At 53.9% G+C, this 134253-nt stretch overlaps 41 protein-coding genes across 41 annotated transcripts in view; 16 read left to right on the top strand and 25 right to left on the bottom strand.

The window, feature by feature from the left end:
• The window catches only part of PHYSODRAFT_338693 (hypothetical protein), a gene marked incomplete at both ends in the record, with an annotated part of 566 nt that extends 22 nt beyond the window's left edge, over positions 1-544 (bottom strand). Inside the window, 2 exons of the mRNA XM_009536560.1 lie at positions 1-355; positions 430-544. The exon at positions 1-355 is cut by the window's left edge and continues 22 nt beyond it. Coding sequence (XP_009534855.1) covers positions 1-355; positions 430-544 — 470 coding nt within the window. The remainder of the gene's footprint in view (positions 356-429) is intronic.
• Positions 545-1196: 652 nt separating this feature from the next.
• PHYSODRAFT_523299 (hypothetical protein) lies at positions 1197-1478 on the top strand (the record flags this gene model as incomplete). Its single annotated transcript, XM_009536559.1, has 1 exon — positions 1197-1478. The coding sequence occupies one exon, from the start codon at positions 1197-1199 to the stop codon at positions 1476-1478; it is 282 nt and encodes a 93-aa protein (XP_009534854.1).
• Positions 1479-2121: 643 nt separating this feature from the next.
• Positions 2122-2982, top strand: PHYSODRAFT_523974 (hypothetical protein; the record flags this gene model as incomplete). Its single annotated transcript, XM_009536558.1, has 2 exons — positions 2122-2454; positions 2833-2982. Coding segments are annotated over 2 exons (483 nt in total), but the record flags the coding sequence as incomplete, so codon positions are not given.
• A 1700-nt stretch (positions 2983-4682) lies between these two features.
• PHYSODRAFT_383693 (hypothetical protein) lies at positions 4683-5105 on the bottom strand (the record flags this gene model as incomplete). Its single annotated transcript, XM_009536557.1, has 3 exons — positions 4683-4871; positions 4946-4967; positions 4990-5105. Coding segments are annotated over 3 exons (327 nt in total), but the record flags the coding sequence as incomplete, so codon positions are not given.
• Positions 5106-28454: 23349 nt separating this feature from the next.
• PHYSODRAFT_420741 (hypothetical protein) lies at positions 28455-28874 on the top strand (the record flags this gene model as incomplete). The annotated part of the gene is made up of 1 exon (XM_009536556.1): positions 28455-28874. A coding segment is annotated over one exon (420 nt), but the record flags the coding sequence as incomplete, so codon positions are not given.
• A 1776-nt stretch (positions 28875-30650) lies between these two features.
• Positions 30651-30947, top strand: PHYSODRAFT_522399 (hypothetical protein; the record flags this gene model as incomplete). The annotated part of the gene is made up of 1 exon (XM_009536555.1): positions 30651-30947. A coding segment is annotated over one exon (297 nt), but the record flags the coding sequence as incomplete, so codon positions are not given.
• Positions 30948-36770: 5823 nt separating this feature from the next.
• PHYSODRAFT_411548 (hypothetical protein) lies at positions 36771-37016 on the top strand (the record flags this gene model as incomplete). Its single annotated transcript, XM_009536554.1, has 1 exon — positions 36771-37016. A coding segment is annotated over one exon (246 nt), but the record flags the coding sequence as incomplete, so codon positions are not given.
• PHYSODRAFT_405466 (hypothetical protein) lies at positions 37013-37222 on the top strand (the record flags this gene model as incomplete). Its single annotated transcript, XM_009536553.1, has 1 exon — positions 37013-37222. A coding segment is annotated over one exon (210 nt), but the record flags the coding sequence as incomplete, so codon positions are not given.
• Positions 37223-37975: 753 nt separating this feature from the next.
• PHYSODRAFT_262192 (hypothetical protein) lies at positions 37976-38763 on the top strand (the record flags this gene model as incomplete). The annotated part of the gene is made up of 2 exons (XM_009536552.1): positions 37976-38713; positions 38737-38763. 2 exons carry the CDS (start codon positions 37976-37978, stop codon positions 38761-38763), a joined length of 765 nt encoding a protein of 254 aa, XP_009534847.1.
• A 502-nt stretch (positions 38764-39265) lies between these two features.
• PHYSODRAFT_262195 (hypothetical protein) lies at positions 39266-40084 on the bottom strand (the record flags this gene model as incomplete). Its single annotated transcript, XM_009536551.1, has 2 exons — positions 39266-39478; positions 39611-40084. 2 exons carry the CDS (start codon positions 40082-40084, stop codon positions 39266-39268), a joined length of 687 nt encoding a protein of 228 aa, XP_009534846.1.
• A 559-nt stretch (positions 40085-40643) lies between these two features.
• PHYSODRAFT_523863 (hypothetical protein) lies at positions 40644-41671 on the bottom strand (the record flags this gene model as incomplete). The annotated part of the gene is made up of 3 exons (XM_009536550.1): positions 40644-40771; positions 40816-41519; positions 41562-41671. 3 exons carry the CDS (start codon positions 41669-41671, stop codon positions 40644-40646), a joined length of 942 nt encoding a protein of 313 aa, XP_009534845.1.
• Positions 41672-42070: 399 nt separating this feature from the next.
• PHYSODRAFT_460736 (hypothetical protein) lies at positions 42071-44917 on the bottom strand (the record flags this gene model as incomplete). The annotated part of the gene is made up of 2 exons (XM_009536549.1): positions 42071-42633; positions 42709-44917. Coding segments are annotated over 2 exons (2772 nt in total), but the record flags the coding sequence as incomplete, so codon positions are not given.
• A 198-nt stretch (positions 44918-45115) lies between these two features.
• Positions 45116-46846, bottom strand: PHYSODRAFT_466086 (hypothetical protein; the record flags this gene model as incomplete). The annotated part of the gene is made up of 1 exon (XM_009536548.1): positions 45116-46846. A coding segment is annotated over one exon (1731 nt), but the record flags the coding sequence as incomplete, so codon positions are not given.
• Positions 46847-48335: 1489 nt separating this feature from the next.
• Positions 48336-49965, top strand: PHYSODRAFT_523060 (hypothetical protein; the record flags this gene model as incomplete). The annotated part of the gene is made up of 6 exons (XM_009536547.1): positions 48336-48555; positions 48626-48874; positions 48952-49105; positions 49184-49263; positions 49325-49503; positions 49582-49965. 6 exons carry the CDS (start codon positions 48336-48338, stop codon positions 49963-49965), a joined length of 1266 nt encoding a protein of 421 aa, XP_009534842.1.
• Positions 49966-50147: 182 nt separating this feature from the next.
• On the bottom strand, positions 50148-51700 carry PHYSODRAFT_521557 (hypothetical protein; the record flags this gene model as incomplete). Its single annotated transcript, XM_009536546.1, has 3 exons — positions 50148-50398; positions 50501-51525; positions 51597-51700. The coding sequence occupies 3 exons, from the start codon at positions 51698-51700 to the stop codon at positions 50148-50150; spliced, it is 1380 nt and encodes a 459-aa protein (XP_009534841.1).
• A 3483-nt stretch (positions 51701-55183) lies between these two features.
• Positions 55184-56405, bottom strand: PHYSODRAFT_338682 (hypothetical protein; the record flags this gene model as incomplete). The annotated part of the gene is made up of 4 exons (XM_009536545.1): positions 55184-55513; positions 55587-55838; positions 55902-56015; positions 56091-56405. 4 exons carry the CDS (start codon positions 56403-56405, stop codon positions 55184-55186), a joined length of 1011 nt encoding a protein of 336 aa, XP_009534840.1.
• Positions 56406-56881: 476 nt separating this feature from the next.
• PHYSODRAFT_338681 (hypothetical protein) lies at positions 56882-60298 on the top strand (the record flags this gene model as incomplete). The annotated part of the gene is made up of 1 exon (XM_009536544.1): positions 56882-60298. The coding sequence occupies one exon, from the start codon at positions 56882-56884 to the stop codon at positions 60296-60298; it is 3417 nt and encodes a 1138-aa protein (XP_009534839.1).
• An 887-nt stretch (positions 60299-61185) lies between these two features.
• PHYSODRAFT_338680 (hypothetical protein) lies at positions 61186-63321 on the top strand (the record flags this gene model as incomplete). Its single annotated transcript, XM_009536543.1, has 1 exon — positions 61186-63321. One exon carries the CDS (start codon positions 61186-61188, stop codon positions 63319-63321), a length of 2136 nt encoding a protein of 711 aa, XP_009534838.1.
• A 208-nt stretch (positions 63322-63529) lies between these two features.
• Positions 63530-64519, bottom strand: PHYSODRAFT_338679 (hypothetical protein; the record flags this gene model as incomplete). Its single annotated transcript, XM_009536542.1, has 1 exon — positions 63530-64519. The coding sequence occupies one exon, from the start codon at positions 64517-64519 to the stop codon at positions 63530-63532; it is 990 nt and encodes a 329-aa protein (XP_009534837.1).
• A 492-nt stretch (positions 64520-65011) lies between these two features.
• PHYSODRAFT_347828 (hypothetical protein) lies at positions 65012-72742 on the bottom strand (the record flags this gene model as incomplete). The annotated part of the gene is made up of 6 exons (XM_009536541.1): positions 65012-65105; positions 65192-65266; positions 65346-66536; positions 66658-66884; positions 69867-70679; positions 71741-72742. The coding sequence occupies 6 exons, from the start codon at positions 72740-72742 to the stop codon at positions 65012-65014; spliced, it is 3402 nt and encodes a 1133-aa protein (XP_009534836.1).
• A 589-nt stretch (positions 72743-73331) lies between these two features.
• Positions 73332-74351, bottom strand: PHYSODRAFT_564380 (hypothetical protein; the record flags this gene model as incomplete). The annotated part of the gene is made up of 1 exon (XM_009536540.1): positions 73332-74351. The coding sequence occupies exon 1, from the start codon at positions 74328-74330 to the stop codon at positions 73332-73334; it is 999 nt and encodes a 332-aa protein (XP_009534835.1). The 5' UTR covers positions 74331-74351.
• A 1112-nt stretch (positions 74352-75463) lies between these two features.
• On the bottom strand, positions 75464-82897 carry PHYSODRAFT_361895 (hypothetical protein; the record flags this gene model as incomplete). Its single annotated transcript, XM_009536539.1, has 1 exon — positions 75464-82897. The coding sequence occupies one exon, from the start codon at positions 82895-82897 to the stop codon at positions 75530-75532; it is 7368 nt and encodes a 2455-aa protein (XP_009534834.1). The 3' UTR covers positions 75464-75529.
• A 2505-nt stretch (positions 82898-85402) lies between these two features.
• On the bottom strand, positions 85403-85792 carry PHYSODRAFT_373613 (hypothetical protein; the record flags this gene model as incomplete). Its single annotated transcript, XM_009536538.1, has 1 exon — positions 85403-85792. A coding segment is annotated over one exon (390 nt), but the record flags the coding sequence as incomplete, so codon positions are not given.
• Positions 85793-86554: 762 nt separating this feature from the next.
• PHYSODRAFT_338674 (hypothetical protein) lies at positions 86555-87849 on the bottom strand (the record flags this gene model as incomplete). The annotated part of the gene is made up of 2 exons (XM_009536537.1): positions 86555-87247; positions 87304-87849. The coding sequence occupies 2 exons, from the start codon at positions 87847-87849 to the stop codon at positions 86555-86557; spliced, it is 1239 nt and encodes a 412-aa protein (XP_009534832.1).
• Positions 87850-89006: 1157 nt separating this feature from the next.
• On the top strand, positions 89007-90089 carry PHYSODRAFT_361894 (hypothetical protein; the record flags this gene model as incomplete). The annotated part of the gene is made up of 1 exon (XM_009536536.1): positions 89007-90089. The coding sequence occupies one exon, from the start codon at positions 89007-89009 to the stop codon at positions 90057-90059; it is 1053 nt and encodes a 350-aa protein (XP_009534831.1). The 3' UTR covers positions 90060-90089.
• Positions 90090-91156: 1067 nt separating this feature from the next.
• PHYSODRAFT_522858 (hypothetical protein) lies at positions 91157-91888 on the bottom strand (the record flags this gene model as incomplete). Its single annotated transcript, XM_009536535.1, has 1 exon — positions 91157-91888. The coding sequence occupies one exon, from the start codon at positions 91886-91888 to the stop codon at positions 91157-91159; it is 732 nt and encodes a 243-aa protein (XP_009534830.1).
• A 660-nt stretch (positions 91889-92548) lies between these two features.
• Positions 92549-92998, bottom strand: PHYSODRAFT_522939 (hypothetical protein; the record flags this gene model as incomplete). Its single annotated transcript, XM_009536534.1, has 1 exon — positions 92549-92998. The coding sequence occupies one exon, from the start codon at positions 92996-92998 to the stop codon at positions 92549-92551; it is 450 nt and encodes a 149-aa protein (XP_009534829.1).
• Positions 92999-95083: 2085 nt separating this feature from the next.
• Positions 95084-98905, bottom strand: PHYSODRAFT_521540 (hypothetical protein; the record flags this gene model as incomplete). The annotated part of the gene is made up of 1 exon (XM_009536533.1): positions 95084-98905. One exon carries the CDS (start codon positions 98903-98905, stop codon positions 95084-95086), a length of 3822 nt encoding a protein of 1273 aa, XP_009534828.1.
• Positions 98906-99526: 621 nt separating this feature from the next.
• Positions 99527-101566, bottom strand: PHYSODRAFT_338670 (hypothetical protein; the record flags this gene model as incomplete). The annotated part of the gene is made up of 1 exon (XM_009536532.1): positions 99527-101566. The coding sequence occupies one exon, from the start codon at positions 101564-101566 to the stop codon at positions 99527-99529; it is 2040 nt and encodes a 679-aa protein (XP_009534827.1).
• A 318-nt stretch (positions 101567-101884) lies between these two features.
• Positions 101885-102707, bottom strand: PHYSODRAFT_522592 (hypothetical protein; the record flags this gene model as incomplete). The annotated part of the gene is given in 2 exon segments (XM_009536531.1): positions 101885-102110; positions 102130-102707. 2 exon segments carry the CDS (start codon positions 102705-102707, stop codon positions 101885-101887), a joined length of 804 nt encoding a protein of 267 aa, XP_009534826.1.
• An 806-nt stretch (positions 102708-103513) lies between these two features.
• PHYSODRAFT_439828 (hypothetical protein) lies at positions 103514-104404 on the bottom strand (the record flags this gene model as incomplete). Its single annotated transcript, XM_009536530.1, has 1 exon — positions 103514-104404. A coding segment is annotated over one exon (891 nt), but the record flags the coding sequence as incomplete, so codon positions are not given.
• A 438-nt stretch (positions 104405-104842) lies between these two features.
• On the bottom strand, positions 104843-106074 carry PHYSODRAFT_318433 (hypothetical protein; the record flags this gene model as incomplete). Its single annotated transcript, XM_009536529.1, has 3 exons — positions 104843-105049; positions 105145-105257; positions 105330-106074. The coding sequence occupies 3 exons, from the start codon at positions 106072-106074 to the stop codon at positions 104843-104845; spliced, it is 1065 nt and encodes a 354-aa protein (XP_009534824.1).
• A 1169-nt stretch (positions 106075-107243) lies between these two features.
• PHYSODRAFT_247857 (hypothetical protein) lies at positions 107244-108398 on the bottom strand (the record flags this gene model as incomplete). The annotated part of the gene is made up of 2 exons (XM_009536528.1): positions 107244-107271; positions 107350-108398. 2 exons carry the CDS (start codon positions 108396-108398, stop codon positions 107244-107246), a joined length of 1077 nt encoding a protein of 358 aa, XP_009534823.1.
• A 1023-nt stretch (positions 108399-109421) lies between these two features.
• PHYSODRAFT_318432 (hypothetical protein) lies at positions 109422-110284 on the bottom strand (the record flags this gene model as incomplete). The annotated part of the gene is made up of 2 exons (XM_009536527.1): positions 109422-110149; positions 110230-110284. 2 exons carry the CDS (start codon positions 110282-110284, stop codon positions 109422-109424), a joined length of 783 nt encoding a protein of 260 aa, XP_009534822.1.
• Positions 110285-110508: 224 nt separating this feature from the next.
• Positions 110509-110974, bottom strand: PHYSODRAFT_247846 (hypothetical protein; the record flags this gene model as incomplete). The annotated part of the gene is made up of 2 exons (XM_009536526.1): positions 110509-110787; positions 110846-110974. The coding sequence occupies 2 exons, from the start codon at positions 110972-110974 to the stop codon at positions 110509-110511; spliced, it is 408 nt and encodes a 135-aa protein (XP_009534821.1).
• A 213-nt stretch (positions 110975-111187) lies between these two features.
• On the bottom strand, positions 111188-112125 carry PHYSODRAFT_355832 (hypothetical protein). Its single transcript, XM_009536525.1, has one exon. The coding sequence runs from the start codon at positions 112087-112089 to the stop codon at positions 111292-111294; it is 798 nt and encodes a 265-aa protein (XP_009534820.1). The 5' UTR covers positions 112090-112125; the 3' UTR covers positions 111188-111291.
• Positions 112126-112890: 765 nt separating this feature from the next.
• On the top strand, positions 112891-113622 carry SOL11F (elicitin; the record flags this gene model as incomplete). The annotated part of the gene is made up of 1 exon (XM_009536524.1): positions 112891-113622. The coding sequence occupies one exon, from the start codon at positions 112891-112893 to the stop codon at positions 113620-113622; it is 732 nt and encodes a 243-aa protein (XP_009534819.1).
• Positions 113623-114199: 577 nt separating this feature from the next.
• On the top strand, positions 114200-114742 carry SOL3A (elicitin; the record flags this gene model as incomplete). Its single annotated transcript, XM_009536523.1, has 1 exon — positions 114200-114742. One exon carries the CDS (start codon positions 114200-114202, stop codon positions 114722-114724), a length of 525 nt encoding a protein of 174 aa, XP_009534818.1. The 3' UTR covers positions 114725-114742.
• Positions 114743-118922: 4180 nt separating this feature from the next.
• Positions 118923-119315, top strand: PHYSODRAFT_429565 (hypothetical protein; the record flags this gene model as incomplete). The annotated part of the gene is made up of 2 exons (XM_009536522.1): positions 118923-119072; positions 119133-119315. Coding segments are annotated over 2 exons (333 nt in total), but the record flags the coding sequence as incomplete, so codon positions are not given.
• A 7761-nt stretch (positions 119316-127076) lies between these two features.
• Positions 127077-127601, top strand: PHYSODRAFT_318428 (hypothetical protein; the record flags this gene model as incomplete). The annotated part of the gene is made up of 3 exons (XM_009536521.1): positions 127077-127149; positions 127186-127328; positions 127362-127601. The coding sequence occupies 3 exons, from the start codon at positions 127077-127079 to the stop codon at positions 127599-127601; spliced, it is 456 nt and encodes a 151-aa protein (XP_009534816.1).
• A 1817-nt stretch (positions 127602-129418) lies between these two features.
• PHYSODRAFT_521558 (hypothetical protein) lies at positions 129419-130606 on the top strand (the record flags this gene model as incomplete). Its single annotated transcript, XM_009536520.1, has 1 exon — positions 129419-130606. The coding sequence occupies one exon, from the start codon at positions 129419-129421 to the stop codon at positions 130604-130606; it is 1188 nt and encodes a 395-aa protein (XP_009534815.1).
• Positions 130607-134253: the final 3647 nt, after the last annotated feature.

The raw sequence follows: 134253 nt of genomic DNA, 5'->3' as shown, positions 1-134253 counted from the left end.
CTTATTTTGGCCTCGTCTTCTTGTCTTGTGCGCAGGTCTTGTCCTTGGTGCACGCGTTCGCCTTGACCTTGGTTCTCGTGCTCGCCACTTGCCAACTTGCGCCGCTCCGCCGCCTTTGTGCGCTCGCCGTCCTTCTCGCTCCAGCCTTGCGCGTAGAATCCGCTCATCGGGTTGCCATGGTTTGAGCTTTGCCGGTCGTTGCGCGCGCGAATGTCGACTTGACGGCTCGCCAGATCCAGCATCCACTTGAGCTCGCTCGTCGCCAAGCTGCCGCTGCCGCTGCTGCTGCTTCCGCCGCCGCCGAACGCCGCTACGCCGTGTGGTCCATCGTCAATCGCCGCGGTGTCGAAGGTTCCTACGAATATCGAGTTATTTGGGCGGGTTACACCGGTTCGGCTAGTCGTACCTGGGAGCCTCGTGAGTGGTTACTCGCCGAGCGCTCCGATTTCAGCGAAGCGATCCAGCTCGTAGACGACTGGAAGGATTCCGGGCTGTCCGTCAGCTTCATCCGTTTCTGTCGCGATCGTGGCCTCCCGCTGTCCATCGACGCCGATAAATGTGGGCTGTGTGGCGTTGCTGCTCTCGCCGCTGCTGCTCGCGCGCTGGGCCTGCTCGGCTGGTCCTCTCCGACCTTGATCGACTCGTTCGTGACTGGCGTGAATCGACCACACCACGGGTCGACGGAGACAGTCTTGCCAATCCTGTTGCGCTTCGTGAAATGGTCCAATCGGCGGGCAGCTCGACGTGGCGATCCGCAATTGGATGGGGATACGCTGCGCCGTAACCTGCACGTGGACAGCGTAACCGGCCCCAACACCACAGCGCACCTCTTGTCCATGGACTAACCTGCTGGTGTGTACGTCGTTGCTGGGTACCACCCGTATCCACTGCGCCTTGGTCACAGCTTCCTGCTGGAGGTCACTGCCGATGGCTATTTCGCTTCTGACGCTGATGCTTACCGCGAAGCGCTGCGCGAGTACGGCGTGTCCTGGCTCGCTGGGCTCCTATTCGTCCGCCACGTGATGCTTCGTGAATGAGGTAGCGGTACTTGATACTTGAGTTACCCAATCAAATCTGTCATTTCCCTTTGTTTCTACCAATAAGTATCACGTTAGTTGGCGCCAAAAACGAATGGACTCAGGCTGAACTTTGACTTCTACGGTGTTGGCTCGCTGCATTTCCGGTTTGACACCATTATGGTCACAACACCGCGCAAGCAACGCTCGTACACCATAGCAGAGAAGCGGGAAGCGCTTCAGCTCATTGATGCTGTTGGGGAAGCTGCTGCGCTGCGGCAGTTAGGATACCCTCGATGCTATCTGCGCGATTGGGCTGCCAAATTGGCCAAGGTTTTCGGCTACCGAGGCGCTCAGACTAACAAGACGCTTAAGGGACAGGGTAGGAAAGAAATCATCCCCTTATCTCATGCACTGGTAAAGTTTATGAAGGATATGAGACGAGATGAAGAGGTTGGTTAAGCGTTTATCACAATATTCACACTCTTGTAGACTAATCGGGTTTTTATATTGTCATGAAGCCACTTTGCACGCAGTACATGCTTGAATATATCAAGCTCAACTATCAAGATTGGCTTGTACAGTACTTAGAGTCGAAGAAGAGCGAACAAAGCGGGTATAATGCAATAATGAGATAGCTGCAGAGGTTTGCAAAACGGTACGATGATCTAAATGTTTTTTTGTTTTTGTTTTTCTGGGGGTAGTATTGATAAATAACTATCAACTTTTGTATAAGCCATGGTTTTTCAGTGCAGACGGCTTTAGCTACAAAGAACAAGGAGGCCGATTTGGAGTTAACTCACGTGGAGTTTGCTTTAGAGTTTTGGCAAAAACACGGATTGAAGCACTCGGCTTCAGAAATCTACAATGTAGATGAAACAGCCATCTACTATGATACGCCCCCTAAGAAGATTTGGGCCGTTCAGGGTCGCAAGGGCTCTGCAAAGATTCACAAGACTGCAACGCACAGTGCCAGAATGACGGCAGTCCTAACCGCTCGCGCTGATGGTACGTTTAGTATTATTTTTTCTTTTTCGACGGTTTAATTGTTTTTACTAACTGAGGTTTAGACAAAAAACTTCCTATTTTGTTTATTGTGCGTGCTCAACCAGGGGGGAAAATTGAGGAAGAAGAGCTAAAGAATTACCATGCGGGACATGTGTACGCATTTCAAGAAAATGGCTGGATGGATCGCCATCTCTGGGTACGGTATTGCAAAGAGCTCCTCAAGTTTGAGGTAGACGCACCCTCTGTCCTTCTGTTGGACAACTTCGACTGCCACGTCTCAGAAGAGGGACAGAGGATGGTTGCAGATGAGACCGGGGCCACCGTGGTGTCGCTTCCGGTGAACAGCACCGCGGTGTGCCAGCCCCTTGACGTTGGTGTCATGGGGCCTCTCAAGAAGAGCTTGAGAGCACTGTGGCCCAAGGAGCAGTCGGTGAAGAGAAAGAAGAAACAGGACAAGAAGGATCAGGACAAGAAGGAGACGCAGGACAAGGACAAGCAGGACAAAGAGGATCAGGACAAGGAGACGCAGGAGAAGGAGACGCAGAACACGAAGCCAGACAAGGGGAAGCAAGACGGCGGGGAGGAAGGCACGGAGGAGCTCGGGGAACAGAAGGAGATGACTGCAGCGGAGGACGATCCGGCGGACGAGTGCAAGAGCAAGAAGGTGGTCAAGAAGTCGAGGGGCAAGACAGGCCGAAAGTGTGCCAAGGGCAAGGACGGCAAGAAGGTTAAGCAAAGTGGCAAGGGCAAGAAGAGCAAGAAAAGCAAGAAGAACAAGAAGGACAAGAAGAGCAAGAAGGACAAGAAGGTCGAGGCTGATGAAGACAAGGAAACTGCCAAAGAGAAACGCTTAGCGTTAATCAAGCGCACGATCGCTGCGTGGGTGCTGATGTCCGCGGATACAATTATTGCGGCGTTCGAGAAAGCTATCCCGAAGTTTCCGACGATGAAGATCTAACATCAATACACGTACATGCTTTTTATGTTTATCATATGCTTAAACTAGTCGATTTATATCCTAAATCAGTTTATTTATGTTGGTTTGGCCAATACGATCGCTTTATTTAATGATGGCGCGTTTCATGTCGTCTGTCGGTGGTGCGAAAATCCCATACAAATTTCCACCAAGTGGTGGCGTCTTTCACCGTCGTGGTCTGTACTGCGGCCGGACGCTTGGTGAACTTCACGCCTTGACGACGCCCGCCGCGGAGAGGACGCTGAAGGGAATCAGCAACTGGTGCGAGAGGGTTGTTTCAATCATCACGAGCTGGTCCAAGCAGTAGATATGAAACGCGGCGAGGGCGTTGACGATAGCCAACAGTTCTTGTTGCTGTGTGTATTTCAGCAGAGTAAACAGAGGTGCGGTCAGTTCCGCATATTGCTCACAAAACCGCTGCACATATCCCATCAACCCAAGAAAGCTGTGAAGTTGTTCTTGCGTTCGAGGAACAGGCCAGTCCCGAATTGTCTGAACCTTATCCGGGTCAATGCGGACTCCATTGCGGCCGACGAAGTCACCGAGACGCGGAATCGCTTCGGCACAGAACACACACTTCGACAGTTTCACGTACAGCTTGTTCTTCTTCAGAACCACCAAAACGTCCCGAAGCGCTTGCAGGTGTTCGTTGATGTCCTTTGACTTCGTAAACACGTAGATATCGTCATAGAAAGATCTGGTGTGCAAAAGTCCCTTGAACAGCGACGACGTCAGCCTGTGCATTGTCGCCGGTGCATTGCTGACACCCATCGGTAGCACCAGATACTCGTACAACCCGGTTGGTGCTTGGGATACTGTGTACTTCACATGGTCCATCTTCATCCGCACTTGGTAGTACGCAGACATCAAATCCATACACGAGAAGAAGTAGGCGCCAGCGATACTGTCGAAAAGATCTTCCTTGCGTGTCATCGGCACGCTCTGTCGGATCGTGTTGCTGTTGAGATAGCGGTAGTCATGCACAATGCGCCATCCCACTGGTTTTCGCACACAAAATGTTGGTGCAGCGTGTGGACTAATACTGGGTCGAATCAATCCCTTGGCAATCACCTCACGAACCCACTAGTCGATCTCAGCCTGTTGCTCCGGTGAAAGTCGCCACTGCTGTCGGTACATAGCGATGTTCGGGTCTTTCACGTCGATCCGATGCTCGATGTCGCGTTCCATTGGTAATCCGCCCGGTAGAAACACATTGTCCTTGTACCCAACGATCACTGGATACGCCGGATTATTCTTGAACGACTCCCAGTCGGTTGGTAGGAATAGCTTGGCTTTCTCTGATCCAACATTGTCCAGCTCGTCATTGCGCTTGAGGTCTCGCTCAATCTTCTTGATCGTATCGTTCGACAACACTATCACGAAATCGTGCTCGGGCGCGTCCTTCGCTGGTAACCGCAAAAACTTCCGCAGCCTGGTGATGTACTTCGTCTCGACTCCATCCGAGTCAACGACTCCAAGGGTAAACATTGCCTCCGCTTTGGCATTCTTCTTCTCTCTCCGAGAGAGAATCTCCACATCTCCAGACGGTCTTTCAACAACTTCGGCTTCGCACTCCGACTGAGTCGATATCGGGTTGTACATCCACGAAGAACGGCATCCCGAGAACAGTCACATTCCTCGGGAATGTCGAACACGACAGCAACGCACAGATAGTTGAGGTCACCTCGAAGCTGGACTTTAATCTTCACCAACTCCAGTACGGCCTCGCCAATCTTGTTGTCACCAAGCTTAACCTTGATGGTTCGGTCCGCGTACACGTGAGTCCTCAAATTGTTTTTCCAGCCGAAGCCACGCGACACGTAAATGGTTGTTGCTCCACAGTCCAGAAGGAGATTGGCCGCATGCTTCAGCTCACATTGTCGCACTTCTCCAACTACCAAAAACAACATTGTAGAGGAGAGGGTCATCGCAAAGCAGATTCAACGTAGCCTCGTTTACGGGTAAATCTTGCTCGCAGGTTCTCGCCACGCCAGGTCCCTCATCAACTGGCGTGGCGTCTCGTTTCCCTGATCCTTCTTCAGCTTGTTGCAGTCGCGCTTGAGGTGACCAGGCTTCTTGCAGTAGTAGCACACAGGGCCTTCCTTGGTCTGCTCAGCAGGTGCGTAGTGACCAGGCTTGTACGAGCGCTTGTTGAACGGCTTCCTGTCTTGAATAGCGGTCGACCTTGGTGGCCCACGGAAGCAATGCTCACGCTCCGATCTCTCACGCTCCGTCTTGCGTTCCTCCCCGAAGTGAGACATCTCGTACTTGTCCGCTTGGTCCATCGCCTCGCTCAACATTGTCGGGTTCTGAAGTTTGAAGTAAGCTTGGGTCGCGCGGTTGAGGCCGTCGCAGTACTAGCTGACTTGATCCACTTCACTCATGCTCTCGACACGGAAAATCAGGGAGGTATATTTCCCATTGTACTCCTCGATGTCTCCGACCTGGCGCAGCTGTCGAAGCTTCTGCTGCAGCATGGCTTAATAGTTGGAGTCTTCGAAGTGCGAGAGCGCGTCACGGGAGAACTGCCCCCACGTCTGATCCTCCGCTGGCGTCCTCGAGGCCCAGAACAGGAACCATCCGGACGCGGGGTTTTCCATAGCCGTGCCCTAAAACATATCCTTTGATTCTTACTTCATTTCACTATTGCATACAATGCAGTAGTATATATGGCGCAACAGTGAATCCTATCAAAGTGAGCGCACCCGCCTTCTGTGCTGGGTACGGGTGCGTTCCTGAAAGCTTCTGTTCTATCTGATGCCCTGAGCGCCGCCTAGTACTCTACCGGCTAGAGCTCATGCGATATTCGCAAACGGAAAGAGGCGTTTAATGCTGCCAACAAAGGGCCAGCAGCGTGCGACCTGCCAAGGCTTAGTGTACTCTTCCGACATAGCGTTCGCTACCATGGCACCCGCACTCGCACTGCGACGCTTGCAGTGACGTTCGTCAGTATTTAGGAATGGCTTCATTTGTCGGAAAATGATTAAAAAATAGAGTTTGGGCTGAGGCATCAACTCCGCAAGGGTACCTACCCCTTGAAGACAGGTTAATTACTATGTGTCCTGTTTTAAATTTATTTTAAAGGATAATTGGTTACTAGCATTAACTTTGGTAAAAGTGCCCAGAAAGCTTTTCGATGAGATACACCCTAACGCCTTTTGGGGAATAATCTAAAGGGCGCTTTATGTAGCCTTTTGCCGCGAAATGGTCAATACGAAGTCGGCCTACTGCTTGTAGACCAGGGTGAGGGTTTAAATTGAGGTTTTTAACTTGTTACTTTTCCGGTTGTTCACCTAGGTCATCCAAGGCCAAGACAAATAAAGGTTTCCGCAATATACTAGGCTTACGTGCAAAAGGCGACAAGTAAAGCAAAAAAAGCATTAAACTAGTCCAATCCTTCACATAGCTATCCGTTAGGGACAACCGTAAGGCTTGTTAGCACAATAGACTAGCAAAAAGCGTTCATGTCGATATTCAAGTCTTTATGGCTAGCAAAATGCGTTAATGCCGCTAAGTTTCTACGGATGTGAAGTCGCAGGTACCGCGAAGAGCAGTAACTCTAGCCCAAGGTTTGTAGCAGTAGTCGAGCTGAAAATCGCAGTAGCAACTCGAGTCGGTCGATCGGAGATCTTATAACCATGGTCCGGCGAAAATGGACCGACTTGTGCTACAATATGTGAAGCTTGAAGATTGAGCTGTAGCTGCACGCAGAGGCCGCGAGAGAAGATTGACCGCGATGCCCAAGTGTATAGATTGTTCGATGCAAACTGCAAAGTGCTATTAGCGGGTTGAGGCCTTTTTGCTGTCCGTCGGGGGAGTACCCAAGGCAGTGCTAAAGTAAATAAATTTGATGGGTCAATTCACTTCAAGTTGAAGCGAAGTGGGTTGACGTGCACCATACAAAAGTCAATGTGCCGTACAAAGGCAGTGCACCATGGTCATGTTTCCTCGCTTGTCTACTTGCTGGGTGAACGTGGCTAAGCACATAAGATGTTTACACCCCACAAGTTGTAGTTGAGCGGTTTCAGTCTCGACGTGCTCGTCGCATGTCTCGGTCCTGACATTTCCGCCGCCCACTGGAACTGGAATTATCGGCACGTTTGTGAGTCGGATAGCAAAAGACCGGAAATAATCTATTTAAGTCGATCGTTAAACCGCATCAGAATGTTTTGACCAAACGTGCAAAAACCGCCCAAATTGTTGCAGGTTGACGTCAAGTGCTGAAAGTGCTGACGTACCCTTAGAAAATTCGATCCGTGCGAAGCTTCGCGTGCATCTATGATTGCAGCGTATCTTCCAAGATTTTCGACATCGTCGACCTAGACAAGTCGTGGGACGAGGAATAACCGTTTGCATAGAGCATGTCACAGACCTGGAACTGGTCACTTTGCATAACCAGCCGTTTACTAAGTATGGACCTGCGTGCAACACTCTTTGAGCCCCGCTCAACTCTGGTAGCACTTGCGGGGAGAAAATCTCTCTGCTGCAAGGCATGTATTTGAACTCGGGGTGTAAGTGTCTCGTCAGCGTGACCAACCCAGCTGTTGGAGAGACATTTTTACATTGGTAGAGCAGCATATTAATTGTGCGCTGACCGTGAGAAAGAAATAGAGATCAGACGTGGTGGAAGTTCAGTTTGCGTCTGACCCCGGTGACATCCCAATTACCCAGTCTTGAAGCTGGTTAGCTTTTTTTCGGCTTAGCACAAACTTCGACTTGTGACGTCTCGCCTGAAGAGCTAGGTGTTGGCGGGAGCGTACGCCAACGTTCGTAAGGACAAGGTAACAAAGTTCGTTGGTCCGTTCTGCAGCTTGTTGGGAGGGGGGGGGGCAACCCAGGCAATACGGGCAAGGCTTGGTGAGACCTCTACAACAACCTCTACAGCTTTATAGCGAAATCAAATCGGATTCTTGAGGCGTTGTTAAAAAGGGCAACATTAACGAGTCTGAGCACCCGGTGGAGAAAAATTTCATCATCAAGATTGCTGAGGCTTCGCCTAAAGATCCTCACAGGGCTTTGTCGCGTCCATCTAATAGCGTTTCTGTAATGGGCCTACCTTGGCTCACTACTACGGCTTACACGTATGCGCACGTGTATGAGGAAGCGTAGGTTTCTACTTGAGTTAAGTATACTCGAGATCCACGAGTATACTTTAAACAAGATAAAGACTACAAGTAGCGGGTTTTGGTAAAAGATGAGAACTGCTATTTTTGTTTTGTTTCTGACTTCCTCTAAATGTAATATTCTAAACTAGAAATCTGTCAACGGCTGGTTGGCTGGATTCTGCTAACATGCAAGCCACTCATTGGCTAAAAGATGCTGCTTTCAGTCAATAGGAATCCTAAATGTGTATGGACCACCCGTCGTGGTGGTCATAAATGTATGTAGCCATTGGTGTACGTTACACCAAGGTCGAGGAAGTGTTCAAACCTCTAACAGACATCGCATCTGTTAGAGTTACAAGTGACTGTGGCCACTTGTGCGTATAACCCCGTTACACCATCCCCCCGTCAAGGTTAGACGTGCCGGTCCCGGCACGTCAACTACCATTGACCGCTTGGTCAATGCGTGACGTTGAAGAGAGCGCGCTCGTAATGGAACGAGCGTGTCGAAGTTGAAGACCGCTGGCACAGCAGCGGAGAACCTCTCTGCTGCTGAGTAGCATGCGCGGCAACGTGCGAAGCACGTCGCTGCCGCGGGGGGCAGGTACCTATGTCTGCCCTCGAAGTGTCTTCGGGCGCTGCTGTTAACAGCAGCGCTCGCATTACGTTCCAGTGTGCAGCGCATGGTGGGCTTCGTACGCCCTCACCATGTCCGGGACGTCTTCGAGCAAGACGTTCCGCGGCTCCCATGTATCTTGGTTGGGAGGGAATCCTCTCCAACGGATACGAAAACGAACTGGTTGCCTGTTCGTTCTCGGGATACTGTGATCAACAATCCGCTCAACAATCCATCGAGTTGAGCCGTGTGCATCACGAATCGGTGGCGGCGGTGGCAGAAACACACCCCGTGTGTGGTCAACTTGGTGTTGACCCTGATCTCGTGTCTCCCCACAACCAAGTCCCAGTCGTGGAGTAGTTCCAGAGCGCTGCGTTCGGCGCTCTGAAGTATTCGCAGTTTGCGGCGGCCTCCCAGACCGCCTCGATCGTTCCGACCGAGCTGGACCATTAGCTGGACCCGCTGCTCCAGCGCGAAGTCGCGCTGGAGGGGACGATGGCTTCCGTCGAGTCTTCTGCTTCGGTTCAGCCGAGCTAGGTAGCTCGTGCTGCAGGTATGGCTTCAGCCTTCCGACGTAGAACGTTGGATGGAGACGCATGCTAGACGGAATGTCCAGTGTGTAGGCGTTGCCGTGCCGTGCCAGCACAGTGAACGGCCCGATGAAGCGCGGAGTGATCTTGCTCGCCCTGAAATCGGAAACGGCATGTTTAGGCAGGTTTTGAGTAGCTAACAAAACCAATGAACCCTTCTTGAAATCATTTGTGTTGCCCCTGCCAACGTTGTCTGCGTTCAGCTTCTGTCGATCAACAGAAGCTGCAATAGCGTCTTGGACAAACCAAATGACGGCTTGTCTGCGCTGCACGAAGTTGAATGCGTCCGAGTTGAACTCGTTCAGCTCGTTTCTAGCAGTAGGCCCGACCTCTGCGTTCGTCTTCGCGGTGTCTGTGCCCTGCACAGACCCGTTCTTCTTCTTCTTGCTCTTGCCGGCGTCTGTGCCCTGCACAGACGCGGTCTTCTTCTTAGATACACTCGGAACTTCGCGAGTGCGTACTTCATTGCAAGGAGCTCCTTGTCATGTACCGGGTAGTTGCGCTCAGCTGGCTTCAGCTGACGCGATTGGTAGTAGACGACACGATCACGGCCCTCGTGCTCGTGCTGCATCAACGCACATCCGATTGCGAAGTCGGATGCGTCACACACAACGTGGAATGGGCGATCTTGGTCGGCCACCGCCAAGATCGGCGCCTCAGTCAAGCCCCGCTTGACTGCATCGAAGGCCTGCTGACACTCAGCAGTCCAAACCCACTCGACGTCCTTCTTCAGGAGCTGTGACAGCAAGCGTATCATGCCCGCGTAGTCCTTCACGTACTTGCACAAGTACGTGGCCAAGCCAAGGAACTGCCGCAGTTCCTTGACGTTCGACGGCGTCGGTCACTCATTGATCACTCTGACCTTCTCAGGGTCAGGGCGGACACCATTCTTCCCAACGCGACACCCGAGCACGGGTATCTCGCTCGCCCCGAAGATGTACTTCTTCAGATTCGCATAGAGCTTGTCCTTGCGCATGAGCGCAAGCAGCTTCCGGAGATGCACCTTGTGCATCTCAACATCGCTCATCCCGTCCGCAGCCCGGCTGTGGACGAACACATCGTCGAAGTAGCTCGGTGCGAAGTCGCGCACCGAGCACAACAAGTGCGTCACGCACCTGTTGAAGGTCGCAGGGGCGTTATTCAGACCCTGCGGCATCACTAGCCACTCCCAGAGCATGCCGCTCGGCGTGCTCACTGCCGTGAGAGGGATGTCGCTCTCACGCATGAGGATCTGATAGAACCCATCGCGCACATCAAGAGCACTGTAGATAGTGCTCCTGGTCATCGAATCGATGATAACATCTTTTCGAGGTATCGGCGTCTGCGCCGGTATCGTCGCATCGGTCAGCTTGTTATACGCATGAACGATGCGCCAGCCGCCCTGTGGCTTCTTGACACCGAACGTCTGGGCACTGTGCGGGGACTTCGATTCCCGCACCTGTCCAGCTTTGCGACGCCTTTCGAAGAAGTCGTCGATCGCATTGACCTGCTCTCGCGGCAGTGGCCACTGCCGCGTGACACAGTACTTCGTGCCCGGCACGAGATCAATCTCGTGCTGGATTCCCTTGTCCTGCGGAAGCTCCGCAGGAATCTCTTCCGGAAGTACGTCCGCGTACTCCCGTAAGATCTCGTAGTAGGGACTCGTTTTCAACGAGTCCCAGCTTTGCTCTTCAAAGCGCTCCTTCTTAGTCTTCGCACTGAGAGTGTCCTCGCTCTCAGTGGTGGTCTCCATGAAGAACTGCCTCAGTTCTTCATTCTCGCTCTTCGTTCTCTCGGCGTCCGAGAGAATGCATAGTTGCTCGATGCGTTCATCGTGCAAGTCACGCGCGAAGCGCTTCCAGCTCATGACTGGAAGCGAAGTCAACTCCGACGCTTGCGTCGGAGGGTTAGCGAGAGTCATCTCCCTGTACCGGAACCCGGCACAGGTACGCGTCAAGACGTTCAACGTCTCGACGTCCGGCTTTTCAGCCTCCGTCTGCCCAGCAGACATTCCTTGTAGCGTCTCGGCCCCAGGCCGAGACTTGCGCAGCGACCTTCGCATGCGCCGTCTTCTTGTTTTGCGGAGCCCGGCTCCGCTTGGTTCTTGACCTCGTCCAGGCCCAGCCGTGGACGGGTGTTCTTCTTTAGTACCGCCGGCGGGTTCATCCCGCGGGCGAGCGACTTCAAGCCCGGCTTGGTCGCCCGGCGCTTCGTCGTGCAGCCCGGCTGCACGACAGCATGCAAGTTTTTCCGGTGCGGAACGTTTGCAACCGTCCGCACCGCCAGCAGCGTCGGCCCCCGGAGCCGACACGTCGTCTTCACCTCGACGCCTGTTATTGGCGGAGCCCTTCGTTACAAAGGGTGCGTCGACTCCCGGAGTCGACGCGAAACTTCTTTTCGCAGCGCCGGTTCCCGGAACCGTCGCGACTTTAGTGCCTCGACGCCAAGCATTGGCGGAGACCCCCATTACGGAGGATACGTCGGCTCCCCGAGCCGACGAATCAAATTCACCCAAGCCATCGACTCCCGGAGTCGACGGCGTTACGTCACCTTGGCTCTTATTATTGGCCAGACCTGATCCAATCAGATTCGCGTCAGCCTCCACGGCTGAGGCGTGTGACTCGCCTGCGTCATCCGTGCCCCTTGAGGCCGGAGACTCTTCCTGATTCGCTGAAAAGCGGGTGTCGACCTCCGAGGTCAACACATTTCCTTCATTAGCTGTCGGCGGCAACGCCGACGCTAGCTGCTCTTGCGCGCGTGCTCGCGCGCGCCCAGGGCACTCCAGGACAGCGGCATTAGGCGCCGTCTCGAGTGGTGAGTCGCGCGTACCTGTCGGTGCGTGCGTAGCGGCAACAGGGCCATCGCTCACTGTTCCGCTGTCGCGACCGAAGCGCACGAGAGTGCGCTTCTCCCAATCGATGACCGGATCATGCCGTGCAAGCCACGGCACGCCAAATACAATGTCAAACTTATCGTCCAGATCCAGGACTATAAAGGTCTCGACAAACTCTTGATCTTCATGCGTGAAACGCACGCGTACCATGCGCTTCTTCGGTTTTAACGATGAAACCCGTTGCCAATCGAACTTCCAACATACTTCGAGGTATAATTACCTCCTCGAAGTCAAGCCTTGATAGACTTCGCAGTCGAACAAAGTTGTCCGACGCGCCCGAATCAACCAAAGCACGAAGAGAGTTGCTCTCTCTCTTCGAAGACACGTTCAAGATGACAAGGTTCGGTTTGTCATCATGCATTTTGCAGTGAGAAGGGTCCTCACTGGGGGCTGCAGTCCTCAGTGTCGCATGTCCGAGTTGGACATGCGTGACTGCTTCACCAGTAGGGCGCCCCGCGCCTATTGGGTTCCAGCGTTTTTTGTTCGTTCGCGACGATGCCCGGCATCGCCGCGTCGACCACCATCTCGGTGCACGGGTGCCGTGCACTCTCGGTCGTAGTGACCGATCCTTCCGCAACGGAAGCATCGTACATTACTTTCTTGTTCCTGTTGATAACCAACGGCCGTTGCATTCGAGAGGTCCATTGGTTCCGGACCTCCCGCTATCGCGACCGGAGGCGGTTGCAGCCTCGGCGCATTCGCATGCAGTTTAGCCTGCCTCAGACTAAACTCCTCCTGCATTGCAAGAGTAATCGCAGCTTCGAGAGTGCCTGGGTACTCACGGAAGAGATAGGTCTTTACAGGCCCATCTCTCGGACCCTTCATGAACGTGACGACCTTGGTCGCCTCGTCGATCGGATTGGTCACGATGTTCGAGACCAAGTACCGTGCTCTCTGCGTGTACGTATGGACATCGTGCTTACCCTGCTGTAGGTCGAGGAACTCTGCCCTCGACCCAAACGCATTTTGCGGGGGCTCAAATGCTTGTCTGAGCTCCTCCTTGAAATTCTTGTACGTGCTGAAGCACGTAGGATCAGAGAGTCGGCGTCCATACGCCCAACTTCTCGCTCGTCCGCCAAGGCATGACATGGCGAACGCAACCTTGGACAACGGGTCGACGATACGTCGAGCCGCAATAGCAGTGTCGAGTTCGACAAGCCACCGGAGGAGAGGCTCGTGTGGAGAAGTGCTGAATAAGAATTGATCTCCGAGAAGGGCGGTAGGGCCGATCGACTGGAAGTATGGGGGATCAGCGATCGAGCGACAGGCAGCGAGGATCTATGGATCAGAGGGAGTTCTTCGGGAGCTCTCAATTGGCCCGATGACGCCGGCGCGTGAGGCAGGACATGTGGCAAGCTAGATTGTGGATGATCGCGTTCGAACCGTGGCGTGATTCGAGGCCGACACAAGTCCGGATCGGCGACACATCTCGCAGATCTAGGACGGCCGAGGACGGAAGATGATGGATCGGCGGCGTAGGGCAACCGGCACAAGTCGGCGATCGAGAGGTGATCGCCGATCGGGATCGATCGCAGATCGGGAGTCGATCGTGGATCGGGAGCCGATTGTGGGATGATCTTGGATCGGGGATCGACTGCGATGGGATGCACATGGAAGACGAAGTCAGGACAAGAATCCAGTGGTTGTTTAGTTGTAGGATGGTAGATGAGATGGTAGTGGTAGAGAGACACCAGCTAAACACAAATCAGAGTCGAATTTGCACCGTGGAGCGCAAGTGGTCTGGAATCTCGAGGAGGAAGAGCATATTGGTCTCGATCGACTTGCGTTGTGGACAACATATTTGACCCCACGCGTGATCCAAGACCACCAAGCCCCGGCAGGTCGCTCTCGAGCAGAATTTGCACCGATGAGCACAAGTCCCCTCAAGTCGTCAAGTCCCAGGAACTACATTGGCCTCGGCAAGCATCGACACTTTGGACAGTGAGCTAGTGGTACGGTTAAGGCTGGATCAATACATTGGCCAGCTTGACCTACTCTAGCGATCTATTTCTTGTGTGCGAACCCTCGATCGACCGGATACTGCTTGGCCGGCGATCGTTTCTCCTCTCGGTCAACCTCGATCCCCCTATAGGAAGCCGCAAGCAACTCAGGAAAGGAAGGCACACACCCGGAAAGGCAACTACAGGCCTTGGATCTACTCCAGGCCGACCGATCGAAGCGAAGAACCGTCGATCGGAGCGTACACTCGGACGCAGAGCGAAGACTACCGCGCTGCTCCACAAACTATCCCTGCGTCACTCGATCTTCACCACGTGCTGCATCTTCGGAGCCCCGAGAGAGCGGATCCAGCCTGCCGACGGGTACACAAGGTGAGAACAAGTTCAGCTGATCACGGATCGTTGGGGGACCCCCTCCGTTAGTCGGTGTCTGGGCGCTGGTGGGAAGCGCGATCAGGCCTTAACCAGATTTTGGCCTATTTAGCTGCACCACACTCGCCCTCTCTTCCGACATAGTTGCTCACGTTTAGCTTCAACGATTGCTCGCACGGTGGCGTCGGGGATGCCACCGTGATAGAGGAAGCAGCATCAGGCTGCTCCTTCATGATGAATCCCAGAGCAACACCGTGTTGCTCCGTCGGCGATAGTGTGCACAGCATTGCAGCTACAGCCGCTTCTCCAATGACTGTTGACAGTCGTTGGAGTGCCTCCCACTCTGGATCCGACAGGTGGAGGCAGCCAGCGCGTGCAACATGAGTTACAGGCGAAGTGGAGCTTTCCATGGGCACTTCCGCGCTCATGAAAAGGTTCTCGGCTCCTCGTTGGTACAGCTCCGTACGAACGTTCGGGCTGTCCGTCGTTGGACGGACTAGAAAGTACTACCAGGTGTAGTGGGCCTACCTTGGCTCACTACTACGGCTTACACGTATGCGCACGTGTATGAGGAAGCGTAGGTTTCTACTTGAGTTAAGTACACTCGAGATCCACGAGTATACTTTAAACAAGATAAAGACTACAAGTAGCGGGTTTTGGTAAAAGATGAGAACTGCTATTTTTGTTTTATGTTTCTGACTTCCTCTAAATGTAATATTCTAAACTAGAAATCTGTCAACGGCTGGTTGGCTGGATTCTGCTAACATGCAAGCCACTCATTGGCTAAAAGATGCTGCTTTCAGTCAATAGGAATCCTAAATGTGTATGGACCACCCGTCGTGGTGGTCGTAAATGTATGTAGCCATTGGTGTACGTTACACCAAGGTCGAGGAAGTGTTCAAACCTCTAACAGACATCGCATCTGTTAGAGTAACAAGTGACTGTAGCCACTTGTGCGCGTAACCCCGTTACAAAGACAACCTGTAGGAGCAGGAAGACACGCTAAGGGCTGGCGGGGAGAATCCAAACGTGCTGGCTTCTCCCCAAGCCTAAGCTCCTGCAGCCATACACGTGGCTGGAGCCCCTAATATTATTATCCGTTCTAATCTGTTCTAGCTCTAATTCTGATCTACTGCTATAATCTGTTACACCCACTCTGCCTCACCTCCATCGTTGACTTGGGCAGCTGTGTCAATGAGATGGGCGGTGTTAAGTACCTCATTGAGGAGATGCATGATTGCCTCACCGACGGTCGTAGTGTTACCTCGTCGAATGTGCCCCCCCCATCCTTAAAAATAGCGTGCAACCGCCTCATCTAGGCGGTCCCAGCTATGGCTACGAAGGTGCATCTGGCACCACTTGAAAAATGCGGCGAAAAAAAAACGCATTAGGCGAAGTGCAGGTGTCAGGGCTTACCATCGTGACTTCTAGTTGGATAATAAGTAAAGGGAATACAGGGCAAGACGTTGGCTAATAACGTACTCGCTCTATTAAAGTCCAGACTTTTTTATAGTACACGCCTATAAACTTGAAATTATCAGATATTTTATCAGCTCAAAAACTTTAACCTTGGAGTTTGTATGTACATACAAGAGGAATATCGCTCGGCAATCGGTTGGCCAAATGAAGCCAATCTCTTCCTGGTTGAAAGTGGTAATAAGGTTTTGCGGTAGAATATGGGCTGGCTGCCAGATCAGTCGGGCGAAGCTCACCCAGCTATCTCGATAAAAGTCTCTTCCCTCAGTGTTGCTCTTCTTAGCGTATACTGTGTCCACAACAAACATATCCGGACCTTCATCAAAATCAGGGCTCTCATCCTCGGAGTTGGTGTTGATCTCTGCGATGTCCATAGTCGGACGGCACCTAGGCGTCAGGCGAGCTTCATCGGTCAGTTCGGTTAAAATGTGAGATCTGGCCACTTGAGCGTTCTTCTGTCACTTGCTGCCGCGAGGTGCTTGTTGCGATTGTTCTTGCGTGGCATTTCCGTGAAATTTGGAAATGACAGCGCAATAAACCGCATCGCTTGCAGTAATTTTAGCAACATGAACACCAGGAGCCGCCTAAACCAATAAAAATATTATAGGTGGGTTTTGTATGCTATATTTACTTGCTACATTTGCTAGTGGTTGGAATGTGTGAGCTTTATTTTTATTTTATAGAGTCTGAATTAATTAGGTGCGATAATTAACCGAAAGTGATTAGGTTGTTATATCTGCTTGGAAAGGATTTAGGTTGCAAATGGCAGGGGGTGATAGGCAAAGTGCTTCTTCTCCTTCATTACTGGAGCTACGCGCTTAATGGGGGGTAACCTCCCGCACTCACGCGTTGTATATGACTACAGGTCATGAAAAAGTAAGCAAACGTGCATTGTGAAGCTGACGCATGGGTCCAAACAACTATGATTTACTTTTTCGCAACGAACAAGAAATAATTTCAAGAATTTGATTCAAGTAGAAGAAAAAAATTAGGTGTATGTATTGAGCTTGTCACTAGACAATGTTACTACTTCTATTCAGCGACAACGCCCGCAACCGCACTTAAGTTCTACATGCCGCGGTTTACCCGCAGAAATTCGAGCTCTTCAAAGTTTGCGGGATACGTCCCGCGCAGCTGTGGTGCCAATACCAGCTTGCACTGCGAAAACAGTCGTTCCACTGTGTTGGACGTCGGCGACACCATTTTGACGAGTGGGTTGTACTGCATCGAGCTTGTACTTGTTGTTCGCTTCTTTCCTCTGCCTCGAAGTAGCTGTTTCGCGTAGTTTTCTTCCCTCTCCTTGTGCTTCTTCCCCGTAACTTGACTCGCTTCAAAACTCTTCAAGGCTGCTTCTTCCGCCGATGAAACGCGGATTTAGAAATCACCTTGACGATTCCAGCCTCGAACGCCGGAGTGTGGACAATCTAAGCCGTAGATCTCAGATGTTCCGCCATAACTCGATACTCCACGCCCAGCACGTCAAACATGATACGCATCTCGGTCATGTCCGGGTCGTCGCGCTGCAGCCGCTTAAAAATGCTGTCGAACTTCTTTAGGTGCTCCAAGAGAGCGATGCCCGTGAGGCCGTTCATACTCGAGCATTACAGTGATAGTGTTGGTCAACGATGCCATCTGTGATACTGGACTAATTCCCTAATGTTTGACATCTAACCACGTAGGAAATACATGATTTTGTTCAGGTCGCTCATCTCCTTAGTCTTAATGGCCAACTTTTTTAAAAACGCTGGTGTACTTAAACAAGTCCTTGTCTCAACGCCCCTTCAAGTCGCTCATCTAGCCTCAAAGACGCTCTTGCAGATCCAGAGGCACAACACCTTCAGTCATCTTCGCAAGGATGACCCCAACGCTCCTCATGTAACCCTTCTTAACGATACACCACTGGCGGCACAGTCCTTCGGCGATCCGGTCAACACTGTCAACACGGTCACACAACTTACTATTCGTCCCTTTCTATGCCCCTAGTTAAAATAAACTCTTCCACTTGCTCCCGGTACAGTACAGTTGAAACGACGGCTTGAGTGTCCCCCCATACTGACCATCTTCATGCCATCTAGATGGGTTTGGATAGCTGCCTCGGGTGAGCAGCTCGCCGATTAATTCCGTTCGCATCGCAATGACCGCCAACAGGTTGTGCTTCGATTCGACCGTATCCTCTTTTTCGAATCCGCCAAACCTTCGAATATCGTGTGTTCAGTCTTGGAACCTGATATCGTTTACAGCAATCTAATTCTACGTATACTGTTGAAAACCGTGCAAACCGGAAATCCTGTTAACGAAATAGTCTACGCTACTTCCTAAAATTGGTCCAATTGTGCGCGAAGTTAGGATCAAGCGGCGACGCTTGTTGTCCTGGCGGCCCATTCATGAAATCTCAATTTCACAGAAACTGTAACGGGGTTACACGCACAAGTGGCTACAGTCACTTGTAACTCTAACAGACACGACGTGTGTTAGAGGTTCGAAAGACTTTCTCGTCCTTGGTGTAGACACACCAAAGGCTACATACATTTACGACCACCACGACGGGTGGTCCATACACATTTAGGATTCCTATTGACTGAAAGCAGCATCTTTTAGCCAATGAGTGGCTTGCATGTTAGCAGAATCCAGCCAACCAGCCGTTGACATATTTCTAGTTTAGAATATTACATTTAGAGGAAGTCAGAAACATAAAACAAAAATAGCAGTTCTCATCTTTTACCAAAACCCGCTACTTGTAGTCTTTATCTTGTTTAAAGTATACTCGTGGATCTCGAGTGTACTTAACTCAAGTAGAAACCTACGCTTCCTCATACACGTGCGCATACGTGTAAGCCGTAGTAGTGAGCCAAGGTAGGCCCACTACACCTGGTAGTACTTTCTAGTCCGTCCAACGACGGACAGCCCGAACGTTCGTACGGAGCTGTACCAACGAGGAGCCGAGAACCTTTTCATGAGCGCGGAAGTGCCCATGGAAAGCTCCACTTCGCCTGTAACTCATGTTGCACGCGCTGGCTGCCTCCACCTGTCGGATCCAGAGTGGGAGGCACTCCAACGACTGTCAACAGTCATTGGAGAAGCGGCTGTAGCTGCAATGCTGTGCACACTATCGCCGACGGAGCAACACGGTGTTGCTCTGGGATTCATCATGAAGGAGCAGCCTGATGCTGCTTCCTCTATCACGGTGGCATCCCCGACGCCACCGTGCGAGCAATCGTTGAAGCTAAACGTGAGCAACTATGTCGGAAGAGAGGGCGAGTGTGGTGCAGCTAAATAGGCCAAAATCTGGTTAAGGCCTGATCGCGCTTCCCACCAGCGCCCAGACACCGACTAACGGAGGGGGTCCCCCAACGATCCGTGATCAGCTGAACTTGTTCTCACCTTGTGTACCCGTCGGCAGGCTGGATCCGCTCTCTCGGGGCTCCGAAGATGCAGCACGTGGTGAAGATCGAGTGACGCAGGGATAGTTTGTGGAGCAGCGCGGTAGTCTTCGCTCTGCGTCCGAGTGTACGCTCCGATCGACGGTTCTTCGCTTCGATCGGTCGGCCTGGAGTAGATCCAAGGCCTGTAGTTGCCTTTCCGGGTGTGTGCCTTCCTTTCCTGAGTTGCTTGCGGCTTCCTATAGGGGGATCGAGGTTGACCGAGAGGAGAAACGATCGCCGGCCAAGCAGTATCCGGTCGATCGAGGGTTCGCACACAAGAAATAGATCGCTAGAGTAGGTCAAGCTGGCCAATGTATTGATCCAGCCTTAACCGTACCACTAGCTCACTGTCCAAAGTGTCGATGCTTGCCGAGGCCAATGTAGTTCCTGGGACTTGACGACTTGAGGGGACTTGTGCTCATCGGTGCAAATTCTGCTCGAGAGCGACCTGCCGGGGCTTGGTGGTCTTGGATCACGCGTGGGGTCAAATATGTTGTCCACAACGCAAGTCGATCGAGACCAATATGCTCTTCCTCCTCGAGATTCCAGACCACTTGCGCTCCACGGTGCAAATTCGACTCTGATTTGTGTTTAGCTGGTGTCTCTCTACCACTACCATCTCATCTACCATCCTACAACTAAACAACCACTGGATTCTTGTCCTGACTTCGTCTTCCATGTGCATCCCATCGCAGTCGATCCCCGATCCAAGATCATCCCACAATCGGCTCCCGATCCACGATCGACTCCCGATCTGCGATCGATCCCGATCGGCGATCACCTCTCGATCGCCGACTTGTGCCGGTTGCCCTACGCCGCCGATCCATCATCTTCCGTCCTCGGCCGTCCTAGATCTGCGAGATGTGTCGCCGATCCGGACTTGTGTCGGCCTCGAATCACGCCACGGTTCGAACGCGATCATCCACAATCTAGCTTGCCACATGTCCTGCCTCACGCGCCGGCGTCATCGGGCCAATTGAGAGCTCCCGAAGAACTCCCTCTGATCCATAGATCCTCGCTGCCTGTCGCTCGATCGCTGATCCCCCATACTTCCAGTCGATCGGCCCTACCGCCCTTCTCGGAGATCAATTCTTATTCAGCACTTCTCCACACGAGCCTCTCCTCCGGTGGCTTGTCGAACTCGACACTGCTATTGCGGCTCGACGTATCGTCGACCCGTTGTCCAAGGTTGCGTTCGCCATGTCATGCCTTGGCGGACGAGCGAGAAGTTGGGCGTATGGACGCCGACTCTCTGATCCTACGTGCTTCAGCACGTACAAGAATTTCAAGGAGGAGCTCAGACAAGCATTTGAGCCCCCGCAAAATGCGTTTGGGTCGAGGGCAGAGTTCCTCGACCTACAGCAGGGTAAGCACGATGTCCATACGTACACGCAGAGAGCACGGTACTTGGTCTCGAACATCGTGACCAATCCGATCGACGAGGCGACCAAGGTCGTCACGTTCATGAAGGGTCCGAGAGATGGGCCTGTAAAGACCTATCTCTTCCGTGAGTACCCAGGCACTCTCGAAGCTGCGATTACTCTTGCAATGCAGGAGGAGTTTAGTCTGAGGCAGGCTAAACTGCATGCGAATGCGCCGAGGCTGCAACCGCCTCCGGTCGCGATAGCGGGAGGTCCGGAACCAATGGACCTCTCGAATGCAACGGCCGTTGGTTATCAACAGGAACAAGAAAGTAATGTACGATGCTTCCGTTGCGGAAGGATCGGTCACTACGCCCGAGAGTGCACGGCACCCGTGCACCGAGATGGTGGTCGACGCGGCGATGCCGGGCATCGTCGCGAACGAACAAAAAACGCTGGAACCCAATAGGCGCGGGGCGCCCTACTGGTGAAGCAGTCACGCATGTCCAACTCGGACATGCGACACTGAGGACTGCAGCCCCCAGTGAGGACCCTTCTCACTGCAAAATGCATGATGACAAACCGAACCTTGTCATCTTGAACGTGTCTTCGAAGAGAGAGAGCAACTCTCTTCGTGCTTTGGTTGATTCGGGCGCGTCGGACAACTTTGTTCGACTGCGAAGTCTATCAAGGCTTGACTTCGAGGAGGTAATTATACCTCGAAGTATGTTGGAAGTTCGATTGGCAACGGGTTTCATCGTTAAAACCGAAGAAGCGCATGGTACGCGTGCGTTTCACGCATGAAGATCAAGAGTTTGTCGAGACCTTTATAGTCCTGGATCTGGACGATAAGTTTGACATTGTATTTGGCGTGCCGTGGCTTGCACGGCATGATCCGGTCATCGATTGGGAGAAGCGCACTCTCGTGCGCTTCGGTCGCGACAGCGGAACAGTGAGCGATGGCCCTGTTGCCGCTACGCACGCACCGACAGGTACGCGCGACTCACCACTCGAGACGGCGCCTAATGCCGCTGTCCTGGAGTGCCCTGGGCGCGCGCGAGCACGCGCGCAAGAGCAGCTAGCGTCGGCGTTGCCGCCGACAGCTAATGAAGGAAATGTGTTGACCTCGGAGGTCGACACCCGCTTTTCAGCGAATCAGGAAGAGTCTCCGGCCTCAAGGGGCACGGATGACGCAGGCGAGTCACACGCCTCAGCCGTGGAGGCTGACGCGAATCTGATTGGATCAGGTCTGGCCAATAATAAGAGCCAAGGTGACGTAACGCCGTCGACTCCGGGAGTCGATGGCTTGGGTGAATTTGATTCGTCGGCTCGGGGAGCCGACGTATCCTCCGTAATGGGGGTCTCCGCCAATGCTTGGCGTCGAGGCACTAAAGTCGCGACGGTTCCGGGAACCGGCGCTGCGAAAAGAAGTTTCGCGTCGACTCCGGGAGTCGACGCACCCTTTGTAACGAAGGGCTCCGCCAATAACAGGCGTCGAGGTGAAGACGACGTGTCGGCTCCGGGGGCCGACGCTGCTGGCGGTGCGGACGGTTGCAAACGTTCCGCACCGGAAAAACTTGCATGCTGTCGTGCAGCCGGGCTGCACGACGAAGCGCCGGGCGACCAAGCCGGGCTTGAAGTCGCTCGCCCGCGGGATGAACCCGCCGGCGGTACTAAAGAAGAACACCCGTCCACGGCTGGGCCTGGACGAGGTCAAGAACCAAGCGGAGCCGGGCTCCGCAAAACAAGAAGACGGCGCATGCGAAGGTCGCTGCGCAAGTCTCGGCCTGGGGCCGAGACGCTACAAGGAATGTCTGCCGGGCAGACGGAGGCTGAAAAGCCGGACGTCGAGACGTTGAATGTCTTGACGCGTACCTGTGCCGGGTTCCGGTACAGGGAGATGACTCTCGCTAACCCTCCGACGCAAGCGTCGGAGTTGACTTCGCTTCCAGTCATGAGCTGGAAGCGCTTCGCGCGTGACTTGCACGATGAACGCATCGAGCAACTATGCATTCTCTCGGACGCCGAGAGAACGAAGAGCGAGAATGAAGAACTGAGGCAGTTCTTCATGGAGACCACCACTGAGAGCGAGGACACTCTCAGTGCGAAGACTAAGAAGGAGCGCTTTGAAGAGCAAAGCTGGGACTCGTTGAAAACGAGTCCCTACTACGAGATCTTACGGGAGTACGCGGACGTACTTCCGGAAGAGATTCCTGCGGAGCTTCCGCAGGACAAGGGAATCCAGCACGAGATTGATCTCGTGCCGGGCACGAAGTACTGTGTCACGCGGCAGTGGCCACTGCCGCGAGAGCAGGTCAATGCGATCGACGACTTCTTCGAAAGGCGTCGCAAAGCTGGACAGGTGCGGGAATCGAAGTCCCCGCACAGTGCCCAGACGTTCGGTGTCAAGAAGCCACAGGGCGGCTGGCGCATCGTTCATGCGTATAACAAGCTGACCGATGCGACGATACCGGCGCAGACGCCGATACCTCGAAAAGATGTTATCATCGATTCGATGACCAGGAGCACTATCTACAGTGCTCTTGATGTGCGCGATGGGTTCTATCAGATCCTCATGCGTGAGAGCGACATCCCTCTCACGGCAGTGAGCACGCCGAGCGGCATGCTCTGGGAGTGGCTAGTGATGCCGCAGGGTCTGAATAACGCCCCTGCGACCTTCAACAGGTGCGTGACGCACTTGTTGTGCTCGGTGCGCGACTTCGCACCGAGCTACTTCGACGATGTGTTCGTCCACAGCCGGGCTGCGGACGGGATGAGCGATGTTGAGATGCACAAGGTGCATCTCCGGAAGCTGCTTGCGCTCATGCGCAAGGACAAGCTCTATGCGAATCTGAAGAAGTACATCTTCGGGGCGAGCGAGATACCCGTGCTCGGGTGTCGCGTTGGGAAGAATGGTGTCCGCCCTGACCCTGAGAAGGTCAGAGTGATCAATGAGTGACCGACGCCGTCGAACGTCAAGGAACTGCGGCAGTTCCTTGGCTTGGCCACGTACTTGTGCAAGTACGTGAAGGACTACGCGGGCATGATACGCTTGCTGTCACAGCTCCTGAAGAAGGACGTCGAGTGGGTTTGGACTGCTGAGTGTCAGCAGGCCTTCGATGCAGTCAAGCGGGGCTTGACTGAGGCGCCGATCTTGGCGGTGGCCGACCAAGATCGCCCATTCCACGTTGTGTGTGACGCATCCGACTTCGCAATCGGATGTGCGTTGATGCAGCACGAGCACGAGGGCCGTGATCGTGTCGTCTACTACCAATCGCGTCAGCTGAAGCCAGCTGAGCGCAACTACCCGGTACATGACAAGGAGCTCCTTGCAATGAAGTACGCACTCGCGAAGTTCCGAGTGTATCTAAGAAGAAGACCGCGTCTGTGCAGGGCACAGACGCCGGCAAGAGCAAGAAGAAGAAGAACGGGTCTGTGCAGGGCACAGACACCGCGAAGACGAACGCAGAGGTCGGGCCTACTGCTAGAAACGAGCTGAACGAGTTCAACTCGGACGCATTCAACTTCGTGCAGCGCAGACAAGCCGTCATTTGGTTTGTCCAAGACGCTATTGCAGCTTCTGTTGATCGACAGAAGCTGAACGCAGACAACGTTGGCAGGGGCAACACAAATGATTTCAAGAAGGGTTCATTGGTTTTGTTAGCTACTCAAAACCTGCCTAAACATGCCGTTTCCGATTTCAGGGCGAGCAAGATCACTCCGCGCTTCATCGGGCCGTTCACTGTGCTGGCACGGCACGGCAACGCCTACACACTGGACATTCCGTCTAGCATGCGTCTCCATCCAACGTTCTACGTCGGAAGGCTGAAGCCATACCTGCAGCACGAGCTACCTAGCTCGGCTGAACCGAAGCAGAAGACTCGACGGAAGCCATCGTCCCCTCCAGCGCGACTTCGCGCTGGAGCAGCGGGTCCAGCTAATGGTCCAGCTCGGTCGGAACGATCGAGGCGGTCTGGGAGGCCGCCGCAAACTGCGAATACTTCAGAGCGCCGAACGCAGCGCTCTGGAACTACTCCACGACTGGGACTTGGTTGTGGGGAGACACGAGATCAGGGTCAACACCAAGTTGACCACACACGGGGTGTGTTTCTGCCACCGCCGCCGCCGATTCGTGATGCACACGGCTCAACTCGATGGATTGTTGAGCGGATTGTTGATCACAGTATCCCGAGAACGAACAGGCAACCAGTTCGTTTTCGTATCCGTTGGAGAGGATTCCCTCCCAACCAAGATACATGGGAGCCGCGGAACGTCTTGCTCGAAGACGTCCCGGACATGGTGAGGGCGTACGAAGCCCACCATGCGCTGCACACTGGAACGTAATGCGAGCGCTGCTGTTAACAGCAGCGCCCGAAGACACTTCGAGGGCAGACATAGGTACCTGCCCCCCGCGGCAGCGACGTGCTTCGCACGTTGCCGCGCATGCTACTCAGCAGCAGAGAGGTTCTCCGCTGCTGCGCCAGCGGTCTTCAACTTCGACACGCTCGTTCCATTACGAGCGCGCTCTCTTCAACGTCACGCATTGACCAAGCGGTCAATGGTAGTTGACGTGCCGGGACCGGCACGTCTAACCTTGACGGGGGGATGGTGTAACGGGGTTATACGCAAGTGGCCACAGTCACTTGTAACTCTAACAGACACGACGTCTGTTAGAGGTTTGAACACTTCCTCGACCTTGGTGTAACGTACACCAATGGCTACATACATTTATGACCACCACGACGGGTGGTCCATACACATTTAGGATTCCTATTGACTGAAAGCAGCATCTTTTAGCCAATGAGTGGCTTGCATGTTAGCAGAATCCAGCCAACCAGCCGTTGACATATTTCTAGTTTAGAATATTACATTTAGAGGAAATCAGAAACAAAACAAAAATAGCAGTTCTCATCTTTTACCAAAACCCGCTACTTGTAGTCTTTATCTTGTTTAAAGTATACTCGTGGATCTCGAGTATACTTAACTCAAGTAGAAACCTACGCTTCCTCATACACGTGCGCATACGTGTAAGCCGTAGTAGTGAGCCAAGGTAGGCCCATTACAGAAACGCTATTAGATGGACGCGACAAAGCCCTGTGAGGATCTTTAGGCGAAGCCTCAGCAATCTTGATGATGAAATTTTTCTCCACCGGGTGCTCAGACTCGTTAATGTTGCCCTTTTTAACAACGCCTCAAGAATCCGATTTGATTTCGCTATAAAGCTGTAGAGGTTGTTGTAGAGGTCTCACCAAGCCTTGCCCGTATTGCCTGGGTTGCCCCCCCTCCCAACAAGCTGCAGAACGGACCAACGAACTTTGTTACCTTGTCCTTACGAACGTTGGCGTACGCTCCCGCCAACACCTAGCTCTTCAGGCGAGACGTCACAAGTCGAAGTTTGTGCTAAGCCGAAAAAAAGCTAACCAGCTTCAAGACTGGGTAATTGGGATGTCACCGGGGTCAGACGCAAACTGAACTTCCACCACGTCTGATCTCTATTTCTTTCTCACGGTCAGCGCACAATTAATATGCTGCTCTACCAATGTAAAAATGTCTCTCCAACAGCTGGGTTGGTCACGCTGACGAGACACTTACACCCCGAGTTCAAATACATGCCTTGCAGCAGAGAGATTTTCTCCCCGCAAGTGCTACCAGAGTTGAGCGGGGCTCAAAGAGTGTTGCACGCAGGTCCATACTTAGTAAACGGCTGGTTATGCAAAGTGACCAGTTCCAGGTCTGTGACATGCTCTATGCAAACGGTTATTCCTCGTCCCACGACTTGTCTAGGTCGACGATGTCGAAAATCTTGGAAGATACGCTGCAATCATAGATGCACGCGAAGCTTCGCACGGATCGAATTTTCTAAGGGTACGTCAGCACTTTCAGCACTTGACGTCAACCTGCAACAATTTGGGCGGTTTTTGCACGTTTGGTCAAAACATTCTGATGCGGTTTAACGATCGACTTAAATAGATTATTTCCGGTCTTTTGCTATCCGACTCACAAACGTGCCGATAATTCCAGTTCCAGTGGGCGGCGGAAATGTCAGGACCGAGACATGCGACGAGCACGTCGAGACTGAAACCGCTCAACTACAACTTGTGGGGTGTAAACATCTTATGTGCTTAGCCACGTTCACCCAGCAAGTAGACAAGCGAGGAAACATGACCATGGTGCACTGCCTTTGTACGGCACATTGACTTTTGTATGGTGCACGTCAACCCACTTCGCTTCAACTTGAAGTGAATTGACCCATCAAATTTATTTACTTTAGCACTGCCTTGGGTACTCCCCCGACGGACAGCAAAAAGGCCTCAACCCGCTAATAGCACTTTGCAGTTTGCATCGAACAATCTATACACTTGGGCATCGCGGTCAATCTTCTCTCGCGGCCTCTGCGTGCAGCTACAGCTCAATCTTCAAGCTTCACATATTGTAGCACAAGTCGGTCCATTTTCGCCGGACCATGGTTATAAGATCTCCGATCGACCGACTCGAGTTGCTACTGCGATTTTCAGCTCGACTACTGCTACAAACCTTGGGCTAGAGTTACTGCTCTTCGCGGTACCTGCGACTTCACATCCGTAGAAACTTAGCGGTATTAACGCATTTTGCTAGCCATAAAGACTTGAATATCGACATGAACGCTTTTTGCTAGTCTATTGTGCTAACAAGCCTTACGGTTGTCCCTAACGGATAGCTATGTGAAGGATTGGACTAGTTTAATGCTTTTTTTGCTTTACTTGTCGCCTTTTGCACGTAAGCCTAGTATATTGCGGAAACCTTTATTTGTCTTGGCCTTGGATGACCTAGGTGAACAACCGGAAAAGTAACAAGTTAAAAACCTCAATTTAAACCCTCACCCTGGTCTACAAGCAGTAGGCCGACTTCGTATTGACCATTTCGCGGCAAAAGGCTACATAAAGCGCCCTTTAGATTATTCCCCAAAAGGCGTTAGGGTGTATCTCATCGAAAAGCTTTCTGGGCACTTTTACCAAAGTTAATGCTAGTAACCAATTATCCTTTAAAATAAATTTAAAACAGGACACATAGTAATTAACCTGTCTTCAAGGGGTAGGTACCCTTGCGGAGTTGATGCCTCAGCCCAAACTCTATTTTTTAATCATTTTCCGACAAATGAAGCCATTCCTAAATACTGACGAACGTCACTGCAAGCGTCGCAGTGCGAGTGCGGGTGCCATGGTAGCGAACGCTATGTCGGAAGAGTACACTAAGCCTTGGCAGGTCGCACGCTGCTGGCCCTTTGTTGGCAGCATTAAACGCCTCTTTCCGTTTGCGAATATCGCATGAGCTCTAGCCGGTAGAGTGCTAGGCGGCGCTCAGGGCATCAGATAGAACAGAAGCTTTCAGGAACGCACCCGTACCCAGCACAGAAGGCGGGTGCGCTCACTTTGATAGGATTCACTGTTGCGCCATATATACTACTGCATTGTATGCAATAGTGAAATGAAGTAAGAATCAAAGGATATGTTTTAGGGCATCTGATTGGATAAGACAAAGGGCAATAAGTGCCATTCAAAGGGAAAGAAGTCAGCGCTGCTGGCAGCAATATGATAAGCCGAGGGATGTGAAGGAAGCAGGCTTTCATTGCCATCACTTCCGAAACTGACGGCAACTACACACTACATCTACACTGCTTGTACGCAACATTTCAAGTACCTACGTCGATGACGACCGAGAAGAAGAGCGCTGGCGGCCTGGAGGCCTTCAACGGCAAAGGTTTCGCTATGTGGAAGGATAAGCTGTTGACGCACGTCAATCACCTCGATCAGTTGTACAAGCGCAAGCAACTCGAGAAGACGCTGCCCCCTGTCCACGTTTTGATGGTCGACTGCCTCCATGGAAGCCCGGAGAAGCCGCCATCAGTCCCTGGGGATAGTGACCTCACCGATAAGGAGAAGAACATCATGGCTTGGAACGTGATGGACTGGGAAAGGGGTCGCGGAGACCTGCAAAACCTGCTAAATCAGGTCCTACCCAACTCCTTCCTGTCAACTCTGTCAGACCTAGTGTCGAACCTAGACTCATGCGAGGTAATGAAGGCCCTCGAGAAGGACTATGGGCAGGGCGATGCAGCTGGTCTGCTTGAGTTGACCCGAGCCTGGTCAAGGTTGGCTCGGAGCCAGTGGCGCGATCTTCACACCCTCTTCGCCCAGCTGAAGAAAGCAAGCAATGAAATCAACAGAAAGACGCAAGAGCTTCTGGGAGAGGACATGGTCACTGAATCGTGGCTATGAGTGGAGGTCCTGTCCCAGTTGCCGAATGAGTTTTGGGCATAGTCCATCTCCATGAAAAAGGGCGACTTCACTGTCGAGAAGGTGGAAAGCGCACTGAGGCGCATTTTCCAGGAAAAGTCAAAGAAGGATATTTGTCAGAACATGGACAGAAGTGCGTCCATCCCCATCAACAATATGAGGACCAAACACGGTGAAAAGCGCAAGCATGCGGACGGAAAAGAGGGACGGACGTGTTTCTACTGTTTCAAAGGTGGACACTTCAAGGCCGACTGTCCTGTTATGGCGTTTGACCGGAACCCGAACCGCGAAGGTAGACCATTGTTCCGGACCGACATCAAAACGGCTCCCGGTGCGAAAAAGGCCAAGAAAACCGCAATTAACACGATGAAGGCGGTCGTGACCGACAGCAAGAAGCGCCTCCATGAGGACGGCAAGACAGCACTCGAGAGGGCCACGGAGGACCAAATTGTGGACGACCTCAGAAGTCTGGATCCGGCCAATCAGGACAACGGCAAGTCGGCGGAGTCGCCGTTGCCGCAAAATATGGACGAAGTTGAGATGGCACGTAAATTTCATACGGATTATTTACGGTACCTAAAGAACCTAAAGTTAACGGACGATATGTGGGTCGTGGATACAGGAGCAGGCAGAGCTATAACTTCAGACCGAAGCTGGTTTGAAGGAAGCCTGCAGCCTAGCCAGAGCCACGTCTTCACTTACGGTAATGGTACCGTTTCACATAGTGCACTTAAGGGATCAATAAAACTGAATGTTTTAAATCCTGAAGGATATTTGAGTGCGTTAAGTTTAACGGATATCTCATATGACCGGAATTGCGACAGTAATTTACTAAGTGCATACTATTTGGCAAAGCAAGGGTACAGGAACTTTCAGTCAAATCTGGCGATTTCCTCTTTTTCTTAGGAAAAGACTTCAAGCTACTGTTTGCAGCAGTGGTCATAGGCGAAGTTTATTACTTACCGAATGTAAAGCCAGTCCGGACGAGCATTTTTTAGTGTCCAAAGCCGTAAGTTTGGTAATATTTTGAAAGAATGGCACTTGAGGCTCGGCCACGTTGGTAAAGATTGGTTAATCCGAACGATAAGTAACGAGAAAATTGCAGGGCTGCCAAAACTACCTTACTCTGAACTGAAGAAGGTTCATTTCTTTTGTAAGACATGCGCCCAAATGAAAGATAAAAGAATGTCCTATAAGAACATGGTGGGAGCCAAGGCCACAGAGCCACTCCACACACTCCATATGGACTCAACTGGTAAATTACGGGTGAATGGTTTATATGGCTCATTTGGCTATCACTATGCCCTGTTCGTTGTAGATGACGCTACCGCTTATAAGTGGTACTTTGTGGTAAAATCCCTGAAAGAAGTTCCCGGCAACATTCGGGACTTGTTGAAGAATTTGTCAGTACAATTTCCTTTTAAGGTTAAGAGAATTAGAACCGACGGTGGTTCTGAATTTCTGAATTCAGAGGTGTCTAAATTGTGTTCTAAACTCGGTTTAGACTTTCAAAGTTCAAATGTAGAGTCACAAGAAGAGAATGGGAGTGCAGAAAGAGCGCACCAGACGATGATGGCTAGTGTTCGTTGTACACTCAGAGGGGCCAATATGCCGGCTAAGTGGTGTCCTGAAGCCTTAAACTATATTGTAGATGCCACCAACCGCCTACCAATGGCCCGGCTGGGGATGAAGACCCCGTATGAGTTACTGCATCGTAAGAAGCCCAATGGCTTGGCACTCAGAATTTGGGGTACAACATGCTATGCACATGTACAAAAAACAAAGCGAACAGACCCAAACCTCGGTGATCGGGCAATCGAGTGTAAGCTTTTGGGGCTGACACCCAAATATAAGGGGTATCGGCTGCTAGACGTCAAGGCAAATAAGTACCTAATCTGTCGCGACGTTAAATTTAGCTCAACAAGTACAGAGGCAATGATACAAATGTCGTTCCCTACTGAAGACAGTAGCGTGGATCTGGAAGAGGAAAAGGTCATACAGAATTTAGGTAAGCGACCTAAAACAGACGCTGATGTTGAAACGAACACCGAAGTTGAAGCCTCAACGTCAGCATCTGCCACGCGACCACCGACATCCCGAATAGTGGGATCAGAAAATGGGGTCAGTGGTGACAGACGGAGGTCTAAAAGGAAAAGCAAGTGTAACGTCAGACTAACAGATTATTCCACTCAGCTAAATAATGTTACAACTGGTAAGAAACGCATTCCCATTCCGCGATCTATTAAGGAGGCGCGGGCTAGCGAATATGCCGCACAGTGGGAGTGCGCAATAACGACAGAGTTTGAGGCAGAACGGCACATGGAAGTTAATACCTCTTCCAGGAGGGCGACGAGCACGGCTGTCACTGGGTGTTCGACGTTAAGTACCACTCAGACAGTAGATTTAAGGCCCGGTTGGTAGTCCAAGGGAACACCCAGCTGTATGGCATTGACTACCAGGAAGTCTTTGCCCCTGTAGCCCGGTATGAGTCCCTGCGGCTTTTGCTCGCACTATCTACAGTTCTAGATCTACACCTCCATCAAATGGACGTTTCTACAGCGTTCCTAAATGGTGTACTAAGTGACAGCATCTATATGCGACAGCCAATGGGATTTCGGGATGGATCCGAGCTTGTCCGTAAGCTTGAGAAAAGTATGTACGGCCTAAAACAGGGCCCCAGAATTTGGTACGAAGTAGTAAATGCCTTTCTAAAAGATTTAGGTTTTTCCAGATGCAAGAAAGAACATTGCTTGTATCTGAAAAGGTGGGAGGTTGAAGGAGTCACACACACACTGATCGTGTGCGTCTAACGGATAGCGCCAAATAACGTACCCTTCCCGAATTGAATACCTCCTCTCAAATCTGATAGAATGTGGTCAGTATACAAAGCTATTGTACCTACGCCAAATTGTATACCTCAACCAAACCGTATAGAACGTTGAATACTTATATTTTTCTTGAAACTGCGAAATTTATGTGAAGTTTAGCATGTTAGCGTCTTCTGATTGGCTAAGAGATGTCTTGAAATTGAAAATCACCTTCTATTTTACGTGTAGTATTACTTTGTCAAATACGGCAAGCAATTTTTATCTTTTTAAGGACCACAGTTGAAAAAGTGACACTTGTTTTCGGTACTGTTTGCCATTTTTGGAACTTTACGCAAAATTACCGTAAGGTACCCAAAGAAAAAATTGTTTGAGTTGTTGGTCTAAGTTCTGCTTGCATCTAACGGCATGACAGGCGTTGTGAACCAACTCGACGCAACCTATGGGTATTTCCATGGTTTGAAGACTGGTACATGTATTGCCAGAATGTCATCAAAGAGGTTGTGCAGGACGTAGATAGCTCTCTACAAAATATCCAGACTTGTATGCGTCGGAGCTACTTTGGTAGTATACCCCCTCCTATTTATATATCTTTCTAAATTTGACGAGTGTTCAATTCAATAGTATGCGGTATACAAATTGGCGTTTTCCGTTATGTGGACGACCTTACGATCGCTGGTTCACACTTGAGCTCGATCAATGATCTGAAAAAACTCGCTGCCTGGAAGGACGGACAACGCTCACACATATCGTATGGGGTTGCTCTAGAGCCCAAGACTTTTGGCGAAAGCTACTGACTCATTGGCTTGGGCAGGTAGTCACAGACGGACGGCTTGCAGCATACAAAGACTTCCTCCCTTCTAGAACCTGACCACCCATCGGTAGCCGGTTTCAAGAACGCGTTCTCCAGCTCTACGGGCAACGGACGACGGACTATGAAAAAGCTTTGGACCGGATTTGGTGGGCGTTTTGTAGCATCGGAATAGCCATCATTTGGCAGACGAGAAACCAGGTTGTTCATGAAGGGGCTTCGTGGGTGCCGCAGCAGCAACTCGAGCATATGTGGGCTAGTTGCCTCCGACAGCTTCACGCAGTGGCGCGACGCGAACGCAACAGGGCGCACACACGAACACAGGGACTGGAACTCCAGCTTTGCATCGACTGTCTTACGACCATGAAGGTGGAATTGGGCCAAGAGAGCTCGCTTCCGCCCCAAGCGGGCTGGCGCCGTACCAATGAACCGGAGCTGCTAAAGCGGCTCAAACTTTACCAGGAGGCTAATAACTAAGGTTAAATAGACTTCCTTCTCTCTCTCTCTCTCTCTCTCAATGATCTGAAAGCTAAGTTGTCTGCTAAGTTTACTATGAAAGATTTAGGCGAGTTGCATTATTTGCTAAAAATGGAGATCCACCGAGATCTAAAAAGGAAAACGCTGCGTCTGTCGCAACAAAAGTGCATTCAGGACATTTTGGAAAAGTTTCAGATGTGGGACTGTAATACAGAGCCGACACCACAAGCTAAAAGTGTGGTTTTAGAAACTAATATGACACCCGAACAGATAGCGGATCAGCCGTTTGATTACCGAGGTCTGATTGGCTCATTAATGTATTTAGTAAGAGGCACTAGACCTGATATAGCAAACGCTGTAAGAGAGTTGAGCAAGTACTTATCTTGCTATTATAAGACCCACTGGAGAGCGGCTCAGCGAGTACTACAGTACTTGAAAGGAACGTCGAAGTATGGCTTAGAGTACAATGAAAATAGTACTATTAAGGTAGAGCTATACACAGACGCGAGCTTCGCGAATACAAATGAACAAAGGAGATCAATTACAGGATATGTATCAATACTTGCTGGTGCATGCATTACTTGGAAGAGTGTTAAGCAAGATTGTATTAGTCACACCACAGCGGAATCGGAATTAGTAGCCGCAAGTGAAGGTGTAAGAGAGGCAATGTGGTTACGTCTACTATTGAATGAGTTGGGTTACGGCCAAGCATGGCCAACACAGTGTTGGTGCGATAACACTGCTGCAGTTAGTATAATAAAGGACCCATGCAGTCATTCGTCAACAAAACACATTGATATCAGGCATCTATGCCCGCCATAAGCATGAAGAGAAAAGTATCAGTATTATTTACTGTAATACCAACGATATGATAGCAGATGCACTCACAAAGCCACTGACTCAAAGTCAATTTGAAAACATCGCGTGATGATGGGCGTAAAGAATTTTGAGGTGTAAGCTTACTCATTCACATTCTCCTGGCTACAGTTGTGTGACCTAGGCCACAGAGCCCCAGAGGTTAACATGCAGCCAACAGGCTAACTGGGGACCCTGTGAATGGAAAGCCTCATTGTTTTGAGCTACTCGCGGTCATCCAGTCTATGATCACTACACTTTTCCGCCGGCGGCAGATGAGAGAGTCAGAGACTGAAAATTAACTTAATGTTGAGTAAAATGTACTCAAGAGTGCGGGGCTTGCAGCCCAGACCGGCAAGGAGCCCACAATTAGGGTTAGGTTGCACCTAAAAGTGAGGTTTTAGCCCTTAAACTGACCTTTAATCTTAACTTTGCTGTAAAACTTTGCTTTTACTGTTAACTTTAATCAACATTTTGTACTTTACAGTTCTTATGTTGAAAAACTTCCCGAAAAGTGTTTCTTTATTTGTGGCTTATCAAAAATTGCCTTTGGCACAAAGTCCCACCATATTTGTGTCTGAAAACAATTATTTGTGGTGCAAAGTATTTTATGTCTCGCGGTGCAGTTTATCGCTTGCGGCATCCCCCCTTGCGGAGTTTGCGTAGGACCAGCACTTGTGCGGCACAGAGACAGAAGAGAGAGTGAGAAGCAAAGGCAAAAGGCGGAGGGAGCTTTATGGGAAAGGTGCTCTCTCCAATATATAAGATAAAGTATGAATCTTAGTTTGGGCAGATCTGATTTATATTGGGTATCTGTACTGCTTATGATAAAAGTATCTTGGGCAACCTGATAATTTAATTTTGGGTATGCGACACGAAATAATCTGAGAACGGCGTTGAAGTCGAATGGTCAAGAGCGATCCTTCGAGAGGCGCGCTGGCATCTTTAGTGGGAGTGTTGCGCCATATATACTACAGCATTGTACGCAATAGTGAAATGAAGTAAGAATCAAAGGATATGTTTTAGGGCATCTGATTGGATAATACAAAGGGCATTAAGAGCCATTCAAAGGGAAAGAAGCCAGCGCTGCTGGCAGCAATATGATAAGCCGAGGGATATGAAGGAAGCAGACTTTCATTGCCATCACTTCCGAAACTGACGGCAACTACACACTACATCTACACTGCTTGTACGCAACATTCACCCAAAGTGTTTCCCGCACCAGACTCAACATACAGCTAGTATAATACTGCTGGGCGCCGCACCAGCTTCGCCGCGCTACACTAGCGCCGTCTGCGCCGGTCATGAGCCATTCGCTCCTGGCCATAATTTTGAAAAATGTATGTTAGTATTCTGTAATGACATGTATCTCTCAACATGCGATTCGCATGCTTCAGCATTCTGAGCACTGATTGGCTTAGGATAGGGTGTATTTCTCAAGTGGCGGTAATATTGATCTACATAGTGGTTCTCACGGAGCTCTTGCAGAATGTAATGGCTGTTAGCCAATCAGCGCGCATGTTGATTTTTGGGGTTCATTCCCTCCGTTTGAACATAGAGATGCGTGATTATTCACTCATCGTTCGGGTACCACTCGGACCAATCACATACGAATAAATTGATTTGTTGAACATTCGGACCTTTAGAAAGGCCAATCAAACACATTCTTTATTCTCGTATTTACGTAAGTTACATATGGGATTTCCTGCCATGGCTTATGATTTTCGGAATTGGTGTATTCCCACCCCTCACATTGACTGAGGTCCACTAAAGGGGCAGTTAGGATCGCATCCTTACGGAAAGGCGTAAGCGGCGGTAGCCGACGATAAGGCGCCACGATGATTGGCCAAAATCACTTTAACCCTTTAGTGTTCAAAATTATACTTGAGTTTTGTAAACTGAAGTCCCCATGGTAAAGTGTAAAACATGCATAAATGCTTGGTTTTGTGCCGCACCCCGCAGCATAATATATCATTTTGCAGGAGTTTACCAAAAACATATTGCAATTATTGTTGTAAAACCTTGCAAAATACTTGGTTTTACGCAAGTGATATAATAGGTCAAAATCAATAGAGGTGTGATTTGACTGGATTAAATTTGTAAAACCAAGCCTATTGCAAGGTTTTAGGACCATCAACCACAATAGGGTTAAGAGCCATGCGAAGATGGCTGATGGAAGCTCGCAGGACGCTATCGCGGAGGTGGAGGCAATACGACACATGCATCTCCAAAGAGACGAGAAAGAAGTACACATGCAATATCAACGGCATCAAGAAGTGGATCAGAGAAGTGTATGCGCTGACGCTGGAGGATCGCAATACAGCTAAATTCTTCGATGCCGATGATGATCTAACCTCACAGAGTTCACTCCAGCTTGTTTCGAGCAATTTTGGGTGTACAAACGAAGTACAGCCCGATCGGCGACTCTGAGCGGCTATCGCAGCGCGACAAAGGATCTGTATCGATTGAAATGAGTAGCGCTGTCTGTGGAATTCGTCGATGACATGAAGCAGTTTTTTTCTGGGTGCAAGCGACTCGAGGTCGAGCAAAATCAGTCTAGCTCTCATAAACACTCGGACAAGCAGCCGCTGACTTTTTGGATGTACAAGGAGCGGTGTTGGTCTACTCTTGAGCGCAACAATAGGGGGTTCTCGCATCTCTTTTTAACTACTCAGTGGAATCTCATGTGTCGATCGGTATCTGTTCAAACCCTGCAGACGCAGCACTTTTTGGCCAAAGATGACGCTGTTGGAGCGATATTTTTTTACGACCAAGACCAATCAGGAAGGTGCAGGTCCACGTGACCCCCGTCATCTTTACGCAAACCCGTTTTCGCCATCTACGTGTTGGGTGACAGCGTTGGCGATTTATTTGGCATGTAATCCGCGCGCGCAACCAGGGCCACTTTTTCCGGGATCTGACCCAAAGCTTCGCTTCGGCAAGACATTAGGAAATCTCCTGAAAAAAGATGGAGCGGCTAAAACCTACGGCACGCACTCGGTGAAGCACAAACAGGCATGTCACTACCTCCAATTCGCGGCGAACCTCACGCCATCGAGCTGTTCAACATTGGCTATCACAAACTTCAATTAAAGCCGAGTAAGCGTAAGCGTAGAACCAATCAGCTCAAGTTTACCACGGTGCTGAGATTCATTCGCGAAGCTGAAGGCACAGGCATGCGGTCGCTTCCATTCAAGCGGCGAAAGCGTCAAGTTGCTGTGGAGAATAGCCCAGCTCATGGTCCACTCGAACCTTCAGCAGTCACGCTCCAGTCGGCTACGCCATCAGCAACATCGACACCGCCCGCGACATCTACGCCGGCAGCAGCAACACCTTTGTCGCCAACACAAGCTTCAGATGTCGCCCCGCCGCCAGCTTTGACACCTGCAGCATCGGCGACTCCAGCGTCGACATCTTCGCGACGAGCTGCGGCGACACCACAAGCGATAGTGACCCCGCCAGCAACAGCGACATCACTTGTGGCATCGATGCTGTCAGCTTCGCTACCAGCAACAGCGACGTTCACGCGGAGCGCGCGCCCTCACGGGTCTTCACGAAGTCGGCAGCTCCCCAGCATATTGCTTTGCTTTGTGATCCGTCGATAGCAGACAATTCACAATTTTAACCAATAAGAGCGAGCTCTCCAAGCGTCGGCGTCCAGGACTTACGTTTTTCTCAAGTCAATTCATTCACCTTTCCAGCACCCTCCTCGCGAGGAGAGTGCTGGGAGCGTCAAATTGTGGTGACATTGCCATTCTGTGCGGATCGGCTTCCATGCTACAACATCCCCCAAGAGCACGGTCTCGTCCAATCACATCGCAATATACACATGTAGGATGATTATTCAACGCTCCGTGAGAACCACTACGGTAAGAACTTACAAGACTTTTTGTGCAAAATAAAATGATTGGATAAAACTCACATAATTAAGCTAATAGCGGGTTCTGTGGGCACTCGCTAACTTGATGGAGCCATTCACGTCGTCGGCGGGTGATGCGTCCGCTACGCAGCCCCAAGTCTTCATCCACAATGCGGCCATCCGTCCGCAGCTGCAGTTCACTGCATCCAATGAGTTCTCCGCCATCTCGGCCACCTGCAGCAACAACTTCACCAAAGGCGTCAAGGTCTCCCCCGACGGCCTCTGCCTGCTGACCAACAGCGACGACCACACGCTGCGGCTGTTCGAGATGAACGGCGATGCGTCCCAGTCCAGCACCAGCATCCTACAGGCAAGGGAGGGCGGCACAGTGTACGACTACCAATGGTACCCCTTCATGTCATCCGCGGACCCGAACTCGTGCATCTTCGTGAGCACTAGTCGAGACCAGCCCGTGCATCTGTGGGACGCCTACACGGGCGAGCTGCGGGCTTCGTACCGAGCTTTCGACCATATGGACGAGCTGGCGAGTGCTCAGAGTCTGGCGTTCAACTCTACAGGCACCAAGCTCTTTGCCGGCTTCGACCGGATGATCCGGTACTTCGATCTGTCCCAGCCCAGTAGGGACTTCAGGGCGAGGCCGCTGACCAAGACTCGGCGCTCGCGTAAGGGTCAGAGGGGGCTAATTAGCACGCTACACTTTAATCCGGACCACTCTAAGATTTACGCGGCTGGATCGTACGGCGGCACGACCTGCGTGTACACGGAGGACGAAGGAGAGGAGCTGCTGGCTCTGCGTGATCACGACGGTCGCGGCATCTCTCAAGTGAAGTTTTCTCCATGTGGGAGGTTCCTGTTCACGGCTGCGCGGCGTGATGCTCGCATCCATTGCTGGGATATCCGAGCGACGAACGAGATTCTGCACACTTTCAACCGAGTGGCTGACACGAACCAGCGCGTCGAGTTCGATCTGCACTGTGGAGGAAGGTATCTAGCGACGGGGAGCCGAACAGGTCGCGTTATGCTGTACGACGTGCTGACGGGAGAGCTACTGGATCAAAGCATTATACTGCCGGACTGCGCGAACGGGGTGTCGTTCTTCCCCGACCCTTGCAGAGTCATGGTTGCAGTTTCCAGCGGGCAGAGGCACTATGACTTGCCAGAAGACATGCAAGACGACGCAGAAGATGGCGGTGCCGACGACCTGGCTGACAAACCAACCACCGCTTCAGACATGAAAAATGTGGTGCAAGTGTACGAATTTCAGATGAACCATGGAGATTCTGTAAGTCTGGCTCAGTAGAGCTGGTACGAAGTGAAAACTCGTAAGTCTACATTATCTAAGCGATGCTTTCGCAGTTAGAACTCCTACCTCAAGTTAGCGTACACGACTCATGCCTCCAAAGCTCTTGTCTTCCTGTCTGTCCCTCGTTGCGTCGCCCTGTTTCCTGTCCGTATCGCGTCTCGGTCGTGGGGCCGAAGGTTCCAGTCTCCCTCTCCAGCCCGTGGCACTGGGCGCCGCCGCCGCTGCTTCATCGCCCTTGCTCTCGGCCTCCCGCTCCTCCTTGCCCCTCTGCTCCTGCCTCCTCTTCTGCACTTGTTGAAAGATCTTCTGCTGCTTCTTCTCGATCTTCTTGAGCTTCTTGGCCGCTTTCTTGGCCTTCTTCTCCTCGCGCTTGCGCTTCTTCCTGTCCTTCTTGGTCTCCTCGGGCGCAGCGAACACGTCCACGCCCTTGTGCAGGTCGAAGTCCGAGGCCAGCTCCTTGCCCTCGTACGCGTGGCCCGGCAGCCCGCGCGGCCTGCGCTCCGTCTGCTCGTCGTCCTCCGAGTCGCTGTCCTCCTGCAGCTCCTTGGGCAGCTTGTACTTGAGCACGTGGTCCACGCGCAGCACGCGGTCCAGCAGCCGGAAGCCGTTGAGGTTGTCCACGGCCAGCACGGTGCTGCGCTGGTCCTCGAACTTGAGGAAGGCGAAGCCCTTGGGCTTGCCCGTCTTGCCGTCGCGCACCAGGTGGATGTCCTCGACCTCGCCGAACTGGCTCAACACGCACAGCACGTCGCCCTCGGACAGCTCGAAGGGCAGCCCGCCCACGTAGACCCACGCCGACTCGCGGTACTTCTGGTGCCACGAGGCCGACAGCGGCACGTTCAGCTCCAGCTCGCGCTCGTTCAGGCGCTGGATCTCCGCCACCACGTTCATTATTATTAATACTCGGACAGTTTGTTGTGGGAAAATGGGTTTTTGAGCATTGGATAGTACTGTGTGAAGCATAATTGTTTACCCCTGCGAAGTTGAGTGCGGTTCTGGCCTGGATGTATCAAACCTAGCAAACGGTGAATCCACCGTTTACAAGCATGTTCACCTCGTGTACCCATACAGTTGTAAGGTTGAGCCTCTCGTCCCTGTAAAGCGTTTTGGTCAGGTGGCAGCGGCAACATCCTCCTACTGCTCTGCGGCTCGAGATGACTCTCACCTGACCAAGTTGAAGCGATTCAAGTGAACATAACACGTATTCATTAGCAAAACGAGTGGCTCGAGCCGCCAGCTACAGGTAGACGGCTCGACACCTTACCTATCCTAAATTTCTATCTACTTGCCATCGACTTTCAAGGCTTTTGCAACAGTGCCTAACCTCAAGTATTCCACCATGGACACTGCCTATGAGCCCGCATCCTTCTTCTCCCCAGGGGCTGCAGGAGTAGCTGTTGTGGCAGTAGTAGCTGCGGGGGTGGAGGCAGCCACAGCCGTAGCAGCAGAACTACTGGCTGCTGCCTGCTGAGCCTGCAGCTGCCGCGCGCGCTGGAGCTGCTGCTGTCGAGCTTGGACTTGAGCCAAGAAGTGGCGGCGAATGTCGGCACAGCGCGGCACCTTGCAAGAAGTGTAGTCCTTGGTGCACTGGCGCGCGTGGGCCGAGAGAAGACCGATAATACGCTTGCATAGCACGCATGGGCCCGCGAGACGCTGCTCGCAAATCGCGCCGTGCTTGAGCATAGCCTGCATGCGGTTGCAGTTGAAGAATGTGCAGTTCGGCACCGTGCAACTGCTTGCGTGCTCCAACTGCAGCAAAAGCTGCGGGTCGATGTTGTGAATCCGCCTCTTCTTGGCTGCATCACCATTCTCAGCCGCGTTACCGTTGGGGGCGCTAGCTGCTGCAGCGCCGGGGGCTGTCGCTGCGGTTGGTGCAGTGGCTGCCGAAGCAGCGCTACCTTCTGCCACCGGCGCTGCACTAGCCGCCACAGGGACTGCCGCCTCGGCCTTCACAGCAGGAGTAGCTGTTGCAGTCGCAACCGGAGAGCTCTGGTGTAACTTGCGCTTACGAGAACCTCCACTCTTACTCCCAGCTCCCTTGGCGTGTTTGGCATGCTTCGTGCGCTTGAGATCGGAGCTGCCCGCTTCGCGCTTGATGACGTGGCCTGCTGCGCCAGCAGCATTGGACACGACCCCCTTGACCTTCGTACTCACTGTCTCATTGGACACTTCATTACCCGGTCTCGGGATCGGCACCACCTTGAACAAATGAAGCTGGTGCTCGTGCTTCGTTTTCACGTGACACCCGTCGCAAAGGTTGAACACCGGGCAAATTGAGCAATTCCAGCGGTTCCCGCTCAACAACGTCGTCTTGCAGTTCGAGCAGCTAAACGTAAAACCGGTCGTACCCTGGTTGAACAAGTGATACAGCACCATCATGGACGAGTGCTTCGCCCGACGAATCTGGTCAAACTGGCAGTGGTTGTTCTGGCAATACAGCAGGAAGGCCTCTCGCGTATCGAAGATTTCACACGGCATGATCACATCGTCCAGATCGTCGCCAATCACGCGCTTGACCTTCTTCTGCACCACACTTGTTTCCGCATTCGCATCCTTCTTGGTCTGCTCTATCGTCTTACCGTCGCTAGTGTCGGGCTTCTCACCAGCCTGTTTCTCAGTTCCTGCGGAGGGTTCTGCAGTTTTCTCGGAAGAAGCTGAAGCACCCGCCGCGTCTACAGGTTTGCCGTCAGCATTAGTGGGTTCACTGGTTGCTTCGGCGGAAGCAGCTTCTGCTGCAGTCTTGGAACCATCAGCTTCTTTAGCACTGTCTTCCGGCTTTTCACTTCCCGCCTCGCCCTCCGACTTGGTTTCTTGCTTAACCTGAGGCTCCTCCTCAACCTCCAGCGAAGGATCCACGAACTTCAGGACCGCCTCGAACTTAATCTCCTGTAGGTCCAATTCTGCCAGTTCAGCAGCGGCCGCTTTCTCGGTCAGAGGAAGAATTCGCTCACTTAAATCCCGTGCGCGCTTGGCACAGTTACCGGATACCTCCACACGATGCAGCAGCTGGGTTTTGTTAGCTTCGTAGCAAGACCCACAGTAGAAGTAGTGATAATGGCGCGGCGGGGAGTTGCGGGAGCTTGAGGAAGACGAACGGATCTTCTTGGCAGCTTCGAGTAAGCTGTTAACAGAGGCAGGCGGAGGGATCGTTTTCAACTCCCAGTAGCCTTCTTGCACGATAGGTACGCCGCACTTGTGGCACTTCGCGTACAAGTCCACCACGAAGAAATCGTCCTTCTGGGGCTCGAGAATGCCCTTGAGCTTTTGCATGAGCGGATCATTATTAATCACGTTCTTGGAGCTGCCAGAAGATCGCGACGACTTGCCTCCCTTCTTCGAACGCGCCTTGGACGCACTGCTCCGCGTCACCGAAGGTTCAGTAACGAATGAACCCTTACTACGCTTGCTCTTGCTTTTTGAGTTCGCATTGGGTGTCATCGCTCCTTTCTTCGATACAGAAGTCTTGGCATCAGCTGCACCATCAGTCGCACCGCTATTTTCATTGCTGGCCTCACTTGGAGACGGAGACCGGGAAATCGGCGTTGCAGAACCATTGGCTGGTGTACTTGCACCACTGGCGCTAGCCCCATTGCCAACAGTAGCATCTCCGGCACCAGCGGCGCCAGTTTTCGCTCGATTGCCGTTATCTTTTTCTTCCAGCTGCTTGATGAGATCCTCTGCGAGCCGAGGCCAGTAGTCTCCTTCAAAGTAGGGCAGTTCGTGGGCTGCTTTCTTCTTCATGTAGTACTCAGCGTACAAGTTGGAGATATTGACAACGAGACCATCCTGTTTGGCTTCCACGAGCAACTTTTGATACCACTGACGCAGCCGCGCTGACTTCGGGATTTTCTGGTTCTCCGGTTTGCAGAAGAAAATGTAGTCATCACCCTTCAGCGGTGGGCAAGACCAGATATGGCAAGTGTGAAAGCCACGATTCTTGCAGTCCTCCAGAAAGCCCAACATCACCTGCTGGTGCATCAACGTGCGTAGCTTCTTCGGCTGGAAATAATTTACCGAGTCCAAGTACGACACGTACACACGGCCAGCATTAGGCGACAAAGAGTCAGGGCCGTATTCTTGAACGTATAGCGTAAAGATAAGAACATCTACGCCATCCAGCTCTTGGAAAACGCAAATGCACCGCGAGCGATACGTCAGCTGCAGCGATAAAGACGACGAAGCTGCATCAGCAGCAGCAGTCTTCTTGTCGGCGGCAGACATCGTCGACCGCGGGCGTTTCAGCGACTTTGATTGCCCAGTCGTACCACCGGCACCACCGTTTTCAGACTTTTTGGTCTTCCCATACTTCGCTGCCAGTAGTTTGCCCATCCTTGGCTTTACCTGGACTTGCTTATCGATACTGAGGACCTCCCGAATGGTGATTCCAAACTGTGTGTCGGACGTCGATTCCTTGACACCGTTAGAAAATCCGATACTATCCGAGTTGCCCATGTTGCCCATGCGCACAGCTTCATCCTTGCCGGCCTTTTCGATAGCCTCGAGAACGCGAGTTTCGATCAGCTTCGCCATTCGTGTGATAGGAAGCCGCTTGGCCTTAAGACCATTGTCTAACGACGGTTTTACTCCAGCAGCACGTTGCTTCTTGACACAAATGGGGCACACAAAGGGTTCTTGTTCGCCAGAGATCGCGTGGTTACGTTCGTTGAACAATGCGCAAATTTGATGATACCACAATTTGCACGAGTCACACTCCACCCACGGTTCTTCGGCGACCTCGCTGTTCTTCCGCTTTACCAATGACGACTTCTTCAGCACCCCATCAAACGGGATTGCACCAGCAGCTGGAGGAGGTGCCACCTCTGTAGCCGCACTTGACAATTGGGGCAAGAGCGACATGTCGATCGGGCCATCCTTCATCTGCTTGTAGCAACTTGAGCACCAATGGTGTTCTCCGCGAGGATCACTGTAGTAGTGCGTATGTCTTCGGATGCGACCAGCACACGGCCCGCTACAGAACAGCATGCATGGGGCAAACTTAAACGAGTCTCCACCGCACAGCTGGCACATCTCTTCGCGACGCTGCTCGCAGCGTTTGAAAAGCTGTTTCTCTAGCTGATTCTTAAGCGATGCCAACGACTTGTTGAACGAAGCAAGCAGCTGCTTTGCTGCAATGTTGAACTTGTTCGTGCTGCTATTGTAAGCAATGCAGTTCTCGAAGACCAACCGTACGTCTCCCGCAAAAGCTTCCACGCTGTTGTAGTGCTCAGCTTCCAGACGCTTCTTGATAGTGCCGAGATCCATCGGGCACTTAATAATATCGAAGTAATCCGGGATATTCCACTGCACAGGATCCACCGGGTTGTTGAATGTCCAGCCATATTCACTGTCCATGAGCTTGGTAAGCAAAGGCATCAGCCGGGTCTTCAGCTCTGCCACCGTAATATGTCCGCAGAAATTGAATCTCAGCGATCGGATGTGTTCATCTAGTTGACCTTCCGTCATCGAGTCCAAGAAAGAAATATCTTGGTGCGAAACATGATGATCGTCGCGCAGCTCCGCTTGAGTTCCACGAACCACAAGACCGTTGTGCATAACGGGCTGCGATGTTCCTGATGTTCCCAAGGCGCTGACGGGTCCCGTAAGAGCAGCAGCCGCCGCTGCTGCCGCCTTGGCTTGGGCCCGGGCTTTCGCAATTTTTGCTTGCTCTTTCCGGCGCAACTTTTTCTCTTTCTCAGTTTGAAGTTTCAAAGGCTTCTTTTTCATCTCTTCCAGCAGACTTGACTCCACCTTCACATTTGCCGAGTTAGCCGCGCTCGCAGTCGACTTGGAGGGTTGATTAGCCGCACCGCTTGCTGCTAGAGTTGCCCCTTCAGTCTTCACATTCGCTTGCTGTGAGCCTCCAGCCGCTCCGGCCCCGGTTCCTGGCTTCGCAGAGCCCGATGCAGAGACACCTGCAGGAACCGCAGCAGTGGTAGTATTCATGATCTTGATTAGGCCCCGCACAGCATCCGGGCACTGACTTGCCGCCAGTTGAAGTTGAGCAGGATTTCCCCGGCAAGAGTCAACCACCTTGATAGCTTTCCGCACAGGCCCACACACTTCACAGATCATCTTGTTGCATTGCTTGAAATGCGAAAGTACGTAGCGTGAAGAAATACAGTGATCCGTTCGGCACTGCCGCTGGTGACACTCGCAAATGTGTTTCCACAGTACTTTCATTCCTGCACAGTACGGAAGGATGCACTGTTGGGCTGTGCAAGTACTGGCATGGCGTAGCATACAAAGCCGCTCCTGCTGTCGTCGAAGTACCAGTTGCTGCTCGTTCTCATTCATCGGGGGGCGAATAGCACTGCAGACATCGCACTGCAGATTCCGGCATTTGCGAAAGTGAGAAAGCAATTGTCGGGTCGATTTGCATCCGAGCGTTGTGCACTGAGCGTTCGCGCATCGTGACACATGTGACAGCAACGCCTTCGTGCGACTGCAGTAGTCGATCGTGCATTCCCCAGTTGTACAAGTTCGAGCGTGCTTCAACTGGATCAGTCGTCGCTTGAGTTCTTCTCGCTTCTGAGCAATTGACACTTCGTTCATCTGAATCATCCCAGGCGTGACTCCATTTCCCGTAGCTGCTGCAGATGTTGGTGTCGTCGAAGTACCGCTGGTCGGCACAGTCGCACTAGCCTGTAGCTGAGCAGCGCTAACTTTTCCGTTCAATTGCTGTTGCTGGAGCTGTTGAAGCTGCTGCATCCGCCTGAGCTGCTGCATTTGCTGAATCTGCTGAATCTGCTGGATTTGCGGCCCCGTTAGATTCATGCCGTGATACATATTAGTTGCAGCGGCAGTAGAAGTCGTTGGAGCGGCACTAACCATCGCAGGAGTTGGTTGCGCCAACGCCGCAGATGGCCCCGCTGCAGGAGAGGCCATACTGGCACTGATCTCGGGAGGCATACTCAGCGGAACTGCGTTAAACGCACCCGCGTCGACGCTTCCAACTACAGTTGGCGAAGCCACTGTGGGCGTAACATTCACGAAGTTGTTGCCATTCGCAGCATTCAGTGCACCAGTCGGAGTTGTCACAGCCTTGAGTTCAGACTCGGGCATTGAAAGTGGCTGGTCGTTCACACCGTTCGCCATTTCATCTGCTTCACGTTCCAGCTCGTCCAAAATCGAAGCACATGCAGCTCCATTGTTGGTGGATGAAGTCACGGTACCTGGAGTCGTACTTGCAGTCGCGATAGATCCAGGTGTCTTCACTGCCATTTGTGACATGCTCACGGGCATCTGGAGTGGCTGGTTAACGGAGGCCTGGCTCATCGGCGCTGACGCTCCAGGGAACGGCACAGCTTGGAAATTAGCTCGTTGGTTGTGCAGCGCTGCGGCCATTTGTTGCTGCTGCTGTCTCTGAAGTAGCGCCATTTGCCGCTGCTGAAGCAACTGAGCTTGAGTTTGTTGCTGAACAGCATCTGCAGATGCACCTGGCGATTGGAGCTGTTGCTGTTGTAACCTTGCCTGTTGCTGCTGCATTTGCCGCCGCCTCGAGTTATCCAATGCTTGTTGAAGTCGCGCCTTCAGAGTTTGGACATTGCTGTACTCTTGTTTTGAAGGTGCTCCCATATACAACGTGTGCTCCAGCCGCCTTGCAATTTCTCGCGGGTTATAATTCGCGGATGTCGGTCTGTTCGCACTCTTCATTATCAATGTCAAGCTGTACACGATCACAACCAGCTCGGCACGTTCAGTCAATCATATCACCCAACCAGAATAAACCCCTTCAAGTACGCACATGATCCGTGCAATTTGCTGTCTTGCGCCTCGATCGGCATCTTTATCCCTCCAATCTGCTGTCGCTCCAACGGTTGCACCCACAATACCTCCTCCTGCTGCTGCAGCAGCAGCTGCAGTTGGCGTTGGTGCTGCTGCTGATGTTGCTACTGCAGGAACTGCTGGATTCGTCGCAGTCGGGGTGGCAGCGGTACTCGCGTTTGTTGCGGTCATGGCAGCGCTTGAACTGGGTGTAGATGCTGCTGTAGAAACTGGAGCTCCTGAGGTGCTTGGGTTCATTGCCTGCAAAATACCAACAAGATCCACAATCCACACACGTCGCAGACACGCATCCGAACACCGTCGTTAGGTCTCCAATCCTTTGCATGTCAGGACAGTTGCAACACGCAACGATGCAACGTACGCTGCTCGCTGGTGTAGTCGTAGTGGATTCAGAATGACCAGCTACTGTCGGCTTTGGTGCATACTGAGAAACAGGGGGCATAGATTGCTGGGGAACGGACATGGGCTAGTTACACCGTCTCGCGAGTCTGCTCCCGGCAGCTGCAGCACGCTCTCCTTCAGCAGCGACGATTGCCTTGCTCCACCGAAGGTTTTCTAGCTGTTTCCAAGCTCCAAAGTCCCCTAAAAGCCGTAGATACCCGACCGCCTCCGAGTCCTCAGCTCTAGAGCGAATTCCTGCAACACCAGCAACAATCCACAAACACAACCGCGCCAGTTAGTTCATGCACACACTCAGTAACATATCTTCTCTGCTCGGAGGCTCTGCAGGCCGCCAGGAACCGTGTCAAAAAATAAATTACCGCCATCACGGTAATTTACTTTGACCCGCAAGTCGAGTCCCTTCCGGAGCTCGGAAATGGCCCCGAGAAGCCGTCAAAAGAGCCCACCGGGGCTTATTCGGGCTTCGTGGCCTGCTCCGAGGGTCCTGGGGCGCTCCGGAGCTTCGGGAGCGCTGCGACGGAGGCGCCCCCCTCGGTAATTTACCAGATTCTTACCTCGGGTTAGCGGCGGCCAGAGGGCAGTTCGACACGCGGGAGTCGCCTGGGACGGAGATAGGGCCGCGCAGATGATAGTTTTCCGGGGCGCGGCGCAGTCCGCGGGCCGCAGGTCGCAGGCCGACGAGAGCCGTCGGGCGACTGTTGCTGGGGCTGTCGAGGCTCTTCCTTCCACCCCGCGAGAATGGAGAACAAGAGTGATGGTCACTCGCTCGGGGGGAAATAAGAATAGGGCGAACGCGGACGGCCCTCGCGTTTTACGGGATTAGACTGGCGTTTTGTATCGCCCGCCTTAAGTGCGAGAGCAGGGCGCCGGGCTTTTCTGTCGAAATGTCGCGCGAAGGTCGCTCGTGTTCGCGCGACACCAAAAGATGTTCACCATTGCAACACTGGCCACCAAGATGCGCACCGTCGGCGCGGTGGACGCCCCGGAGGACGTCTCGGGGGACCGCGGGCGGCGCGTCGAGACCGAGACGGCTCTGGCCGCCGGCGACCTGGCGCTGCGTGCCCCGGCGCTCGCCACCGTGCTGCTGCCGGCGCTCTGGGACTCGCACTGCCACAAGTGCTTCGCCTCGGGCACGCGCCTGAGCCGCTGCGGGCGCTGCAACACGGCCTTCTACTGTGCGTCCCGAGTGCGCTGCTGTTTGATTGGCTAAATGTATCGGGTGCTGACGCCGTTGCGCTGCTGCAGGCTCCAAGGCGTGCCAGCAGGCGGACTGGAAGCCCGACCACCGCAAGGAGTGCAAGGTCCTGGCGCAGCTGGCGCAGCTCGGGCTCAGGAACGACCAGACCGCGGACGTGCTGCTGCTCGGCCGCGTGCTGAGGCGCGAGGACGCAGAAGGGCTGCAGCCCAAGGAGCTCGTGTGGTACGAGGAGGACATGGAGGACCAGGAGCTCATGCTGCTCGCGGCGCTGGCGCAGAAGCTGGAGTTGGTGGATGGTGAGGAGGCAGAGGAGAGGGGGTTGTGTGGTATTTTGGAGGGCTGATGGGGTTGTTTTGTTTGATTTTTGGGGCAGGCTCGTACTCGATGGACGAGATGCTGCGCATGCTGAGCCGCTTCCGCAACAACAACTTCTCCATCTGCGACGAGCTGCTGCTGGAGCAGGGCGCAGGCTGCTTCCCGCTGGGCGCGATGATCAACCACAGCTGCGACCCGAACTGTGCCATCACGTAAGTGGGATGGCGGCGTATTTTGATTATCTGTTACAGTTGGTTTGCTTACGCTGTCGATGGATTTGTTTGCCGCAGGTTTGTCCCCAAGACTCTCGAAATGGAGTTCCGGGCCATGAGGCCCATCAAGGCTGGCGAGGAGATCACACAGACCTACGGTGCGGCTGCTTGAACGTAAAGTGCGCTGCTGTTTTTTTTCTGACGTAGGCTTTGTTGCAGTCGATGTCGCGCTGCCTCGCCGTGAGAGACACGAGCGGCTGCAGCGCAAGTACCACTTCAACTGTGCCTGCAGTCGCTGCTCGGTGCCTCTGCAGGAGTCTGGCAGCCTGGATGCTTTCCTCGATGCTGATATCGACGGCGTCCCTAAGGAGCAGTGGTCTCAGGAGCGTAAGGACGAGGTGGAGCGTGCGCTCAAGGAAGTCAGCGACGCCACCGATGTTGCTTCTGTCAGTACTGACCTTGCGGACCAGCAGCAGCAATGCATCGACGCACTGCAGAAGTTGGCCGAGCGCCAGAGCAACATTCTCCACCGCGACAGCATTGCGCGGTTGCAGACGCTGGCTACGATCTTTAGTGCGGAAATGGAGCGTGGCAGCGTAGAGGAAGCGGTTGTTTACGGGGAGAAAATGCTGGAGTTCTACCAACGCGTATACAACGCCAACCACCCGATGACGGGGCTCCACTTGTTCACCCTCGGCGATCTGTATGCTCAGCTGGCCCAGGTAGGAACCGGCCCTGAGAACAGCAAGGCGAAGTCGTCCGAATACCTGACCGAGGCGAGGCGTATTCTCCAGATTACTCAGGGAAAGGAGCACCGCTTTGTGAAAATGCTCGCGGATAGGCTGCAGGCTGCAGCATGATAACATGGCAGCTACGCTCAAGCATCAGGGATAGAGTTTCGTTTCTAGCTAGGAGTGCCGTCACTCTCTGTGGACGGTGAAATCACGAAATGGTGTTCAATTTACCGGGTGACGGACACATGTTATCGTTGCCATCGCTACTGAAACTAAGCTTTACAATAGGAGATGAGAAGCCAGCAGCGTTACAATGCGGATGGTTTGGGGAAGCTTGGCTTGGCCTGAATCGACTCGAGGAGGCGAAGACGACCTTCTTTCGCTGGATAATCAATCTGCGGTCTCTGGATGACAAACTTTTCAACCAGGTCACGCACAAGAGGACCCGATCTCAAATGGCGAGCGCTTGCGAAGAAATGCCACCCATCCATGCTACTCAGCAAGGGCATCGCGACGGATACCAAGCGATCCGTGGGTGTATCCGCTTGTTCGCCGGTGCCTTCGCCTTGCGAATATTCTGCAGCAACTTCATAGTTTTCCTTCGCCAGTCGAATCGAGGTTATCGTAGGTTTCGTGGTGTCTGTGCTGTCATATACAACACGGAGACCAGAGAAATGTGGCTGCGACGAGCTCATCGCAGGGTATCGGCGCAACCAGTAGGCAAGCGCGTCCTTCAGTTCGCGAATAGATAACTCCACAACCACAGTAGGCTTCACTAGGGGAAGATATTTCTCAAGCCACTTGCGCGTAATGGCAAGTCCAGGCTCGTTCAGCTTGTCTCCTTTAATGTAGCCTGCGTTCACAAGCCCGATATCAGCTCCCAGTCCTTCACGCAGAGAGTCTGCTACGAGGTTGCCCATGTTGCTCTCTTGCGTGCGGCACGTGACGCGTCGTCCATCCAACGCTGTGCCTGCCGTCGCCAGTGGTGTTAGTTTTCCTTGCGCTAGCTCCTCCCGCTCAACGTCCATTACGTACTTGTTCAGAAGCGCGAGGCATTCTGGATCGGCTTGATATCCACGATTCAAAAGCATTTGCCACTGGAAACCCACTCGGACCTCAGACTTGTGGGTCTGAACCTGGCGAGATATCTTCGGTGTGGTCAACGTCATCTCCACGGCCCCCAGCCAAAGAGCATCCATGCCTGACTTGTGAATCAGCGTGTCGACGCCAGAAGCGCAGGTCACTGGAAAGTGATCGTGGCCTCCCAGGATGAGATTGATACCCGGCACCTGCATGGCAAGTCGCACATCGTCCGCAACCTTGAAATGGGTCAGCGCCACGATGACGTCTGCTCCCTGCGCCTTCAGTTCCTCAACACAGCGACGCGCGTGAGGTCTCTCGTCTTCAAAAACAACGCTGGGTCCAGCAAATGGGTCCTTCCCAGTGACAGTCGTCAGAACCCCAAACAGACCCAGCCGAAGCCCATTGCTCAACGGAACCACCCACGTATCCACGAGACCCGGATACAACTCGCCACTGGCAGCAGTCCTAGCATTCGACCCGAAGCACTTGAAATTAGCGCCGGCGAGCAACTCGCGCATGTGTTCGGCGCCAAAATCGAACTCGTGGTTGCCCAGCACCACGTACTCGATACCGACTTTGTTCAGCAACTCGACCATAACAGCTCTGCAGGAGAGTATCAACACTGCAAAGGTTAATACTCTTCCAAGCTCGCACTGGAGATAACTGTGACGCACCCTTTGTCCTTCCGATCCAGCTCCGACCTCCACAGGAAGTCCCCATTCAGTGTGACGATCACGTGAGTATCGCGATCAATCTTTTGCCTTGTGACTTTCAGCATTGTAGCGAGTTCGGCAACGCCCCCAACGCCATTGGCGTCCGGGAACAGCTCGTAGACGTCGTTCACAGTGAGGAACACCACCTTCGTCGTGAGATCCTGCGCGCCGTGGGGGGATTCGGACGCCACCGCATTGTCAGCGAACAGTGCGCTATCTTCACGATACGCAGGTCCATCCACACGCGACGCAAAGGCATCGGCGCTCAGGCTACACCGAGTCCCAGCTGGCGCCTCCACCTTCACTTCGAGCTCCATTTTCGTCCTTATAAACTGTTACCCCCGCATAGAGGGCAAACATTTATGTGTGTCGTAGTACAACCAGCAGAAAACAGTGTATTGAAGATGAGGACGTCGTTGACACCTTTCAGGACTTGATTGGTGAGTGATGTGGTCACATTCCACCAAAATGCGCTCCACGACTCGAGTACAGAGGAAGCAATGGCGCGAAAAGTGTGGTTCAGTGAAGGATGCGCTTATCGTGGAAGTGCCGAAGGGGGACCCAGTGATACCTTTCACAACGCCTTTGAGACCAGGAGAAGTTTGATGCGGAATGCAGCTCATTAGAAGATTGGGGTTCCAACCATCTCGAAATTTATGAGCGAGTTGGGCGGATGCACCGACACGGGGAAGATCTTTTGGCGCTTGGAAGACAAGCAGGTCGTGTCGCTGATCACGGATGGGTGGTTTCGGAAGTCCACTGCTGGCAATACTAACGCTCTTGAGAACAAGAGGGGTATTGTCTTTGGGTCTCCGGGAATCGGCAAGTCGACTTTGTTGTGTGTGATGGCTTTCTACCTCGTGCTCAAGCGCAAGAAGAATGTGCTGTTGTTTCGAAGGTTTTTGGGCTAGGACTATGTGTTTGCCTGCTCTACCTGACGCACGATGATGGCCGAGTGGCCTACTTTTCGATCCCGCTGCCGACCGAGTCTCGAGTGAGCAGAATCTACGAAGCGCTCATAGGTCAAATAGGCGTGAAGAATATCTGGGTCTTGTTCGATGGGTTTTCTTACAATGAAATCCCTGGGAGTTTGGAGACGTTTGACATGCTAGCGACGTCGCAGCACGTGGAGCCAGGGCTCGGTAAATACCAATATCCGTAAGAATAACTCGCAGTAACTTACGGGAATAACTTACTGATACCCCGTCACCAATTTCGTGGAATAAGAACTAGGAAGTCAGAAATCTATACAACTTGTGCTTGGTATGATCACTTCCCCATGAATTCGACGGTAATTGGTGTGCTGCACACCAATTACCGTCGCCGTGTGCAAGATGAGTTTAAAAATACTAATAAGAAGCCGTTGCAACTTACTTTTGCTGTGAAAATCTTACAGAAATAGAGCTCAATTGTACTAGAATGCGTTATACTAAAACAAAAACTTCGAACCCTTGTGAGGTTTGTATCGAATTACAGGTGCATGGAATCTAAGGCATGCTTTGGTTAGCGTAGCATATGAAACCATAGGCGGGAACCCGCAAATGATACCGACCAAATCGCGATTTATTTATTTAAAATTTCGGCCACCATATTGGTACCGTTGGGGCAAGTTAAACCATCAAACTCGATGAAAGAGTTCCAACTAATGTGCCACCGGTACTGAGTAGACCTGAATAACGTACCTTACCATGTCAAAGTCCACCTTACGTGAGCAGGAGGTTAGCAATGTGGCCGGAAAGCCCTCTACCGCTGTACCAGGCAAGAGTCTGGATTTTCATGAGAGACACAGGACGGGAGCAAAGACGAATTCACCTTCCGTTTCTCTACCGAGCTTAAGCTACGTTCAACGTAGGTCATAGAACAACACTCCAATACATTTGATCATACATGGGTACCGGTAGTTTTGGGGAAACCGGGGTCCCGATGGGTACCCGGGTTCCCGCCAATTGTTTCATATGGTGTACGATCATGGGTAACCGAAGTAAACTATCCACATGAGTTAGACACTTCTGTTCTTCTCGCCTTTGTGTTTAACTCTTTTTAACTACACTTGAGTTTGTGGCTACATTAGTGGGGAAAAATTAGAAAATAACCCAATTATTAATTGCGGAACGTTGAAGAGTCCAATCAATATCGTATTGTATTTTGCTTAGCCCCTCACGTCGCAAGAGGCAGTTGTACGTATTGCTGTCTGCTGCCTAGCTGGTCAAAGAGGGGTATCTTTTCGTTGGCAAGTTGATACACGGTATTGAACCGGACGAAATGGAGATTAGATTTTACTACTTTGGTGGCAAAGTGCGTGACTTCACCAGACGATATACGCCGTCGCATCGAAAACGTTACCGGTATCGGTAGGCCGCTGAAGTTGCCACCGCTCGTATTTCCCGAGGGTTCGATTTTGTCTGGAAAATCACAATATGGTCATCTACGCCGCACATTTGCAAGGGATATATCTCAATTCACCAGTTCACGGTATTGGGAGCAAGTCATCGACTCGGAATATGCGCTCCGTAATCTTTGCTGGAGGCTGAATTCAGACGACCTGCATCGAATCTACACCTGGGCACAAGGAGCTGGATACGAGTACGCATCACTAGCTGCAAGCGCTCTTAGACTTTATATTCAAAGCCTCGCTGCCGAGAATCGACTTAGACTTCGCATATCCAAGTATGACCCGCCGATAGCTAGAACAGACGATCAGCCTCACCTGGATATGAAGCGGTTGTCCTTGCGAAAAGGGGTAGCGGTGCGTTCGGGCACAGCAATCGACTACGAAAGCAGTCTGAGGGAGTGAAAGGATAATCCATTCACGTCGTACTGGGTCCCTGATTGCGACGACTTCCCCAACATCGACGGCATTTCCAAAATCCAATCTATACCAGAGAAGAAGAAGAAGAGCAACGTGGCGTACCTGCAAATTGTTGACGGCCAGAACCACACGATCAGCAAAACTCGACTGAAGAGCCTGAACTCGATTTTCTTCCCAGATAATGTCAAGCAAGCCGGAGTTCACGATCCACCGATTTACATCGCTGTGTGTTCGAGCCTAGCAGCGTGTGAGGAGTTTGTGTTGACACCATCTCCCGAAGTCGGAGCGGCGCTAAGCGCGTGTCCAGATGAAGTGTACGTGGGCTACTACGAGCAGGTTCATTTCGCCAGCAATTGGACCTGGGATCGGCGTGTCGACCTTCTTCCACGTAATAGTGGAGTAAAACGTATGAGGACTGCATAGCTTGAGTCATGACACCCAAACCAACCATCGTAGTGCAAGGTTAATCTTTGGTTTAGTTTCACATTTTCGTATAAATGTTGCTACTATACATCTCATTTTCGTTTGAACTAAGTCTTGTTATGAGGTAACCATGTAATTCTGAAGGACGTCAGCAAGTTCGCCATCAGATCCGGCCGTCTTGGTAGTTTAGCATATCGTCGAATGAGTATTTGAATATTTATGTCGTTTTTAGACTCACACGCCGAGTCCTCTACCTGTCGCTGGCGTCTCCAGCCACTCGTTTTGCTAATGAATCCGTGTTGTCCACTTGAACGCTTCAATTTGGTCGGGTGAGAGCCATCTCAAGCCCCAGAGCAGTAGGAGGATTGAGGGCGATGCGCACACTGTCGTTGCTGGCTGACCAAAAGGCCGCAGGGGCGAGAGGCTCATTCCTAGTACCACAAGTGATCGGGTCCAGGAGCTGAACGTGCTCGTACACTGCAGCTACAAATGCAGCGCTTAGGCGAGAGGTGAATTCGGCGACCCCTAGAGTTTCGAAGGCAATGCGAAACTCAGCAGCAGTAGCTTGGTTCTCTGGTTTTGACGCATCCAGGTTGTTGTGCTCTGTTGGTTGGGCGTCAGACAGCGGCGACTCGCGCTTCAATTTCTGGCACAAGAGCTATCATTTGAACGCTTAGCCTAATGAATAACCGTCCTACTTAATGAAAGGAAAACCGTACCTCTAACGTCCGTCGTAGCAATTGCCGCAGCAGCGGTGGTAGCACCTTCAGAGCATTTACGACTGCGTTATGATCTACTGGCTGCTGCCGTGGAGACCTTGGGGATCTTGGAGAAATTTTCACCGCCGCGTCAGGGAACAACAGCGAGTGCCATGAAATCGGGGCTACCGATGCAATCTGCAGCGCCAAATCTCGCAGCGCCGAGGAAAGACTCTCACTACGCGCGTCATATCGGAGACGGCGAATTGCGTACTGCAAGGTACCGATTAGCACCAAACCCGGCATAGAATAATGATTTCCTTGTAGTGGACTTACACGATCGTGGATGTGAGGTAGTTTGCTCGCAACTCGCTCTTCGAATGGGACGAGCTCCAACCCGTTTGCGTTGACCGCGACGACGCGCAAAGCTCCTTCGTGGCGCAGCAGCAGCTCGCAGCTAGCATCGAAAGAGAGCAACATGCGTCAGAGTTTCACCACCGTTGGTTGACACGGAGTTGAAGTCACCTGGTCCACGCTGATGGGCGAGCAGAGCGAGTTAGCCTCAATGAGCCAGCACCAGACCGAAGATACGTAACGCAACGTACGGGGCAAGGACGTCACGCGCTGAGACGGAAACTGCCCGCGCTGCATGCGTTGAATGTCCCGAGCCACGACAAACTCCACCCCCACACGCAACGCCGAGTCGGCGAGTTTTTCACGCGTAAGAAGCAGGTCGCCATCCTCACACAGAGCCAACACGTCTTTGATTTGGAGCTGGGAGGTCAACGCCGACCGCGAGTGGGGGAGCAAGAAGCTGCCGGAACTCCAAGTGCTGCCCATTTCACCCCCACTGGAAACGGCAAAAAATAAACAGCGACTTGTTGTTGTTGTTGACTCACTTTCAATAGCCACAGCATTACTACAGCAACTCTTGTCGAGAGTCTTGCTCATGCTTCGACACAACAATGATCACGCTACGGTGTATACATGTACGAAATCGTTCAAGACTCAGTCAAGGCGGAGACGACCAGCTGACCGCTAAGCTTACGTGGCAGTGGGTTATACATCCACTGCTGCAGCATGGCAGCCAGCGCTTTACTGTATCCCTGACTGCAGCCACCCACTCTCGAATTATCTCATCTCCCCCGCTCAAGAGACCAAGCAGCCGCGGTACTCACTCAACGTTCACCAGCGTCAACGACCAAGTAGAAGAGACCAAGCATCAGCTGCACCATGCAACAACGTCAACTAACGTTATCACCCCAGGCTCTGCGTCCTTGTGGTCGCGCGTCTTGTTCTCGTTCGCCAACCCCATGATGAGCACGGGCAACACGCGCCAGCTCGACAACGACGACCTGTGGGAGCTCGACCGCGACAACCAGTCAGCTACGGTGTTCGACGAGTTCGTGAGGCACTACGAGAGCCATGACAAGTCCATCATCAAGGCCATGGCCACCACGTACGGGGGCCCCTTCCTGCTATGCGCTCTGGCGACGCTCTTCTCCACCGCGTGCAGCGTCTTCGCTCCTGCGGTTCTGAACCACGTCGTGACTGCATTCGCGGCCGCGACGATCGACATGTACGACTTGGGCCTGTGGCTCGGCGTGTTCTTCGCCTCACGTCTTGTGAACGCCATCATGCTGCCCCACGTGCAGTTCCACATCGAGTTGATCGCGCTCCGCCTGACGGTGTCGCTCAAGGGGCTGCTCTTCAGGAAGGCCATGCGTCGCAGCATCCAGAGCAAAGGCGACTCCAACGCCGTGGACATCTCCAACCTCTTCTCGTCGGACGTGGACAACGTGCTCTGGGCGGCGTTCATGAGCTACAGCGTGTGGATCACCCCCATCCAGATCGTGGTTGTGGTCTTCATGCTGTACGAAGTCATCGGCGTCGCTGCCTTTGCCGGACTGGGGGTCATCGTCGCCTCGATCGTAGCGGGCTCTATCATCGCCAAACTCTCCGGCGACACGTTCGAAGGGGTCATGCAGCACAAGGACAACCGCATGAAGACCATCAAGGAGGTCTTCAGCGCCATTCAGATCGTGAAATTGAACGCGTGGGAGGACAAATTCGCAGACAAAATCCACAAGTTGCGCGCCACGGAGCTCTCCGCTATCAAGAAGTACGTGTACCTTAATGCGCTCAACATTTTCGTGCTGTGGGGCTCTCCGTTGGTGGTCTCGGCCGTGTCGTTCGCCGTGTACGCGCTTGTGATGGAGAAGGCGCTGACTGCTGCGAAAGTTTTCACTGCCATCGCTCTGTTTAACGCCATCCGTGACCCGCTGAGAGACTTGCCCACCGCCATCCAAGCTTGCATCCAGGCCAAGATCTCCATCGACCGATTCACGGACTACCTCGCTTTGGATGAGTTCGACCCGAACAACGTCACACGTGATGACCCTGCGCAGCCACAAGATGTCGCCTTGGCTATCGAAGACGGCTCCTTTGGCTGGACGGACGAGACAGCGCTACTAACCGACGTGAAGCTCACTGTGAAGCGAGGTGACCTGGTCATTGTGCACGGATCGGTTGGCAGCGGCAAGTCCTCGCTGTGCTCCGCGATACTGGGAGAGATGAACAAATTGGGCGGTAAAGTGTTCGTCCGAGGCAGCGTCGCCTACTACTCACAACAGACGTGGATTCAGAACATGACCATCCGTGACAATATCCTCTTCGGACTGCCGTACGACAAGGAGAAGTACGCGCGCGTGATCGCGGCCTGTGGTTTAGTGCCGGACCTGAAGCAGTTCCCAGGAGGTGACGAAACGGAGATTGGTCAAAAGGGAGTCAACCTTTCAGGGGGACAGAAGGCTCGTGTCTGCCTCGCTCGAGCATGCTACTCGGACGCCGATACTCTGCTACTTGACTCGCCTCTCGCTGCTGTCGACGCCATCGTGCAGAGTCAGATCTTTGGCGACTGCATCTGTAACTTGCTCGCGGACAAGACTGTGATCCTGGTGACCCACGGCGCCGACATCATTGCGAGCAAAGCTGCGAACGTGAAGGTGCTGGTGGAAAGCGGCAAGTTGACTGCTACTCGACATGAAGTTGCGTTACCACGCTGCTCCTACACGCTACCAGTGTCTCCTCGCTCGACAAAGGACGACGATGAAAAAGGCAACAACAACAACAAGGACAAGGATGCGGGTCGGCTGGTTAACGATGAAGAACGTGAAGAAGGTCGCGTGTCCAAGGAGGTGTTCTCCAACTATTTCAACTCGCTCGGCGGTGTCAAGGTCTGCGTCTTCCTCTTTGCGGTGCAGACGCTGTGGCAGGCTTTCCAGATCGGAAGTGACTTGTGGCTGAGCCGCTGGACCGGACAGAAGAACGGCTCGTACAACCAAGACGAGACAGCGTACAACATGAAGGTCTACTCGTTGCTTGGGGCCGGTGCTGCTGTCATGGTGTTCGTCCGCTCCACAACCGTGGCGATTGTTGGTCTCCGGGCGTCTCGCCACTTGTTTGACAACATGACTCAATCGCTATTGAGGGCCCCGCTCCGCTTCTTCGACGCCAACCCCATTGGCCGCATTGTGAACCGGTACGGCGACGACATGGCGGCTGTGGATTCCATGATCCCTCCTGCGTTTGGAGGTTTCCTCGCCATGTTCTTCTTCACAGTGTGTCAACTTGCGACGGCTGTGTATACGATGAACTTCCTCGGTGCTTTGATCATCCCTCTCGTGTGGATGTACGTGAAGATCGCCAACTTCTACCTCGCTCCGTCTCGAGAACTGTCACGCTTGTGGAAAGTGTCGTCTTCTCCGGTGCTCAGCCACGTGAGCCAGTCAGAGGAAGGGGTCGTGGTTATTCGCGCTTTCGGTCGAGACACCATCGATCGAATGATCACCGAGAACTTCATCCGCAACGACCTGAACAGCAGGTGCTGGCTGGCAGACACCGTCACGCAGCAGTGGTTTGGTCTTCGCATGCAGCTTCTAGGCAGCGCTGTGATTGTTCTCGTGGTGTCTGGATTGGTGTATCTGCGCGACTTCCTGTCTCCTGGTATCGTTGGACTTGCCTTCACGTACGCGCTCAGCGTCGACACTGGTCTCGCTGATCTGGTGCAGTCGTGGTCCTGGGTCGAGATCCAAATGGTCAGCCCCGAGCGCATTCTCGAGTACGGGTCGATCCCAGCTGAAGGAAGCAAGCGACCGCTTGTCATTGAGCCTGATGCTTCATGGCCTCGTTCGTCCACCGTCCAGTTCCAGGATGTGGTCTTCAGCTACAAGCAGGGCGGGAGCCCCGTGCTCAAGGGTTTGACCTTTGACATCCGCAACAACGAGAAGATCGGCATTGTCGGGCGTACTGGTGCAGGCAAGTCCAGCCTCACTATGTCTGGAAGAATTATTATTGACGGTGTGGACATTGCATCAATGCCGCTGCGTACACTGCGCTCGCACCTGTCCATCATTCCGCAGTCGCCTGTTCTGTTCAAGGGCTCGCTGCGTGCGTACATGGACCCTTTTGACGAGTTCACGGACGCCGACATTTGGAGCGCGCTGGAGAAGGTGGACATGAAGACGCAGGTGTCGGCTCTGGAGGGGCAGTTGGCGTACGAGCTGAGCGAGAACGGCGAGAACTTCAGCGTCGGGGAGCGGCAGATGCTGTGCATGGCTCGCGCGCTGCTGACCCGGAGCCGCATTGTGGTGATGGACGAGGCCACAGCGTCCATCGACCACGCGACCGAGAAGAAGCTGCAGGAGATGATCAAGAAGGATTTCCAGGACTGACGATCGCTCATCGACTGGGCACGGTGCTCGACTCGGATCGGATCCTGGTGCTGAGCGACGGGAAAGTGGTGGAGTTCGACAGCCCTCGCAACTTGGTGAAAGGTGGAAGCGGGGTCTTCTATGAGTTGGCCAAAGAGGGAGGCTACCTTGATCAGATACTTTAAGCCAGAAAATAGTAATGAATGCATGGATGAATTTGCAAAAGATGTCCTGTTGGTCAGTGAAATTCTACGGAAGTGTACGAAGAGCTGCAGATGTGTACTACGTGTACTAGTCACACTGCAGTGTAGTGGTGGTATATTGCTCGGCGAGTTGAAAACTCTACAAAGATGAATGCCCGACAGTCACGCGACGGGCTTAGTTTATTTAACTTAAAAAAGTTTAACCACTATTCATCCTGTTTTGGTGTCTAAATACGGCAATAAGAAGAACGGCAGGTCCTTGATCGAATCTGCATGTATAATATTTTCTCTTTTCTTTATTGAAAGCAATTCTTCCATTGTCTTCAAGCGAGTTGGGACTATAATAGTTGCGCATGGAGTTCCGTTCTGTACGATGCAATAAAAAGAATGGCTAGAAGTGGCGCAATGCATTTTTCAGGAAGAACAATACTCACCACGATGGTCGGAACTCGATCTATTCGAGTTCCGACCATCGTGGTGAATATTGTTTTGCTGCTAACTTGCCGGGCAAGACGCCGCGCCGATCCAGCAGCTGCAGGCTTGAAGCCTTGAAGTGCTCCATGCAGCCCTCGCTCAGCAGTAACGCCGCGCATATCGCTGCACAAAGGTCCCTCTACCGCAAAGTTGAACCTATTCTGTTGTGGGTTCAGTACCTTGGTCGACGGGCTCGAAGCAACACAGACGTCGTCACTCTTCAATCTGCCCATGGGGAACGAGCGCACGCCGCCAGCGCCAGCTCCGCCAGCGACGTCTCGCTTCCGAGCGTTCACGACGGCGCTGGGGTTCAAGCCGTCGATGGCCCGGTCCTCGTCCGACCAGTCATCGGCGCCCAATAGCTCCCACCAGCGGCCAGTCAGCACGTCGGCCATCCGCCCGCTCTTCGGCAACTTCACGCTCTACCTGCGCGTGCACTCGGCGCGCGGGCTGCCGGCGGTGGCCCAGAGCTCGTACTGCAAACTGTATCTGGGGGACTCGCCCATGGTCGGCGGCTTCGGCCAGGGCAAGTCCCTCGTGGGGGGCCACGACAAGAAGAAGAAGAAGAATCTCGGCAGCAGCCACCAGACGTTCCATACTAAAGTCCAGTCAAGCGCCGCGAGGGACTGCCCCGAGTGGAACGAGAAGTTCCAGATGAACGTGAAGGACCCAAACACCGAAGTGCTGACGATCCGCGTCAAGAACCACGTTCTGTTATACAGTCCGGCTATCGGCGCGTGCGTTGTCCACTTGCGGCAACTTCAACTTGGACAGACGGTGGACGAGTGGGTCCCCCTCTACAAGAACGACAAGGCCAGCGGACAGATCCGACTGCAGCTCTGTCTGCAGGAGAACAATTTCACTCCGGAGCCCAAGCGGCGGTACTCCCAGCCGAGTGAAGAAATGGTGCAGAGACTGATGCAGCAGCATCGGGAGCTGGAGGAGGCCCAACGACGAGAGTTGGAGCGCGAGCAACAGGAAAGATGGAGGCAGTTGGAGGACGATGCGATGAAGCGGGTGGGGCTTGAAGAGCAGATGGAGAGGGAGGAGAAGTGGAGACTGCAGTGTGAGAAGAGAAAGATGGAGGAGGAGAAGGAGGAGAAGCAACGATATGTTCAAGCCGAAGATTCGGATTCGGATCTGCCGCCGAGTTTCAAGTATCGAGGGGTGAAGAAGGAAAAGGAGAAGGATGCGACGAAGTTGATGGAAGAATTAAACTTGCGGGAGGATTTGGAGAAGAAGGATGCGCTTGAGACCAAGTTTGGGGTTCCTAGGGGTTATACCATTTACGGCGTGGACACTGGCAATGGACCTGGCCGCGAGTTGACGAGTTTTGGAACGATCCGATTGTCGGTGGAAGACCTGGACCAAGTTGTGCACAACGCGTTGCCCACCTCGGACTCGTCCGATTCGACCGAGTCGGAGCACGAAATCCGCCGCCGTCGTCGTAGAGACCGCGAAAATAACAAGAAGCGTCGTAACGTTAGCAAGAAAACGAAAAAACACTCCAAGCGACGAGACTACAGTGGCGAGGATTCTTCGGATTCGAGCTCGGCGTCTTCGGCGGGATATCGCAAGAAAAAGAGTTCCTCGAGAGTCAAGGTGCCGGAGGAGAATTTCATCACGAAGAAATCGATTCAGGGCTCCGTTTCTTCCCGAAGCGAAGAAAACAACCAGAACCAGACCTACCCGACTGAGAATATCCCGGTCACCTTGACGTTCCCAACCAGTGAACCGGGCGAAAATTTGTCTTCTTCATCTTCAGAAGATGAACGCCGCCGCCGCCGCCGTCGGCATCGCCGAGCTGAAAAGGCCAAGAAGCGAGAGAAGGAGAAGAAGCGCCGCTCGAAGCGAAAGCACCCGAAATCTCGACGGAACTACGAAAGCAGCTATTCGTCATCGTCGGTGTTCTCCTCTTCCTCTCTTTCTTCGCCATTATCGTCGTCAGAGGAGGAGCGTCTTCGGCGCAAGCTGAAGAAGAGCGAGTCGAAGAAAGCCAAGGCCCGAGCTATGCTGAATGAAAGCGGAGACTCGCGCGCGTCGACGCGGACGTCAGGTATGGACTATCAGCACAAGCTTAGCTACGATGACGACTCGCGGGCCATTGATTCCAACTCTTCCTCGTGTTTGGCGCAGCACTGGGCTCCGGAGCGAGCTGATGTTGCACAGCCGATGGGTCAAATAACTCGAGCTGCCAAGATCAGTATGGAGGGCAAAGGCGGAGATGCGGCGTATGTCAACAACAGCAACATTTATGGCCCCGATGGTGTCAGCTTCGGTGAGCCAGACCAGCCCCAATATCTTGGCCAAGCTACGAAGGAGCAAGGGCAGACCAACGCGGAACTGACGCGCTCCTTTTGCTTTTAATCGTTAATATGAAGTGCACCTGCACACATGTCTTTATGAAGTTTAAGCTAAGCGTCCCTTGCAGAAGATTCTTCTACATGTAGTAAGATGACTCTGTGTCTGGTGACTGCGACCTTGTGTTGTGTACTTCGAAGCACAGTATTGAGCTTGTGTGGTGCATCTGGGTTGAAGTGAAGTCAGTAAGCAAAGACTGCCGCACTGGGGTTCATCAACTTGAGCCTGTGCCCACCCAACGCCTGCCATGAACGTAGTATTGGTACGCTCGATCAGATCCTGGGAGGTGGCCGTAAAGATCCTCGTCGAGGTCACGTCTTTCCATACCGAGTGTTTGAGACCGAGCTGAGCACGATTCACGGCTTTGGCGCTGATACCGACGGCTGCCTCGCTTGGACGAGCCCTGACTGCAGCACGACTGATTGCCCTCGCTTCTCTCGGAGTGTTCTGATCGCATGAGCTTCTCCTCGTCTTCACTATCGAATCGAACTTGATCGACATCGTATACGAGTGCTCCGCAGAAAGTGTCGGCTTGGTTGTCGCTACTCGATTTTCTCTTGCGGTCTTGTTCATTGCCACCATCAACTTCTCGAATCGCAGCTCGTAGATCATCGTATCTACGTTGCCTTCTCTCTGATTCTTCGCGTTCTTGCTTCTCTCTCTTAATGCGTCGATAGACATCCTCCACCAAAGTTTCACGGTTGGTTTGCGCTTGATGAGATGGTACAGGCGAGCGAACCTGGTTTTGAGAATACTCTGGCCGAGGTGAAATGGAGGGGTTCTCAACCTTCTCCAACAGCAATTGTAGTCGGATCTGACCTGCTTGGATTCGGCCCTTGCGCAGCGCCAACCAGTGATCCACACGTCCAGCACCGATGAGGTTCTTCAGAGCGATCACACAAACTCCAACAATTGGGCAGGACAGCAACTGCGGGTTCTTCACGAGAACAGATAACACGTCGACTCGGGGATCGATGGTGTGCACTTCGAACTTCGCCTTCCAGACTGGTCCGTTGTTATCCACAGGAGCAGTGAGAGTCTTGAAGGACTGGGAGTGCGTACTCGAGAAAGCAGCAAACATCGTATTCTCCACCATTGGCTTGTCCGCCACGAAGACTTTGCAGTACGCGTAGCGTGACTTCATCTGTGCGTTCTGCGCCGAGTGGACGCACAGATACAAAGTGCTGAAGGTTGGAGGCGCCATCGCAGGGGGGGGGAGCCGATGCCGCTAGCTTCTTTACTTGCAGGTGGCGTGAGGTCTTCGAGGCATCTACTCGAATGAGGTGGACTTGCCAGCCAACTCGTCCGGAAATGTTGCAAAGCGCCCGAGCGTGCTCCTATGCAGCGCGTGAGGGCGATTAATGCAGCCAACTTGACTGCATACTGGCAACTCACCTTGTCACCGAACACATTCTTAAAACGGCACAGCTTCGACCGGTCACAAGTCGCGCGCCTTCAGACACCCCAATGGCTGGCGAAATTGCAATCGCAACTACTACGTAGTAGTAGCTCTGTTCTTTGCAGAATTAAGACTTGCCGTGCACACATTGCAGCTAGCCTGATCATACACTCGCAGGAATACTCGGGTTCACGTTCAGCATTAATAAACCTCACTGAAAGCCATTCGAACTGTCTACTTATCGTCTTGGCCATCAGCATAATAGTGGTCTCGTTTCGCAAGGAAAATGTCGACCCTCTATAAGCACTGCGTGAACCGATGTTTGCCCCCCTTGTGCTTGTATCGCCTCTTGGGGTAGCAATCTCCACACAAATCGTAGTCAAAGCAGTCGCTGCGCGCACATCAACAACACAAGTCAGAACGTCTTGTCAACAATGACTCCCTCATCCGAGAAAATAATTGCTTGAAGCAACTTACTTGCAGCGGTAGTGAACAGTCTTGACGCCCGTACCAGGCTCCGCATCGGGATCAATCCTCTCCTCGCAACGATTGCTGAAAAATAATAAATAATGCGAATAGCACCACATTAGGCAAAATAAATCCTGCCAAGAATACGAGCATCAAGACGTACCAGACAATCTCGTCGCCAAGCTCCACCTCCTCCCCCTCTTCTTCTTCTTGTTCTTCTCCTTCGACTTCGTCATCGTCGTCGTTCATACCAGCAGCCAGTTTGTTCTTGCACTGACACTCACCAAAGCAATAAACCTGCTTGCCAATCGCGTCCTTGTGCGAAATGATCTGACTGGTATGCACCATGGGTTTGTTCTTCGCCGCGTTAACCGCCTCCGGGTCCAGCTTCCACCCCGCTTGGGCGCAAATGTACCGGATGATGTCGTCGCAATCCCCCAAGAGCGACATATCGAACTCCTCTTCATCCGACGCCGAGTCCTCGTCCGTCTTATTACTACTTACCCGGTTGATTTTCCCAGCCGAGATTTTTTTCGATTTCAACTTTTTCTTCTTGAGCGCCGTCTTGTTGATCACCACTTGGGGGATGTGGGCAGGCAGATAGCCCGGGATCTCCATCACAGGCGCGACCTTGAGCGACGTGCCCATAACGAGAAGCAGGTCGGCCTTCAAGCGGTCCTTGGTGATGGTTGTGCTCACTTTATCGTCCAGAATTTCCCCAAAAAACGTAATTTCAGGCTTCAGCACGCCGCGACAGTTCGGCTCGGAGCACGTCGGGATGATGCCTGCCTGGATAACAGGCATCAACGTGCTCGTGGGCACGCGCTTCTTGCAGCGCATGCACGCCGAATAGGCAAAGCTGCCGTGGCACGGGATACTCCTCGTGACTCCGGCCGCTTCCTCCAGTCCGTCAATATTCTGCGTGTACACTCGCAGCAACTTCTTCTTGTCCTGCAGCAGCTTTAAGAACCAGTGGGTGGGCGACGGCTTCGGTGAGTTGGAGAAGGCGCTGCGCACCACCTCGAAGAAAGGGGCCGGGTCGTCTCGGAAGTAGTCGATCTGGAACAGACACTCGGGCTCGGGCAGCACGACGTCCATTTTGCGAGCCATGGCGTAGATTCCGTCTTTGGAGCGGAAGTCCGGGATACCGCAGGAGACGCTGATGCCTGCCCCGGCGATGACGACGATCTTCTTGGCCTTCTTGAGCACCTTGACAAAGTCCGCGATGGAGTCCAGCGTCTTGCGAGGAAGAGCACTCAACGAGTCCACCTTGGCCTCCTGGAGACACTCGTAGCAACTCGTGTTGCCCAGGATAGAAGCTGACTGGAACGGCTTGCCACAGGCTGCGTGGTACCTGGGAGTGCATAAAGAGAAACACAAAAGAAGAATATAAGAATTATCTTTTAGTGAACTTTGTGCAAATGGTAAGGTAAGATAAGGTAAGGTAGGTTCTAAATAAGACTTGACTGCCTTACAGCCTGGAACAGCTGTCGCATTGCAGCATGGTGTTTCGGTAGGTGCGCGGCGGTCGGTGGCAGATAAAGCACTGGGTCGACTGTTTGCGGCGCTTCTTCTTGTAGGTCGAGCCGTAACTTTCGTCCGCCGAGTCGTCCTCCTCCTCGGTGGAATACTCGGGGATCTGTTGGCCCGAGGACAGAACGGCGTAGTCCACGTCCGTTCGTTTGGCCTTGCGGGAGGGTCGCTGTGATAGCGCCATCATTATCCGCGGTTGTATAACCGAGGACAAGTCGCACGATGGAGGCGAATCTGGGAGTGAGGCCGGTACAGAGGGGGGTACGCCGTTTGTATTGTTAGGTTTTTCTTAGTTTTCAAAGCCTTTCGAGCTCGCCTAAGTACGATTACGACTCCGGGTAAAGGGCGAGGCAAGCGCTCCAGACCACCGGTTGGGATGGGGAAAGAACTGGAAAGCGACGCCCAAAAGACTGTTGCAGGATACAGCATCGATCCATCTTTTTTTTCATTGCGGAGAAGATGGCTCGAGGACAGGATGCTCGGAAGTGGGAAATGAACAGAGGCAGAAACATACAGCCAGACGCGCCGATGCCGCGCGCTCGAATTGTATTATCCTTATTTTTCAACGGCGGCGAGGACGTTGCCCGGTCGGCAACTGTCAGCACGTTTCGAGTCGTGGTGACATGCACGTGCACATCTAAGAAATCAGGTGGCAGAGGTGAGGAGAGGTCGCCAATATTAAAATGGTTCTTCTCGTCCTTGATAAATGTTTTGTGTTGCTTACGCAGCGTTGAGAACCAGGAAGGTGAAGAGAAGTTTATGCATTGTGCTTGTCACGTATGCAGTAATGTCGTCAGTTGCAACGTTCTTTTGGGGCTGTATGGATGTCTGTCGACTTTACGAATTTTACCGCGGGCGGTATCAAGTTCCAAGTTGCAGTTCCATGCAAAAGCCCTGTAATTTGAACCATTCAACACGTCGCTTCACACAGGGTATTGTTTCTAGGAACAAGAAGTACAGTAGTACAATTTACTTCCAGAAACCTGTATAACGTAATATACGATGAAAATGCATTCAGCTATTTAAAAAGTTACGTTTTTAATTTACTCCAAAATTGGTTTTCATTGTACTTTTTAATAGGGCACGTCATGTAGAAGATGAGATCGAATCACTGTAAGATAATGAAGCGATGGGCAGGCATTGCACTGGCTCGCTTCCACGTACCTATTTGCAAGACTTCGTTGACAGTCTACGTCAAGCGAAGCAAGTTACGATGCACCTTGCTTCAACCGGTTCGGCAAGCAGTCGGCCGTACATTTATTGTGTCGGAGGGCGGAGAAGTTTGCACCGATGAGCATAGCACGAGCGCTACCTTGAAAATCAACACTTCAGTCTGCCTGAGATGGTCAGAGGCGATCAATGGCAAGTAGCATGCAACTCAACTTCGGTAAGGTCAATCAACTGCGGCGATAGAGTAGTCACGTGAACAGACAAATGCACTGAGTTTTAGTGCGTTGCCTGCGGTTGCCTTTGGCGGTAAAGGTCCAAGTCGGGTGATCATGGGAATTGAGGCCGTGCAGTGAGCTGCAAAGATGTGTCGCATGCGTCAACACATCACGGTAACAATAATCTTGGCGATCACGAAGTTGCCTGCAGTGCCAAACCTACTGGGTCGTAGGGAGAGTAGCAGCTTGTCATTCTTCTCATTGGATGTATCAAATTAGTCGCCAGAGGGACTTCTAAGACTGAAGGCGGCACCAAGTAAAAAAAATGGCGTGTCGCTAGTGCAGGTCACTGAAAAACGGGATAACGTGCGCAACCAGCGCTTGAGGAAGCGCGCGCATTACGTACTTCATTAATATCACTTTTGGTCCTCTTGGTTATATGCCACGCACCACTTTTTCATTTTCATTTACCTATTGCAGCCTGCTGCTATAATAACGTAACTCCCGCTGTCCATACACCCGAAAGACAAGTGTGCAGAAGTCAAATTGTGTTGGCACGATAGACTTATCTTGTTCTTTTGCGTTAGGCTTATTATTATGGAACTTCGCAGGTGCTCCAGCTTTGAAAACCCAAGTTAGAGCTCATTCGCCTGAAACACTGAGTACCCGTTTTACCTCATCGGGTATAAAAATTATATATGGAGAACAAACGACATGGTTTGTATTGCTATCATCGACAGCATGCGCACGTACAGACAACGACTTACAAAGCCGGCAGACACAAAAAGCCGGCAGACGAAGTCAAGCAAAGCTTAACATAAGCAAACCAGCCAATCAGATTCAATCGAATGACTTCATCTTTGTATACCATCTGGTTGTGTGTACTTTATATGCTTTCTTGTGTACTTTATGCAACACGCCGTGTGTTTTATGACAGTTTTACAGATTTGACGGGAGGGAATTTATCGTTGTTTTTATATAGGAGGATGGCATTAAGCATGCCGGCTTTGTAAGTCGTTGTCTGTACTCTATCTAAAGGTGGGCATACCGAATGATGGGCACGATGCGTCTCGGCTTTCTGCTTCGCTTGGACAAGCTGCATCTTGCAGATTTGCAAGCTGTGTTTGTCATTCACCGCAATCCATTTTGAGTCTTCATGCCGAGCAGACAAGATGAACGAATGCTATCGGGGTGGTAAAATTAAGGCTTCTGGGATAAGCGTCGTGGAGGCAAAATATTGGCAATGCTGGATAGTTCGACGCGTGTTCGCGGCATGCGTATTGGATGAAGCCGTCATAGGTTGCATGTTTGAAAAAAAGGTAAAACTGCACCTGCCCATCATGGATCCTCGTCCAGCGAAATCTTATCATGCGCATGGCGTTCCCCAATATATTAATAATACTGTTTCCGGTCACAGCTTCACCGTCGGTATGGAGTCAAAAGGAAATGTGCAGGAGCAAGTCGAAGCCGAGCGAAACATGGCTCCTTCTGGTCTGTGAAGCCACGTGGAACCCACCAAAATCACTCGAGATGAACACATCTGGACGTAATAAACCTCACAACAACACTTTTTCGGCGCGCAATGCTTGGCCAAAGGGGCATAGGATATCATATGCGCTCGCACGGCTGCCAAGATACAGCAACGACGTCCAGCCGATCGATAGAGACGCGCGCTCCAGCTGCTTGTCCCCGCCGAAAGAGATCTTCCTGAAGTGCCTCACTTTCCAATTTCCATCGCAAGCGATACATCGTCGTCCTATACTTACCAAGCTTTTCCACTTGGCTACAATGGTCCGCACCTTTTCTGTCGTCCTGAGCCTGCTGCTTGCGACTGTCCCTGTCGAGAGCTCCACGGCGCGTTTCCTCCAGTCGACACAAGGCAACTGCGCTCGCCGCATCTGCACTTCGACGGGAGGGGCTTCCACCTCTGAAGACTGCAACACGCTGTGCAACCGCGTCGGAGATGCCAACAGCATGTCGGAGTGCGGCCAGAGCTGCTCCTGCACCACGGACACCTCGGTCACTGCGCAGCTGTGCTCGACGAGCTGCCAGTACACGCTGAGCGACTGCTCTACCGGAGCAATGTGCAGTGGCGAGACCATGGTGTGCCCAGGATCGTCCACCACCGGTTCCGCCTTGGCGTCAAGCGCTGGTTCAGCCACTGGCGTTGCATCGACGGCTGCTTCGGGATCAACCGCCGCGACTGGTTCAAGTACGACCTCGGGATCTGCTGGTAATACCACCTCGGGGTCCTCCCCTAACGGCGCAACGACGGCTCCGAACACCAACTCGAGCTCGTCGACTAATGGTGCGGACGCGTCATCGTCCTCTACTCCACAGTTGGCGGGCAGCTCGTCGACGGCCGGTGCTACGCTCGGAAGTTCGTTGTCGGGTTCGTCGAATTCCATGGCGGATGTTGGCGACTCATCTACCAGTTCGGGCGAGTCGACGGCTTCGTCACTGCGGTCCGACGCCTCCGCGTCTTCCAGTTCAGGGTCGACTGTGAATTCAGCAGTGGCAACGTTGTTGCCGTCAACAGCTATGATGGCGATTGCAAGCGCGCTCGCATTTGCATTGTGCTAAGAGAAGTGTAGGGAGCGAGCCCACTTTTTTTTCTAAACATGGTTTTAATGCTTATGGGTTCATGGTAGACTTTTGGGAACCAGTATCGGAAAAACAAATGAAAAGCTTGCTATTCAGCAATGCTAAATTAGCACTGCCAATACGATAGTAGTTAGTATGTGGCGCGCCAAGATCACAAGCAGCTACGCCGACGAATCTTGCCAAACTCTCAAGTATCCTTTGATTTGCAACAACGACATTTGTAGAGCAACTATACATAGTGTATAGTGTATACTATACAGATAGGGAGCATCACGTAAATTTGCACTTTTGCATTCTGGATTCTTGCTTTTGCATCGAGCTCCCATGCACTACATCTAAGACACGGGACGGAGGCCGCGAGGTCATTCTCGTTTACATATGTAGCAGTTGATGCGCTGTTGGTTTGCAGTCATGGGCATCCATGATTCAAATTCGAATCTTTGATAAGTTATCAACATCCACTTCGATCCTACAACCCATCCAGCAGACGTTCACCCAGGGGTGACCCACATACGACGACGTCGCGGAATATCGCGGTGCACACTGCTTCGCTTACGGCCAAGGGGTCTACAAATAATTATAAAATGTCAGGTACTGAAGCAGTGTCTTGATCGTGCCAGCTTAAAGGAAACTAACCCACAAGACTGGCACTGCAGCTGACTCACGAATACCCCCATCGAACGCCTAATGCATTAATAAAAGTAGAGAGCACTACAGTGAGCTCTCTCTCTCTGGAGGGGATTTCCGCGTTGTGAATTGTGTCAATTCGTGTTGGTGATCGTCCGTCCGAAGCCGATCCAGTTTCGGTGAGCAGCGCTTTGTCAAGTGGAGTCAAAGGGATCAAAGAACCTGGTGCACCTGATTGCTGGGGGAAATAATGTCGAGCAGAAAGGGAATTCGTGTTCTTACTCGAGTCGCGCTAGTTTGGCAGCGCTATAAAATCTTAGGTAGGAATTGTTTAGAACTCGTTGTGCTCTTTTCAGAGCGAGAACAAGCGTTCGTCGGGTTTTCGCGTGCCCCCAGGCGTGCGTTGCACCTCCGGGTCGTGCTTCTGGTATTCAGCAGCGGGTGTTAAATCCGCGGGGTCGACGTCGCTCTTGGTTCCCATGGGCGCCAGATTCTCTCGGTACTCGTCGTCATTGTTCCTCGGGTATTCTTCCTCGTACTTCTTCTGGTTCAAGTTGTCGAGGTGGTCCGCCTCCTCCTGCTTCTTCTTGCGGCTCTGGAGGAACGCGCGCACGGACATGATAATGGAGCACACCGTCGCCAACGCTCCTCCGATCGTCACGAGCCACTTCCACGTCGGCCACCGGTCGCACTCGGGCGGGTTAGTCCAGTCGGACACGCACACGCAAGTCCGCACGCCGTCCACAGTCTGCACACTCGCTCGCTGGGCGTTGCAAGTGTCCACCGTCTCGTCCTTCGGACCCGATCCAGCCTTGGCGTCGCCTGAGCTGCCAGACCCCCCAGAACTCGACGCTGTGGGTACCTTCACGTCGTTGGCATCGCAGGTGGTAGCGCTGGAGTCTCCAGCCTCGACAGTCACATTGTACTCCTGGGACGCCTCTCGACAGGAGTCGCTGCCCCACCCTCGGAAGTAGATGGTGCCCGCCGCCTTGGCGCAGATGAGGAAGGTGCTGGACTTCTCGGTCGCCGCTGCGTCCGAAATCTTGGGGGTTTGCGTCTTCTTCTGCCCAGTCTTGAGCGAGATGTACGTTACATTGACGACGTTGCTCCATGTGAAGGAGACGTACGTTCCGGCCTTGACCACGGCAGTGACGCCGTCGGATCCGTACGAGACCGTGTCCCCGTACTGCGGGTCGCCGATCTCGCCGCAGTCGAAGCAGCACACGCCGCCCGACACGGCCGTGCACTGAGTGAAGACGACGGGGTCGTAGTTGTACGGGACGGAGGCCGTCTTGCCGATGCACGAGCTGCAGCACTCCGAGGACGAGCTGGCGGCGACCACCTCCTCATTGGCCTGGGTCCCGCCCAGCCACAAGGCCAGCAGCAGTAGCAGCACGGTTTGGTACAGCATTGAGCTGTGGAGTCTTAGTATCAACTCTTCAAATGACTCACAGCTGGACGCCCACGCATGCGCACGGAGGAGGTGGCTTTAGTGCACGAGAGCACGAATTGGGCCGATGCGAAACCACTACAAACCGAATAAAAAGAGGCGACTGTCGTAAGGTCGATGGGGCCGGTGGACTGGTGATGGCGACTATCTCGAGCCTTTCCGAGGCCAAGAAAAACTCCACATCCAGCAATCGCACGGCGCACAGACCCTTCGGTCTCATACAAACAGTGAAGATCACCAAGCTCATGAGCAGGAACACGAACTTCTGGTCAACTTCTATTCCATCCAGTTTAGGGTCAAAAAGGAGCTGAGGGGGTATATTGCACATAAGGGTCAGTGTCATCTTGGGGGTGCTGCTTCATCCTGCCCATGCATGCCATCTCGTAGAATACACTACATTAAACATCGTAGCGAATTCCACGACGTAGGAGACACATCCAAGTGGGGCTGGAGGGACGGACGGAAGCTAGGGAACTAGTTTGCGCTGGGCCTGGCCCGCGCTATAACGTTATCTGTGTTTGGGGTCAACTGAATACAAGTGGGGGCCTCCTCACAGCGTGAATTCGCGGTCGTCCGCCTTCCGCGCGCCTCCGGGTGCGCGGTCCGCCTCGGGGTCGTACTTGAACGCGGCGTTGCTGTGGTAGCCGCTGTCGGGCGTCACTTCGAGCGTCTCGACGTCGCTCTTGCTGCCCATGGGCGCCAAGTTCTCGCGGTCTTCCGCCTCCTGCTTCTTCTTCCGGCCCTGCAGGAACGCGCGCACCGAGATGATGATGGAGAAGAGCGCGGCCACGCCACCTCCGACGGTGACCAGCCACTTCCAGATGGGCCACTGGTCGCACTCGGGCGGGTTGGTCCAGTCCGAGACGCACACGCACGTCTGCGTGCCGTCCACGACCTGCACACTGGCGCGCTGCGCATTGCACTCGGCCACGGTGTCGTCCTGCGCCACGGAGTTCGAGGTGTCGCCCCCGGCGCTGGACGCCGTGGTGACCGTCACGTCGCTGGCGTCGCACGTGCTGGTGCTCGAGTCGCCGGCCTCCACGGTCACCGAGTACTCCTGCGAGGCCTCGCGGCACGAGTCGCTGCCCCAGCCGCGGAAGTAGATGGTGCCCGCGGCCTTGGCGCAGATGAGGAACGTGCTGGACTTCTCGTCTGCCGCCGTGTCCGAGATCGTCGGCGTCTTGGTCTTCTTCTGGCCGGTCTTGAGCGAGATGTACGTGACGTTGACCACGCTGCTCCAGGTGAAGGAGACGTACGTGCCGGCCGTGATCACGGCCGTGACGCCGTCCGACGCGTACGAGACCGTGTCCCCGTACTGGGGCTCGCCCAGGTCGCCGCAGTCGAAGCAGCAGATGCCGCCGGTCACGTTCGAGCACTGCGCGTAGATGACGGGGTCGTAGTCGTACACGGTGTTGGACGTCTTGCCGATGCACGTGCTGCAGCACTCGGACGAGGACGAGGCCTCGAGCGCCATCCAGTGGGCCTCGGCCACGGCCGACAGGGCCAGCGCCAGGAGGCTCGACACCAGCACGAGGGACCGCGGGGGCATTCTACCTGAACCGTGTGAGTGTGAGGGAGGACTCGGAACTGAACTGCGAAATGAAGGCGGCGAGAGCACGAATGCGCTGCGAAACGGCTGAAAAGAGAGGCGGAGCGCCTGTCTTGGGGGGGGCGGGGCTTGCTTGGGGCTTTGGGCTGGTTCTGGTCGTTACCGAGTCGACTCGGGTTTTTACTGTTTGGCTTGGCTTGCGAATGATCGCCGCGTCGTGGCAGGGACGGCGTCGTCCAGCTGGTCGCGGCGTCGTCGGCCAGCAGCGACAGGAATCAGGTCTGAAAATGCGGTGGCCCGTGTGGACTTGGCCTTGGGGCTGGACGTGCATTGCTGCTGCCAGGGTGGGGCCGCCGGAAGCAAAAAGTGTAGCCACCTTTGCGAGGGCAAAAGAGCATTTTGCCTCGATGCGAACTTGGGAAAACATTTTTGCTTCTTTCTGGTCGGTGCATGGCACGGATTGATAAGGAAGAAGACGAAGTGGGGAATTGTCGGGCGATCAACTGTGAAAAATGCAGAGTTTGTTGCTTGTTGTCGGTGTTGGACAACCCCCCCCCCCTCGTTCCTTCCTTCCTTCCTTCGTGCACGCATGAGACCGGCGGAAGTCGTGACTGTCCGTCGTCCTATCCATCGCTGGCGAAAGAAAGATGATGAGGGGCATAAGACGTGTGACTTCTCCATCATCAGATGGCGCTCGAATGGGTGTGGGAATGCCCCAGCCGCTCTTCGAAGCCTATCCATCACTTGCATGATGAAACCTGTTGGCGCCTCCATTGCGAACTTCAGCCGAAGCTGAAACGCTGCCAACTAAATAATATGAAACGTGCATTTACTTGTTCATCTAGTCTCCAAGACTATTATAATCTGCCCAAGGTACAGACAACGACGGATAAATACGGCAACGCAAAACCCGGCACACATATGTTGTACTTTTTACAATAAGTAATTCAGATAGCCAATCAACTTCGAGATTTACACTTGACATTTGTATTCCATATGGTTTTAAGTACTTTCTATAAATTTGTGTGTACTTTATGCTCCGTTACGTGTATTTTATGTCATTGCCTTGTATAATATCTATCGTTCCTGACAGAGAATTCTGGCACATTTTCTATGGAGGATGCCATTCAGTGGTGCCGGATTTATCCGTCGTTGTCTGTAACCTACCTACCTACCTACGCTACTACATCATCTCTATCCTAGAGTCGAACGGACTGGGTCTCTGCGTGCAGCTCGGCGTCCGGGTACTGCTGCGACTGCAGGAAGGAGACGGAGCGCGGCTGGCCGCGCGGGTACGCGATCTGGCCCTGGCGCAGGTCCTCGATGTGCTCGGCCTCGAACTCGGCTTCGAAGTCGAACGTGGACGACAGCCGCGTCATCTGCCGCAGCCGCTCGGCGTTCGTGGCGGACAAGTCCGTGGACGACGACTGCGAGCTGCTGAGCCCCGTGCTCACTCCGTAGCGCAGCTGCGGCCTGCCACCGGTGGTGGCCGGGTCCTCCATGCTCGCAAGGCGGTGGAAGCTGAAGTGGTCCGTCTCATTGTGCGTCGAGCTGCGACGAGCCGACTCGCTCGGCTGGTCCGTGACGTTGACGCCGCTGAAGCCGAACTGCGTGGCGTTGGCCTGCGCGCGCGAGCCGGCGCTGCTAGCAGGGGGGCCACCGCCGCGCGTGCTGGCTCCAGACACCCCAAAGTTCACCTGAGCAGCACCTGACGCGCCAAAGTTGACTTGAGCAGCGGACGACGCCGGGTTGGACGCTGCCGAGCGGTTCATGGCAGCCGACGTCTGCGCAATGCGGGTCTGCTGCTTGTGCAGGTCGTCCACGTCCCCACGTTCATCGACCGCTTCCACAATTTCGGGCGCGGACTCGCGCATGGACCGCTGGTACTTCTTCTCGGCCTTGGTCTGGATCGCGCCCAGCTTGGTACTGGCGCAGAACATGAAGAGCACGATCGTAAGCGCCACCGAGCAGCCACACAAGATGAAGTGCGCCAGCGCGAACGACGGGTCCAGCAGGTAGATCACCACTTGAACAGCGTAGAACACGCAGAGCGACAGCGTCCAGTAGAGAGGTCTGCGCGAGGCCGGGAACATCTCCAATGCCGACAGCCACGTCACGCTCATGATGCTCAAACCCGCCGAGATGTACAGCAGGCACGACAACGCCTGAACGAGGCCACCATCGGCCTTCGACACAGCTCCGATCACACCGCAAGTAAACGCCATGAGCGCCACGAACGGCATGAACTCCTTCAGGATGGTCTTGCGACGCACGTTGTCCACCAGGAAGCTGCCGAACGCGTAGCCCGTAGCGCAGCACAGCGCGAAGTAGACCTCCCAGTAGTTGTTGGCGTTGCCCGAGTCGTCCGCGTTCACCTGCAGCGTGCGTCGGATGAGCAGCGACTGCGACATAATCAGCCCGAAGACGGCCTGCAGCGCGAACACGATGGACAAGCGGAACATGAGGTGGTTCTCCCTCGTCTTCTGCGTCAGTTCGGCCTGAACCATTGCGATCTCCGGGTTCACGTTCTGACGGCGACGCAGACGGATGAGCACGGCGCGGGCCGGCTCCTCTTGCTGGTGGGCAAGCAGCCACACAGGACTCTCGGGCACGAACCACAGAATGGCAAAGAAGGCGATGATCAGCGCTGGCTGGACGAATATCGGCTGCAGGCGCCACATATTGGTCGGTTTGTTGTCCCAGTCCTCGCTGATGGTGGTCGCGTTCGTATTGGCCGTCAGCAGCGAGTGCACGAACCAACCGCTCATAGATCCAAGCAGGAAAATGGTCACGCTCTTGCCGCGCCAGCCCTTCGTACAGATCTCGTAGCTGTAGAGCAGGTAGTTCATCACCAGCATGGCCGACCCCATGGCCGCCATGCCGCACGACACCAGGATGATCGATGTACTTGAGATAAAGTTGAGGCCGAGCGACGCGAAGATCAGACTGCTGCCGATCGCCATGTTCACGCGGCGTCCGAGGACGCGCCCAATAAGAAGCGACAGGAGGACGGCAAGAATGCTCATGCCAGCGCAGGTGATCTTCAGGTATCCGTTCTCCATATAGCTCAGCATCTCCGAGCCGCTGTTGGGCAGCTTGGTCGTCACGAAGTAGTAGAACGATCGGTTCATGAAGTTCTCGTCCGGGTCGTTAATGTAGCCAAGAGTATAGACAAAGGACGTCGTGAAGCCGTGGATGAAGCCGCCCAGCAGGCCCAGCAGGATGCACAGCGACGCCGCCACCTCCGAGCCTGAGCTCAGCGCGCGCGAGAAGCCGCCGTTGTACATGGCACGCGTCTGGAGAATGCGCATGAACGGCAGCAGCGACAGCAGGAACAGCGGCACCACCAGGAAGATGCCGACGATCATGTCCATGAGGAAACCAAGCGTCATCATGGGGCTCCACATCGCCACTTCCATTCCGAAGACGCCGTTGAACGCAAGGGCGTACTGCACAATCGAGTTGAAGCCCAAGATCATCGAGATGGAGAACGTGAAGCACTTGAGCACCGACCAGCCGCCCATAGCTCCAAGGATGAGTGGCACCAGCATGATGCCTCCAATGACGCCCACCATGTACAGGATGCCTTGAACCGCAAGCGACTTGAGCTTGCGGTGCTTGGACACGCAGTGGTGCACACGGTTTCCAAACCACAGCAGCGCCCACGTAGCGCCCATAGCTCCGAACAGCAGAGCAAGCCACGGAAGCGTGAACTCGGTCAGGAAAACATAATACATCGCCAGCGGGTGGCGCAGCTCACGGAGGCAGTACGTGAGACGGCCCATGGGACCCAGAGGCACCATCAAGTCGACGTCCGACTTCCACCAGTCGTCCCATCCGTCCTTCGGCTGTAGAGCGGCACTGCTCGCGCTCTTGCCGTTCTCCTCGTCGTTGTTGGCGTCGTCCTTGTGCTGCGAGCGCATCATCCACGTGAACCAGTTGGCGATATCCACCTTGGACTTCTGCAGCACCAGACCGTCCGTGTTGAACACGAAGGGGGCCATGAGCCAACACGCACCCAGGAACAGCACAGCAAGCGAGGCGATGCCGTAGCTCTGCGACTTGCTGCTGAACGCTGCCAGCGACGTGATGTTGGAAGGAATCAGATCCGGGTCCGTGTCACAGTCGAAGTCCGCAGTCGCGCAGTACTCCTCCAGCGCATCGGAGCCGATGTCAAACGACCCGTAGACTCCGAACAGAATCATCACGCCGATCAGCTCCACAGCCTTGCGGAAGTGCGAGACGCCGTACTCCTTGAAGAAGTTCACCATGGGGTCGCGCGTGATCGAGAAACCACGACCGGTTCCTCGGTACTTGGAGCCACCACGAATCAGAGCCACGTCGTAGAAGTGCGCCTTCGTGCCCGTCAGGAACACGTAGAATACAATGCCCAACGTCGCGAACAGCTCCACCACCTTCATCGACGCCTGCTTGAAGCCAAACTCCACGAACAGAGTCGCGAACAAAGGCAGCGTGGTCAGCATACCGAACTGAAGCAGATACTGCGTCGTCATCACACTGGACAGCGAGTCGAGGCTGCCGGTCTTCATGATAGCCGTGATCTCCACCTCCGAGTGCGTCGCGACGTACAGCTTGCAGTACGCGTACACGTACACACAGAACACTGTCAGAGCATTGCAAATGTAGAAGCCGAAGTGGCCGTAGAACATGGAGTTCAGGCGCGAGAAATCCAGCGAGTTGGTCAGGCGGTGACCCTCACGACTCAAACAACTCTCAGCACACCCATTGGATAGCTTGGCCTCGAACGCGTTGATCTGACTCAGCGTCACGTCACGACCCTTACCGCACTGCATAAACTCAACGTGGGTCACCAATCCGCCGCGAAGAGTAACGTTGTAACCACTGAAGACATCTTCCGACAGGTTGATACCCTTACTGGCCTTGGACACACCACCACTCGTCACAACGAAGGACTTCTCGAACACATCCGGGTGGCCGTAGTGCATACGCGAGCGCAGCGGCTTGGCCAACACGCGCTGGGTCAGCGTCACGAACACCAGCTCCTGCAGCGTCATGAACCGAGCGAGAGAGGACGCACGACCGGTAAACACGTGCTCCTTCATACCAATCACAGTCACCTCCTCGCCCGTGCTCGTCGCAGTCGCCAGGAAGTTCGGCATCTTCAGACACTCCTCAAGGTAGTGCTCTTGGTTCATATCGATCGTCTGCAGGTACTCACCGCGCGTGAAGGGCAGCGCCACGTTCTGGTTCTCGGGCTTACCCTCGCCAAGAATCGGGTTGCCAGGCAGCTCGTAGCGGTAAACCTCGACAATCTCGTTGCCTTCAGCCTTCACGAGCACACCGTCATAGCGAGTGATCTCCTGGTCGCCGTCCTTCTCCTTGATCGTGTCCACGAAACTCACACGCCAACTCGGGAACTTCTTCATCAGGTAGTCGATGTCTTCCGCACGATGGTCGCCCTTGGCGACTTGCTGAGAGTAAATCTGGCAACCGGTGATGTAGGAGAACTTCAGCGCGGAAATGCGGTTCATCTCGTCCAGCTTTTCCTGCAGGTTCATGTCACGCAGCGAGTAGACCTCCAGCCAACGCAGAAGTCGGATCGCGTCCTCGTACAGCATCATTCCGTGCACCGTTCTGGCCAGCGTTTGACCGCGCATCGAAGCCCAGAGACGCACCTCCGTCGGGTTGATCTCCAGCGCCTCGTCCAGCGACCTAGCGCCCATTCGCTCGAGGAAGTTGCTCCATTCTTCAGCGTGGAACGTGATCAGGTACTTCATGATCGTAAGCTCTGTCCAGCCCTTCTCCTTCTGCTTCTTCTCCAGCTCCGCGAACAGCGCGTTCGAGTGAACGGGGTTGTTCAGCTCATCCAGCGTAAACAGCACGGTCTCAGAGTAGTAAGGGGTCATGACCGAGAACGACGGCATGGCTTCCAAAGAATCCACCCGCGGCATCTCCATCGCAAGCGAGTGAAGGAAGAAGCCCATGCGACGCTTGGCGTCCTCGCAACGAGGGAGCGAGCTGGCGACGTCCAGGCGGAGCAAGAAGAATAGGCGCGTGCAACTGGAAATGAAGTCCTCCGGGGCGAAACGCGGCGGCATTGTGGCCGATCCATCTCCGGGATGAACGGCGATCAAACCCGTTTCAGCCATAGCATCAGCCTTGTAGAGGTAGATCATCCTCTGGGTCTGGAACTCGAGGTCGTCGGTGGCCTGCAGGAACCTGCAGGTGTGTAGCTTGCGCGATACGGATTCATCTTTCAGCATCAACTCCATCGTCAAAGCGATAGCGCGGAGGCGGTCGACGACTTGAGCGACTTGGACGTGCAGTTCCATCCGCAGCTCCTCCGGCAGGTTGTCCAGCGAGTCGATGGACGAAATCTCCTCCGGCATATCCAGGATCACAGCCAGCAGCTCCACCATGTTGTTCGAAAGCTGCGGCATGTACGTCATATCCAGCAGGGACACAACATCGGGCGACGAGTAAATGTACTCCAGCACGCTGAGCGCGCCCTTCTCCTCCTCCTCGCCCAGCAGCAAATAGAAAATGTCGCGGACCAGGTCCAGTCCGTTCTTCATGCCTTCCAGGGCGTCCGCAGTAGCGATGTTCTTGATCAAAGTCGCGGGGTCCCACTTGCTCGAACGCGCTTTCGCAGCCACGTCAACGGCCTTTGACAACTTGCCAGCCAGGAGGAAAATCGGCTCCTGGATGCGCTCGCCCTTGTTCAGAATACGGTACTGCAGGATAACCGTCTCGCGGTCGTCCAGCAGATCGTTGAGACGGAAGTTGTCCACCACTTGGTTCCAAATGATGGCAAACCGCAGACGCACAACGTCACGGTGACGGAGTTCACCCGCGTCGCCTCCACCGGGAACAGGTGTCGCGACCTCCGGGTTCGGCTTCCTGGTCCTGAGCGACACGACCTTCTCATCAAACAGCTTCGGTGCTCCCGCCATGCCCGTCTTGAGCTGCGCCAGTCCCACGTAGTGTCCAATGTTCATGCGCTTGCCCATGATGAGACCGATGATCGACTGGTACAAAATGAACCAAATCTGCGCGTCGTACATGTACACGACGAAGATCGGAGCCCACAGCGCGATGATGAACATGATGTTGTGGCCCGACTGGAACACGCCATTGTCGTCCACGGTGATGTCATAAATCTCAATCGACGGCGCCATCAGCGGGCGGATCATGAACTGCAGCGCGAACAGCAGCTTGCAGAAGAAGATAATAAACCACGACAGGAAATACTGCGAGTAGTTGGCCCAGGGCTGCGCCGTGTTGCGTCCCACGTACTGTCGACTGGTTCCGTCCAGCGCGTTCACCACTCGAATGCCCCAAATCGCATTGGGGAAGAACGCTCGCATGGCCGCCGCGGTCAGTACCGGGATACTGTAAAGCGCCAAGTACACCAACCCCATGGAAAGATACGACCCGGCAGTGCCTCCTCCGGGTAAAATACTGCTCAGCGAGCCGAAAAGCGCCGACTCATCCGGGGAAAAGTTGATAATCATAAACAGCGCGAAGAACATCGAGTGCCAGATCAGTCTGCAGAACACTCCGACGGCCATCCACAGGTCCTTGTATAGCCTCAGTCCGAAGAGCCAGATCTGCATCACCACCTTCATGGCCAACAGCCCCGTGACCGTCACGAAGATGGAGTAAAATGCGTGGGCGCGGATTTTATTCTGGCCGCTGTCGAAAATCCGGAAGAAAAATCCGAGCCCGCCGTCGTCGTCGCCCTCGGCCATGTAGGCCACATACGTGATGACCACCATGACGTGGAACATGACGACCAAGAAGTACCAGACCCGGAAGAAGGCCAGCACGGGGTTGAACACGCTGCGCTTCTCCTTGAAGGTCTTGGGGTCGTGCACCTCGAGCACCTTGGCCACGTTCATCTCGTCGCACTCGAGGCACTTGCTCGTCCAGAAGAACTCGTTGACGTCGTCGTAGTTGGTCGTGTCTTGGTGGTCGAAGGGGCGCTCCCCCTTGGGCGCCGTGGCCGTGCGCATCTTGGCGATGACGCGGTACACGGGGCGCACGATCGCGTTGAGGTAGAACATGCCCCCCACGTCCGGCAGCGTGTCGAGGAACTCGAGCTTGGCCGCCATGTTGTGGTACAGGAAGCAGATGCACTCGGGCATGAAGCGCAGGTTGCCGGCCTCGCCCCACAGCAGCAGGAACAGCGCCAGCTCCTTCTCCATGCGCGCCGTGTTGTCCTTGTCCGGGTCGCACGCGCGCGGGGGCGTACGCAGAAACTTACACCACATGTTGTAGTTCTTGAAGAACTTCTTGTGCACGCGCGCGAGCGCCGTGCGCGTGACGAAGTCGCTGCTCTCGGCGGCGCCCTGGGGGGCCTCGGCGCGCACGCGCATCTGGTAGTTGGAGATCCAGCAGCCCAGGTTCTCCTTCTGGTTGGCCACGCTCGCGCGCTGGAAGCCGAACTTGCTCTGCAGCAGCTCGAAGGGCCCGCGCGCCGCGGCGTGGAAGCTCTCGAGGCGGTGCAGCGCCATCTCGCGGTTCACGTCCAGGTAGTTGGACTCGGCCTGCCGCCGCACGGGCGCGCGCGCTGCGGACGCCATGGAGGGGGGGGGGGGGTCAAAGGAGGGGTGCGGGGAGGATAAGTTAATGAAAGATTTCGGGGGTTGTTGACTCTTGGCGCGGCGCAAAGGTGAATGAGCCAAGAGCCATGAGCGAGCGAGAGCCTCTCAAGCTCTTTTTGGATGGCAAATCTGCCGGCGGACTGATTTTAAGGAGGGTAGAGACCGGCGGTGTACCTATGATAGCAGGGTGAGTCGACAGGCGGACCAATGAGAGCGGGAGCTGCAAGTTATAAGAGACGGAGGTAGTTGCTGTAAAGGGGACAGCACGGTGCTCGTGGTTGCCATGAAAAGCTTTTTGTTGGGAAAATCCATTGCTGGGCGTGGGAGTCTAACGGGGATTTTGCTAGTCGGGGGCTTGCTGTTTGGGCGGTGGTGCTCGCCATTTGCTGTTTGAATCGCTGATTCACGAGTCGTGAGCCTGTGTGACACCAAGCAGAGTGGCCGATGTGCACGGCACGGCGTGCCTATCCTAGCCGGGGTGTGGCAAGGCGGAGCCCAATCCATTCGCTGCAGCACCGCTTGATTTTCATGTGTGCACAGCCGCCGGCAGCTCGACCCGAAAGCTTGCATAGCTGGCCGGGCGCCTCGGTCCTCGTTTCACGCACAAAATCTTGCTCTGCATCAGATGGCTACTTTTTTGCCTTGAAAATCCCTTTCGCGCTGACTCAGCACCGCGGTGTCGCAACGCAAACGCTATCCTCCGCAGTTGCCAAAAAGTCAAAATCCACACTCCACCTCACGATGCATCACGCATTTGTCATTATCCTCATGCAGTTAGTTGCCAAACGATACTGTAGCACCTCATTGTACAACCATTATGGTTGTACCATGATGATTGAACCATTACAGTGCAGTACTGGAGTGCGGTGCCACACTGTGAGCCGGTCACCTCCCGACTCATTATGATAACATTTCCAGTCTGTTCTCAGCCTTGATACAGGTATCATGACATTATCCAAGTGGAGAACGTGTATTGAGGTAAGACATGCAGCCGATGTGAAGCATCCCCCAACAAACATCATCTATTGTGCCTTTCGGTCATTTGAGAGGTTTCGCAAGTTAAACTTGTGGAAGTTAGAGCCGTTCGAAAGATTTGACAGAGAGCGGCCATAGATTTATTCGGCCAAGTTCTAGAACGAGCTTTCGCAACTTAGACTTGTACGTCTGTAGCATTTTCAAAGATGGACTCTACTTACGTACAAGACCTTCTCGTGCTCGGCATGCTCTCAGAGGAAGAAGCGGTTTGTCTCCTCTCTGCTCGAACGTCGTCCACAAGCAACGTCCCCCGGTCCATTTCCTACGGCGAACGCTTTAACATCAACGCGCTCAACGACTACGAAACACGGTTCTACGTTCGCTTCTGGAAGCGAGACCTATTTCGACTCTTTGAAGCGCTCCGCCTAGACAGCAGCTATAAACTCCCAAATCGAGCTGGCTTCTCCGGTTTCGAGGGCCTCTGCATTCTCTTGCGCCGCATGGCATACCCGGGACGTTATGGAGACTTAAGCCGCTTTTTCGGGCGGTCCGCCCCTATTGTCTGCATGATATTTAACTTCATGCTGGGGTTGGTGTACGACAAGTACAAATGCCTACTCACCATTGAATGTGGGCTACTTACGTCGTCGCGATTGGAGTAGTACGCTGCTGCTGTGGCACAACGTGGAGCACCGGAGCCGAGATGCATTGGTTTTATCGATGGCACTGTGCGTGCTATTGCACGCCCAACGCGCAACCAAAAACAAGTTTACAACGGACACAAGAGGAAACACGCGCTAAAATACCAAGGAGTAATGGCGCTGGACGGACTATTCATCAACTTTTACGGTCCTACGGTTGGACGTCGTCACGACTCTTGGCTTTTAAGGCAGAGTGGACTGCTGGAGCGCCTTCCGCGTGTCTTACATCACGACGGGGAACTTCGGTATTGCATCTATGGGGATCCTGCCTACCCACTCAAACCAACGCTGCACGTCGGTTTCAAGGGCTCCAATCTGAGTGATACGCAAAAGGCATTCAACGCGGCTATGAGTAAAGTTCGCGTGGCAGTGGAGTGGGGGTTCGGAGGGATCATTCGCTTATGGCCGTTTCTTGATCTGAGACTGAGTCAAAGACTATATCTATCACCTGTGGGGAAACACTACTTGGTCGGTGTACTCCTGACAAACTTCCGCAACTGTTTCAACCCCAACCAGATCAGCAAATTCTTTTCCATTAAGCCGCCAAGCCTCGAGGAGAATCTTAGTCTAGCTACTACGAACTAGTCTTGCTGACGACAGCCTTTAACATTTCAATAAACGCAAGTCGCTCGTCTCGCTCAAGTTCCATTCGCAGCTCTTGCAGTTCCAGGCGTCGCTCCTCCAACACAAGCCGCTTCCCCTCGTTGGCGACCTTCCTCCCTTCCAGTGCTTGAGCGACTTGGTCGCGGCGTTCGAGATATGCAACCAGTTGCTGCTGCTGCGATCCACCTTTTCCTCCTCCTCGGCTCATCCCTTCTAAGGCTGCGCCGCGCATAGCGCTAGCTTGCTCGTCCTCCTCCTGCTGCTGGTCCTTCTGCTGCTTCTTGTCGTTCTTCAGCAGCGCCTCTATCTCGCGCATCTCCAGCAGCTTCGCCAGACATTCCTTCTTCGGCGCGTACTCTTCACACGGCCCGCTTGGTTTCTCACTCGCCATCTGCTTTGCCTCATACGCATCTACGAGCTGGTTGCAGCGCTCGCGGCAACGGCGACCGTCGACGTCCACTACCAAAGCTGCAGCTACATCAGCCCAAGCCTGGGTCTTCTTCCCGTAGTCTTCCCCATACGGATTTCTGGCTTGAGCTTCCTGGATCAGTTGGAAGTCAAGCTCATCCGTAAAGCGGACCATCGTTTTACGACGCTTCGTCGGTGGGGCCTCCTCCACGGGGTTGTTGTGCGTTTGGTTTGGCTTCTCCATAGTAAAGATTGCTGGGAGATTGTAAAATGCTTACCCGTATCTCCTCAAGTACCAACGTGTACAGGGCGCTCTAGACGAGTCGAGAACAACTTGTAGACACACGTCTCTATAGAGGGGTAGGGAATGTATTGTCGCTAACTCTCACAAGTTGCTTTGCGAAACCTCTCTATTTTGCCGAGTCCTACGTAGGACTTTGGAGGTCAGTTAATCTGAGGTTGGTGGTCTCTAAATCTGAGATGCAAATCTCGGACGAGTCCGATGACTGGTCTCCTGGAGTCTCTCCGTTCAATGGACTCCGGTTGGAGTCCAAGTCAAGTAATCTTTGTTTGGGGAAGCAAGCAATGCCGGAACCCGCGAAGGCGAATGGCGACGACTGGAGTGTTTAACGTATCGACTGCATCGTGTTTTCATAGGTTTATTCTGCGTTTGACATACACCGTATTAGAGTCAGCTCGTATGAAAGTCCTGCCACAAGACTAGGTAGGAGTCCTTCGTAAGACCTCAAACCCCGAATACCGTGAAAATGGGCGACATTCGGGCTTTCGGCTGTTTGTAGGACGCTTCCATCGGACTAGCAATTCTTGGTCCTAATTCCCTACGAGGGACCTGCTAATCTGCTCCGATAACCTAGCCCCATCTTAGTAGGTAGCTGTTTTACACGTCCGATTTGCCAAAACAACCGAAAAGCACAATACGTAAAGAAATCTAGGAGCAGCCGTCGCCGCCGGCGATCTGGTAGCAGGAGGTGGACGGGAAGATGGGCATGATGTTGGTCATGATGGTCCAGACGTACGTGAAGGCGATGATGATGATGACCACGATGACGCCCATGAGTTTGCTCTTGCCGCCGTTGCGCCGCATCTCCTGCGTCTCGGCCTTCTGGCGCGGAATGAGCAGCACAAAGACCGTCGAGAAGATCTTGCACGCATACGAGCAGAGGTAGGCGTACGTGACCTGCTGACGCACTTCCGTGTCGTCACGCTGGAGGTCGGCGGTGGCGATGTCGAAGTTGGCGTCAATGTTCTTGGTGATGACCGTGGCGAAGGGCGACGCGAGACTCGAGACAGCCACCACGAGGCCGTAGAACGCGGCCTCGTTGCCCTCCTCCATGATCTCCACCATGCAGTACGTGGACACGATGAAGCCGATATTGGTCGGCACCTGCTCCAGCAGGGGGACGCCCAGCCAGAACCACTGACTGCGCACGACGTCCCAGATCGTGAGGAACGTCGGGAAGCAGTCCACGAACACCACCGCGAGCTCCGTGATGACGATCATCCAGCGCCAGTTCCAGTTCAAGCCCCACTGACGCACCGCCAGCAGCGAGCCCATGGAGATAAGCGTCGAGATGATGGTGGCGATGCTGCTGTTCACGGGCGAAATGGTCAACCAGACGCTCTGCAGCGGCGTGGACGCCGTCACGCTCACGTGCCGAAGAACTAGTAGGCCAGCACTTGGTACACGACGCGGTACTGGATCAGGTCGAACAGCTTGCCGAGCTCGACGCGCACGGACCGACGCTCCACCTTCTCCTCCTCGATGCAGTACCAGGCCACAGCGCCCGTGATGATGGAAGTGGCGGCGCAGATGCCCATGAGACCCCCCACGCGGATGGACCCGGCGAAGGTGCCGCCGTATTCCTCCGAGTTGAGCCCGAATCCGACCAACGCGGATGCGACGACGCCGCCAGCGTCACGAGCGACCCAGATCATCGTCTGGAGGTCACCACGGCGCTTCTCCCCCTCGCGTTGGGAGAGTTCTACCAGCGTACCGCCATACGCAGTGAAGGACAGCACCATGCCCAGGTTGGCGACGATCATGAGTAGAACGAACTTGATGCCGGCGTCGGGGGCGTCGTAGTTGATCTCGGCGATTTGTTCGGCGGTGTGCTCGGACTCCGACAGAGACGCCCACGAGTTGTCCGGGTAGTACGGATCTCCCTCGGGTAGAACCGCCATCACGAACGAGCACACCGCGCACACGGCCCAGCCGATGGCCATGTACGGACGACGACGGTAGCCGAAGATCGGGTAGCAGTCGGTGATGATACCGTAGAAGGTCTTGAGCGACCACGGGAGGGCGATCAACACGTAGGCCACGGCCCTTGAGGCTTTGGGAACCTTGAGCGCCAGGTGGCTTCAAAAAAAAGCTGGCTGAGAGGTGCCTGCGGCTAAAGTTCCAAAAGGCAACTTCGACCTGCCTCACAATCGAATTTTCCGCGAGATAGGCGAAGGCCGCGGGGAAGCGCAAGGCCAGCTCGGGGCTGACGAGCAAGAAGCCCCCGTCGAAGAAGAAGAAGCACTTCGCGCCGCGCACTGATGACGAGGAGCGTCTGAAGATCATCAAGAAGCTGATGCCGCTCATCCGCGCCGACAAGACCAAGACCATAACCCCCAAAGACTTCGACGAGTTCGGCCAGCACCTCGACCCACCGCGTGTCGGGCGCACAGTGAAGAAGGTCCTCACGCGATACTTGCGCGGAGACCTCTGGGACCAGTTTGGGCCTGCGGCTAAGCCGGAGCACGAGCCCGTTAGGGTGAACCGAGAGATCCGGAGGCTGCGCGTGGAGCGTCCGGAGATCACGCTGCCCGAGATCGCAAAGGCGCTGAGGATTCATCCGTCTACTTTCGGTGACATCTACGCAAAGGTGGAGATGCTGCCTCCGAGTCGTACCATCTACTCGCGAGCCAACCCCAAGTTTGCAGCCCAATACATGTGGCAACTACACCTGCCCATGAAGACCTCCAAGGTGCGCATGGAGATCTTCTCGCTGACAGACTTGGGAGTGCTCGGCCGGATCCAGGAGCTGCTTGAGATGGGGGTGGATGTGACGCTGCTGCTCGACTGGAGAATGGTGATGGCTCCGTACCAGCTCATTTGCGTGAAGAAGCTACTGGCCGAGAAGAAGAACGGAGCAAAACTCAAGATCCTCGTGCAGAAGAAGAAGAGCAAGACGCAGCATATCAAGGTACAATGCTATTGGCATGCGTGGCCGATGGGCTCTTACTTACACTGCCTAATCTGTTCCCTTTGTAGTTCATCATTGTCGACGATGTCTTCGCGTCTAGCGGCTCTGTGAACCCCTCTTTCAAAGGACTAACACAGTCCTACGAAAGCCTGACATTTCACTACATGGCTGCTGAAGGTAAATTGGTCAATGCAAATGGTAAATCTTAAAGAGTATCTTACGGTGTTTGTTATACTTTTAGTGGACAATGCACTGCAGGAGTCGAAAGCAAAGGAGACGGAACATTTCTTTGAAATTGACGACGAATGGGTGGACGAGCAGGAGAAGCGCATCTCAGACGCCATGGCCAGCGAGGGGCTCGCCGAGGAAGAGCTCGCAGCTGTTCCTGTGTTTGTGGATGGCGAGGGAGGTGCTTTTGTCGCGGCCGAGCTGAAGGAAAACGCGCAGAAGAGAGCCAAGGCCCGGTATGAAGAAAAGAAAGAAGCAGGCTTATGCATTAGCTGCAAGGCGAAGCTCCCCGCTGACAGCGGACTGTTCAGATGCACTGGCTGCAGAAGAAAAGATGAAGTCAAGTATCACCTCAGACAAGAATACGGGCTGTGTACGCAATGCGGAAAAGAGAAGCCTCCCGGCGAGACCCGCAGTGCGTGCGCGGAGTGTTGCTCCAAGTTCAACGCCCAAACAGAAGAGAAAAGGAGACTGAGAGCGCCTGGGAAATGTAGCATGTGCTGTACGCGGAACTGTGCGGTCAGGCCCGTGACCGCACAGGCAACAAGGGCCTGTACGCCTGCTGCGACGAGTGCCGTGCCTCACAGCTCGTCGCAAGCAAAAAGCGGCCACCAAGCGCGCAGCCCTCGGGATCAAGCCACCGAAGCCGCAGAAGAAACCCGGCCAGTGCAGCAATTGCAGCAAAGCTTGCGCTCAAAGGAAGAACGGCAAGTTGTACAGCCAATGCAGCTCGTGCCGCGCCACCGGGGCCAAGAACCGAGCCCTACGCGCAGCCAAGCGAGAAGCGAGCGGCCTCCCTCGCTGCCCCCAGGTGAAGCATGTGCCCGGCGAGTGCTCCAGATGCCACAGCCCCACCGAGAAGAAGGAGGACGGCGCATTCTACAGCTGCTGCAAGACGTGCCGTGTCTACGAATGCAAGGCCTCCCGCGCTTCCTACCTGAAGCGGAAGAGCATGAGGCCTGGCGCGGGCGCGGAGGGCGATTTTACATTTTGAGTACTTTATGGCGTGTTTGAGTCTTTTCAAAATCCCACAAAACTTCCGTTGACTTGGCCCCAGTATTCTTTTTGCCGACCTCTGAGCTGTGCCGCCGCACACGGAGTCCCACGCAAAAACACAGGAGGCCGTCGCGACGCCCGACATCCGCAGGTAATTATTGAGGAAAGGGTACGTGAGACTGTAGAGCACGCTGTAGATCAGCCCGGCGCCCGCGTACTGGAACAGGAAGCCGAAGTAGTTCTTGCTCTTGGTGTCGGGCGCGGGGCCTTCGCGTAGAGCGCCCTCCTCGAACTTGGCCATCGGGTTGGGCGACTTGGCCTCGAGGTAGTCCGTGCCCTCCTCGATTTGCAAGCTCTTGCCGATGCGAGGCGTCGAAAGGTTCGACTCGCGTAGGGACATGGTCAGCTCCTGAGCTTTTCGGTGGTGCTGCCTTGGGGGAAGAAGCGAATTCGGAAATGGTCTCCGGAGCTGACCAAGCAGTGGGGATGTGGCGTGGTGTTTCGTCTAGCTTGACACTCGTTCAGTCGGTTAGCACATCGAGGTCTCCGTTCAGCGGAGCCCGCTGGCCGCCCCGCAGCCAGCCATCACCAGCGGAAGAAGTGGTCGAGGTCTCCGTTGCCCCAGACACACTCCTAAGAGGAGTGCGAGAGCAACTTGGCACCGAGACGCATGCCTCTCGCCAATCACGGGGCTATCAATCGGCGGTGAACCGTCACAACTTGCCCCATCGTCTGCCGGAGGATGGTGTCGCCGCTTTATATCGCTTGCTGGAGGACGCTAACGTCGCCGACATCGACTGATGCCCTTGAGCGTCGACAATTGGCGTCGCAACCGGGAAGGGGATCGGCCATGCAAGGCGAGCTGATGCCGTGATGGCCGAGCGCGCGCCTCAAGCCAATCGCAGTGTGTGTTTCGTTCGCAATTTTAATTGAGTTTCGCGTTCGAAATTGAAATTAATTAGGTTTAATTTGCAAACGAAATGAACGGGATTCGGCGCGACGCTATTCAGGTCCACAAAGGGCCAACACGACCGATGAAGCTGGTCATACTTTCAATTGCAAGCAAAGTGCACTCACGACAACGTGAATTTATTAACTTAGCATCCAAGTCGTACTCAAAAATTTACTCGCCAAACATCAAAGTCGTACTCAAAACTTACTCGCCTGGTAGTCGAAGGTATCATGAAGGAAGTAGTCCAGGTTTTCTTGGGCCAATCTGATTGCCTTGGCTTTTTCTGGGTCCTTCTGCTGTTCGTCGTCCAATTCATCATCGTCATCGCTTGAGCTAAGACTTCATGCTCGTAATTCTCCTCCCCATCTGAGTCGTGGGCTTCGTAGTGAATCCTGTTCTCCTCTTCGTCGTCGTCACCTTCACTGGTTACTGCCGTCTGTAGAGTTGTGGAGTTGAAGATAACTCTTGGAAGCGGCTTCTTCTCCAGTCGATCCCAGTACATGGAAATCAGCATGTTGATTTTGTCCAGGCCAAGGTTAACTCGTCGATCCGAGTAGACGAACTTGTGAGCACTCCAGTTCCTTTCCGAAGCCGCTGACGATGTCGGCATCGTGAACACTCGGCGCGCTATCCGAGACAGGACTGGATAAGAGTCGCGCTCGTCGCCCCACCACTCTAGAGGTGCAGAACGGGACTCAATACGGCGCTGCTTGGGCGTCCAATCCCGCTTCAAATTCCAGAATACGCCGGCTTCGTGATATGCTTGATCAACTTCCTCCAGTGTGTAACCCAGTCTCTTCGCCATCTTGCGGATCTGCTTCTTGCTATTCTTTCGATCTTTGCCAACAAAACCATTAGGGTCCTGAGCTGGGTCCAAGAAGAATGCAATGCCCATGGCATCCGTGTGCATTTTGTTCCATCTCGCCTTAAATTGCACAAGTATTGCTTTTGCCGTACTGACCAAAAACGTTGGATCGCTGTAAATAGGCTGCTTGAGGAGGTCACGAAACGCCCAGTACACCATTGAAATGTAGCGGTGGTCGGATTCTAGTAGCTGAAGCTTCTTGATGATCGGCTCCAGCAGCTGAATTACTTGTTCACCCTTCATCCAGAAGTCTTCATCTCGCACTAGATTGTCAACGTTTTGGAAGACGGCCGCTTTCAATTCCTGCTTCTTCTTTCGTTGGGCCTCGGCCTCTTGAGCCTTCTTCGTCTTCTTCTTGGAGCGCGTACTTCGTCGCGTTGATGTCGTTGTCTGAGCTGGTGTTGGCTGGGTTCGCAGATTCTTTTTCCCGCTGTACGAAGCCATAAATTCATCGTCGTCGAACACGCGGGTTATAGCCTCTCTGTTCCGGATCACGTTCACGAGGCAATGGTACGAGGAGTACCAGCGGGTACCAACAGGGATGGTGAACGAGCGACCGTGCACTTCAGCTGCGTTGGATCGAGCCATATCGTCCTTCTCGATCTTAAACCGGGCAAGTAGCTGCTGGCGTCCCATGAAGTACGATGTGATCGCCTCAGCGCCAGCCGCTACCCGCTTGATCTCGTCCATTTATGCCACATCTTGCAAAAGCAAATTGAGAACATGCGCAGCACAGCCATTGCACAGCAACCCCCGCGTGCTTTCAAGAATTCCCCACGCCTTTTCCATATTAGGCGCATTGTCCGTCGTGACACTCGACACCTTGCTTTCGCCAACAATCGCGTCCAATTTGTCCACCTTTGCGCCGATAAGCCTCGCGATATATTCTCCAGTCTGGGAGTCGACTCCAGTCGCAATGGTCTCGAGGTGCAAGGGATCCATATTTGGGCCTGACGCCAGAATATTGATCAGTTTTTCCCGTCTGGGATTCGACCATCCGTCGAGCTGGAACGCGAAGAATTTCTGCTTCATCAGGATAGCAACTTTCTTCTCGAAGTGTTCCTTTGCGGTCTGCTTTAGAAGCGGGTCGCCAACGTCCGTTCGCGATGGAACTTTTGACGCTTGAAGTGCAAGTACCATGCGCCAAGGTCAAGACCAAACACTGTAAAGAGCCCAAATCCACGGATCGAAACGCCGACGCGGACTCGTAAATGTAGTCGGCGACCAGTTTGTTGACGAGGGCTTGAGTCACGATGTATGACATCAACGGTTGTCCATCAGTGTCTTCGGCGTCCGTTTGCAGCATCTCCACATCTCCACTGTTCAGACTCCTTCGCCGCGCCGCCTCTTCCGCACGCTCTTCAGAAGCGCGCTTCCTCTTCTTGTTCACCACAAGCGAGTATCCATCACACTTCGTCAAGTGGCTTTCGAGCTTGTGTGGCTTCGGGTTGGCAATCTGAGCAGAACAGCGCTGGCACTTCACGCTTCCATCACCACCTGGTTCTTCGAAAAGCTTCCAGACCTCGCTTTTTGGTCGCCCTCCTGGCATTGCTGCTCCACGAATCCAACATGTTAGTGCACGCCGCGGCCAGCGCCTTCGCCACTTCACCCTCACCGTCGCTCTTCCTTGATCTGCGCAAGAGTCTTGATGGTCCGTGCGCCCTTGGAGTGTCCCCACTGGGTGCGGAAGCCGTGCACGGAGTGCGCACAGAGTGCGGAATGAAGTTGAAGCGCGAGTGCGCACTCGCCCTCGGAGTGAATGCGGCGAGCAAAATGTTAAAATGTAGTCTAAATATAGAGAAATAATTCTAAAAAATGGCTACTCGAGTTTTGTCGACGAAATGAGGGCAATCGTTCGCGAAACACGCGTTCTAAACGGTTTCGATTGCTAAACTCGAACTAAACGAAACGAAACATATATAGATTCTCTCACCTGGCGAGTGCAAGTGCTCGGCTCGCTGGAATGCTCGTCACTGAGCCCGCCTCCGCAAATACCGCGCGGCCCTGCTTCGCGGGCTCCCCGTGCGGGTTTGCTGCGGCTACGCTCCTCGCCTCCGTTGGCTGGGCGCTATCGCGCCTCGTCTACTTTATGATGTCGCCCATCCTCTGTGTGTTTTCACTGGAATGGAAGTGTGTTCTTACTATTTTGTCGCGCAGGACACGACGAAGACTGCTGATTTTGAGTCGATGAAGAGAGACTCTGCCACAGACAACGACGGAAAAACCCGGGATCACTGAATGCCATAGCCCATAGTAAAATGCAATGAAATCCCCGTCCGTTTCCACTAAAAACACTTTTGACCGACATAAAATACACAACAATGTTCATAAAACACACAACAATCCATATAGTGTACACGAAAGCATATGCTATACAAAGACCAAGTCTACTGGTCAAATTTGATTGGCTGGAACGACGCTGTTGTACACTGCACGACTTTGTCCTCCAGATTTTAGTGTCGCCCGGATTTATCCGTCGTTGTCTGTAACGCAGCCGTTGGATGCCCCTGATATCTCCCCATTATTGTGACTGCTGCCGCTGCTTGCGCAAAGCCGCGGATCGATATCGGGCTGTTTGAAGCACACTTGCTCTCGTGCTCTGCACGCTCTGTGTATCCTTTTCATGATGGTGCTCGAGCAGTGTCCAGCAGCGTGCGTGCGTGCTGACACTCTGGAGACTGTCTATTGTCCATTATGTACTTGGTGCAGCTTGCACCGCTGGAATGATCAAGTCAGGGTGAATGATCCGCCACCAGACTTTACTGCACCAGAAACAGTATCACCTGCCTCGCCATCCCTTCAATGAGGGCGCCACGATATCGTTGCTTGGCCACGCATCCTTGCAGGGCCTCGGCATGGATAGCAGAGCACCGGGCAGACTCGACCGACGCTTGTTGCGCTCGCTTTGGTCTTGGCTCGATCTCCAATACCGGTGACATCAAGTTGAAGTGTAACGAAGCCTAGACTCACCTTGTCCACGCCGATGGGCGAAACGCGCGGAGCAAGTTGACCTCAATGAACCAGGATCCTATCACTGCTCCCACCGCGCTACATGTGCTGAATGTCCCGAGCTATGACAAACTCCACCCTCACCGATTCCGCTGCCTTTCACGCCCGCTATTTGCTGTCAAAGGACTGTCTGCTTAGACTTTTTCCACGCTGTAGTGAGGGAATAACGCTGTCAGGACAGGGCTTTCTCTGTTAACGTTAGTATCTTTTGGCTACCTACAGCAACTGATCGAGATAGCCTCCCTCTTTGGCCAACTCATAGAACACCCCGCTTCCACCTTTCACCAAGTTGCGAGGGCTGTCGAACTCCACCACTTTCCCGTCGCTCAGCACCAGGATCCGATCCGAGTCGAGCACCGTGCCCAGTCGATGAGCGATCGTCAATACCGTCGCGTTCTGGAAATCCTTCTTGATCATCTCCTGCAGCTTCTTCTCGGTCGCGTGGTCGATGGACGCTGTGGCCTCGTCCATCACCACAATGCGGCTCCGGGTCAGCAGCGCGCGAGCCATGCACAGCATCTGCCGCTCCCCGACGCTGAAGTTCTCGCCGTTCTCGCTCAGCTCGTACGCCAACTGCCCCTCCAGAGCCGACACCTGCGTCTTCATGTCCACCTTCTCCAGCGCGCTCCAAATGTCGGCGTCCGTGAACTCGCCAAAAGGGTCCATGTACGCACGCAGCGAGCCCTTGAACAGAACAGGCGACTGCGGAATGATGGACAGGTGCGAGCGCAGTGTACGCAGCGGCATTGATGCAATGTCCACACCGTCAATAATAATTCTTCCCGACACCAGCTCATTGATACGGAAGAGTGCCATAGTGAGGCTGGACTTGCCTGCACCAGTACGCCCGACAATGCCGATCTTCTCGTTGTTGCGGATGTCAAAGGACAAACCCTTGAGCACGGGGCTCCCGCCCTGCTTGTAGCTGAAGACCACATCCTGGAACTGGACGGTGGACGAACGAGGCCACGAAGCATCAGGCTCAATGACAAGCGGTCGCTTGCTTCCTTCAGCGGGGATCGACCCGTACTCGAGAATGCGCTCGGGACTGACCATTTGGATCTCGACCCAGGACCACGACTGCACCAGATCAGCGAGACCAGTGTCGACGCTGAGCGCGTACGTGAAGGCAAGTCCAACGATACCAGGAGACAGGAAGTCGCGCAGATACACCAATCCAGACACCACGAGAACAATCACAGCGCTGCCTAGAAGCTGCATGCGAAGACCAAACCACTGCTGCGTGACGGTGTCTGCCAGCCAGCACCTGCTGTTCAGGTCGTTGCGGATGAAGTTCTCGGTGATCATTCGATCGATGGTGTCTCGACCGAAAGCGCGAATAACCACGACCCCTTCCTCTGACTGGCTCACGTGGCTGAGCACCGGAGAAGACGACACTTTCCACAAGCGTGACAGTTCTCGAGACGGAGCGAGGTAGAAGTTGGCGATCTTCACGTACATCCACACGAGAGGGATGATCAAAGCACCGAGGAAGTTCATCGTATACACAGCCGTCGCAAGTTGACACACTGTGAAGAAGAACATGGCGAGGAAACCTCCAAACGCAGGAGGGATCATGGAATCCACAGCCGCCATGTCGTCGCCGTACCGGTTCACAATGCGGCCAATGGGGTTGGCGTCGAAGAAGCGGAGCGGGGCCCTCAATAGCGATTGAGTCATGTTGTCAAACAAGTGGCGAGACGCCCGGAGACCAACAATCGCCACGGTTGTGGAGCGGACGAACACCATGACAGCAGCACCGGCCCCAAGCAACGAGTAGACCTTCATGTTGTACGCTGTCTCGTCTTGGTTGTACGAGCCGTTCTTCTGTCCGGTCCAGCGGCTCAGCCACAAGTCACTTCCGATCTGGAAAGCCTGCCACAGCGTCTGCACCGCAAAGAGGAAGACGCAGACCTTGACACCGCCGAGCGAGTTGAAATAGTTGGAGAACACCTCCTTGGACACGCGACCTTCTTCACGTTCTTCATCGTTAACCAGCCGACCCGCATCCTTGTCCTTGTTGTTGTTGTTGCCTTTTTCATCGTCGTCCTTTGTCGAGCGAGGAGACACTGGTAGCGTGTAGGAGCAGCGTGGTAACGCAACTTCATGTCGAGTAGCAGTCAACTTGCCGCTTTCCACCAGCACCTTCACGTTCGCAGCTTTGCTCGCAATGATGTCGGCGCCGTGGGTCACCAGGATCACTGTCTTGTCCGCGAGCAAGTTACAGATGCAGTCGCCAAAGATCTGACTCTGCACGATGGCGTCGACAGCAGCGAGAGGCGAGTCAAGTAGCAGAGTATCGGCGTCCGAGTAGCATGCTCGAGCGAGGCAGACACGAGCCTTCTGTCCCCCTGAAAGGTTGACTCCCTTTTGACCAATCTCCGTTTCGTCACCTCCTGGGAACTGCTTCAGGTCCGGCACTAAACCACAGGCCGCGATCACGCGCGCGTACTTCTCCTTGTCGTACGGCAGTCCGAAGAGGATATTGTCACGGATGGTCATGTTCTGAATCCACGTCTGTTGTGAGTAGTAGGCGACGCTGCCTCGGACGAACACTTTACCGCCCAATTTGTTCATCTCTCCCAGTATCGCGGAGCACAGCGAGGACTTGCCGCTGCCAACCGATCCGTGCACAATGACCAGGTCACCTCGCTTCACAGTGAGCTTCACGTCGGTTAGTAGCGCTGTCTCGTCCGTCCAGCCAAAGGAGCCGTCTTCGATAGCCAAGGCGACATCTTGTGGCTGCGCAGGGTCATCACGTGTGACGTTGTTCGGGTCGAACTCATCCAAAGCGAGGTAGTCCGTGAATCGGTCGATGGAGATCTTGGCCTGGATGCAAGCTTGGATGGCGGTGGGCAAGTCTCTCAGCGGGTCACGGATGGCGTTAAACAGAGCGATGGCAGTGAAAACTTTCGCAGCAGTCAGCGCCTTCTCCATCACAAGCGCGTACACGGCGAACGACACGGCCGAGACCACCAACGGAGAGCCCCACAGCACGAAAATGTTGAGCGCATTAAGGTACACGTACTTCTTGATAGCGGAGAGCTCCGTGGCGCGCAACTTGTGGATTTTGTCTGCGAATTTGTCCTCCCACGCGTTCAATTTCACGATCTGAATGGCGCTGAAGACCTCCTTGATGGTCTTCATGCGGTTGTCCTTGTGCTGCATGACCCCTTCGAACGTGTCGCCGGAGAGTTTGGCGATGATAGAGCCCGCTACGATCGAGGCGACGATGACCCCCAGTCCGGCAAAGGCAGCGACGCCGATGACTTCGTACAGCATGAAGACCACAACCACGATCTGGATGGGGGTGATCCACACGCTGTAGCTCATGAACGCCGCCCAGAGCACGTTGTCCACGTCCGACGAGAAGAGGTTGGAGATGTCCACGGCGTTGGAGTCGCCTTTGCTCTGGATGCTGCGACGCATGGCCTTCCTGAAGAGCAGCCCCTTGAGCGACACCGTCAGGCGGAGCGCGATCAACTCGATGTGGAACTGCACGTGGGGCAGCATGATGGCGTTCACAAGACGTGAGGCGAAGAACACGCCGAGCCACAGGCCCAAGTCGTACATGTCGATCGTCGCGGCCGCGAATGCAGTCACGACGTGGTTCAGAACCGCAGGAGCGAAGACGCTGCACGCGGTGGAGAAGAGCGTCGCCAGAGCGCATAGCAGGAAGGGGCCCCCGTACGTGGTGGCCATGGCCTTGATGATGGACTTGTCATGGCTCTCGTAGTGCCTCACGAACTCGTCGAACACCGTAGCTGACTGGTTGTCGCGGTCGAGCTCCCACAGGTCGTCGTTGTCGAGCTGGCGCGTGTTGCCCGTGCTCATCATGGGGTTGGCGAACGAGAACAAGACGCGCGACCACAAGGACGCAGTGCCTGGGGTGATAACGTTAGTTGACGTTGTTGCATGGTGCAGCTGATGCTTGGTCTCTTCTACTTGGTCGTTGACGCTGGCGAACGTCGAGTATTGCGGCTGCTTGGTCTTGGGGGCGGGGGAGATGAGGGACGCAGTGTCCGGCTGCACCGTCATAGCGGGCGCTACAGTACTTAGCTTGAGCGCTAGGAGGAGAACTGCAGAGTGAGTGGCTGCAGTCAGCTAAGCGATGGCCGCAATGCTGCAGGAGTGTACTACTCGACGCTGTACTGTACTGCCGTGTAACGTACAGCTGGTTGTCCGCTGATCTCCGCCCTAAGTTATAGAGTACACCCGAAGTTAGTCGAGCTGGAAATGAAAATAAAGCAAGCAAATGCACCGCAAAATAAAACAAGCAAATGCACCGCAAGGAACGATGCCCGCGGTTTCGCTTGGAGTTTCGACCATCACTCACGTATGCGAACAGCAAAAAGCCAAAGCTGCCTGCTCCATCTGAAGAGGCTTCAGCCACACGATCATTGGTAAGCTTACTGAGTCGACATTAGAGAACTAGGCGAGGTGCAGGCGAAAGTTAGCAAACAACAGATCGTGTAGCGCTTGCCTTCTAGGTTTGCTCGGTAATTCACGGCTATGCTTGACCGTTCGCTGGTTAGGAATGGCGTATTATTTGAACAAGTATTTTTGTTTCTGTCGGTCCGACCAGCAAGTTACGACTACTACTGTACGTCGCCAAATGAACCAGACGCTACATGTAGCACACACCTATTGTTGCGCTCGCTAGAAGTACTGCGCCGTCGAATCAGACCCAACTAAGCCCGAGAAGTCTTGGCCCGCTAGCCCCGACAAATCCTGGCCTCCGAGAAATTGGCTCATGTCGGGCACCGCGAACGGAATGTTCAAGCCACCTGCACCTCCACCGGCGTCCCCACCGCCTGCCAATTGCTGAACGCTTGTCGCCACGGAAGCCACGCTCGATAAAATTGAAGCCACATCTGCAGCAGTGCTGGCCATCTCCCCCATCGATCGTTTCTGTTGAGGCTGCGGAGGCAGTGCCTCGATGTAGCCTGGGGGTGAAGAAGCTGCAAACGGCGATTGCGCAGGTCGCGCGAACGGTGTAGCGGGATCGTTGTACTTGCTCTTCGATTCCTTCGAGTAGCTTGAGTGGTCAGGTCCATACGAGTGGGAGTGAGGCGGGGCGCGCGCCCGCGGCATCGAGCTAGCCTTGCCTTCGCGCTGAGATCGAGCCGTCTCCTTCGATTTCTTGTGCTTTCTCGCTTTGCGCTTGCGACGCTCGTCCGAGGATGATGAGGATGACGATGGCGAAGACGACGATGAAGACGACGACGACGAAGAAGAAGACTCGTATCCGTCCGACTCCCGACGAGCTTTGCGCTTGGCCTTGCGTCTGCGACGGCGCTCCTTCCTCTTGGCCTTCTTCTCCTTGCGGCGGCGACGTCGCCGACGACGCTCTTCTTCAGACGACGTCGATTCCTCTGAAGAACTGGACGACTCAGCTATCGACGCCGACGAATATTTTCTGTAGCGAGTCTCCTCCTCGTAGGCTGATGGAAAGAGAGGAGCTTGAGTACGACTCGATTTGTCCTCTTTCACGCTCCGAGTCTGCTTTCTTGAGTGTTTCTTGCGACGTTCCTTCTCCTTCCGCTGGTTGCTGCGCCGCTTGCCGCCTCTATCTGACGATGACGAATCCGACGACGGCAAGGCGTCGTGCACCACCTCTCCGAAGACCGCGTCCTTCAGCTCCACAGCTTCAGCAACTTCCCCACGACGGTTGTCTTCCTGAGTAGCATTAAAGCTCTGCTTCAACCCCACCGACGATGTCGATGACCTTATCGAAGCTGTCACCACGTCGTCAGCAAAGTGGTAGTTGGTCCCATTAGTCGATTCTTTAGTCGAATCCTCCGGAGCGTCCTCCACCTTAACCGCGCTCATCTTCTCAGCAAGCACGTCTGCCTGCCAGGTATCTTCATGCTCCATCTGCTTCTGCAAATACGCTTGCACCTTGGCCTGCTCCTCGCGCTGGATCTGGTCTTGTATGGCTTGCATCCCGGCCAAGTCTTCGATTCGGTTCCGCTCCCTCTCCTCCGCTTCCTCCCTCTGTCGTCTCAGCTCTGCCTGCATTCGCTCCTGCTCTTCAAACTGCCGTCGTCTCATGGAATCGTCACTCTGCAGCTGCTGACGCCGCTCGCGTTCTTGCTGGCAATGTTGCTGGATAAGCCTCTGCATAGGCGACTCGCTCACTGCAGGAGGGGGAGTCACCGTCGGGTCCTTCCGAGTCAGCAGCAACTGAAGACGGATGTGACCCGCCGGCTTGCCGCTTTTGTGCAGTGGGAACCACTGCTCGGCCGGCTCCCCCAGCGTTACATTTGCCAGAGGAATCGCACACGCCCCAATAGCGGGGCAGAAGAGCATCAACTGGTTCTTGACTCTAATAGTCAAGATCTCTGTCTCTGGGTTCAGCACGTGGAGCTCGAGCTTCTCGTTCCACTCGGGGCACGACTTCTGGTCGGTATACAGCACCTTCGTTCGGAAGACTCGGTGTGTCGGTTGCATTACCTGAATCTGTTGTTGCTGCGCGTTGTCTGCAGCCAGGAGGTTGCTGAAGGACGCGCCGCCCTGAGCCGACCCATTCACGAGCTCCGTGTTGCCGAGGTAGATCTTGCAGTACGAGCCGCGCCCCACCGCCGCCAGGCTACGGGCCGAGTGCACCCGCAGGAACAGCGTGAAGCCGCTCTGATGCAGCGTCGGGTTGCCCCACCCGGCCAACCCGAGGCTCTTGGAGGACGTCAGTCGCTCCATTCTTTCTCTCTTCCACTTGAGCGGTTGGCGGCAAATTGCGGAATGAAATGGATAGTCGCCATGGAAGGAAAAAAAGTGTACCCATCAAGGCGGCTTCAACCTGCAACTACTGGTAAGCTTATGATTGCCGTGTGATGAATACTCACGGATGAATTGCTCAGCGGGCCATTGTTGCTGATCAGGAGGCTGGACCTTAAACACCGAGAGCGTGGCTGAGAGCGTGCATTGTTCAGACGCACTTCAATGTATTTGACAGCAGCTTAACACGTGGGTACATACGCAATTCGCCTATTACGACCCGAAGAAGAGTCCGAGCGGTCAGAGGCCGAGGGCGCCGAGTCCGATTGAGGCTGCGGTGCCCAGTCCGCTGGTGCCGACTCCGGCGTTGTTGCCGTTGAGTTGCTGCAGGTTGGCAGCGATGGTGGAGATGTTGGCGGCAGTTCCCATCATTTCGTGGAAATTGGAGCCGCTTGCCTGTTGTGGCTGAGCTGGAGGGTAGCCGGTGGGGAAACCGGTAGGGTAGTGGGCTGTAGCTAGCTTGCTGCTGTTGTTGAAGCTGCTACTGGATCAGGAGCATCGTGCTCTCCTGCGCCTTGTTCCGAGCCTCCAGCAACGCCGCGATGTGCGATGGAAGTGGCGACTCGTTCACTGTCGCCGCTCTCTTCTTCATCTCGAGCTCGAGCAGCGCCTGGAAGTCTGCGGAGTAGGGCGAATTGGGATTCACTGACGGAGTGGGGGCTGGCTGCTGGTTCGGACGCAGCACCAGCTTCAGGTGGATGTGACCGGCGGGGTGAAGCTGGAACCACTGGTTCAATGCCTCTCCTGGACGAAGGTGGGCCAGGCAGATGTTGCAGCTCCCCACGAGCGAGTCCGTCGAGTCCTTCACACGAAGAGTCAGCACCTCGGAGGCCGGGCTGGTCACCTGCACCTGCATTTGTTCGTTCCACTCGACGCTCTCGTTGGCGCCGACGGAGCTGAAGCTGGTGTACTTCGGCTGCGTCGTCAACTCGGCAGGGCCGCCCGGAGACGAATTGCTCCATACTACGATCGTGCAGAAAGCGGCGCTCACGTGCGTGGAGAGGTGCTGGCCAGACTGCACGTGCAGCGAGAGCGTGAACGAGTCCTGAGCGTAGCTTGGCATTGAGGAGTTGCGTCCGATTTCGTAGTGAACCTGGCTGAGCTACGCGTCGCCAAATGTAGCCAAAGAAACCTGGCTCATCCAAGCTGAAGATCGCTCGGGGGATGAAGTGGTTGTGCCTCTGTGATGTGTGCGGGAATCTGGCGCCCCGGAGAGTGGCAACTTGCAGCCGACGTTCTCTCTCTCTGGTAGTTTTGGTTGCCCATTCTGCCGGAGGACCCTGCCGTGCCAAGGATGGATAAACCGAAGGTGGCGGCATGTCTTGTCCTCTTAACGCCAGTGTTGGGACGGCAAAATGTACAACATTGACTATTGAAACTATCCTCCTCAATCCAGGAGATCCGTGCCTATGGAAACCTTTTTCCATTGCCGACAGTAATACACACCTCGCCCAGCTAGAAGGCCATGGGGACAGACTTCTTGTCTACCATGGACGTTTGGCCCCCCTTCTTCTCACCGTGGGGCGAAGATTTCACCCGAGAGTGCTTGAGCCCCTCGAGACTGCGGTGCGTTGTCTCCTTCGGTTGGTCTTCAAGATGGTGCGTCCTCTCCGAAACCGACGAAGTCGACGCCGACGAGGACATGGACGACCCGGTCAGCAGCGCCTCGGGTTCATCCTCCGAGTCGAGCGAGTCGTCCGAGTCCGAGTCCATCTGCAAGTCCGGAATGTACTTCTTCAGCTGCTCCTTGAGCTTCCGTAGCCGCGCCGTCTCCTTCCTCACCTGGCGCAGCTTCCTGTCCAGACGCTGCTCATATTCCGACATCGGAGACACCGGCGACTGCTCCGTCGTTGGAGACAACGACAATTGCTCCATCGGTGGGGGCACTGGCAACTGCTCCGTAGTCGGCAGTCTCGGTCTCATACTCGCCCCATCTTGATTATCTCTGAACGCCGCGGGGGTGCCCAGTGGTGGCAACATCTTGGGGGACGACACCCCCGGAGGGGGTGGCCACGTCGCGTTCTCCGCTCTCTTGTGTCTATTCACCCCCTCCCCGTCATCGTTCTCCGGTCTTTTCACCTCGACAGGGGGTCCGCTGGACGTGCGCTCGAGTCGTCTCTGTCTCCTCTCGGCCTCCTGTCTGAGCTGCTTCTCCACGAGCCTCTTAATGGCCTCGTCCGCCTCATGATGGGCCGCTCTCGCCGCCATCACGTCTTGGTTCGGCTGCTTCCTTCTGGCCTTCAAAACTTTATCCTCGGGGGCAATGAGCAGCATGACGCGGATGCGGCCGGCGGGCTTCTTGCCCTTCTGCAGCGGGAACCACTGCTCCAGCCGCTCGCCGGGGCACAAGTTGGCCAGCGAGACGGCGCACGCGCCGATCACGGGGCAGAAGAACAAGTGCTGGCTCTTGACGCGCACGCTCAGGATCTGCGTGGCCAGGTCCAGCCCCGGGCGGATGGGCACCTCGAACGTCTCGTCCCAGATGGTCTCGGGCGGCGCCAGCGCGTTGGGCTGCTGGTGCTGCGTGCGCGTGCGCCGCACCTCGAGCTGCCAGGCGTCGTCCGCGTCCTCGCCCGAGGCGGTCGAGTCGCCCGAGTCCTTCTTGCTCAGCCCGCGGTGGCTGCCCTCGGTCATGGGCGTGGCCCCCACGTAGAGCTTGCAGTAGGCGCCCTGGGACGACGAGTGCTGCAGCTCCTCGGCGCTGTGCACGCGGATCACGAGCTTGAAGCGCTGCGCTGCGTCGGTCGCCGCCGGAGCCATGGCAATGCTATGCTTCAAGTGTTATATAAGGCCTCTGCCCAGCGAGGAAAGTCAGCAAATGCGCATCGCATACCGGCCTTGCCGTTAGCGGACAGTCTGAGGGAACAGAGTGGTACAGTGTACCGCTTAGCAGAGCTGCATAGGTTCATTTTTGAGGCTGGCTGGTCGAATTTTTACGGGATACATAACGATGGCTCACTTTTGGCTCGGGAAGGAAGTGCCATGGAGAGCGAGTGCAGTGCAACATTTCGACGACGACCGCGGATGGCGAGGGTTTGCTGTTTTGCTTTGGTTATCAGGTTCGAGGCGCCTAGCGAAAGGCTTTTTACCTTTCGTGTCGACGTTGCCCATCAGCAGGATGTTACGCGTAATTTTATGCTCGATTTATCGTATCCAAAACCGACATGGCTACACGACTTATTGCTGGAAGTGTAGGTTTCAACCGTCCGCTTCGTTGTCGCCGTTGAGTTGATTAAGTTGCTTCAGCAGTTGGCGCAGCTCGGCCTCGCGCGCGCCCCGGGGCGGCTTGGCTTCGATGCCGTTGCTGCCCTCGACGTCGAGGCCCACAGCGGTGGATATCCGCGACGCCTCGCGCAGAGTTGACCGCGTGCGCGCCGCGTCCATCATAGACACCGAGTCCCCATGCTGTAAACACAAAACGCGAGCGATGCATAGGGAGAGCAATGAGAAGAACGGTTGGTGGACGCAAGTGTGAAGCCGTTCGGCCACTTCAACTTTACCTTGAAATTTTTCGGTGAGACCGCCGCAACTCTGTCGCTGCTACGATGCGGCTTCTTGCCGCTCGCAATCGCGTTGAGCGAGCAGCGGATCTCCTCCATGCGCTTGTCGAAATCTAGAGCAAGGAAGTCAGCGAAAAAACGTCAGAGGGCAAGTTGAAGTGGTGAAAAAGGCAACAAAGGTTCACCTTGGAAGATGCTGTCGGTCTGGTGCTCGCTGGTGGTTCTGCTGCACTGGTCCGGCAAGGAGCTCACATCGCTGACAATACTCGGAGACCGACCACGTGAGCGCGAGCTGATATCGCTCCCATTGGCGATGGACCCGCCTGGGTTTCCCCACCGAGACTGCAACTGCGACGAGAGGAAGGTGGACGTCGTGGAGCGAACCGAGTCCGGCATGGTGGCTGGCGGCGCATCGTCATCGCTGTCAGCTTGAGACGACGCCCGGGTCCGTGAGATACTAGACGAGTGCTCTCTGGGCCTCTCATCGCTGCTGTCGCGATCGCTGCCATCATCGTCAGATACAGCTGAGCCCTTCACGCTGATCCCTTCGTCGTCTGAACCGTGACTGGAAACAGCACGTCTGGATACGGCCTGCTGTTCTCTTCGTGATCGAGGTGGTGCTCTGGTAGTTGTTGCTCGAAGTTGTTTCCGCTCATGATCACGGTCAGAACATTCATCACGTGGTTGTTCCGATCGTTGAAAATCGCTGACGAGTCGAGTGAATTGCTTGCGTAGGTCACTAAGCTGCTCGAACGCTTGGGTTGCCAGTTTTTCCGCTTCTTGCTGCAAGTCCGCCTTGAAGACCGGGCTTCCAGTGCTCGGGTCGGACTTAAAAAACGAGCGGTGCACGTCTACCATGTCTTCCACGCGGATGAAGACCTCGCGCATCTGCTTGCGAAATGCATAGAGATCCTCACGCAGGTCGCTCATAGCTGATTGAGCGCCTCTTTTGGAGGCGTCAGTCCTTGGCATAGATATTTCTTGTTTGAATCTTGTCAATGTCTTGCTCGTCGATAGGGGCGAACATGTTGAAGCCATCGGCGAGTTTCTCTCTTCAGATCTATCCGAAGCCAGAGGCGACGGAATCGACGGCTTCGGATAGAGACTTCGCATTCTTTGTGCAATCGAGTCGTGCTCTGAATCTGGAGATGAAAGGGAGGCTGAAGTCTCCGAATTCGTTGGGCTGGGCAGCTCATCTTGGTTTTCATTATCGGAAGCGAGCGACGAGATTCTGAATTCCGATGGTTTGCGAGTAGGCTCTTTGTCGTTCTGCGCAGATGCCGCCACGAGGGAGCCCATTCGAGCTACAGGCGTCTCCGCAGCTCGGACAGAATCGGCTTCGACGTTGGGAAATCTCGAGAGCGTGTCGAAGTTCGGTGGCTTGAAAGAAGAGCGAGTGCTGTAGTATTCTGCTGCACGGTTAGATCCCGAGGAAAAGCTGTCATCACTGCGTTTATCTTTGCCATCTCGTCGAAACCCACTGCGGTCCGTAGATTCTGATGCTCTCTCCTCGTCTTGCCGTCTCAACCCGGATGACCTGTTGCGAGAGAAGTCGTCATCATCGCGCTGGTTGTCATGCCCCCCTCGATCCGTGTATGATGTGGTTTCACGGGAAGAGTCCCTACTACTCGTAATGGATGTGAAGAGCGCATCTAATGAGCTCCCCCTGGCCGTACTCCGTTCGCTTGAAACACTGCTGAAGCCATAATCGGTACGTGGTTCTCTCCCCTCATGCAGTCGAGGTAGTTCTTCCCTTGTGGGAATTTGGCGAGGTCGATACTCATTTTCCCTGAAGGTGTCGAAACGACTTGATATCTCGCTGGTTTTGCTATAATTGAAGTCATCGGCTCTCCTAGACTCCGTAGATTCACTCCGAAAGCGATCTTGCACCGACGTCGAAGACGAATCTGCGCCCCAGCCGCTCACATCCAGTTGCCGAGGCATCGGACGGCGAGAAGCTCTCCCTTCGTTCCCTAGAGGCATCGTGGTGAAGAATGAAACAATCGAAAACTGACGCTACCAGGCGTAGGCAAAAAATGGAAGGGTCGCTAGGCAAAACGATCGTGCATGTATGCTAGTGACAACCGATTATTCAAAGCTTAAAACGAATCACTGTTGCTTGCAGCACTACAGCAGCAAGTTCACAAGGTTAAAGGTTAGACACGAAGCAATAAACACAGCCCAATGCAGCAATGCGTCACATACCTCGACTCGGCAAATGATCCCCCCGATAGCTCCAGCTCATGGTCAGACTCGCTTCCATCATCCAAGAGCTGGAGTCTCTGTCGTTCCTCCTCCTCTTTCGCCTTTCGATCGTTTTCCGCTTCTTGCTCCATTTGGCGCTGTTTCTCGGCTGCTTTCCTGGCAAGTACGCGCTGGCGATACACGTCGATGACGTTTTCATCTTCCTTCTTTTTCGCCTCCTCCGCAGCTTGTTGTCTTTCCTGCTCTTCTTCCTCAAGGGTTTTCGGTGGTGGCTCTGACACGGTGACGGGAATACTGTCCTCCTCCTTCTCACTGTCGTCAGCATTTGCTACCAACGGCTCTTCCTGTACGTGGCCTTCATCAGAGGGCGTTGCATCTTCTAGCGGAAGGGCTTGAGTGTTGTCAATTGCCAATGGGGCTTCTTGTACAATAGCATCAGTCTCTTCAAGAGCGGTATCAGCGCTCGCGTCTTCACTGCCGTTGTGATCAGAGCCATCTTCAGCACTCGACTTTTGCCAAGAAGCATCCTCCAGCGAGGCATCGTTATCCACGTGTACTGCATTCTCCGACTCCGTCCGATTTCTCTCTTCTTCTGCTAGCTTTAGTTCAACTTCGCGCTGGCGATCTTCCTCTTCTTGCTTCAGCCTAGCAGCTTCTCGTTCCTTCTCCAACCGGATACGTTCTTGCTCCTCATTCGCTATGCGCTCTTGCCTTAGTCGCTCTTCCTCCTGTTCTCTCTCCTGTCGTTGTTTCGCTGCCGCTTTATCTTCAAGTTGCTGTTGCTGGCGCTTCGCCTCGATTTCCTCGTTGAATTTGCGCTCTTCGGCTAGCCTTCTCTCCTGATAAGCTTGCTCGTCTTCAACTCGTTTCTTCTCATCGGCTAAATGCTGCTCCTCCAACTTCTGTTGTAGGTCTGCTGCTTCTTGAACCGCTGCACGCTGTCGATCTAGCTCCCCTTGTAGCCTTGCTTCTTCTTCAGCCTGCTTACGCTTTCGCTGCTCTTCGAGTCGCTCTTCCTCTTCGATGCGCTCTTGACGCATACGTGCCATCTTTTCTTCAAACAGCCGGTGTTGCTCTGCGAGCTCCCGTTGTTGCTCCTCCATCCGAGCCTGCTTCTTTTTCTCGTATTCGCGTTGCTCCAATAATTCTCGCTCAATACGTTCCTGATCTTGTTTAAGCCGCTTAGACTCTTCTTCGGCTTCGTCAACTGGTTGAGAAGTAGCCACCTGGCGAACAGACTCCTGACTGAAGACGGCTGGTACTCCACGACCAGGGTCCAGTGGTCTATGGTCTCGCTGAACGCTGCTGGATCGCGAAGTACCAGCATCCTGCAAGTTTGCCATCATTTCCATCATTTTCATCATAAAGGTGCGTTCGTTGCCTGACCGCATTTGATCAGGTGAGCCTGCATCGAATGTATCGCCACTACTTCCCGTATTCCGCTGAACACGAAAGGATGCAATCTCTCGCGGAGCGCCATGCTTCGCATTGATCGTCGCTTGAGCTTGTGTCAAGAGGGAGTTCAAACTCGATACATCGTGCCGCAGAGACTCCACATGAACCTTCTCGTCCTCGTATTGGCTTTGATACTTCTCGGCAAGTGCTTCAGACTCGGCTAAACGACTTTGCATCTCCCGCGCTTTTGCCAGCAACTCGTTCTCTTTCCATTGAAAACGGTCGCGTTCCTCGTCCATTATCTGCATGAACCTCTTTCTCTCTGCAACGATTGCATTGGCCTCGTCGAATTTCATGTCCAGTATCTGCTGTTGCAGAGATTTAACTTCGGCCGAAACAGTCTTCATCTGCTCCTTCACCTCCGCGTTTTTCAGCTTGTAGCGAGATAACTCGTCATCAACCAGACTTCTGTCGGCTGCGAGACGAGCGTTGGTAGCGCTAGCATCGCTCAAACTACACCTCTGTTCATCCACTTGTAACTCAAGGTCTGCAACGCGCTCTTGTAAACGCTGGCGATCCTTTTCAAGCTGCGAAACCGTACTTTGGGTCGCGCACAGATCGTCTCCTGATTTCTATCGCCATACGTAACATTTAAATGAGTTAGTTTTGCAGCAGATCTATCTAGTAAAACAACAATGCCATACCGATAGCGCAGCTTCCAATGCAGCAACCTCCTGCTGCAGTGCGACCACCTGTGCCTTTAACGTCTTGAGCGTTCCTACTTCAGTGGTAAGTGCTTGTTCCCGATCTGACAACTCGTCTTGCTTGGCGTGAATTTCCTCAAGAGCTTTCTGTCTTTCGATTTGCCAGGAGCGTTCTTTTTCCCGCATGGCTTGAGCAACTATCCCCTCCAGGTTAGCTTCTTGCGTTCGAACACTTTCTTCCCATAATTGAAAACGCTGAGTCTCACTAGCGAAGTGTCGAAAATCGCTCTCCACTTTAACTTGCAACTCGGCTTCCCTCACTCGCAGCCTCTCCATATCTTTAAACAGAGACTGGCGTGTTTCAAAAAGCGACGTCTCAAGCTCTGTTCGTCGGGCAACGAATGTAAGTTCCAAGTCGTGTTCGCGCTCTTGAAGCCGTTCCTGCTTATTGCGATACTCCTGTAAGAGAGACGTCCGGAGGTTATCCACTTCTCGATCGAAACGCTTCCGTTCTTCAGCTCGAACCAACGCAACCTCCGTGGACTTGCACCGCTCCAACTCTTCTTGAAGTCGCTTATCGCAGATCTCGTCATACTCTCGCTGGTATTGGACCATCCGTTCTTCTAATGATTTCTGAGGTTCCAGTTTTTGAGCAGCACATTCAGCGAGGTAGGTGTTCTCCACTCTTCTCAACTGGTTTTCTGTACTCAAGCATTACCATAGCGAACACAAGCGTTAGTGAACGGCCAGAATTCATTCTAGTCACCGTAAAGCGGCGTACCTAGGACGATTCGATGGTCAAAACAATCCATAGCTGTCTGCGTCCCCGAGTCCATAGTTGCAAGCTGGAACCGCCTCACAAGCTCTCGTACGAGAACGAGCAGAAGTGAATGACCTGTGTTCGCTCGCTCCAGTTCCTTCAATTTGCCACGGGTTAATAACATGATAACGCCAAATACAGAGCTGCAGAACAATACTCGCCTCACCAGTTGATTTTGAGTAGTTGAGCTCACGTGCAGCATCTTTCCATTTAACAAAACAATTCAGTCATGCCATGGGTTTACACCAGTGCGAAAAAATAGTCAAAGCTCACCTCCAGTATCGTTGCACTGTCGACTTGATTCCGAGATCCGCCAATTTCCGGGACGAACACGGCAAGCGTGTTCTCCAGACCCTTACTCGCCAGATACTCGGCCACCAGCCCATGAACAAGCTTCTCATCTGGTGTTAAGCTTTGAGTGGATCGATTCGCTCGACTAGCATTATTCTCGCCATCTTGGTCATCTCGGAGCCGACGCTGCTGCTGCAACTTCTCGATGAATCGTCGACGTAGTTGCGCCTGTGCGAACAAAGGTTAGCTCCTCGGACTCGTACCTCGATGGCAGCCAAGCACCCACCCGAATAAGCTCCACCGTGCCGTTGTCACGAATGGACTGGAACATCCCCTCCTTCAGCTCCTCGAGCGACATCAAGGCGTTCCCATCGGCATCTCGCGCCTGCGGACGCGCCGCCACATTCTCGTCCATGAAGATCTAGACTGCGAAAGGTCACAGCTTCGAAGCGGCTGACGGTGGAAATGACACCGCATTACAAGGAGCTAGCCATACTTCTGCAATCTCACGAATCAACGTAGGGATTCATAGTGTGGAAGCCCCACGAAAGGATAAATCTACATGTGTCCACTGTTCTCACCGAACTAATCCAGTCCAGCAAGCTACATACATCCCACACCAAACGTTACAACTAGAGATCACTTCATTCTCAGCTCTGCACATACTCAACTCAGCTACCAGTAGGCACCACTCCATCGCAAGGGGATGCTCACAATTTCCACGCCCCCACTCTAAATCCAGAGGGACTCGTCATCCTCACTTTCGTCGCTGGAGCTGTCTTCGTCCTGGTTGTTCGCCACCTCCTCCCTCAACCTAGCGAGCTCCTTCTCCCTCTCCTCGTCCCTTTTAGCCTTCTGCTCCATGAGCTTGTTCACCACGAGGGCCGACCGGATCTTGTCCAGGATCTCCTTGGGGATATCATTCTTCACCAGCTGCACCATGACCAGCGACCTGTTCTGCAGAATAGCCTCCAACAAAGCCTTACCGCCCTCCTCGCCAATGCCGTTATTGGCGAGGCCCAGGTACTTCAACGAGATATTATACGGCAGAACCTGGGCAATGGCCTTGGCGCCAGCGTCCCCCAGCTTGTTGCTGGAGAGCCCCAGGTGCTCCAGCGACTCGTGGCCGTACAGCGCGTCGCTGATGGCGGCCGCACCCTCGGCCGTGATCTCGTTGCCGCGCAGGTCCAAGTGCTGCAGCGTGTTGTTGGCGCGCAGCATGTTGCCCATGGCCTTGGCGCCCACGTCCTCGATGTCGTGGTCGGGCAGCAGCAGCCGCAGCACCGTGCGGTTGAGCTGGAAGACGCGGCCCACGAGGTCCCCGCCCGCCGGCCTGAGCTTGCGCTTCTTGGCCGCCATGTCCTTGAGGTCCAGCTCGCGGATCTGGTCCTTGTTGGCGCGGATCTTCTCGAGGATCTCCTTGAGCGTGGCGGCGGGGCGCTGCGTCACGAGGTTCTCGTCGTGGTGGCGCACCGTCATGGCGGACAGCACGGACGTCAGCACGTCCACGTCGGACTTGTCGGTCGCCATGGCGTCGAGCTGCTGCTGCTGATCTCCTCTCCTCTCCTCGGGGTCTTCGTGTGGATTGCGGAATGACAAGGACGAGAGGATGGATGTGGGGGAGGAGTGATGGTTGAAATCGGGATGCACGGGGTATACGAGGTGAAAGGTAAAAGGATGGGATCCGGTGTAAGATAACAAATCTAGTTTGGAGGGTAATTGGATACTGAAAAGATGGATACAGGCTTAAGATACTTGTGCACATTTTGCTCGTTTGCTCGCCTATGCCAACGTCGACTTCATGCTCATATCCGAGGCAGCGTGCCTTGTGTGCGCATTCCTGTCGACATGCCAGCCGAAATCGTGCTTAAATTCTATTGACGGCCTTGAATATCCAGCAGCGTGCGACGGTGGATTCTAGAGGTCCATGCGAACAGAAAATGTTGGATGAAAATCTGCTTTTTGCCGGTGGAAATCGGATGCAAGTTGCTTCCAACGCCATGCAACATTGCTCGTGCTCGGTCATCGAAACGAATTACCATCCGAGTTGGTAGCCATCACACGAACCGAGTGTGTACGCGTTTGTTACAGATCACATGCGTCAAGTTGGCGCGTGCTCAGCGTGCTTCGGCGCGCCTCCATTTTATTGCGGAATGCACATACCAACGCGTGCCTAGGTGATCCCCACGCAAGCATGGGGTCGGAAATCTGTCGGAGCCTCCAAGGCAAAGACTTCTAGAGCTCTCTATCTCAATCGTTGTGCTTGCAACATGTCATTCTGCAATTTGCCCCCGCAAGCACACCGGTCAACACTACCCCCACCACTTCAACATGAAGGCTGCCATCTCCTCACTTCTGCTCGCTGCTTTCGCAGTCACGAACGCTGCCAACTGCGGCGTGAGCAAGTTGGCCGCGATTGCCAACTCGGCTGATGCCTCCAGCTGCAAGCTCGGGAGCAACTTCGTGGTTCCTGTCGAGTCTACGGTCAACGCCATCGTTACCAACTTGGAGTCGTTCTGTGCGGATGAGTCCTGTGGACATGTCCTTGAAGCTCTGCAAGATATCGGGGAGTGCTCAATCGACGGTGAAGGTCTTCGTCAGAGCGTCGTTAACCCCATCAAGGCCGTGTGCAGCGCCACCAGAGCTCTGCGAGCGGCTGATGGATCGCACCAGCACGGATCCACGATGGAGATTTCTTTGGGCTCGATGGAGATGGAGGATTCCCATGATGCGACATCTTCGTCGACTGCAACGGAGTCGAGCGAGATGGAGGATTCGCACGACATCGCTTCCTCAGCTTCTGGTTCAGCTGCCGCCGGTGACGACGACGACCACGACTCGCATGACACTGTCAGCAGCACAGCCACAAGCTCCACTGGCAGCATTGCAACCAGCTCTGCGGCTGGTAGTTCTACTGGGGGTGCTACGACCGGTTCGAAAGCGACCAGCAGCAACTCGACTTCGAGCACGCAGGCTCCGAGTGCCTCGAGTACGTCGTCCGCTGGATCGGTCTCGGTTGCTCTCGGGTCGGTCGTCCTCGCGGTTGCAGCTGCCTTTGCCTAAGTACAAGATCGCCACCTGCACTTTTACCAGCGACTACTGTCTTAGTCGCTACGCTCCATACTACAGCATTCTGCAGCTGGTATGGTTCAAGACGCCTTCTCCTTGTTCGCTCACGAAGGTGAACTGATAAGCAAAGCGCTTGAATGAACCATGAAATCAACTTTAATGAACGTTTTGGACGGTTGAATCAACGCATCGATCTCAACGCCTTCCTATGCGTGTGACTCTGGGACAGAATGTTCATGGAGCCCAACGACAAGAGACATCTACTGACGGTTTAGAGAAAACGATAACAGTCCAGCGATCAGTTTCTCGCGCGTGGGACCGTCGCCACCGACCGCAACCACAAACAGCGACGCGATCTGACCCCTGCTGTTTCTTGCTTAGCTGAGGCCCCAGCCACATGGCCAGTTCCCCGGAACACACCCGCACCCTCTTCCTCGATGTGTTCGAACACCATCACGCTTCTGGCGAGCACAGCGCCGCCAGTCGCACCGTGCCCCAGTTTCTTCATTCCTCAACTCACCTCGAGTAGCACACTCCGGTCCGGCCAATCTTCTCCAAGGTTCCAGTCAAGATGCCGTCGTTCACCTCGATCGTCCTGCTCGGCCTCGCCATGGCCAGCCCCGTTCGCGCTGCCGACTGCCCCACCGAAGCGTTGCTTGGCCTCGCAAGCAACACGAACCTGGCCACGTGCCAGACCGAAACGGGTGTCAGTGTGGCGACCATCTCGACGTTGACAGACTCCCATATCTCGACCATTTGCACGAGCACGGCGTGCCTCGGACTAATGGCCGACGTAGCGGCCATGGATCTCGGTGACTGCACCATTCCAGGCTCAAGCGTGACGGTGCAAACTGATGTGCTCGACCGTGTGGCTGCTGCGTGCGGCAGCAGTGCATCATCGACGTCTACGGGCTCCACTGACGCTGGGTCCTCCGGGTCGATGAGGTCTTCAGGCGCTGCCAATGTGGGTGACGACTCCGGCTCGAACAGTGACAAGGTCGTCGGAGGAAGCACCACGGGTTCCAGCAGCGCGACGACGGTGACTGCGGGATTCGTGTCGACTTTCGTGTTGGCGGCCGGTGCGATGCTGCTGTAGGTGAATTGTAGGTTAACTGGGCAGATCAATTAGGTTTTCCTGATGAGTTTGCAGTCTCGATAGTTAATGTCATTTTGTAGCTTTTGTATGTCGGTTTCTTCAATGGTAGTCAGAATTGCTCACAGATGCCGGATTCAGCAAGAAAACTTAGCAAAATCGATCTCTCATTGGCCCAAATTGATCGGAATTAAGATGTTCACTCGGTAGCCCCGTGAGCATGTGCAATCCAGATGGTGTGGATTACACTCGGCAGGTTTTGCGCGAAGATCGGCGGCAAGCCGCCGGTGCACGAGCGCCTTGGCGGAAGAGATCGCTGCGTATTGCGTGCCACTAAGACCCACCACCGCCGCCCTTGTGGGTCCTCAAGCAAGTAGAAAGCGTTGTTGATGCGTGCACCCAAGTTTGTGTATAGCGGGGGCCTAGGGCGGTGCTAGGATCTTCGACAAATCTAACCGACGCAACACAAATCTAACCGACGCAACACAGTCTTGCTTCGGTGCTTCCCTGAGCAAAACTGCTAATACGATAGCCCCCATTAGACACCAGTCGCATAGAACTGCATCATAGATCCCAATTCGGCTCATCACTGCCCCAGCTCTCAACGAGTTCGGCATTGCCTGTAGGCGCAGCGTGCCTGCCATCCCTGTAACGTTACCGCTCTTCCATCTGCGTTGAATGTGCGGGATGCGTCAGGTAAGGACTTTCGTACTTAGTCGGGCAAAAATCCTAATATCAGGCCTCCCTAATTCGGGGAAATCCTGCATTTCCCCAATTAGATTAATAGGGGACGACTTGAGGATTTAAAATGGGTATGGTGGGGGACGATAGTGAAAGTAAGATAAATATCTTAGGGATTGGCATAGCCGGTGCTAATTTGGATTCAACCTACGATATTCAAAGTGCTACGGTTCATCCGCATACGAATTAGCTAGAAACGAATGTCAGTGAAAGAATTATATATCACTAATCGTGATAAAAGTTTTGACTAGCTCTGTAACTTTGCTTGATCGGTAGGGCTTACGTATTTATATTGGCGCCGCTTTACTTAAATTAAGTATGTAATTTATTAACATAGCCTATGATAAAACTGCTCCTAAACTTGCATTCTTCTGTAGCATCGCCTACAGACCAACGGCGGTCAGCTCGCCGTCCGTTTGAGCTTAAATGCTACTTGCCAATACCACCAATTACGGAAATTTGACAATATTTGTGATGAGTGGGGCGATCCATTACCGGAGAAACACGCTTCCACCTGGGTATGTTCCTGTTTGTTTGGGGTCTGAATGAGCTCGATGCTTATCAAGATCTGAAAATAGCTTGCCAACATGAATTCACCTAACAGGGTATAGTGGGGGAAATGGTCCCCATTTCCCCCAATTTGGGAGGCCTGCCTAATATGAAGTTCTTAGAAGTTCTAACGGGATACGATGGCTACATGTGCACTTGAAGGTTGACAAGGGCGAAACCCCGCTACTTGAGTATAATCTCATACTACCTTCGTAAAAGCCCCCACAGCACTTCTAAACTCCTCCCTTTACCAAAGCTGGTGGATCTTACTGACTCCTCATCGTCTCAGTCCCCGATCTATACTGTGTAAGCCCAGATATAGTGTATTTGCGCTGCTGACTTTGGGGATCTCATTGTCATTTGGCAGGCCATGGTTTCATTCGCTAACACACGTTTGGTTGTGCGCGAGCGAATTAAGTGTTAGCTGCCCGCACGAATGCTTGACCTCAATCGGACACGGCATTCCGCAGGACAAAAATATCTGTTAACTTGAGTTCACTATAGTGTACCACCTTTTCGTCGTATCGCACAATTTGTGGTACAATAATACTTTAATCAAGTCAAACAAGCGAAAGTCCTAATCTTAACTTTTTTGAGGTCCTAATTTGACTCATATTAGGATTTAGGACTAAAGTCCTAACCTGACGCACCCCGTGAATGTGGTTTCTTCTGTATCTGAATCTGAAAAGGGAGTCAAAGTTCGAAGCATCTCATTGGCTCAAATATTATTCTGAATTCGGTATCTGTCTGCAAGGGGAACGTTTGGCTATGGCCATAATTGAGGTGTTGTTTCGGGGGACGCATGATACAGTATGCATGCATCAACAAACTAGGATATTGTGCCTAATACCCATTTGGACTTGAAATCGGCACTTTGGGAATCTTTAAATAGGCACCATACAAAGATCTACGTATCAGTATGGTAAGTGAAGCATATGATTTAGAGAATGTGTTCTACAAGTCGCTACCAGCCCTTGTTCAGGTGCCAGCACACGTTCTTAGTGTTTCCCAGGCTAGGGTTTCTAGTTTGGACCAAGCATTTTCAGGACGTGTGCTACGGCTTGTCCAAGTGGGTTCTGTAGTGATTAGTGTGCTGGCCACCCGTTCATTTTGTTTTCGCACGAGATGAAGGCACATCGTCGCCGCAATGCCACACAATTTCCCTATGCTATTGATGAGATGGTAGCATGCGAATAAGTGCGCAATGACCTCAATGGGATTATTAGTTCAAAGCGCTATTCTAGCCAGGGCCTCAACAGTGTTTGTGTTCCTGGCAAGAGACATATTCATGGGACCGAGTGTTAATCGTTGTCACACCGGGACTAATTCACGGGTAGTCCCGAGACTGCGTCGATCAAGAATTTCAGTCTGTGTGGTGGTGATGCCAGGTCCACCAAGCTAGAGAGCTGTTGTTACCCATAATATCTGATAAATTGCATGATGCGCAACAGAGCGCAGGTACAGTGTAGCTGTTCCTTGTTGGTACGGTGGTATCCATAAGCCAATGTAAGGTTACGAAGATTTGATAATAAGTCAACTGCCAGATTACATGTAGTTGATTTATTATTCTGGGATAGCAGTAACCCCGGAGGGAGTGCTGTGGCCAGCCCAACACAGATTAATTAGGCGGCACCTCGGTACCTGAAGCCGGTATTACTGAAGCCGAACACCTGGCCCCGGTAACTGAATATAGCCTGTCCGAGACAAGCTGGAGAGCATTTCGAAAATTCCGTAGTCGTTGCATTTGGACACGAGTGCTGCGAGGAATCATTGCCGAGATCAGCGCTGCTCGCTGGTCTTCGGCACCACGTCGCTGATGAGCGATATTCTTAGCTTACGCTTGTTACCGTAGCTCAGCGATAGGTGCCTCAGCAGCAGCAAGCCGACCCCGAGACGGGTAGGCCGACGGTCGGCCTCTGTGACGTGGTCACGATACTTGGGAGCTGGGACTCCCACTAAGCCAACGTGTACTAATCAGCGTAGATGCAAAATGCAAAGTAAACTACCTTAGCTAGTTTGTGAGCGCTCTCTCCTGCCGTTGCGGCAGCCCAGGTAGAGCTGTAGGTGCAGTTACTGGATACAGATTAGTCCAACATGAATCCTTGCGTGTCTTGCCTGTATTCCCGTCCATGATGCCCGCTCAGATCTGCCTCACTATGGTTGTTCAGGGAGGTCACCACTAGTCCTGCTGCGGGTTGGATATGCTTGTTGCGGATGCGATGTGCAAGCTCTGCATGCCATCATCACACTGCCCCCCAAGCTTACCAACACCGCTGCAGGTTTCGACGTTTCATTGCTCCAGTCGATCTGCCTCGTCGCATGTGGTCCAGAGATGGTTCACCAACTTCAACGCGTTGAAGTGTTACAGGTTGCTCTTCGGAAGATTTGCAATGATTCACCACTAGCCAATCATATGCCATTATCTGGGATTTTGCCCAATCACTGGACCCAAAATGGTTGAACTCCAATTGCATTGCTGTACTGGTTCACAAGTACTTCAGACTTCATACGCATTGTATTCCATGTTATCCACGCACGTTCCCATTGCCATGGAGGCCAACTCAATGTGGGGCGTGACCAAGACTCGACGCGCGGGAGGCTGGAGCAGCTCCACAGATCCTCTGTGGACGCTGGTATTCCATGCGCTGTGCCCGAAGGCCAACAGTGCACGTTGTGTCTTCCGGGTGCAGCGCACTTGAGCGACCGCGACCTAAACGGGTACACGACGATTCGTGTACCTGAGAGTCTCAAGGATCTCCGTGCCAAGTTCTTGGCACGCGAGGAACGCGACGATCGTGGGACCTCGGGCGCTGTAGGTGACCACAGCGCTCGCACTACCTTCGCGTCGGCAGTGCGTGGTGAGCTTCGTACGCCCTCACCATTTCCGGAACGTCCTGCAGCAGGACGTCCCGTGGCTCCCATGTATCTTGGTGGGGCGGAAACCCTCTCCAACGAATACGATAACGAACCGGCTGCCGGTTCGTTTTCGGGATACTATGGTTCACAATACGCTCAACAATCCAGCGTGTTGAGCCGCGGGCGTCGCGGATCGGAAGCGGCGGTGGTGGGAACACGCCCCGGGTATGGTCAACTTGGGGTTAACCTTGGTCCGACGCTCGAGGAGCGGGTCGCTGCTGTGGAGCAGCATCAGAGCCGGGAGTTCGCCGCTCTGAAGCAGGAGGTGGCGATCCTGAGGGCTCAAGTCGCTCAGGCCTCGCAGACCGCGTCGGACATCTCTGTCGACGTGGGAGGTCGCGTCGCACGCTTGGCCCAGCGCGTTCACGCGCTGGAGCAGAGGTTCGCTCCCGCTGGGGCTTCCGCTTCGGGCCAGCCGAGCTAGGTGGCTCGTGCTGCCGGTATGGCTTCAGCCGCCCGACGTAAAAGGTCGGATGGAGGCGCATGCTAGATGGAATATCTAGCGTGTAGGCGTTGCCATGCCGTGCCAACACCGTGAACGGCCCGATGAAGCGCGGAGCGAGCTTGCTCGCCCCGAAGTCGGAAACTGCATGTTTAGGCAGGTTTTGAGTTGCTAACAAAACCAATGAACCCTTCTTGAATTCATTAGTGTTGCCCCTACCAACATTGTCTGCGTTCAGCTTCTGTCGGTCGACAGAAGCTGCGATAGCGTCTTGTACAAACCGAATGACGGCTTGTCTGCGCTGCACGAAGTTGATTGCGTCCGAGCTGAACTCGTTCAGCTCGTTTCTAGCAGTAGGCCCGGCCTCTGCGTTCGTCTTCGCGGTGTCTGTGCCCTGCACAGACCCGTTCTTCTTCTTCTTCTTCTTCTTCTTGCTCTTGTCGACATCTGTGCCCTGCACAGACGCGTGCTTCTTCTTCTTCTTGCGCGTAGTCGCGGCTGACACTGTGCAAGTGTCAGCGGCATTCTGCGGCTGCTGCGTTGCAGTCGTAGATCCTCCCCCACTTAAGGAAGGAGCCACCATCCTGAGTAGACTCGGGAGGCGTGGGTGCCTGATGGCATTCACGTAGAACGGTGTATGCCCGGTCGAGGCATGTACCGAGTTGTTGATGGCAAACTCTGCCATCGGCAGGCACTCGCTCCAGTGTTGGAACGAGTGAGCGTAGCTCTTAAGCACGTCTACGAGCACGCGGTTCACGCGCTCGGTCTGCCCGTCCGTCTGCGGATGATCCGCAGTCGACATCGAAAGTTGACTTTAAGAAGTGTAAGCACTTCTTGCCAAAGGTGTGCAGTGAAGCGCGGGTCTCGATCCGACACAATGTCGATCGGCATGCCATGGTGTTTGAACACCATGTCAACGAACAGACGCGCCGTCTGCTTCGCAGTCACTTCAGCGGGTACCGCAGCAAGATGTACCATCTTGCTCAAGCGGTCAACAAAGACCACAACGCCCGTGTTCCCCTGGCTGTCGGGGGGAAGACCGAGCACGAAGTCCAAAGACATGGACTGCCAACACTCCCGTGGAGTTGGTAGTGACTGCAAGGGAGCCTGCGCGAAAGGCGCAGGCTTCATACGTTGACAAACCTCGCAAGCACGGACGTACTTGCGCACCCATTTATACTGGTGGGCTCAGTAGAAGTCTCGCGTGAGAAAAAGGTATGTCTTCTCACGGCCCGGATGCCCCGCAGTCGGTGCATCGTGATACTCGTACATGATCCTGAGTCGCAGGTCATGGTCAGTGGCCACGACAACGCGGTCCGAGTTGTCGTCGACTGCACTGTAGAGTAATAACCCGTCGTGCACCCGATAACGGTGTGCACGAGCACGAAGATGCTTCGGCAGCTTCTGACGAGCTTTGTCAGAAGGCGCTGAGCCGTAGGCCAGCAAGAGCTTCGCATCCGCGTCGTGCGCGTACGCGACCTTCACGTCGTCCAACAGTGACGACGTTGGGGTGCTCGATCGCATGGCGTCAATGGCATTGACGTCGGCATCAGTCGTGGCGTAGTCAGGTCGACGCGAGAGCGCGTCGGCCACCACATTGAGTCTTCCGGGTTTGTACTCAACCCGGAAGTTATACTCTGCGAAGAATGAGAGCAATCTCGCCATCCGTTGCGAGATGTGCGGCGACTTCACAGCCGTCCGCAACGACGCGTGGTCTGTGTAGACCACGAACGGTTTGCTTCCGAGTAGATACACTCGGAACTTCGCGAGGGCGTACTTCATGGCAAGGAGTTCCTTGTCATGTACCGGGTAGTTGCGCTCAGCTGGCTTCAGCTGACGCGATTAGTAGTAGACGACACGATCACGGCCCTCGTGATCGTGCTGCATCAACGCACATCCGATTGCGAAGTCGGATGCGTCACACACAACGTGGAACGGGCGATCTTGGTCGGCCACCGCCAAGATCGGCGCCTCAGTCAAGCCCCGCTTGACTGCATCGAAGGCCTGCTGACACTCAGCAGTCCAAACCCACTCGGCGTCCTTCTTCAGGAGCTGTGACAGCGGGCGTATCATGCCCGCGTAGTCCTTCACGTACTTGCACAAGTACGTGACCAAGCCAAGAAACTGCCGCAGTTCCTTGACGTTCGACGGCGTCGGCCACTCATTGATCACTCTGACCTTCTCAGGGTCAGGGCGGACACCGTTCTTCCCAACGAGACACCCGAGCACGGGTATCTCGCTCGCCCGGAAGATGCACTTCTTCAGGTTCGCATAGAGCTTGTGCTTGCGCATGAGCGCAAGCAGCTTCCGGAAATGCACCTTGTGCATCCCGACGTCGCTCATCCCGTCCGCAGCCCGGCTGTGGACGAACACATCGTCGAAGTAGCTCGGTGCGAAGTCGCGCACCGAGCGCAAAAACGAGTGTGTCACGCACCTGTTGAAGGTCGCAGGGGCGTTCTTCAGACCCTGCGGCATCACTAGCCACTCCCAGAGCATGGCCGCTCGGCATGCTCACTGCCGTGAGAGGGATATCGCTCTCACGCATGAGGATCTGATAGAACCCATCGCGCAGATCAAGAGCACTGTAGATAGTGCTCCTGGCCATCGAATCGATGATAACATCTTGTCGCGGTATCGGTGTCTGCGCCGGTATCGTCGCATCGTTCAGCTTGTTATACGCATGAACGATGCGCCAGCCGCCCTGTGGCTTCTTGACACAGAACGTCGGAGCACTGTGCGGGGATTTCGATTCCCGCACTTGTCCAGCTTTGCGACGACTTTCAAAGAAGTCGTCGATCGCTTTGACTTGCTCTCGCGGCAGTGGCCACTGCCGCGTGACACAGTACTTCGTGCCCGGCACGAGATTAATCTCGTGCTGGATTCCCTTGTCCTGCGGAAGCTCCGCAGGAATCTCTTCCGGAAGTACGTCCGCGTACTCCCGTAAGATCTCGTAGTAGGGACTCGTTTTCAACGAGCCCCAGCTCTGCTCTTTAAAGCGCTCCTTCTTCGTCTTCGCACTGAGAGTGTCCTCGCTCTCAGTGGTGGTCTCCATGAAGAACTGCCTCAGTTCTTCTCGCTCTTCGTTCTCCCGGCGTCCGAGAGAATGCATATTTGCTCGATGCGTCCATCGTGCAAGTCACGCGCGAAGCGCTTCCAGCTCATGACTGGAAGCGAAGTCAACTCCGACGCTTGCGTCGGAGGGTTAGCGAGGGTCATCTCCCTGTACCGGAACCCGGCACAGGTACGCGTCAAGACGTTCAACGTCTCAACGTCCGGCTTCTCAGCCTCCGTCTGCCCGGCAGACATTCCTTGTAGCGTCTCGGCCCCAGGCCGAGACTTGCGCAGCGACCTTCGCATGCGCCGTCTTCTTGTTTTGCGGAGCCCGGCTCCGCTTGGTTCTTGACCTCGTCCAGGCCCAGCCATGGACGAGTGTTCTTCTTTAGTACCGCCAGCGGGTTCATCCCGCGGGCGAGCGACTTCAAGCCCGGCTTGGTCGCCCGGCTCTTCGTCGTGTAGCCCGGCTGCACGACAGCATGCAAGTTTTTCCGGTGCGGAACGTTTGCAACCGTCCGCACCGCCTGCAGCGTCGGCTACACGCCATCTTCACCTCGACGCCTGTTATTGGCGGAGCCCTCCATTACGGAGGGTGCGTCGGCTCCCCGAGCCGACGAATCAAATTCACCCAAGCCATCGACTCCCGGAGTCGACGGCGTTACGTCACCTTGGCTCTTAGTTTTGGCCAGACCTGATCCAATCAGATTCGCGTTAGCCTCCACGGCTGAGGCGTGTGACTCGTCTGCGTCATCCGTGCCCCTTGAGGTCGGAGATTCTTCCTGATTCGCTGAAAAGCGGGTGTCGATCTCCGAGATCAACACATTTTCTCCTTCAGCCGTCGGCGGCGACGCCGACGCTGGCTGTTCTTGCGCGCGTGCTCGCGCGCGCCCAGGGCGCTCCAGGACAGCGGCATTAGGCGCCGTCTCGAGTGGTGAGTCGCGCGTACCTGTCGGTGCGTGCGTAGCGGCAACAGGGCCATCGCTCACTGTTCCGCTGTCGCGACCGAAGCGCACGAGAGTGCGCTTCTCCCAATCGATGACCGGATCATGTCGTGCAAGCCACGGCATGCCCAATACAATGTCAAACTTATCGTCAAAATCCAGGACGATAAAGGTCTCGACACACTTTTGACTTCATACGTGAAGCGCACGCGTATCATGCGCTTCTCGGACTTCACGACGGCACCCGTTGCCAATCGTACTTCCAACATACTTCGAGGTATCTTTAAATCCTCGAAGTCAAGCCTTGATAGACTTCGCAGTCGAACAAAGTTCTTCGACGCGCCAGAATCTACCAAAGCACGGAGAGAGCCGCTTGCTCTCATCGAGTTCACATTCAGGATGACAAGGTCAGGCTTGTCATCTTGGTTCTTGCAGTGAGGATGAACCTCACTGGGGGCTGCCGCCCTCAGTGTCGCGTGTCCAAGGTCGACACGCGGAACTGCATTACCAGTAGGGCGCCCCGCGCCTACTGGCGTCCAGCGTTTTTTGTTTGGTTGCGACGGTGCCCGGCACCGCCGCGATAGCCACCCTGCTGGTGCACGGGGGCCGTGCACTCCCGAGCAAAGTGACCGATTCTACCGCATCGGTAGCATTGCACATTGTTTCCTTGCGACTGCTGGGGCCCAGCAGTTGCAGCACTCGAGAGGTCCATGGGTTCTGGGCCTCCCGTCCTCACTACCGGGCGTGGCTGTGGCCTCGGCACATGTGCATGCAGCTTAGCCTACCGCAGGCTAAACTCCTCCTGTATTGCAAGAGTAATAGCAGCTTCGAGAGTACTCGGGTACTCACGGAAGAGATAGGTCTTCACAGGCCCATCTCTCAGCCCCTTCATGAACGTGACGACCTTGGTCGCCTCGTTGATCGGATTGGTCACGATGTTCGAGACCAAGCACCGTGCTCTCTGAGCGTAAGCATGGACATCATGCTTGCCCTGCTGCAGGTCGAGGAACTCCGCCCTCGACCGGAACTCGTTTTGCGGGGGCTCAAACGCTTGTCTGAGCTCCTCCTTGAAACCCTCGTACGTGCTAAAGCACGTAGGTTCCGAGAGTCGGCGTCCATACGCCCAACTTCTAGCACGTCCGCCAAGACATGACATGGCGAACGCGACCTTCGACAACGGGTTGACGATGCGTCGAGCCGCAATGGCAGTGTCGAGTTCGACAAGCCAACGGAGGAGAGGCTCGCCCTCTCTTCCAACGTAATTGCTCACGCTGAGCTTCAGCGATTGCGCGCGCGGTGTCGTCCCCGACGACACCGTGGTAGACGAAGTAGCATCTCGCTGCTCCCTCATGATGAATCCCAGAGCAACACCATGTTGCTCTGTCAGCGTTAGCGTACGCAGCATCGTAGCTACAGCCGCCTCACCAATGACTGTTGACAGTCGTTGGAGACCTTCCCACTCTGGGTCCGACAGGTGGGGACAGTCAGCGCGTGCAATGTGAGTTGCAGGCATAGTGGATCTCTCCATGGACACCTCCGTATTCATGGGAAGGTTCTCAGCTCCGCGTTCGTGCGGTGACGTACGAACTCAGGTAGTCGGTCGTTGGACGGACTACAAAGTGCTACCAGGTGTAATGGGCCTACTTTGGCTCACTACTTTACCTTACACGTGTGCGCGTGTATGTGAGGAAGCGTAGCTTAGTTTAACGTAGAGTTAGTTATACTCGGGCCTCCGAGTATAGATTAATCTAAAAAAAAAATAAACGATCCAAATAATGTTTTGGGTTAAAATGAGAACGGCTATTTGTGTTTTATGTTTCTGAGTTCCTCTAAATGTAATATCCTAAACTAGGAATCTGCCAACGGCTGGTTGGCAGAATTCCAATGCTATGCATGTCGCTCATTGGCTAAAAGATGTTGCTTTCAGCCAATAGGAATCCTAAGTCTCTATGGACCACCCGTCGTGGTGATCCTAAATGTATGTAGCCTTTGGTGTGTCTACACCAAGGTCGAGAAAGTCTTTCGAACCTCTAACAGACGTCGTATCTGTTAGAGTTACAAGTGACTGTAGCCACTTGTGCGTGTAACCCTGTTACAAGAACTACTAGATCCACTCATTCCGTCGCCGCTACAATGACCACTGCCACCACCCTCCTCCCGTTACGTTCGCCACTATGCCTTCAAGCTTCGCGCCAAGTGCTAGCTCGACCTCCCTCTTCTCTGTGCATTTGGCACGCCAATGAAGCTCTCATACATGACAGCGCATTCCGCTGCAGCCGTAACTGCCGAATTACGAGATGGAGCTGGGTCGACCAGGCAATCGTAACAGACCAATATACCGTAGGAAGTATTTTAAACGAGAGCTATGCGTAGACTGGGATAGCTAAAGAATTTTGTGTAAGCCGGTCGTGCCGCTTGCCATCGCCAAAGCGACAATTCTGCGAAAATTACGAAAAACAACAATTTTCCTAGCTGTGGGGTACGTTCAATATATATATTTTAGCGAACCAAGGGTCTGGTGATAGTGATAAGCGCTGCAGCGTGCTGTAAAAAACGAAGCGTTAACGTCCTGGCCGAGCTCGTCACTGACCGGTAACACCTGCGAGAATTCAGCACGTTGTAGAAGGTCTATGTTACTCACAAGGTTGCTACGGTTTGGCTGGGAGATCATTTTTTCTACTAGTATTTGTTTTATCCTGAAAGTGCAAGTTCTGCATTGGTTGTTCTCAGACAGATAGTTTAGAAGAAATATTCTCAGATGCAGTATGCCGATGTGACACAATCTAAAACTGTAAGTAGAGTGAATATGTGTGCCTCTAATACGCGTTTGTATAGAACCCGTTTTATACTTTAGTGTCCACGAACTGCGTATGCAACTTGCGCGATGGGGTTTAAGCCTCAACTGTATGGACGGTTCTAATAGTCGATGGCAGACAGATGCTGCGGCTGCGAAAAGATGGTGGTTTTGCCGGCACAAGCTTTGATATAGTATTTCAAACACCACCGTCATGGATCAATCAGGAACCGGACGATGTCATTCGATACTTTCGCTTCGCTCCTTGAACTCAGGACGTCAGAGAGCATGTCTGTGTTTTCGCACAAGAGAAGCTACAATAGTTAGTTTAAATCATTTGCTCTTGTACTGTAGATGGACGAGCTGCCACAACAGATCGACCAATAGTTTCATTTTTGCTGTCTTTTGAGAGGCTGTGATGATGGCATGCAGAGCTTGGACATCGCATCCGCAACAAGCATATCCAATCCGCAGCAGGACTAGTAGTGACCTCCCTGAACAACCATAGTGAGGCGGATCCGAGCGGGTATCATGGACGGGAATACAGGCAAGACACGCAAGGATTCGTGCTGGAGTAATATGTATCCAGTAACTGCACCTACAGTTCTACCTGGGCTGCCGCGACGGCAGGATAGCGCTCACAAACTAGCTAAGGTAGTTTACTTTGCATTTTGCATCTACGCTGATAAGTACACGTTGGCTTAGTGGGAGTCCCAGCTCCCAAGTATCGTGACCACGTCACAAAGTTAACTTTAGTATCGTGTACGCGATGAGAACGAGCAGTGGACGATCGACTCAAGGTGGCCAGGTGGACTCCAGCGGTACCATGGAGAACCAATCGACTGATGAGGCAACTCGAGAACGGGCACTTCGACGAGCAGCTTCGCGGCTGCAATTCCGGTGATATCGTCTTCTCCCATGTCACCCTACGTCACGGACATCTCGCACCCGGCTTCGGTCAAGTGGACGCGAGAGAGAAGTGAGTATGAAGGTGCCGTTGAAGCTCGCCGTGCGGCTACGGGATAAGACAAGGGTAAAGCGTTGAGAAGTGGCAAGAACGCCTTCAACAGGAACTTGTTGGAGACTCTCTGCAAGTTCGAGTGGAATACGACCGTGGAAGCGATCACTGACGAGCAGATTGTTGCTGAGCTCGACAAGATTGTCGGAAATGTCATGAATGATGCTGTGATGGACGTTGACTAGATTTTTGGCAACAAGTTGAAGATGGACCTACGTGAGCGTGATGTGAAAGCGAGAGTGATTAACTACTTCATGCTTTGTGACGAAATCATCTTGCAGCATGGGCTGGCAAACACTTTTGCAACTACGACGGGAATGAAAGAAAAGTGCCGATTGTTGAAACAATATCTCGAGCCTGCAGCGCTGAGGGATGCAGTAGATGCGCATCATCCATTGGTGGAGGGTCTCGGCGGGTCAAAATAAACCGCCTGCCGAGGCCTCCAAAGTTTCATAGTGGGTACGCTTTATGCCCAGTAGGAGTTCGTATTTAGGACGAAGTTTCGTCCGATTGTATGATCAGCTCGAAAGCTCGGTCCACACTTGATATTTGTATAGACCATAGGGATTAGCTATAGGAGAGGCCTGACAGCCTCTCATCATTAAACAGAGCAGAATTTTCCCCCCAAGCCACACAAGGGTCAAGTCCGTCTACGGTAAGTCGCTAAGCTTAGCGTAGGGTCTGGATACACTCGGCTGCACGGGTATGCCTGCCGGTGAGCATAAGGTGCATTGACCGAGTGTTCATCCTGGTAAGGCCAAGAGTGGGTAGGTGGCCGAGTGTTGGGAGGTATTAGAGACCTCTGTGTACAGTTGTACGTTTGACTGGGTGTGAGGCAAGGACCCCCCAGTGTATTTGACTTCTAGCCGAGGCTTCGCCCCGGCGCCCCTGTAAGAGGCTTCGATTGGCCTGGTACCCTTCCTTTCTGAGGGACCACAGAGGTTTAGTGCGAAAGCACGTATTACACATTGCATCCTAGCCGTAGCTCGTGGCTGAGGGTGCTCTTATATTTTAACGAAGAGTAAACCTACCTGACCCGCAACACACAGGGAGGAACATTCCAGCCCGTATAAGGGATCGTACCTGGTCTTCAGGTTTATTATCCCGACAATCTATCGCCGACTCTTCGGAGACAGCGTGTGTTGTTGGTAGGGCTCGTCCTAGAGACTTTGGTTGATAGGGCGAGGACTCGTAAACTCGTGTTTTCCTACACGACAACTGGTGCCGCGACCCGGGACTGGTGTGACCGATTGTGTGTTGTGGTCTGTGTAGGTTTGGCCCAACGAGCATTGAGGAGAGAAGAAGAAGTGAAGAAGAGAAGAAGAAACAAGAACAAGAACAAGATGGCGAATGGATCCAAGTCAGCGGTACCAGCTACGCCGGTGAAGTCGGGACGAGGATCGGCCGAAGGTTCGTCAACGATCGCGAGTGACTTAACGTCTCCGTTGTCGACGATCTCCGAAAGGTCGGCCAGTTTCGAAGAGTCGGTCGACGAAGATTCGGACGCCAAGGATGACATGATGATGGACTATGATGACCTGGAGGAGATGACTCCAGCGACGACGCAATGCTGTCCGCGGGACGTAGCGGAGGCTCGCGCTCCTTGGCCCGGAACCTCGTCGCGGAATTTGATGAAGTGGCGAAACCCGATCATGCGGATGACGACTTTGAGGATGGCACCGAGACCTCGGCTTCGAGGGCTCTGGTGCATGTTACTAAAGGTCCTCAAGAATCCCGCGGAAGTCGGCCCGCTATGAACAGCAGCGCTCGAGCTGCGAACAAGGTGCTCGGCAGAATGCTCGAGCAGATGGTGGAGTCGAGCGAGTGGATATGGCAGTTCAATTTCGAGATGACGCGACAAGCGACTTGGGCTGAGCTGAAGGTGGAGTTGCAACATCGACCTCGGTTACTCAGGTGGCCGAGGACACGGTGTCCCTCCTACGAGCGATGGGCTGCGAGCCAAGGACTCGTCCATTCGAAGTCTCGATCAAGAGTTGGACGCCGGGACTCGCTGACAAGGAGCTATAAGTGGAAGAGGAAGCTTCGCCTGAGCTTCGGGGAGTCGGACCTGACTCTGGGACGCCCCCCGAGTGCTCGCCCCGCGAGGGAGCAAGCTGATCCTTCGAAGATCCCACTGCCGCAGACACCCAAGAAGTCTGCCGAGTGGTCAAACCTAAGTCAAGTGACGGACGGAGTGTTCTCCGCCAAGGCCGAAGGTTCGCCGTACTTCCAAGACTCGCACATGGTGACTCCTAAGTCGGCTAGTCGAGCCGACCGTATTGCGCGTGAGTCCGAAGGTTCGCGACGCAAGCAGAGCACGCAACGTAGCTCCACGCGACGCTCAAGCCGCCGGTTTACACCGCGCGATGACTCCTCGACCGACGAGGACGACAATGACAACATCGACTATGAAGATGGGTTTGACAGCCCGAGCGATGAGTTGGCCCATCAAGTGCCCGAAGTGAGCGAAATGGAGCGACTGAGTTCGACTCCTCAGCTCGAGATCGCCACACACCGGCCGCTTGCGCAGATCAAGAATTTCTCAGGGGCCCGCAATCGGAGTGAAAACTCTATGCAGTGGCTCCGAGCTTTCGTCTATGAGATGAAGGGAACGCAAACTCCGCCAAACGAGTGGTGCATGGCTTTCGAGCTGAGCCTTCGGGACGGTGCCCTTCACTGGTACCGTCAACTCCCGAAGAGGACTAAGCGTCAGTGGAAGCGACTGAGCGATGCGTTTACCAAGTATTTCTGCTCGCAGTTTAGCCAGCCTGCGAAGGCTCGCTACTACTCTGCGAAGCGCGAGTCCTCGGAACACCTTTGTGACTACCTCAACCGACTGAACGGTTATGCTCGTAATGTTGCCCTTCTGTTCGAGAGTGGTGGCCGCGATGCGAAGGACCATGTGCAGCGGTTCCTCGAGACGTGCGGTGGCCGAAGCCTCGAATGCCGGCTTTGCCACGTCCGAGTGAAGGACATTCACGAACTCGAGGACATGATCAACGACATCTTGAAGTCTGAAGAGCGTGGGCAGTCGCGCGAGACCTCGTCTCACCACTCGCGCAGTCGAGACCAACTGCTTCGTCGTGATGACCGTCGCCACGAAGCTTCACGTGACAGTTACCGTCGCGACCGCGACCGTCGTTACGAACGTCGCCGCGAAGACTCTCGCCGCCGCGATGACTCGCGCCATGTTCCGCGCATCTCGCTAGCTGAAGCTTCGCTGTCAGACTTGGTCGCTGAACTGCAAGTCCGCGGTACCAAGGGTGGTAGAGCCGAGCGCTCGTCGCCACGTCGGACCTCGTACAGCGACAGCGAGAGTGACGCCATGACGCCAGTGATTACCCATACTCTGAGAGTGATCGGAGCGATGGTGGCTACAGTGGCGTTAGCAGCTCTGGTGAGGACGGAGCTCACGTTGCTGCTGCAATGAGCGCGAGCGACGCCAAGCAGCTGGAGGAACGTACGCGCGCCGAACACTTGCCCAATGAGATCAACTTGGAAGATTACGCTCATGAACTAGCTTTCCTGCCCGACCTTACAGAATCCTCGGTCACGGAACTGGACTACTCGGCTGAGAATGTCCGGCACCCGGAACTGAGTAGTGGACGGCAGGATCGCTTAGTGAAGGTTCTGAAGAAACATGAGAAGATCATAATATCTAGTGGCAATGCTCTACCACCGCCTGCGTACGGTGTAGTGTGCGACATCGATGTGCAGGGCCATGCGCCTATCAAGCAACGAGCCCGGAGAATTCCCCTCCGACACCTCAAGAACCTTTACGAGCTCTTGCGAGGTTTGCTCAAGGCAGGTCTGATCGCGTTCTCCAACAGCCCATGGTCGTCACCGATCGTGATTGTGCTGAAGAAGAATGGCGTAGATATCAGACTGTGCATTGATTACAAGATGGCGAACACAGTCACCGCTATCATGGAGTATGCAATGCCCCTTGTGGATGATCTGCTCACAGACCTGGAGAAGTATCTGTGGTACTGCTCGCTTGATGCGGCGAGTGGATTCTGGGCGATCATGATGACACAGAGGGCTCGTCAGATCTCTGCGTTTGTGTGTGCACTAGGTCCTTTCGAGTGGCTCAGAATGCCCTTTGGGCTTAAAAATGCACCTATGATCTATCAACGAATGCTCGACAATGCTCTGTGGGGCTTTGTTCAACTAAAGGGTGGATGGAAGCATTACGCGCGTCTGATGGCAGAAGCTGAAGCACGCGACCGTGAACTCGCCAACGCCTCGACTGAACAGTCACATGAAGAGTCGTCCGACCCGGACCAGTCGCCTACGAAGTTTGAAGCGGGACTTGGACTCGGATCGAGCGAAAGCTCGGTCTCGGAATTAGTCAACAGTCCTATTGCGGACATGTTTGCGAATGGAGAGCCCGACGAGTCTTCGTTGGTGCCGGGTTTCGAACGGCGTTCGTTCGTTGACGATATTTGCTTTGGTGGCGAGTCTTTCGATGCATGTCTAGCGACGCCCGATCGACTCCTCGCCCGGATCGAGGAATGTCGGATCAGCGTGAGCTTCACCAAGAGCATTTTTGTGCAGCCCAAGGTGGACTTCCTGTCTCACGAAGTGTCCCGGAGTGGTATTAGAGCGGACCCTAAGAAGTTGAAGGCTATCACCGAGCTGTCCTTCCCAAGGTCCAAGAGGGGAGTGCAAGCTTTACTTGGCGCTCTGAACTACTACAGCCGCTTCATACAGGACTTTGCTGTCTACGGTGCCGCGCTCTACCAGCTGCGAGACGAAGACTTCGCACCAGGGGGTGACCTCTCTGCAGCCAAGCGAAGCTTCGCGGCATTGCAACGAAAGGTCGGTGAGGCACCTGTCCTCCGACACTTCGACCGTGACCGAGAGGTCCATGTGATGCTGTTTCCAAATGAATGGGCCGTGAGCACCACGCTCATGCAGGAGCACGATGGCCTGATGCACCCGGTGCGTTTCTGCGGCCGAGTGCTCAAGGACGCCGAGATGAACTACCACCCGGCGGAAAAGGAAGTACTGGCTTTGCTGCAGCTGTTGAAGGTGTGTTACACCCAGCTGGCCGGTCGGACCATACATGTCTACACGCGGTTTTCGACGCTCGACTGGGTCCACAAGTCGAAGACACTCTTCGGACGCGCAACACAATTTGCCGTCTTACTGTATCCGTGGAGTCTAGTAGTGCACCGAGTCAAGGAAAAGGATTGCGCTTTCGCACAGCTTTTGCAGTCGACGATCACAAGCTTCGTTGACCTCGAAGACTCGTTGGCACCTGTGCCCCTCGAGCCAAAGGCTCGCCGAGTGTTCGGATGGATCCGCATTTGCTTTATGCACGGTTGCCACGTACCTACAGTGGCTACGTACTTTCGTTTGTTGGCTCGGCAAAGATCGAGAAGCATGGTGGCTACGGCAGTTGCGCCTGGATACTATGGCGACTTCCTGAATGGTGTGTAGTGATCGCTGCGAGTGCGTATCCCGAGACCACGACTCTAAACCTCGCTGAGTACACCGGAATGAACAACGGGGTCTCTGCCGCCCTAGAACATGGGGCCGAGGACTTAGTCATCGTCGGGGACTCGAGACTCGAAATCCAGCAATCCCTAGGGGTGATCGCTTGCCATAAGGAGTCGCTGATGGCACAACTGAACAAGCACAAGGAACCGACCGCGAGAATTCGGTCCGTAAAGTACATACATGCTATCCGAGAGTTCAATGCAGCTGCAGACTCTTTGGCGAGCGAAAACTTGGAGAAGAAGGTGTCGATGACGGTGAACAGCGAAGACCAAAAACGAGAGTTGATGGAATTGAATCGGATCCGAGAAGTGCTCTATGAACCGTCAGCCGAAGCCTTTGAAGGTTCTGGAGAAGTCGTAACAAGTCACGTGTACTTGATACGTGTGATGGATACGCGTGACAGTGACCGTAATAAGATTTTTTTCGATTTTGTACGGGACACTGGACATGTAGCCGCGGTAACGAGGCAACAAGCCCGCGCGCGTGCGAAACAAGTACGCTTTGCCGATGAAACTTCGGGTGATGAACCAGAAGAGGGAACCAAAGGAGACGAAGCTAATGCCGTCAGCAACGAAGAGTCTAACGAACTTCCGGACCAGCCGAGACCTGATGCAACAGTGGTCCATGAATCGAGTACTGACGACATCGACCCACAAGTTGTGCACGAAGAACGGCGCAGGCGCATTGGCACAGCCCAGGATGAGGAGCTCCGGTGGTCGAACCTCAAGATGGTGCTAAAGGTAGACGAAACGAAGCTTGCCTACAAAGCTGCACGCGAAGCCTGGAAGATGGCTGACGAGTTCGTGTTAAGCGAAGATGGCTTGCTGTATTTCCTCGGTGCGAACCGTCGGTGGGGTCGCGACCGAGCCGAGGAGACGACACTACGTCTAGTGGTGCCAACAACGATGGTTCAGGAGATCCTACAGAACTGTCATGACTCGTTGGAGGACGGTCACCAAGGTATCGTCCGAACCTACTACCGAGTCAAGGCTGACTACTATTGGATTGGCTTATTCGCTGATGTGGAGAAACACGTACGCTCGTGTCCGGACTGTAGCTCAAGCAAGAGTCGCCCGCAGCTGCGTGGGTACTCCCCAGGCAACATCCTGGCCGAGCTACCGCTACAATTTGTCTCGATGGATTTTGTGATACCCCTACCGAAGACTCGGCGGGGCAATACCGCACTGCTACTGTTTCAGTGTGCGTTCACTGGATTCGTCATGGGCAAGGCGATGGCGGACACATCTGCACTCTGTGTAGCACAAGCATTCGAAGAGTGCGTGTACCGAAGGTTCGGAGCGCCGTCTCTGATCAGGCGTGACCGAGACCCGCCCTTCATGAGCGAGGTCTTCCAAACCTTCGCCGAGATGATGCAGTCGAGATCTAGGGCTACGTCGAGCTATCGGCCGCAGGCTAACGGCCAGCAGGAACGTTCGGTCAAGACCGTAATGCAATCGGTGCGAGTGTACGCGGAAGACCCGCTACAACAAGATTGGGACGAGATTGTGGAGAAGTTGATCTTTGCGATTAACAACTCGCAGGACGGCACGAGGAAGGACACGCCCTTTTACT

The sequence above is a fragment of the Phytophthora sojae genome, assembly GCF_000149755.1.
Source record: "Phytophthora sojae unplaced genomic scaffold PHYSOscaffold_9, whole genome shotgun sequence".
Classification (NCBI taxonomy): domain Eukaryota; phylum Oomycota; class Peronosporomycetes; order Peronosporales; family Peronosporaceae; genus Phytophthora; species Phytophthora sojae.
The sequence above is the reverse complement of the archived record's forward strand: the minus strand, read 5'-3'. Positions and strand labels throughout refer to the sequence as shown.

Excerpts from the sequence above, each read along its gene's own strand:
- PHYSODRAFT_355832 (XM_009536525.1), bottom strand. The coding sequence starts at position 112,089 with ATGGCGACCGACAAGTCCGACGTGGACGTGCTGACGTCCGTGCTGTCC.